At 42.6% G+C, this 144,179-nt stretch overlaps 5 protein-coding genes and 1 pseudogene across 13 annotated transcripts; 1 reads left to right on the top strand and 5 right to left on the bottom strand.

The window, feature by feature from the left end:
* Positions 1-15,844: 15,844 nt before the first annotated feature.
* Positions 15,845-17,237, bottom strand: LOC106575944 (beta-galactoside-binding lectin-like; the record flags this gene model as incomplete). The annotated part of the gene is made up of 3 exons (XM_014152700.2): positions 15,845-16,482; positions 16,702-16,873; positions 17,143-17,237. Coding segments are annotated over 3 exons (414 nt in total), but the record flags the coding sequence as incomplete, so codon positions are not given.
* A 7,331-nt stretch (positions 17,238-24,568) lies between these two features.
* On the bottom strand, positions 24,569-42,707 carry LOC123741851 (voltage-dependent T-type calcium channel subunit alpha-1I-like). Its single transcript, XM_045716071.1, has 6 exons — positions 42,691-42,707; positions 40,629-40,762; positions 39,755-39,789; positions 38,019-38,054; positions 25,369-25,447; positions 24,569-24,744 (listed from the first exon to the last, which is right to left on the bottom strand). The coding sequence occupies exons 1-6, from the start codon at positions 42,705-42,707 to the stop codon at positions 24,569-24,571; spliced, it is 477 nt and encodes a 158-aa protein (XP_045572027.1).
* On the bottom strand, positions 39,424-56,619 carry LOC106601689 (beta-galactoside-binding lectin). Of its 2 annotated transcripts, XR_006769242.1 has the most exons (5): positions 56,509-56,619; positions 53,199-53,278; positions 52,775-52,946; positions 52,304-52,560; positions 39,424-39,462 (listed from the first exon to the last, which is right to left on the bottom strand). XR_006769242.1 is itself a non-coding variant. In XM_014194039.1 (4 exons), the coding sequence occupies exons 1-4, from the start codon at positions 56,512-56,514 to the stop codon at positions 52,414-52,416; spliced, it is 405 nt and encodes a 134-aa protein (XP_014049514.1). In that variant the 5' UTR covers positions 56,515-56,619; the 3' UTR covers positions 51,993-52,413. The 2 variants fall into 2 exon arrangements, 1 of the variants encoding a protein (XP_014049514.1); XM_014194039.1 differs by lacking the exon at positions 39,424-39,462 and having other exon boundaries at positions 51,993-52,560.
* A 9,272-nt stretch (positions 56,620-65,891) lies between these two features.
* On the top strand, positions 65,892-75,205 carry gtpb1 (GTP-binding protein 1). 4 transcript variants are annotated; one of them, XM_045714310.1, is made up of 14 exons: positions 65,892-66,761; positions 69,073-69,184; positions 69,344-69,524; positions 69,836-70,019; positions 70,233-70,397; positions 70,684-70,807; positions 71,046-71,160; positions 71,274-71,418; positions 71,547-71,729; positions 72,074-72,209; positions 72,343-72,521; positions 72,772-72,936; positions 73,807-73,855; positions 75,001-75,205. In XM_045714310.1, the coding sequence occupies exons 1-14, from the start codon at positions 66,564-66,566 to the stop codon at positions 75,015-75,017; spliced, it is 1,953 nt and encodes a 650-aa protein (XP_045570266.1). In that variant the 5' UTR covers positions 65,892-66,563; the 3' UTR covers positions 75,018-75,205.
* Positions 75,206-75,556: 351 nt separating this feature from the next.
* Positions 75,557-120,492, bottom strand: LOC106592858 (small G protein signaling modulator 3). Of its 5 annotated transcripts, none has more exons than XM_045715474.1 (21): positions 120,324-120,492; positions 100,567-100,659; positions 100,104-100,189; positions 99,743-99,806; positions 84,274-84,467; positions 83,970-84,092; positions 83,480-83,623; positions 82,961-83,156; positions 82,451-82,596; positions 81,935-82,198; positions 81,680-81,862; positions 80,621-80,776; positions 80,223-80,277; positions 79,783-79,832; positions 79,263-79,415; positions 79,114-79,184; positions 78,954-79,002; positions 78,103-78,188; positions 77,892-78,014; positions 77,518-77,578; positions 75,557-76,790 (listed from the first exon to the last, which is right to left on the bottom strand). In XM_045715474.1, exons 2-21 carry the CDS (start codon positions 100,571-100,573, stop codon positions 76,707-76,709), a joined length of 2,295 nt encoding a protein of 764 aa, XP_045571430.1. In that variant the 5' UTR covers positions 100,574-100,659; positions 120,324-120,492; the 3' UTR covers positions 75,557-76,706. The 5 variants fall into 5 exon arrangements, with proteins under 5 accessions (XP_045571430.1, XP_045571432.1, XP_045571433.1 ...); XM_045715476.1 differs by having other exon boundaries at positions 83,985-84,092; XM_045715477.1 differs by having other exon boundaries at positions 81,935-82,168; positions 120,324-120,491.
* A 19,158-nt stretch (positions 120,493-139,650) lies between these two features.
* On the bottom strand, positions 139,651-141,077 carry LOC123741850 (polyadenylate-binding protein 1-like; annotated as a pseudogene).
* Between the last annotated feature and the right edge of the window lie 3,102 nt (positions 141,078-144,179).

Here is a 144,179-nt window from a genome sequence, read left to right as displayed (position 1 = left end):
TCTAATCTTAGTGTAGTGTTATGAAAAAGGAGGTAAAAAGGTAGAACTCATTGATTTGTGCCTGATGGTAATTTAAACCCACAGAGCAGTTTGGGCAGTTTGCCCAATGCTATCCTTACTTGAACCAATCCTATAGTTTTCTTTTCCATTAAGAATTAACAGGCTAAACTCATTAGTGCTTACAGGGGCAATTCCATCCAACCTATGTGGGTCACTAGGCTGGTACTATAAAACACTGAAAGCACACTGACTCAATGGAGGCTGTGAAGACTCTCCTTGCCTCTACTGTTTGATCAGCCATTTGACACTGGGCACGGTGACTTTCACACAGAGTGTATGAGGAGCATGGTAAGGACCTGGGGAGGGTAGAGGTAACTTTCTCTCTCCACACTCTTTCTATTTTCTTTCTCTCTGTATCTCTTTCTTGCTCACTACCCTTTCTCAAGCAGCCAAGAGTCCACATTTGACATTCGTTTGACGCACACGCACGCGCACGCACGCGCGCACACACACACACACACACAAAAACACACAAAAACACAAGGCATGTCAGCAGGGATCTTCTCTCCAAGCTGCCAGGGTTATTCCTCTGTAGGGGCACTTCAGAGCAGATTTCCCATGGGTATCTCTGGTCTTACTGTTACTGAGGTCACAAACACACACTAAGGCTGGGCGTTAAACTGTAAAAAACTATATACCAGTATTCATTTACAAACCGGAAAAATTATGGCAATCAAGTTAGAAAACTTCTGCTAGCTAACTTTTGTAGCACAACAAGTCAACAACTTCGGGAGGTCTGGTGAGGCTGGCTACTCATACACGGACGCTAACACTCTGGCAGCTGCCATTTTTTTGTTGGAATTGAAACACACAAATATATATATTTGTAAATTTTTGTTACTGATTTTTGTTTGACTTTTTCCACATTTTGTTACGTTACAGACTTACTCTAAAATGGATTAAAGTACATTTTTTCCTCATTAATCTACACACAATACCCCATAATGACAAATTATTTAGTTTAAAAAAAATGTATTTAAAAAAATACCTTATTTACATAAGTATTCAGACCCTTTGCTATGAGACTCGAAATTGAGCTCAGGTGCATCTTGTTTCAATCAATCATCCTTGAGATGTTTCTACAACTTGATTGGAGTCCACCTGTGGTAAATTCAATTGATTTGACATGATTTGGAAAGGCACACACCTGTCTATATAAGGTCCCACCGTTGATAGTACATGTCAGAGCGAATTCCAAGGTATGAGGTCGAAGGTATTGTCCATAGAGCTCTGAGATAGGATTGTGTTGAGGCATAGATCCAGCGAAGGGTACTAAAACATTTCTGCAGCATTGAAGGTCCCCAAGAACACAGTGGCCTCCATCATTCTAACATGGAATAAGTTTGGAACAACCAAACTGAGCAATTGGGGGAGAAGGGCCATGATCATGGAGGTGACCAAGAACCTGATGGTCACTCTGAAAGAGCTTGAGAGTTCCTCTGTGGAGATGGAAGAACCTTGCAGAAGAACAGCCATCTCTGCAGCACTCCAGCAATCAGGCATTTATGGTACAGTGGCTAGACGGAAGCCACTCCTCAGTAAAAGTCACATGACAGCCCACTTGGAGTTTGCAACAAAGCACCTAAAGGACTCTCAGGCCATGAGAAACACAATTCTCTGATTTGATCAAACCAAGATTTAACTCTTTGGCCTGAATGCCAAGCATCACGTCTGGAGGAAACCTGGCACCATCACTCTAAAAATGATGGGTTCAACATGGGTTCTTTTAAGATCCTCAAAGTTCCTCTGAAGAACCTTAAGGTTCTTGACACTGACAATGGCCCCCAAAAGGTTCTTCCAAGAACCCCATAGGAGGTAGGGTTCAACGAGGAACCTCCTTAGTTCTTGGGGGTTCCTGCAGGTACCTAACTTCCCAACTGAAACATTTGGATTTTAATTTGAAAGGACAGCAGGTGCAGGCACTTAACTGAGAAATATAAAGATCTCCTTAATTTAAGGTAATGTTTGTCCCTTATATGATCTAAATTGATATTGTTTTATGATGATACCATCTATCTTTTCATATTTGTGCAAATGTTTCTAAAAGAGAAAATGTACACAATTCAATGGATATCAATCAACAAAGAGGTAAGAATTTGTAGGCTGTAAGAATATGTTGAAGGCTAGCTGTATTGGGTGCAGATGTCTGAACTACTCACTTTTGTGTCTGTGTCTGCAGGTATACAGACGAGGAGGCATACAAAGGTATGTCTACTGGTATGTTATGCAGATCACATGTACCATCCTCTTCCCTTACCTCTTCAATGAATATCCCATAGGCCTCTACATTATAGACAAGGTATGTGTAGGAAAACCATTATCAAAACAGTTTTTTTCATTCACATTTACCACAAAAACCAAGGTATGCATACTGTCATGTGCATGTTTTGTTAAACATCTGTATAATTACTATTTTGGAAATTCAAAGACTTCACCCTCCCTACACCTCTGAATATAACAGAGAACCTGTTCGATCACCATGCACTGCAAAATTTATGTCTATGATTACAGAGAACATCAACACATTAACATCAACATGCCAGAGGATATATACATTGGACTTTGGGCTCTGCTCTCTTACCTCATATTTAGTTTTTTTGCCACTAAAATCATAATAAACACTGAACTCAAATATTGTGTTGTTGTTATGCATATTATGAGTAAAAAAAGGGGAGGGGGGGTAGTTAAAAAATTAGCCCCAAAAGGTTATTAGAGGATCCATTGAAAGGGGTTCTTTGAAGAACGTTTTGAAGGGGTTCTTCAAAGAACTTATAGGGGTTCCCCCACAGTTTCAATTTGAAGAACCCTTAAAGGATACTCCAGGAACCTTTTATTTTTAGAGTGATCCCTACGGTGAAGCAAGGTGGTGGCAGCATCATGCTGTGGGGATGTTTTCAGCGGCAGGGACTTGGAGACTAGTCAGGATCGAGGGAAAGATGAACGGCGCAAAGTAAGGAGAGATCCTTGATGAAAACCTGCTCCACAGTACTCAGGGCCTCAGACTGGGGAAAGGTTCACCTTCCAACAGGACAATGACCCTAAGCACAACGACCCTAAGCACAATGCAGGAGTGGCTTCGGGACAAGTCTCTGAATGTCCTTCAGTGGCCCAGCCAGAGCCCGGACTTGAACCCGATCTAATATCTCTGGAGAGACCTGAAAAAAAGCTGTGCAGCAACACTCCCCATCCAACCTGACAAGACTTGAGAGGATCTGCACAGAAGAATGGTAGAAACTCCCCAAATACAGGTGTGCCAAGCTTGTAGCGTCATACCCAAGAAGACTTGAGGCTGTAGTCACTGCCAAAGGTGCATCAACAAAGTACTGAATAAAAGGTCTGAATAATTATGGAAATGTGATACTTCTGTTTTTCTCTTAAAAACCTGTTTTTTTCTCAACTAAACTGTTTTCTTTCCGTAATGTAACATAACACAATGTGGAAAAAGTGAAGGGGTCTGAATACTTTCCGAATGCACTGTCCATCAAACACATGGTATCCACATGGTATCCAAAGTATGTGGCCACATGCTCATCGAACATCTCATTCCAAAATCATGGGCCTTGATATGGATTTGATGTCGGGCATTGATGTTTGGTGATTAAGCCTGGCTTGCAGTCGGCGTTCAAATTCATCCCAAAGGTGTTCAATGGGGTTGAGGTCAGAGCTCTGTGCAGGCCAGGCAAGTTCTTCCGCAACAACCTCGACAAACCATTTCTGTATGAACCTTGCTTTGTGCACAGCGGCATTTTCATGCTGAAACAAGAAAGGGCCTTTCCCAAACTGTTGCCACAAAGTTGGAAGCACAGAATCATATAGAATGTCATTGCATGCTGTAGCATTAAGATTTCCCTTCACTGTAACTAAGGGGTCTAGTACGAACCATGAAAACAGCCCCATACCATTATTTCTCCTCCACCAAACTTTACAGTTGGCACTATGCATTCGGGCAGGTAGCATTTTCCTGGTGATTCATTACTCCAGAGAACGCATTTCCCCTTCTCCAGAGTCCAATGACGGTGAGCTTTACACCACTCCAGCCGACGCTTGGCATTGCGCCTAGTGATCTTAGGTTTGTATGCGGCTACTCGGCCATGGAAACCCATTTCATGAAGCTCCTGATGAACAGTTCTTGTGCTGACGTTGCTTCCAGAGGCAGTTTGGATCTCGGTAGTGAGCTTGTGTGGCCTACTACTTTGCGGCTGACCCGTTGTTGCTTATATAAGTTTCCACTTCACAATAACAGCACTTGCAGTTGAACGGGGCAGCACGAGCAGGGGAGAAATTTGACGAACTCACTTGTTGGAAAGGTGGCATCATATGGCGGTGCCACATTGAAAGTCACTGAGCGCTTCAGCACGGGCCATTCTACAGCCAATGTTTGTCTATGGAGATTGCATGGCGGTGTGCTCGATTTTATACACCTGGCAGCAACAGGTGGTGCTGAAATAGCCATATCCACTAATTTGAAGGGGTGTCCACATACCTTTGACCATGTAGTATATCTTGAATCATGCATTCCTGCTTAGATAGATGAAACAACATTTATTGAATACCTCAGTAGTCCATTCATAACACTTCTTAATAAAGTACTATGAATTACATAAGATGATTACTCATGATTTGGTGGGGGGCGGGGGTGAGTTGGCAGCATGTGCAGTGATGTCGGCTAGTGTGGATAAAATGCCAGGGCCAAATCCTTGTCCCAGTCTGCCCCTACGCACACACACACACACACACACACACACACACACACACACACACACACACACTAAAAACACACTCACCAGTAATTGCCAATTAAAGCCAATTTAACAGCAGTTCCATCACCACTCTCCCAGAGACCTGGCAGCCCCCATCTTGTGGTTAAAGCCCCATTAAAAGGGCCCGTGCAGATTCACTAGACTTGTTACCAGCGCAGGTCTCGTAAGTCACCAGCTATTCAAATGTTTTGTTTTTACATTAGTTACACTTACTGTGGCTTCGGCTACGTTACGTTCTCTCTGCACACTTCTAGTTGCATATATCTCACAGCAGACAGTTTGGAAGGATGCTATGAGAGCAGCTTCTCATCTTAACCATGACACACTTCAACAATACAACTAGATACTGATACACCAATTCACAAGAGTGTGCAGAGATTTTAAGATGGTTTATTCCATCAAGAAACTCCATGACAAGAAAGTCCTAACCCAACCAAGTTCCGCGCGATAAAATACTTTAAGAGAAAAAACACAATTCATCTGAAATGGTTGAACAGTTGTCCATTCTCCCATTTGAAAGTGCAACCTGTGTCTGTGACTCACTGTAAGTCTCTAGGAAGAGAATGGACGTTTAACCTTTTTGGGGTGTCTTGTAAAGTGGAAAAGGCTACATCACCAAGTCATTTCTGTTGGTGAGACACTGGTATTAGTGTCTGATAATAACTATACTGTGGCATTCACAGGCTGTTCTCTCAGAAACACACTGATCTAACACAGAGACCCAGTGTCTTCCCTCCCTCCCTCCCTCCCTCCCTCCCTCCCTCCCTCCCTCCCTCTCTGCAATCAGCTCAAAAGCAACTGAATCATTGATCAAAACGTCACGTGTCAAATTAATTCCACAGAGGGCCGTGTGTCTGTGGGTTTTCGCTCCTCCCTTGTATTTGATTGATGAATTAAGGTCAGCTGATTAGTAAGGAACTCCCCTCACCTGGTTGTCTAGGTCTTAACTGAAAGGAGAAAATAAAAACCATCAGACACTAGGCCCTCCATGGAAAGAGTTTGACACCCCTGCTCTACATGATGTAAAGTGAGAGGATGACGCTAAGCTAACGTTAGCCTCTAGCTAAGGTATGGTATGGGGAAGATGCTGGTTTAAGATAAACTAATGCTAGTGTCTCCAGCTGAGGTAAGCTAAGGGGATGGTGCAGTGTGTTAAGCCAGTGAGCCAGGAGAGCAGTCAGCTGTGTGGGGCCCACGCACATATCAATGTAGCCAATAGCCTTGGTGCAGAAATCTGGAGTCATGCATGCTGCCTGCTGCTATATTTAGAGATCAGCTTTATGTAAGGCTAGGTGAATCACACATTCCTCCTCTCTCACTCACACATACAGCATATTGTATACTGTATAGTGTACACACACACACACACACACACACACACACACTGAATGATGACATATGTGAGCATGCCAAAATAACAACACTATGGGGAATCACATAACGGTATGAGCAAACACTCACATGATGAGATGAATTATTCATGTATTTCCACCAACAATGTATCACAGTTTGACTTCGAAATTTGACATTTGTCCGCATTTTTCCAAAAGTCTATCGGTGATGTCAAGGTAAACGTTGGTTTTTGATGTTTAAGTTTAGACACTCACCTAACCAAAAACACTTCTCATTAAGTTAAGGGTTAATGTTTGGGATAGGATTAAAATAGGGTTAAGTTTAGGAATTAATTCAGAGTGATTAAGTTAAGGGTTAAAGTTTAGGAAAGGCTTAAAACAGAAAAACAAAAAATGATATCCTACCTCTGGGATTGAACACACAACCCTTGGTGCCGTAGAGTGGCTTTTACACCTATCCACCATCCCCGTCTACAACCCCCTTACAATCAGCCAGCCTACTTGAAAATAATAACACTCACTGTTGCCCCTAGTGTCCGGTTTTGAAGGCAATTCTAGACGTTCATGGGACCTGGATTGACATCTAACTTGGACTTCAATCTAGAGCAAACTCCCTGTATACACACCAGGCAGGACACAGACACACACATATACACACACCTTATTCTCTGTTTTTTACTCATCTAAAATCACCAAAAGTCCCCACAAGGATAGTAAAGCAAGGAAAAAAACAAAGGCTATTTTAAACTTAGTGGTTAGGTTTAGGGTTAGGGTTAGGGTTACAATTAGGGTTAGAATTAGGGTTAGGGTAAGCATTAGGGAAAATATGATTTTTTTATGGAAATTACATATTAGGTCCCCACGAGGATAGAAGAACATAAGTGTGTGTGCGTGCGCATGTGTGTGTATTCCTCAGAGACCACTCTGATGAGGGTAATTCGAGGGTGTTAATCAAAGCCCTAACAAAATAGATTAGACAGGTGTGTGTGAGTGTGTGTGTGCTTTGCACGCTTAAACCCCCTCACCACACACTCCCACCCCCCAACACTCACTATGATTGTGTGAACTGCAATGCACTCAGACATCAGCCTCATCAGTCCATTTAAGGGGTGGTTTGTCTCTGAGAACCTATCATCCATTTCCCAGAGAGGGACCACTCACTGCGGTGGTCATCCCTCCCTCCCTCACTCAGTCTGTGTGTGGATAGCATCTATCTTCAGGTCATTTATAGCGCTCTTCCTCTAACTTGAGGGGGATGGTCAAGTGTCTTGCATTCTCTCTCTCTCTCACACTATTGCTTCTCCTCTCTAATCTTCGTTTCACCATCAAAGTGCATAGTGCATGGAAGCTAATTGAAGGAGAGAAACCAACTGAATAAGAGGGATATAGAGAGGGATCAATGAAGCTGAGGGGAGGGCATGTCTCCAGCCATGCTAAAAATATCCACATGGATGCCGAACCATCAGAAGCATTCACAAGATACAGACGCATAAAAACACATGTAAGCAAACATGCACACACAACACACACAACACACACAAACATGGGCAGAAACATATAGAAAAACACACGCACACGCCAATTCCAATTAAAGATAAGAGCAGAGAGAAATCAGAGAGAGAGAGAGAGAGAGAGATTGAGGGGGGAAGAGACAGAGGGAGAGCCGAGACTGAGTCTGACATGAAACTGGTCGTCATGGTATCCAAATCTTTGCTCTCTCCTCTCCAGGGAAACAACCTCTGATTGCGCTGGTGCCGACTGAGAGCTGAATACCACACACACTCTCACAAACAGACACACACCTGGGACTCTAGAGCAGAGGCGTAAACAACAGGTCAGGCAGAGCATGTATCCACCACAGTAATCTCTCACACACATACACTACAATCATATTTACATGCATGAGCACACTCCCAAACAATACTGCCAATCAGCTAGAGAAGTAAATACACTCACGTACACCAGCCCTAAAATCCCAAACAATATATACCATTAATCAACTTCAGAAAACTCCCTCTCTGTCTCTTTCTTGTTCACACACACACACACACACACACACACACACACACACACACACACACACACACACACACACACACACACACACACACACACACACACACACACACACACACACACACACACAGGGCATGGAGGGTCTTCATATATCACCTACTGAGAACTCGCTCTTACACACACTCTCAAACAATACGTCAATCAACTAGAGAAAACACACACAGACACACAGGATTTCTGTCAGGAAACTGGCAGGTCACCTTAAATGATCCCATAGCCTGCTACAGTCTTGCCAAAGATGACATCTGAGAGACTGGGTTGCTTTTCCACTCCTCTCCTCATCTCTCCTCAGAACACTTTCAGACCAATCACTTTATATTAGATCAGATCAAATGTGAATAACACACAACGCTATTCCATGTGACATTCCTGGGTGGTTAACCATATCCTATGTGTGTGTGTGTGTGTGTGTGTGTGTGTGTGTGTGTGTGTGTGTGTGTGTGTGTGTGTGTGTGTGTGTGTGTGTGTGTGTGTGTGTGTGTGTGTGTGTGTGTGTGTGTGTGTGTGTGTGTGTGTGTGTGTACACAGGAGGAGAGAGGGAAGAAGAAAGAGGGGACAAAGAGAGAGGGGAAGAAAAGAAGTGAGAGATGCACACGCGCACACACACACACACACACACACACACACACACCCGCTTGTCACAGTCTCTCCCTTCCTCTTACTGGAGTGGCAAAGAGAGGATTAGTGATCAGCACCACAGACAGCATACAGGAATGTGACGGTATGTGATAAGACCAAAACAGCCCTTTGCTACACGTTGACTTGTCTGTCGTACTGACAAAGCCCCGAATCACATAGTGTAGTTACAGTACATAAAACAGTCACAATATAGGTAGTATTAGTGTTGGGAAAAACATTTCTGAATTAGGCCTATAATAATATCCATTCCAAACCAGCCAGTCTGTATAATGTGTGGTCAGATGTGTTGATAACTCAAAGAATAGCAAAAATATTAAGTAAATATTTTGTCCAAAATATTGCGTCACTGAAACTAAAACGGTTCATTTCCTGAATGAGGTAGCAAACAATGACCTAGCTGTGATTTACAACCTAATAGCAATATTTATTTGACTACCTTGATATTTAGACTGATATGATTATCTGTTCGTTTCATTTCTAGAAAGTAGTTCAATCATCCATTTTAAGAAATAGCTGATTGCACCGAACTATGAGAAAAACAATTTTTGGTGTATTTGTTTTCATTATTGGTCGCTTGGCTCCTCCTAGTGGTTTTATTGACAATAGATGCATCACCAATACATCCATCATTTCAAATTCGGTGTTGAATGATTGCTCTAACCAATAGTGCAAAAAAGGTGTTAGGTGAACAATAGGTAAGTAAAGACATAAAACAACAGTAAAAAGACAGGCTATATACAGTAGCGAGGCTATAAAAGTAGCGAGGCTACATACAGACACCGGTTAGTCAGGCTGATTGAGGTAGTATGTACATGTAGATATGGTTAAAGTGACTATGCATATATGGTGAACAGAGAGTAGCAGTAGTGTAAAAGAGGGGTTGGCGGGTGGTGGGACACAATGCAGATAGCCCGGTTAGCCAATGTGCGGGAGCATTGGTTGGTCGGCCCAATTGAGGTAGTATGTACATGAATGTATAGTTAAAGTGACTATGCATATATGATGAACAGAGAGTAGCAGCTGCGTAAAAGAGGGTTGTGAGGGGGGGGCACACAATGCAAATAGTCCAGGTAACCATTCGATTACCTGTTCAGGAGTCTTATGGCTTGGGTGTAAAACTGTTGAGAAGCCTTTTTGTCCTAGACTTGGCACTCCGGTACCGCTTGCCACGCGGTAGTAGAGATAACAGTCTATGACAGGGGTGGCTGGGGTCTTTTGATAATTTTTAGGGCCTTCCTCTGACACCGCCTGGTGTAAAGGTCCTGGATGGCAGGCAGCTTAGCCCCAGTGATGTACTGGACCGTACACACTACCCTCTGTAGTGCCTTGCGGTCGGAGGCCGAGCAATTGCCGTACCAGGCAGTGATGCAACCAGTCAGGATGCTCTCGATGTTGCAGCTGTAGAACCTTTTGAGGATCTCAGGACCCATTTTAAAACCTCTAATATAATCTATAAAATCAAATGGATACAACACTATTTAAGAAATAAGGGTTGAATTTGGAATATAATCCTAATTTAAATTTCCAATAGATTGGTGGTCTCGAATTCTTACTCAAATGCAACTTTGATGTGGGTAAGATCCCTATTAAGCTTGCAAACTTTCATAAACAAGTTCTAACTTTGAACCTCATGTACAAACATAGTCTTTTCCCACATAGATATACAATCTGGAAAAATAAAGACATAAAATACAAAAACAGGTCTTTGTTTTTCCAGAACTGGTTTGAGAACAGCATTATTTGGGTTAAAAAATGATTGATGATGGACAACAATATGATTATCCAGAATTTATGACAACACACAATGTTACATTCACTCCTGAGGAGTTTCAAATAGTTGTTAGAGCTGTCCCTAAAGGTGCTATTCTTCTTTTAGGAGAAAATAACATTACTCCAAGTGCAACTGCTGAGGATTTTGTAGCCTCAATACAGCTAGAAGGAATTGACATTTTAAACTATGAATGTAATGACATGTATGAAAACTATGTGAAGATGTTAGTATTCCCTCTGCTATGCAGCCCTAAGACAAGTGAACTGGAACATAGTCTCGTTGTTGTCTGGCAAATATTGTATCATGCAAACTCATTCATAGAATCTACCTGGCAGCAGGTTGCTTAGAGGTTAGAGCATTGGGCCAATAACTGAAAGGTTGCTGGATAAAATCCATGAGCTGACATGGTAAAAAAAAAATCTGTTGTTCTGCCACTGAATAATTCAGTTATCAAATACTGTATATCTAATAAGGTGAAAGAAGTATCATACAAAGTCATTCATAGAATCTACCCCATAAATATCTTTATTATACTCAAAATAGTTGCTGATAACAAATGTGTATTTTGTGGTTGTAACCCAGAGACTCTTGACCATTCATTTTCACAATTTTTTGACATCCATATTTCTCCTCCTGCAGGCTGCTGATGAGCTGGTTGCTGACTGGCTGGTCCTGGGGCTGACTGCTGACGGGCTGGTCCTGGGGCTGACTGCTGACGGGCTGGTCCTGGGGCTGACTGCCTGGTCCTGGGGCTGACTGCTGACGGGCTGGTCCTGGGGCTGAATGCTGACGGGCTGGTCCTGGAGCTGACTGCTGATGGGCTGGTCCTGGGGCTGACTGCTGACGGGCTGGTCCTGGGGCTGGCTGAGGGTCAATCTCATCCTCTTATTCCAACTTGCTGTCAGATTCCGAATTGACAGAGTGTGGATCCTCATATTCAGAAAATTCTTAATCTTCCAAAGTGGAAGACGCTCCTTCCACACTAGCTTCTCTCTCTGCAAAAAGTATTTCTAAGGCCCTCTGAGCAGAGATTATTTTTGCCTTACTGATTGTTTGTGTTAAGGAGTAACACGCAAAGCTATTTATTTGTTGTGTCCTTCCCCCAATTTGCACCTGGCTGGAGTAGAGTGTGGGAAAATACGTATTTTTTTTACAATGTAACAAAATAATGTATTGTAATAACAACGTGCAGGTTCCCACAAGACAGTGTCTAGTTCCACACACTGCAAAGTGTAAAGAGTGTGAGAAAAGCGGGAGACAGGCAGAGAGACAGACAGGTTATTGATGCTATGTTGAAACAGCAGGCCCAGGGAGGAGGAAGACAGAGTTAAGGCACACAGAAAACCTTTGTTTCATTTTATACTTGTTTTCATCTATACACACAGACACACACACACACTTTTATTATCCTCGGGTCCAGTGGATCCGAACACCACATATGTAAAATAAATGCGGGGGGGTGCACAGTGTGCATGTTAAGCGGTGCGACACAGGGGAACCCAAGAGCAGACTCAGATGAGGAAAAAGGGATGAATGAACCAAAATATTTGTTACACAGGGAGATATGGAGTGACTCCAGCACACCTGTCTCCAACCACACAATCACAGAGAGAGAGAGAGAGAGAGAGAGAGAGAGAGAGAGAGAGAGAGAGAGAGAGAGAGAGAGAGAGAGAGAGAGAGAGGGAGGAGAAACTGCAGGTCAAGAAGACACCGGGTGAACAACAGAGGGCGTAGCAGGAGCAGATGTGACAGTGCACTCAATAAAAGTGTGTTACATGTCCTTCGCAGAAAATGAATGAGTTTCAGGTTGAAAAAAGGGTTAAACAAAAATAAGGGTGACACTGCCATGGCTATCTGATTCATTATGTTGTGGAAATGCGCTGTAAGACAAAAAAACGGTGTCCTGATGCCCCATTCAAATCAAATTTATTTATATAGCCCTTCTTACATCAGCTGATATCTCAAAGTGCTGTACAGAAACCCAGCCTAAAACCCCAAACAGCAAGCAATGCAGGTGTAGAAGCACGATGGCTAGGAAAAACTCCCTAGAAAGGCCAAAACCTAGGAAGAAACCTAGAGAGGAACCAGGCTATGAGGGGTGGCCAGTCCTCTTCTGGCTGTGCCGGGTGGAGATTATAACAGCACATGGCCAAGATGTTCAAATGTTCATAAATGACCAGCATGGTCAAATAATAATAATCATAGTAGTTGTCGAGGGTGCAACAAGTCAGAAACACAAGAGTAAGTGTCTATTGGCTTTTTCATAGCCGATCTTTGAGAGTATCTCTACCGCTCCTGCTGTCTCTAGAGAGTTGAAAACAGCAGGTCTGGGACAGGTAGCACGTCCGGTGAACAGGTCAGGGTTCCAGCAGGTCTGGGACAGCAGGTCTTGGACAGGTAGCACATCCGGTGAACAGGTCAGGGTTCCATAGCTGCAGGCAGAACAGTTGGAACTGGAGCAGCAGCACGGCCAGGTGAACTGGGGACAGCAAGGAGTGATCAAGCCAGGTAGTCCTGAGGCATGGTCCTAGGGCTCAGGTCCTCCGAGAGAGAGAAAGAAAGAAAGAGAGAAAGAGAGAATTAGAGAGCGCATATTTAAATTCACACAGGACACCGGTAAAGACAAGAGAAATACTCCAGATGTGACAGACTGACCCTAGCCCCCCGACACATAAACTACTGCAGCATAAATACTGGAGGCTGAGACAAGAGGGGTCAGGAGACACTGTGGCCCCATCCGATGAAACCCCCGGACAAGGCCAAACAGGTAAGATATTACCCCACCCACTCTGCCAAAGCACAGCCTCCACACCACTGGAGGGATATCTCCAACCACCAACATACCATCCCGGGACAAGGCCGAGTATAGCCCACAAAGATCTCCGCCACGGCACAACCCAAGGGGGGGGGGCGCCAACCCAGACAGGAAGACCACGTCAGTGACTCAACCCACTCAAGTGACGCACCCCTCCCAGGGACGGCATGGAAGAACACCAGTAAGCCAGTGACTCAGCCCCCGTAATAGGGGTAGAGGCAGAGAATCCCAGTGGAAAGAGGGGAAACTGGCCAGGCAGAGACAGCAAGGGCGGATCGTTGCTCCAGCCTTTCTGTTCACTTTCACACCCCTGGGCCAGACTGCACTTAATCATAGGACCTACTGAAGAGATGAGTCTTCAGTAAAGACTTAAAGATTGAGACTGAGTCTCTCACATGGGTATGCAGACTATTCCATAAAATGGAGCTCTATAGGAGAAAGCTCTGCCTCCAGCTGTTTGCTTAGAAATTCTAGGAACAATTAGGAGGCCCGTGTCTTGTGACCGTAGCGTACGTGTAGGTATGTACGGCAGGACCAAATCGGAAAGATAGGTAGGAGCAAGCCCATGTAATGCTTTGTAGGTTAGCAGTAAAACCTTGAAATCAGCCCTTGCCTTAACAGGAAGCCAGTGTAGGGAGGCTAGCACTGGAGTAATATGATACATTTTTTTGGTTCTAGTCAGGATTCTAGAAGCCGTATTTAGCACTAACTGAAGTTTATTTAGTGCTTTATCCGGGTAGCCGGAAAGTAGAGCATTGCAGTAGTCCAACCTAGAAGTAACAAAGGCATGGATTAATTTTTCTGCGTCATTTTTGGACAGAAAGTTTCTGATTTTTGCAATGTTACGTAGATGGAAAAAAGCTGTCCTTGAAACAGTCTTGATATGTTCTTCAAAAGAGAGATCAGGGTCCAGAGTAACGCCGAGGTCCTTCACAGTTTTCTTTGAGACGACTGTACAACCATCCAGATTAATTGTCAGATTCAACAGAAGATCTCTTTGTTTCTTGGGATCTAGAACAAGCATCTCTGTTTTGTCCGAGTTTAAAAGTAGAAAGTTTGCAGCCATCCACTTCCTTATGTCTGAGACACAGGCTTCAAGCGAGGGCAATTTTGGGGCTTCACCATGTTTCATTGAAATGTACAGCTGCGTGTCATCTGCATAGCAGTGAAATTTAACATTATGTTTTCGAATGACATCCCCAAGAGGTAAAATATATAGTGAAAACAATGGTGATCCTAAAACGGAACCTTGAGGAACACCGAAATTTACAGTTGATTTGTCAGAGGACAAACCATTCACAGAGACAAACTGATATCTTTCCGACAGATAAGACCTAAACCAGGCCAGAACTTGTCCGTGTAGACCAATTTGGGTTTCCAATCTCTCCAAAAGAATGTGGTGATCAATGGTATCAAAAGCAGCACTAAGATCTAGGAGCACGAGGACAGACGCAGAGCCTCTGTCTGACATCATTAAAAGGTCATTTACCACCTTCACAAGTGCAGTCTCAGTGCTATGATGGGGTCTAAAACCAGACTGAAGCGTTTCGTATACATTGTTTGTCTTCAGGAAGGAACATTGTAGTTCCTATGTTAGCCATATGTGTGGAAAAGTGTGTATAGTCCTGTATGCTGGCTATATCTTGTGCCTAAAACCAAAGTTAGTCTTTAGGAAAAAACTATGTGCTGGTGCGGTCAAATGGGTTAAAACCATAAGGCCAATAGGCCATGGGGTATAGTGCTCTTTGGAAAAGGGTAGTCTACAGACTGGCAGAAAAACTAAGGGGATAATGGCCACCACTTAGTAAACAAAAAAGCAACATTGATCTTTGGGCTTATTTTTCTCATCTACGCACTCTAAGAACGGAAGGATGAATGTCTTGTTACTAAAGCTTTTATTTACTAGGCATTTCAGTAGAAATCTTTCAAAACTGCAGGTCAAACAAACAGCTTGGTACAGGCAGTGTTTTCACTCTGTAAGTGTTGCGATTTTCAAACTTTATTGACACGAACCGTGCTCGACCAATCAAATACAAGGGAACTAATTCGATGAATGTATATTCTAATGAACAGTGTAATTTGCGGTGGATTTCTTTCACGTATCTCACTGTATTTACATGCATTAAATGTGTGACATGTCTCAACACCTCTTAAGCTAGGCATATGCTCATCGTCATAGGCTGAAGAGTGGTTGTGGTTTAATGTGGTTCAATTAACTGGCATAGAAAGGTAATGCTGCATTACTAACACATGGTTATTCGATAAGTATCATAATCAAATACAGCTGGGTGTTCAACCAGTAAATGTGTAGTGAGGACCAGGATGGGTTTGATAATTAGTTACAAATGACTATATAACCGCACAGGAGTTGCATCGCTGATTTAATGCATTTATAATGAGGCTACATTCATTAATCTGTAGCCTAACATCTTGTTATGCATGTAATAAAGTCACTGAAGAATACTAGCCTATCCAAAGCGCTATTATGCAGAAACGATATCTAACTACACAGACATTTACGAAAAGAAAACATGCTGATTAGAATCACACATTTACAGAAAGGAAGATACAATCTGAAATGGTTCAAAAAAAAATCATTTTAATTAACAAATATTTTGCACTTTTCTTAAACCACTTCTGGAATGATCTGGAATGATTGTTCCACATTAATGAAAGACACATTTATCTTCAATAAAACAATTGATATTAATTTAACTACCAGGGAACTTTTCACATTTCAACACTTCCAAGCTTGTAATGGGCTGCTATTGTAAAATATATATTTTACTTGTAGATTTCACTGTTAGTGGCTCCATCCATTGGTTAGGAATGGCAGCATTAAAACTAACTTAAAACTCATCTCTAAATGATCTCGATGCTCTGGATCCTGACTTCGCCCTCGAAGTCGATGCATTTATACTTTTCGTCTCTTTGGCGATTGGGGAAGTGGATCACCAAGCCGTCGGGAAGAGCTACTAGGAACTGCTCCTTGGTGAAGGTGATATTTGTCTGAGAGAGAAGTAATTACACATTTTTATCTAAAGAGGTGCTTAGGTATTTGGGATGCAGTGATTGCAAGTTATTACCACCAGAGGTCCCAGGTAGAACTCCATTACACACATGGGAAGAGAGGACATTCACATCAGCATGGGTTAAATTGAAAGCAAACACACACATCCACCTTTGCGCACACACATACACACACACACACAGAATGTAATTTCTCACCTTAAACTTCTCTCCCTGGTTGAAAGGGAATTGTGCCTCTTTGTGCTCCTCAAACCACATGCCTCCATGGTAGGAGTTACACACCACGGTCCGAGTGTCTCCGTGAGCGTCGAAGCGAAAGCTCATATGCAGGGCGAGGTAATCGTCACTGTTGCCCAAGTTGATGACAAAACTACAGTAAGGGAAGAGGAGAGCACACAGACACAGAGAAGGGATAAGGAACATCCTTTAACCTACAGGGAAAGAGAGTCTGGATTGATAATTACACAGAAACAGTTTATAGCTATAATCTACTTTTCCGTTGTAGTTTGATAATGTATGTTGTGAATATGAACGGATCATTCTCGTGATACAGTGACTAGTTTCTCTATGATGTCTTTAGGCTGCTGACTGAGAAGTGGAGTGACAATGAATTGTGTCTGGAGGGGGTTAGCTACTCACTGTGTTGCTTCAGAGTTAGGGATCACTGTGATGGTCAGAGTCTGGCCCAACTTGAAGGACATGTTCTTTACCACAACACCCTGTAGAGAGAGAGGGAGAGGGAGAGACAGAGAGAGGGAGAGAAAGAGAAGGGAGAGAGAGAGGAGAGAGAGAGAGAAGGGAGAGAGAGAGGAGAGAGAGAGAAATACATCAACTGAAAAACATCAAATGTGCAATTAGCTGAGAGTTAGCTGATAGGAATTGACCCATAACTTCTGAAACAAAGATGGTTCTATCAAACCATTGTTATAGTAAGTACCCACAATGCACAGATGTCAATTCAATGTATATTCTACATTAAAATGATGTGGAACAACGTTGATTCAACCAGTGTGTGTTCAGTGGGTATAGTGTTGACGTGAAGTCTTTACATGGCTCTGGTGACGAGAGCTATAGAGTATGGCTACACCTTGCTAAACCCTTTCCTGTACTTTTATCCTAGCCTCATCAGTCTAACAAATACAACATCTGTCTCCAATTAAAGTTTTTCCATCTATGGAATGGCCCAAAGATTGCTATAAATCCCAGTCCTGGACAGCGTTACTATTTTCCCTTCAGTGATTTGGAATTTGGAAGGGGAGACTAAATCTGTCCATAAATGGTGGAGGAAGGAAGGCTGGGTTACACTCAGTAAGGCTGAAGTGAAGTCGCATTTTCCACAGGGCCCATATTATGGTGGGCAGCCAACATGGGACCAATGGAGGTTGGGCACGGCACAGAATCAAAGTAATGAGTGATATTTATATGTGTCAGGGGAAATATTGTTTAGATGAATTGCACATATACAGTTCTCTTAATTGAAATTACGGATAGCCTCTTATCCGCTTGTTGTTCCTTTATGCCATAGTTTGTACATCTCAATTGTCATTAGAAACCACATTTGTTTAAGCAAGTCAGCCAGTTCAGCTATGTTTTTTTTAAAGGCAGTAAATGAGGCTGAATGAACTGTTATGCTGACAGACAAGGCTACGCTGATAGCCAGGTGTAGCAGCAGTAAGATGTTGGGACTGCTGTTTGGACAGCTTTATGTCGGCCCTTACAGTTTGTGGGCACAGATTGTCACCATTATGGTGCAAATAATGTATTGGCTTTGCTGGCATGCATCCCACTGTCGTGTCTTTGGGGGTACCATTAAACTGAAGATATGTTTATCAATTAGCTCACTGTAATTATTATCACGCGATTAAAATGATTAATCGTTTAATTGTAATTAACTAGGAGATCGGGGCACCAAGGAGAATATTCAGATTACAAAGCTATAATTTTCCTAATATAACTTTCCTGTACTATAATATTATATTATAGTATAGGCCGATTATCTTCTGGTTTAAATGATGTCTTTTACCTTTAGTCCAGTCTCATTCCAAACGTCGTAAATTGTTGTATCTGCACGAACCCAGTCTTTACTAAAATCATCCATACATCAATTGTCTTAAAATCATTTATTTACTACACTAAGTAATTAACAGAAAACATACAAACAGTAATTATCGTCACAAAGGATTGGTAGAGGAATGTGCCCTTGTGGGCTAAACAGGCAGGTCGGCCTGTTGAACAATGGGTCATAAACGGTCAGCTGAGAATGCACACCTACAGAGTTCATTAATATTAACAATTGACAATTGAAGGCTCACTCATTCGGGAACAATTGCAATCAATATATATTTACGCTCAGTGTGTTGTTCTGATTCTTGTTGGAGAGTAGTTCTGATGGAGAGTCTCTCTCTCGGTTAGAATGGATCTTTCAAAGCGACATTCATTAATGTCGTCATCGAATGGTTGTTTCGTTGGTCTTCGCGTTCAATGATATAATTTACTTAGCTGCAGACTAATAATTAATATCAAAGACTTGTTCTTATTCTGTCGGTATCAATAGTCTAAAAGTTAACCACGTGGTATGGTTCACTTTCAGTAGAGGAATTGGATGGTAAAACCTATTGGCCATGGAGTGTAGGCCTGGTCTGGGGAAATGTAAATCAGGGGGTGTTTTATAGTGCCCATCGAACAGGCTTGTCAAATGACGCCTGGTCCTGTATGGGTCCCTGGGGGCGTGCCCATGACTGAGCTAGACTTGGTTACAGAAATACAATTCTATCACATTACATCAGTACATAGCATCTCAATGTCTTACAAAAGCTTTATCCTTATTAATACATTCTATACAACCATTATGATGCAATTCTCAAGCTGATGCTATTATATAAACAGTTTTATGGTAATATGGCTATATTGTCTCTTCTGAGTATCACAAAATTGTACCAAGCGGATCAGTTCGTAGCTGGATTCTTCACCAATCTTCCATACCTTCTCCAGCACACACATGTCGCTCGGTTCTCCAATTCTATGAGTTGGAAGAATTTCCTTTGTCTCTCTATGGGCCATGTGGCCAGAGACTCTCCTGGAATTTTAGAGTTTTTACAACCCTTTACACACAGGGTGGATTGGGGGGAAGGTAGGTTGGGTGGTGGTGCAAAAGGGAGGGGGTCAACTGTCCTCCCTGTACCAAAAGAGGCCAACGTCATGACACCACTTTATTTTATTTTTTGCCCCAACAAGATTTACCTGCTAAAATCGCCACTGGACCCCACACAATAAATCAAACACAGTATTAAAACCACTAACAAATATTCATAACAAGTGGGTTGTAGGTATGTGTGCTGGTAAAGCGTAGGGCAAAAACAAACAAAAATGGCCAGGCCTTATTTAATTTGGAAGCTCCCTTAAGATACATACTGTAGAGGACTTCCATCAGTCCTGGAAGAAAGAATCCTACGTAAGACACATCAGATAATACAGTGTCCCATTAAGTGGAATAGACACCTTCTATTCCACTTATTTGAAGTCATAGCTCATTTAATAATAGGAGATTAGGATTGTGTTGGATACATATCTTAGATTTTTATGTTAATAACTTTGTATGTGCTTAGTGCTGTGTTAAACAAACATGCTGCTATTGCTCATTTTGCTGTTGTCTACCCTTGGTTTTTACAATGTTGGCTATACTTTTAGAGCCCATTGCTCTGTGAATGAGGAAATAGATGACAGCTTCTCCCTCGTGTTTTGGGAGAAACCACACGCTTGCTCTGTAAATGCACACGAGAACTATGCACATTTTTCCCAAACAACATGGGAGTAATCAGACTCTTGCGCTTGCATGTCAGGACTATTCTCTTGGTACCTAACCATGTCTCTGGGCATTACACATCTCCTGAAATATGTGGCATTAAGGCTCTGGTGACTGTGGATTATCATTCAAGTGCTGTCTGTAAATCCAAATGTTGAAACCCTCGATCTAGCCTTTATCTTGCTGCTTCTACTGTCTGGAAATGTGCAATCTAACCCAGGTCCTGACATTTTTACCCCTGCATAATTAAGTAGTCAGAGTGGCATGAAGTTTCTGCATATGAATGTAAGAAGTCTTCTGCCGAAGCTAGATTTTGTGAATATATGGATAAAAACTGTTGACCCTGACGTATTTATGCTTTCTTAAACCTGGCTCAAAAAATCTATTACAGACAAAAGTATTGGCATAAATGGTTACAATGTTTTTTGTGCAAACATGTTTGCACATTTTTTTTTACATTGCTTTGTTTTCACTACTCTTCCGTAAAGCCCAGCTCTGTAGAGTGTATGGCTTAAAGTGGTTCTATGGATAGATACTCCAATCTCCGCAGTGGAGCTTTACAGCTCCTTCAAAGTTATCTTTGGTCTCTTTGTTTCCTCTCTAATTAATGCCCTCCTTGCCTGGTCCGTGAGTTTTGGTGGGCGCCCTTCTCTTTGCAGGTTTGTTGTGGTGCCATATTCTTTCAATTTCTTAAAAATGGATTTAATGGTGCTCCGTGGGATATTCAATGTTTCTGATAATATTTTATAACCCAACCCTGATCTGTACTTCTCCACAACTTTATCCCGGACCTGTTTGGAGAGCTCCTTGATCTTCATGGTGCCACTTGCTTGGTGGTGCCCCTTGCTTAGTGGTGTTGCAGTCTCTTGGGGCCTTTCAGAACAGGTGTATATATACTGAGATCATGTGACAGATCATGTGACACTTAGATTGCACACCGGTGGACTTTATTTAACTAATTATGTGACTTCATAAGGTAATTGGTTGCACCAGATCTTATTTAGGAGGTTCATAGCAAAGGGGGTGAATACATATGCATACACCACATTTCCGTTTTAAATTTTTTACCATTTTTTGAAACAAGATTATTTATTTATTTTTTCACTTCACCAATTTGTGCTATTTTGTCTATGTCCATTACATGACATCTAAATAAAAATCCATTCAAATTACAGGTTGTAATGCAACAAAATAGGAAAAACGCAAAGGGGGATAAATACTTTTGCAAGGCACTGTATCAGCAACAAAATGGAGTTAGTCACCCATAAACCTCGTAGCCAAATATTGTCATGGAATATTTCTGACTCAAAGGAGAGAGACTTTTAGATTTCTTCAAAACAATCAAACTTTATTATTAATTATTGCAATAATGGAGCTGGTCAACGACCCCCATAAGTGATCAGGGTTAAAGCTCTTTATAGCAAAGTACATCCTCCTGAATGCTCATGACAAACAACAGATGTGCAGAATTATACAAAGGTACGTTGTGCTATCAAGCAACAGACCGCAAGATTTACAAGATTTCTGTCTCTAGGTTATTTACTGCTTGTTCATACAGGATTATCGTCTCCATTTCGCACTCATTAAAACACAGATACTAATGCAACATGGGACAATGTGTCCTCATCAAAATTTCTGAAGTCCAGTGTGAATCTGCATGTGGGAGAGAAACTGGAGGGAGTGTTCACATGGCCCTGGAAGACAGGCCAGCATTTCACAGAGAATAATCATTCAATGGAATGCAGGCTGTAGGTTTTATCACCAAGCCATCAAAAATGAATTACCAGCGCCAAGCCCGAGAGGCCCAACTCAGTCCCACAGACACAGATGAGACAGTACTGAGAAACCTTATTCGATGCATAAACAGTATTATAACAAAATCTTCTAATTTTCCACCATATTACAAAAACATATCTTCCATTCCATTGGAGGCTCCTCACAGGAGGAAGGGAGGACCATACTCCTCAGTGATATAAGAAAAATAAATATATACAGGGAAACGTTTAAAAAGTTATCCTTTTTAGATCAAACTATACAAAATATATTCATGTCACCAAATAATTGATTAAAATACACTGTTTTGCAATGAAGGTCTACAGTAACTTCAACAGCACTGTCTGGCGTAGCACCATGGTGTAGCCGGAGGACTGCTAGCTTCCGTTCTCCTCTGGCTATATTGACTTCAATACAAAACCAAGGAGGCTCGAAAGAATCACCCCCATCCATAGACATACGTGGTAAGTATGACCACTTCCGGAGGACGTCCTCCAACCTATCAAAGCTTTTGCAATATGAACTGACATGTTGTCCATCCAATCATAGAATTAGGTCAGAGAATGAATCTAGTGTGTTGTATTGGGATTGTGCCAAAGAGCATTATGGTGGTTCTATGTGTTGAGAAACTTGGTGACATTGTTGGAGAGAGATTAAGACTGAAGAGTGATAGTTGAGCATTTTTTGGATATAAATAAATTCAAATGAGTTATTTCAAATTATGGGAGACAGAGGAGGTACAGTTAAAGTTGGAAGTTTACTTACACTTAGGTTGGAGTCATTAAAACTTGTTTTTCAACCACTCCACAAATTTCTTGTTAACAAACTATAGTTTTGGCAAGTCGGTTATGACATCTACTTTGTGCATGACACAAGTAATTTTTCCAACAATTGTTTACAGATTATTTAACTTATAACTCACTGTATCATAATTCCAGTGGGTCAGAAGTTTGCATACACTAAGTTGACTGCGCCTTTAAAGAGCTTGGAAAATTCCAGAAAATGATGTCATGGCTTTAGAAGCTTCTGATGGGCTAATTGACATCATTTGAGTCAATTGGAGGTGTACCTGTGGATGTATTTCAAGGCTTACCTTCAAACTCAGTGCCTCTTTGCTTGACTTCATGGGAAAATCAAAAGAAATCAGCCAAGACCTCAGAAAAAAAATTGTAGACCTCCACAAGTCTGGTTCATCCTTGGGAGCAATTTCCAAACGCCTGAAGGAACCACGTTCATCTGTAAAAAAAATTGTGCACAAGTATAAACACCATGGGACCACGCAGCTGTCATACCGCTCAGGAAGGAAACGCGTTCTGTCTCCAAGAGATGAATGTACTTTGGCTTCCATTGGCTGTCAACAGCCTTCAGAAAGTTCTTTCAGCATTCTCCTGTCACTGGGCAGAGTATAGTAGCTCAGTCACTGAGTGGACTGCCTGGGGACAAAGGGATTGGATATGCGTGATCCCGCGAGCGCGCCGTTCCTTCTTTTCTTCTTGAATGAATATGCTATTGTCCGGTTGGAATATTATCGCATTTTTACGTTAAAAATACCATAAAGATTGATTTTAAACAGTGTTTGACATGCTTCTAAGAACGGTAATGGAACATTTTGACTTTTCGTCTCTGGTACCGCGCTCGCGCGTTATGCCTTTGGATAGTGCTCTGTACGCACGAACAAAACGGAGGTATTTGGACATAAATATGGATTACTTTGAACAAAAACAACATTTCTTGTGGAAGTAGCAGTCCTGGGAGTGCATTCTGACGAAGATCAGCAAAGGTAAGAGAATATTTATAATACGAATTCTGAGTTTAGGTTGCCCCGAACTTGGCGGGTGTCTGTATAGCTTGCTGTGATGGCGAGCTATGTACTCAGAATATTGAAAAATGTGCTTTCTCCGTAATGCTATTTTAAAATCTGACACAGCAATTGCATAAAGGAGTACTGTATCTATAATTCTTAAAATAATTGTTATGTATTTTGTCAACGTTTATGATAAGTATTTTTGTAAATTCACCGGATGTTTTTGGTGGGAATACATTTTCTGAACATCACGCGCCAATGTAAAATGCTGTTTTTGGATATAAATATGAACTTTATAGAACAAAACATACATGTATTGTGTAACATGATGTCCTAGGAGTGTCATCTGATGAAGATCGTCACAGGTTCCGCTAGCGGAACGCCTGTCCTCAACAGGTTTTAAGGGCTTGTAAATAAGCATTTCACGGTAAAGTCTACACTTGTTGTATTCGGCGCATGTGACAAATAAAGTTTGATTTGATTTAACATAGGCTTGGGGCCTGCCCTTAGGGCTACAGGTCTTGTAATTACTCTGAAACGACACCCTTCAAAGCAGCTAAGAAGCCAGGCACCAAATACCAACCACAGACATCAAAATGAAACCTGAATAATATAACCCAAATAGCAACACATTGAAACATGGTAATCCAAGTAATTTTAGATTAAAGTATTAGATGATCAACGATCTAATTGATCGTAATAAACACTCCATAGAACACCATGAAGAAGTCCATCCATACCTTCATGATCCCATTCCAGTTGTCCCCAGTGGAGACCTGGAACAGAGTGAGGAAGGCCATGCCAAAGTTCTCAAAGGTAGCATGGCGGCTCATCCCCTTACATGGGTAGTCCTCGTTACACACTGGGAGAGGAGAGTAGGGAGGGAGGGAGGGAGGAATGTGGGGAGGAAGGGATAGGGGGAGGGATGGGGAGGTAAGAGAGAAGGGGAGAGAGAAACAAATAGAGAAAGATAGATACAGAGAGATTGGGAAACAGGGGGAAAGACGAAGGGATAGAGGGAGAGATAAAGATACATGAAGAGAAAATAACAGTTTATAGAGAGAACATTTATCTGTTCAGTCCTCTTAGAAACCAGCAATCAACAACAGCAGACGTGGTTGTTTGCTCCTGGTCTTAAAGCTGTCTTGGCTGATTGTTTACACATCTCTCTCCTTACTACAGTTGCATTTGGCTCTAAGCCTTTGCTCAAGACTGATGGGATGAGAGATAATCTCCAGCAGACATGACTAGAGTCCATAGAGAGAGTGTGACAGTTTGAAGACAGGCCTAGCTGCTTGGTTATTGTTTCTCCTTTCTAGTCTCCATGATACTTCTTGGCTCTGGCTGCATCGAGATACTTTACTGCAAGTCCCTTTCTATTTCTGTCTTGGCTCTGTAATCTAACAGGATTGGATATGTACAACTCTGAATGTGGCACGCCATTGGGTATGCAGGGTTTTGTTCCAGCCCATCACTACCAACTCACCCAGTTCTCCAAACAGCTCAACCCCCAGTGCTGCATAGATGAAGAACAGGAGCATGAAGAGCAGACCCAGGTTCCCCACCTGAAACACACATAGGAACAGTATTAGGAACTGTTTCTGCTCTATATTCTCTTCGTATTGAACCGTTATTTTGACAGGGACTCATGCTGAGTCCAAGGTCTCTTTTACAGATGAGCCCTGTAATGACAGAAATATATACATCAAACGCACTACAAAAGCAAAACAAAGATACAAAACACAATCATAGAACACAAACACAAACGTCCTTAGTCAGCCATCTGAATTGATGGGAGAGCATTATATACAAGGACATTCTCAAAGCTGCTAATGAGAACCTTAACAACCTTGTACCTAGCCGGTGGGGATTCCACTGGGGTGTCCCCACCCAGGCAGTGGCAGTGGTGGCAACACTAGCTGCAGTAACCCATGGGGAGGAGGTCACACTCAGACAATCAGAGAGGGGGCAAATTATTGTGGCCCTGGTGCCACAAAATAATCAAAAGTCTGACTGCACAGAGATGTTTGGGAAAATGGTCACAACGGGGGACCAGCGTTTGTGTGTTTCAGGGGAACGGGGTGGATCTGATCTCCATCACCTAGGACATGACAATGCTTAATCAAATCTCACATTTTTGCCAATTTTTTCTCAATCTTGCATGCTTTCTCAAACAGCTGTAACTGTATATGCAGGTCCTTTCTTAAGTTGCGCTCTGGGATGTAACAACCTTTGAGCATCTGAGCTCATGGTTGAGTGTGGGGAAAGAGGTTGAGTGTGTAAGTGTGTGTGGGTATGTGTGTGTATGTGTGTGTGTGTGTGTGTGTGTGTGTGTGTGTGTGTGTGTGTGTGTGTGTGTGTGTGTGTGTGTGTGTGTGTGTGTGTGTGTGTGTGTGTGTGTGTGTGTGTGTATCCCACATCTGTTGCAAGGGGGTAAGGATGTTAGGGACAATATAGGGGGAATCACAATAATTGTTTTGTAAAATAATAATTACTTGACAAAAATATAATGTAATGCAATGGCAATCGTGGTTATAGGTAACAATCCTTTGCACAAACTGACAACATTATTACGCATATTAATTGTAAATTATGTAAATTAAGATACGTAGGATATTTGAATATGTATCTATATATATATTTTAACAGCAATATACACTGCTCAAAAAAATAAAGGGAACACTTAAACAACACAATGTAACTCCAAGTCAATCACACTTCTGTGAAATCAAACTGTCCACTTAGGAAGCAACACTGATTGACAATAAATTTCACATGCTGTTGTGCAAATGGAATAGACAACAGGTGGAAATTATAGGCAATTAGCAAGACACACACATGCGCACGCACACACACTTGTTATGTTCTTCTATCCTCGTGGGGACCTAATATGTAATTTCCATAAAAAAATCATATTTTCCCTAATGCTTACCCTAACCCTAATTCTAACCCTAATTGTAACCCTAACCCTAACCCTAAACCTAACCACTAAGTTTAAAATAGCCTTTGTTTTTTTCCTTGCTTTACTATCCTTGTGGGGACTTTTGGTGATTTTAGATGAGTAAAAAACAGAGAATAAGGTGTGTGTATATGTGTGTGTCTGTGTCCTGCCTGGTGTGTATACAGGGAGTTTGCTCTAGATTGAAGTCCAAGTTAGATGTCAATCCAGGTCCCATGAACGTCTAGAATTGCCTTCAAAACCGGACACTAGGGGCAACAGTGAGTGTTATTATTTTCAAGTAGGCTGGCTGATTGTAAGGGGGTTGTAGACGGGAATGGTGGATAGGTGTAAAAGCCACTCTACGGCACCAAGGGTTGTGTGTTCAATCCCAGAGCTAGGATATCATTTTTTGTTTTTCTGTTTTAAGCCTTTCCTAAACTTTAACCCTTAACTTAATCACTCTGAATTAATTCCTAAACTTAACCCTATTTTAATCCTATCCCAAACATTAACCCTTAACTTAATGAGAAGTGTTTTTGGTTAGGTGAGTGTCTAAACTTAAACATCAAAAACCAACGTTTACCTTGACATCACCGATAGACTTTTGGAAAAATGCGGACAAATGTCAAATTTCGAAGTCAAACTGTGATACATTGTTGGTGGAAATACATGAATAATTCATCTCATCATGTGAGTGTTTGCTCATACCGTTATGTGATTCCCCATAGTGTTGTTATTTTGGCATGCTCACATATGTCATCATTCAGTGTGTGTGTGTGTGTGTGTGTGTGTGTGTGTGTGTGTGTGTGTGTGTGTGTGTGTGTGTGTGTGTGTGTGTGTGTGTGTGTGTGTGTGTGTGTGTGTGTGTGTGTGTGTGTGTGTGTGTATCCCACATCTGTTGCAAGGGGGTAAGGATGTTAGGGACAATATAGGAGGAATCACAATAATTGTTTTGTAAAATAATAATTACTTGACAAAAATATAATGTAATGCAATGGCAATCGTGGTTATAGGTAACAATCCTTTGCACAAACTGACAACATTAATACGCATATTAATTGTAAATTATGTAAATTAAGATACGTAGGATATTTGAATATGTATCTATATATACATTTTAACAGCAATATACACTGCTCAAAAAAATAAAGGGAACACTTAAACAACACAATGTAACTCCAAGTCAATCACACTTCTGTGAAATCAAACTGTCCACTTAGGAAGCAACACTGATTGACAATAAATTTCACATGCTGTTGTGCAAATGGAATAGACAACAGGTGGAAATTATAGGCAATTAGCAAGACACCCCCAATAAAGGAGTGGTTCTGCAGGTGGGGACCACAGACCACTTCTCAGTTCCTATGCTTCCTGGCTGATGTTTTGGTCACTTTTGAATGCTGGCGGTGCTTTCACTCTAGTGGTAGCATGAGACGGAGTCTACAACCCACACAAGTGGCTCAGGTAGTGCAGCTCATCCAGGATGGCACATCAATGCGAGCTGTGGCAAGAAGGTTTGCTGTGTCTGTCAGCGTAGTGTCCAGAGCATGGAGGCGCTACCAGGAGACAGGCCAGTACATCAGGAGACGTGGAGAAGGGCGTAGGAGGGCAACAACCCAGCAGCAGGAACGCTACCTCTGCCTTTGTGCAAGGAGGAGCAGGAGAAGCACTGCCAGAGCCCTGCAAAATGACCTCCAGCAGGCCACAAATGTGCATGTGTCTGCTCAAACGGTCAGAAATAGACTCCATGAGGGTGGTATGAGGGCCCGACGTCCACAGGTGGGGGTTGTGCTTACAGCCCAACACCGTGCAGGACGTTTGGCATTTGCCAGAGAACACCAAGATTGGCAAATTCGCCACTGGCGCCCTGTGCTCTTCACAGATGAAAGCAGGTTCACACTGAGCACGTGACAGACGTGACAGAGTCTGGAGACGCCGTGGAGAACATTCTGCTGCCTGCAACATCCTCCAGCATGACCGGTTTGGCGGTGTGTCAGTCATGGTATGGGGTGGCATTTCTTTGGGGGGCCGCACAGCCCTCCATGTGCTCGCCAGAGGTAGCCTGACTGCCATTAGGTACCGAGATGAGATCCTCAGACCCCTTGTGAGACCATATGCTGGTGCGGTTGGCCCTGGGTTCCTCCTAATGCAAGACAATGCTAGACCTCATGTGGCTGGAGTGTGTCAGCAGTTCCTGCAAGAGGAAGGCATTGATGCTATGGACTGGCCCGCCCGTTCCCCAGACCTGAATCCAATTGAGCACATCTGGGACATCATGTCTCGCTCCATCCACCAACGTCACGTTTCACCACAGACTGTCCAGGAGTTGGCGGATGCTTTAGTTCAGGTCTGGGAGAAGATCCCTCAGGAGACCATCCGCCACCTCATCAGGAGCATGCCCAGGCGTTGTAGGGAGGTCATACAGGCACGTGGAGGCCACACACACTACTGAGCCTCATTTTGACTTGTTTTAAGGACATTACATCAAAGTTGGATCAGCCTGTAGTGTGGTTTTCCACTTTAATTTTGAGTGTGACTCCAAATCCAGACCTCCATGGGTTGATAAATTGGATTTCCATTGATTATTTTTGTGTGATTTTGTTGTCAGCACATTCAACTATGTAAAGAAAAAAGTATTTAATAAGATTATTTCTTTCATTCAGATCTAGGATGTGTTGTTTAAGTGTTCCCTTTATTTTTTTGAGCAATATATAAAGCAAATTTAGGTGAAAGCATTGGAAATACTTTTAGTGGTTGATCTGCTTCTGTTCTGTGGGTGGCACTGTGTGCTCTTTTCGAAGGATGGGTCCTGGCCTTTCGGAGGCCCTGGGGATCCGGGGGGACGTTGGTGGTCTGCCAGTCACTGGGATGACAACCCAACTTGGGAGGGGCTTTGGCGGATGGAGTAGTGGAGAACAATTTGAGGGTCACTTATGGACACTCAATCACCATGATACTTTTTAATGGTAAATTTACAAACATATATTATCATGAATAGATTTGAAACTTGTATCTCATTATGGTAAATGATTAAATAAGTATAGCCAGTTATAATTGTAATGGCTTAGCAGATAATAATACAAATATTTTCCTGGCTTAAAGAGAAGGAATATTATATATTTTGTTTACAGGAAACTCATTCAACAATTTTAGATGAAGTTGAGTGGAAAATGGACTGGGGGGCTGAAATATACTTCTCCCATGGGCAAATTTTGATCAGAATGTGCAAATTGTCCAAACAGATCCGCAAGGTAAATGGATGATTTTAAATATGTTATTGGACCATAAACAGATATGGCTTATTGACCTTAACGGACCAAATAATGATGATCCACGCTTCTTTGAAAATATATATAATAAATGATCAACCCTGCAAGCAATACAAGACTCTATTATTATGGTGGGAGATTATAGCACTGTTTTAAATACCTCAATAGACCGTAAAGGAAATCACACTACAAACTATCACCCTCATGCACTGAAGGAAATCATGAATGTCATGGATAATGGGAACTAGTGGATATATGGAGGCTTAAATACCCTGACCTAGTGAGATATACATGGAGGAGGTTTAATATCCTGACCTAGTGAGATATACATGGAGGAGGTTTAATACCCTGACCTAGTGAGATATACATGGAGGAGGTTTAATACCCTGACCTAGTGAGATATACATGGCGAAGGCTCAATCAAGCTAGTCATCTTGACTTCTTTCTTATGTCATTCTCATTGACACCAAAAGTGGAATGTGTTGATAGGGGATATAATGTGGTCAGACCATCATATAATTGGCATATACATTACTCTTACTGAATTTCCACGTGGGCCAGGATATTGGAAATGTAATCAAAGCCCATTGGAGGATAACTTGTTTTTAACTAGGACAGAGGAATTTATAACTGCATTTTTCTGACATAACATAGCAATGTTATCAAGTGTAATATATTATAATAATAAAGCAAACTGGATGGAAAATGGGGGAAAATGCACCAAATTATTTTTTAATCTTCAACATAGAAATGCTACCAAAAAGAATGTACTGAAACTTGTTACAAATGACAGAGTGACCTATGATTCACAAAATGATATTTTGAAAGAGGAAGCAAAGTACTTTAAGCATATGTTTTTGTTTCAGTCTCCTCCATCTCCTCTAACCGAAGCTAATTGTATGGATTTTTTTTCTATTAATAATGTAAAATTAACAGCCAAACAGAAAGACTCATGTGAAGGTGAAATTATAGAGGAGGAACTTCTTGATGCAATTAAAGCCTTTAAGTCCAGAAAAACTCCAGGGCTAGATGCCATACCAGTTTTTTGATATACTCAGAGGACCGTTATTAGCCTGTTTTAACCACTCCTATGAAAGTGGTAGATTATCAGACACTCAACAAGAAGGTCTAATTTCATTATTACTGAAACAGGATACAAGTGGGAAATATAAAGATCCAGTCCATTTTTAAAATGGAGGCTGCTTACACTTGTGTTGTGTTATGATGCAAAATTCTAGCGAAATGTATAGCGCATAGAAATTAAAAAGGTATTGTCGGACATTATTCAATCTAATCAGACAGATTTTTTTTACATGGACAATACATTGGAGATAATATAAGGCAAGTATTGGAAACAATAGAACACTATGAAAAATCTGGGAAACCAGGCCTGCTATTCATAACGGACTTTGAAAAGGCTATTAATAAAGTACAGCTGGAGTTTATATATAAATGCCTGGAACATTTCAATTTTGAAGAATTTCTCATAAAATGGGTTCAAATAATGTAAAGTAACCCTAGGTGTGAAATAGTAAACGTCAAGAGGAGTAAAACAAGGTTATCCACTATCGGCATATCTATTTATTATGGCCATCAAAATGTTAGCTATTAAAATCAGATCCAACAATAATATTAAGGGATTAGAAATACAGGGCTTAAAATCAAAGGTGTGATTGTACACTGATGATTCATGTTTTCTTTTAAATCCACAACTTGGATCCCTCCACAGCCTCATAGAGGATCTAGATCGTTTTTATAACCTCTCTGGATTACAACCAAATTGTACTACATTATGTATTGGATCACTATTACTAGTATTGGACCTCCTTTGGTCGTCTCTCCTTCCAGTTCTCTGCTGCCAATGACTGGAACGAACTACAAAAATCTCTGAAACTGGAAACACTTATCTCCCTCACTAGCTTTAAGCACCAGCTGTCAGAGCAGCTCACAGATCACTGCACCTGTACATAGCCAATCTATAATTTAGCCCAAACTACTACCTCTTCCCCTACTGTATTTATTTATTTTATTTATTTTTCTCCTTTGCACCATATTATTTATATTTTATCTCTGAACTTTCTTCAAACTACAAATCTACCATTCCAGTGTTTTTCTTGCAATACTTTATTTACTTTTCCACCATGGCATTTTTTTTGCCTTTACCTCCCTTATCTCACATCATTTGCTCACATTGTATATAGTCTTATATTTTTTATTTGTATTTTTTTTTTCTACTGCATCATTGATTGTATGTTGTTTTACTCCATGTGTAACTCTGTGTTTTTGTATGTTGTCGAACTGCTTTGCTTTATCTTGGCCAGGTCGCAATTGTAAATGAGAACTTGTTCTCAACTTGCCTACCTGGTTAAATAAAGGTGAAATAAAAAAATAAATAAAAAATTAAAAAAATACTACTTTTACTTTACCATGTAGTTGTAATGTGTACGCTGGGAGTCGGGAGTAGACATGACAGTAAACCCCTCACTGATGCGAGGCTCCAGCCACAGGACGCCAACCAGAGGGACGTCTCAAGGACCAGGAATGGGCCGGTTGCTCTGCTGAGGCGCTGGAACCTGTCGTGCCGGCTGAGGCACGGGAGCCTGACGAGCTGTCTAAGGCACAGGAGCCTGACCAGCCGTCTGAAGCGCTGGAGCCTGACGAGCCGTCTGAAGCACTGGAGCCTGACGAGCCGTCTGAATCGCAGGAGCCTGACGAGTCATCTGAAGCGTGGGAGCCTGACAAGCCAGCTGAGGCACGGGAGCCTGACGAGCCGGCTGAGGCATGGGGAGCCTGCCGAGTCAACCAAGTCTTGAAAACCTGACGAGCCAGCGGAGGCATGAAAGCCTGACGAGCCAGCGGAGGCATCCCCGGTTGCTTCGACAGCGGCATTTGGACCCGGCAATTGGACTCCCAGATGCTCCCATTTGGTGAGGTGTTATTCTGGAATGTGTACGCTGGGAGTCTGGAGTAGACGTGACAGTAGTTTACCAATAAAATGGTCTGATGGTGATGTGGATATAGTACTCGGTATACATATCCCGAAATAAATAAATGATCTCACTCCAATACATTTTTTATAGAAAGGTAAATACCTTTCCATTTGTGGAAAAATCACCCTGATTGACTCTTTCGTCATATCCCAGTTTACCTATTTGCTTATTGTCTTGCCTACACCTAGCGAACAGTTTTTTTTTATTATATAAGAAAAAAATATTCAATTTTATTTGGAACGGCATTCCAGACAAAATTATATAATGAATATGAATTCGGAGGGCAGAAATTATTAAATATTATTGCATTAGACCTTTCCCTAAAGGTTTCAGTCATACAAAAGTTATACTTAAATTCGAACTGGTTCTCTAGCAAATTAGTAAGAATGCCTCACACTATGTTCAAGAAAGGTCTTCTTCTGTCACAGTATCCACCGAGGATGGCGCCCCTCCTCGGTCAGGCGGCGCTCGGCGGTCGTCGTCGCCGGTCTTCTAGCTGCCACCGATCTATGTTTCTGTGTTCTTTGTTTTTTGTCTGATCTAGCCCGCACCTGTCTCTTGTCTGTCATTAGTGGGGAAGTATTTAGTTAGTTTCTTTGGGTTCGTCTTTGTGCGGGATTGTTTGTTCGTCAACGGGCAGGTCTGTGAACGTTCTGTGCTTTTGCACATTTTTTCCCCAGCGGATTCTCGCTAGAGGAATGTTGTATTTGCCGGGCTGCGCCCCGTGCGTATTTTTGTTTTCTCTGGGTTTACTGTGTTCCCGTGTGGTCTCTGGGCGCACCCTATGCCCTTTTGTTACGCCGAGTGGTTTTTCGGTGCAATAAATATACCGTTCTACGGCACTACTGGACTACGTCTCCTGCGTTTGACTCTGCCCTTTCCTCCTGCCTTAAGGAACCGTGACAGAATCCCGCACCACTAAAAATATGGAGTCAGCAGGAGCGGAAGCACCGTCAGTGGCAGAACAGGTGTCACAGCACTCCAACCTCCTCCACCGCCTGGGTTCGGCGATGGACCAAGTGCTGGCCAGATTGGAGAACTGGGAGAGAGGGGCTTCACCCACCGGACCAGCTCCGGTTCCTCAGCCGGCGCCCCAACCAACCCCCCCTGAAGCGGGTGCGAGCGGCATCCGGATTGCGCCACCGAGGGAGTTTGACGGGACAGTTGCGGGATGTAAGGGGTTTTTGCTACAGGTTGAACTCTACCTGGCGACCGTTCGCCCCTCTCCCTCCGACGAAGAAAAGGTGAGCATCCTCGTCTCTTGTCTTACGGGTAGAGCCCTGGAATGGGCCAACGCGGTTTGGAGTTCAGGACTCTCGCCGCGGGGTCGGGGTGGAATGAGCGGGCCCTGATGGATTATTATCGCTGCAGTCTCCGAGAGGATGTCCGCCGGGAGCTGGCCTGCAGGGACCATGCCATCACACTGGACCAGCTGGTGGATTTATCCATCAGAGTGGACAACCTGCTGGCTGCCCGGGGACGTTCCAGTCGAGGCCTGTTCGTTCCACCTCCCATCCCTCCTGCTCCACAGCCCATGGAGATAGGAGGAGCTGCATCGAGGAGGACCGGGGGGGGGGCCTCTCCTGCACCCAGTGCGGGCGCAGAGGACACACTGCGGACCGGTGCTGGAGGGGTCCCCCCGGGAGTTCGGATGGCAGGCAGAGCACTACATCGACCCCTCAGGTGAGTCAGCACCAGCCACACCCAGAGCCCCCTGTCGACCACCTATACACTTCAGTTTGTTTTCCCGATTTTTCCCCTCACTTCCAGTATAAGGCACTAGTCGATTCAGGTGCAGCTGGGAGTTTTATGGACCGTGGGGTCGCTAAGAGGTTAGGGATTCCCCTGGTTCAGCTGGACCACCCCTTCCCTGTGCACGCCTTAGACAGTCGACCACTAGGGTCCGGCCAAGTGGGGGAGGCTACTGTACCACTGGTTATGGCGACGTGGGGGGGTCATGTGGAACGTATCAGCCTCTTCCTCATTGACTCCCCGGCGTTTCCAGTGGTACTGGGTATCCCCTGGCTAGCCACTCACAACCCTCAGATTTCGTGGAGACAGAGGGCTCTTAAGGGGTGGTCGAGGGAGTGCTCAGGTAGGTGTATAGGAGTTTCCATTGGTGCAACCACGGTGGAGAGTCCAGACCAAGTCTCTACCGTGCACATTCCCTCTGAATATGCCGATTTGGCTATTGCCTTCAGTAAGATGAAGGCGACCCAATTACCACCCCATCGACAGGGGGATTGTGCGATAAACCTCCAGGCTGACGCGGTCCTTCCTAAAAGTCACGTGTATCCTCTGTCTCAGGAGGAGACAGTGGCTATGGAAACGTATGTCGCTGAGTCCTTGAGACAGGGATACATTCGGCCATCTAAATCCCCTGTCTCCTCGAGCTTCTTTTTTGTGAAGAAGAAGGAGGGAGGTCTGCGCCCGTGCATTGACTATAGAGGTCTAAATTCGATCACAGTGGGGTTCAGTTACCTGCTACCTCTCATTGCTACGGCGGTGGAGTCATTTCACGGGGCGCGCTTCTTCACCAAACTAGATCTCAGGAGCGCATATAACCTGGTGCGTATCCGAGGGGGAGACGAGTGGAAAACCGCATTTAGTACCACATCTGGCCATTATGAGTACCTCGTCATGCCGTATGGGTTAAAAAATGCTCCCACTGTCTTCCAATCCTTTGTGGACGAGGTTCTCAGAGACATGCTCGGACAGGGTGTGGTGGTGTACATCGATGACATTCTGATCTACTCCGCCACATGCGCCGCGCATGTGGCTCTGGTGCGCAAAGTGCTTGGGCGGCTGCTGGAGCATAACCTATACGTCAAGGCTGAGAAATGTGAGTTCTCCAAACGAGCCGTCTCTTTCCTGGGATATCGCATTTCCACCACAGGGGTGGTGATGGAATGTGACCGCGTTACGGCCGTGCGTAATTGGCCGACCCCTACCACGGTGAAGGAGGTGCAGCGGTTCTTGGGGTTCGCCAATTATTACCGGAGGTTTATCCGGGGTTTTGGTCAGGTGGCAGCTCCCATTACCTCACTGATGAAGGGGGGTCCAGTGCGACTGCGATGGTCGGCAGAGGCGGACAGAGCCTTCCATCGTCTGAAGGTTCTGTTTACTGACGCTCCAGTGCTGGCGCATCCGGATCCCTCTTTGCCATTCATAGTAGAGGTGGACGCATCCGAGGCTGGGGTCGGAGCAGTGCTGTCGCAGCACTCGGGCGCTCCTCCGAAGCTCCGTCCCTGTGCATTCTTTTCTAAGAAGCTGAGTCCGGCGGAGCGCAACTATGATGTGGGGGACAGGGAGTTGTTGGCCGTGGTCAAGGCTTTGACAGTGTGGAGACATTGGCTTGAGGGGGCACGTCACCCTTTTCTCATCTGGACCGACCACCGTAACCTGGAGTACATCCGAGCAGCGAGGAGACTCAATCCTCGTCAGGCCAGGTGGGCCATGTTCTTTACGAGGTTCCAATTCACCCTTTCCTACATTCCGGGTTCTCGGAACCGGAAGGCCGACGCACTGTCGCGTCTCTACGACACTGAGGAGCGGACCATCGATCCAACTCCCATACTCCCGGCGTCCTGTCTAGTGGCACCGGTGGTATGGGAGGTGGATGCGGACATCGAGCGGGCAGTTCAGGCGGAACCCACTCCCCCTCAATGTCCCGCGGGTCTGAAGTTCGTTCCGCTTGGTGTTCGCGATCGCCTGATCCGATGGGCTCACACTCTACCCTCCTCGGGTCATCCTGGAGTGGAACGGACAGTGCGAGGCCTGAAAGGAAAGTACTGGTGGCCCACCTTGACTGAGGATGTAAGACACTATGTCTCTTCCTGTTCGGTGTACAGGAGTTTCATCGTCTCCGGCCGGACCGGCCGGCGCCTCGCCCTCCGGGTCGTCCCCGAGGCCGGCGTCGGCGCGCTGCGGGAGCCGCGCGTCAGGGGAGGGGTACTGTCACAGTCTCCACCGAGGATGGCGCCCCTCCTCGGTCGGGCGGCGCTCGGCGGTCGTCGCCGGTCTTCTAGCTGCCACAGATCTATGTTTCTGTGTTCTTTGTTTTTTGTCTGATCTAGCCCGCACCTGTCTCTTGTCTGTCATTAGTGGGGAAGTATTTAGTTAGTTTCTTTGGGTTCGTCTTTGTGCGGGATTGTTTGTTCGTCAGCGGGCAGGTCTGTGAACGTTCTGTGCTTTTGCACATTTTTCCCCCAGCGGATTCTCGCTAGAGGAATGATGTATTTGCCGGGCTGCGCCCCGTGCGTATTTTTGTTTTCTCGGGGTTTACTGTGTTCCCGTGTGGTCTCTGGGCGCACCCTATGCCCTTTTGTTACGCCGAGTGGTTTTTCGGTGCAATAAATATACCGTTCTACGGCACTACTGGACTACGTCTCCTGCGTTTGACTCTGCCCTTTCCTCCTGCCTTAAGGAACCGTGACATCTTCCCTTTATTCAGATTACAACCTCTCACTTTCAGTCATTTGAAAAGGAAATAATCTCCCAAATATCGCTATTTATAAAACAAGCCATACAAAGTTGGTTGCAATTTCAATTTAATCCACCAGAAAAGACAGAACAAATAATACAACAAATATTGTTGTTAAACTCAAATAAATTAATTGATAAAAAAAATCGTAATTTTTTGTATAAAAAATTGAAATGGTCTAATCTTCGTAAATGATATCATAAATATGACTGGTAGAGTTATGTCATACATACAGCTACCTAAAATATATGGAAATTTATTTTCAGAAAAAACTTTTACAAAAAAAAATGTAAAATCACAGGGATTATCAAAAATGTGCTAACTGCAGTAGCTTATAGAATCGTATAAGATGTCTCTGTAAGCACTCGTAATGAGCTTTTTGAAAGCAGAAATGGTGATATTCAAGCAGTGTTGCCTCCTGCCATAGGCTATATCTGAAGTTTATAACCCAGCCCCTGGAAGAGATAAAACAACTGGCTTTAGTGGTGACTACCACCTAGTGAACAGCAGATGGAAGCCATTTTAGCTCAGCGGGGGAGAAATGGGATAATGGTGGATTGTAGTTGTGTAATGTGACTTTATTTTAGGCAGATTCTGAGATAAGAGATAGCGTCAGTCATAATGTGTTTGAGTGTTAGCTTCAGCTATCTAGCTAACATCTGTCTGGGGCTTCTGAAAGTAACACCATTACTCTCAGTCTTAACAGTGTGTAACACCACCCTGGCAGGTGATTTTTCACCTCCTTCTCAAGAGTGTTTAGTATGGCAGACTGATTGTCTCCTCTCATCCCACACACATGCACACACACACACTTAAGGATACAAACACACACACTCAAACTGACACACACCTCTTTAATCACCTTGGTGTTAATTACTGTATTAATGAGAGAGGGATCGATAGCAGCGGAGGAGAGGAGATCCGTTCTGCCTTACCTCCATCTTCCCTACACTCCTTCCTCCTCATCGCCTGTTCTCCCTGCCTGCTCTCTTTCACACTCTCTCTCTCTCTCTCTCTCTCTCTCCCCCCTCTCTCTCTCTCTCTCTCTCTCTCTCTCTCTCTCTCTCTCTCTCTCACACACACACTCTTCATTTCTCTCTCTCTGTGGGAATGATGTGGTCTGGTCCAAACCTTATTTAGGAAAAGGAGTCATGTCATTCCAGCCCAACCAGATCTAATAACCACACTTCATTTCTTAATGTAGTAGAGGTATTAATATCAGTGTACCCCAGCCAGAAACAACCCCTAGCCACTTGTAGAGATCAGAAAGGATATGAGAGGTGTATGCAATATGGTCAAACTCCATCCAAGCATATTAGAGTGAAAGGTTTAGCTACTTCCATATTGCATGATGTCAAATCCTTTCATATCTACATGAGGTGCCTAGGCAGTAGTGGTTATGGGCCTAGGGGCTGTTTCTAGACCAAGGCGGTTTTAATAAAGTGTCTCAGAATATGAGTACTGATCTTGGATCAGTTTATCCTTTTAGATCCTAATGAATAAAACAGGGGGACTCATTATGAATACAGTCTTTTCCCAGAGCACTCTCCGTGGTCCTGAAAGCCCACACTGTCCACATTATGTACAGAGATATAGCTACTGTTTGAAGATCATCATCTCATTTGATTGTTTGATTGTTTGCAGCTGCCATCATCTACATAATAACCCTTGGTAGAACAGCTTGTTGAAAAACAGATAAAAATGCTTGTTCATTTTCTGTTCAGTTTCTCCCACTGAACATGTAAAAAGTGCCTCTAATCCTAGCCATAATCATTCATTCAGCCCCTCTGTTTGTCTGCACTCATCATACATAGGAGCTATATATGTGTGTGTGTGTGTGTGTGTGTGTGTGTGTGTGTGTGTGTGTGTGTGTGTGTGTGTGTGTGTGTGTGTGTGTCTGTCTGTCTGTCTGTCTGTCTGTCTGTCTGTCTGTCTGTCTGTCTGTCTGTCTGTCTGTCTGTCTGTCTGTCTGTCTGTCTGTCTGTCTGTCTGTCTGTCTGTCTGTCTGTCTGTCTGTCTGTCTGTCTGTCTGTCTGTCTGTCTGTCTGTCTCGTCTGTCTGTCTGTCTGTCTGTCTGTCTGTCTCGTCTGTCTGTCTGTCTGTCTGTCTGTCTGTCTGTCTGTCTGTCTGTCTGTCTGTCTGTCTGTCTGTCTGTCTGTCTGTCTGTCTGTCTGTCTGTCTGTCTGAGCTCTCATTCCTTTAGCCATCTTCAGCAGCTTCAGAACTGGGATGGAGAGAATAGATGGAGAGAGAGAGAGAGAGAGAGAGGCAGAAAGACAGAAAGAGAGAAAAAGGTTATGATGAGGGCTGGGGAGAGGAGAAGTGGAGGGGGAGATTATAAATGCTGGGCATTTAGGGAATTCCCTCTGGTTCAATTCTGGACTAAACGGGAAACATCCAGCCTCCGAAAGGTCACAGCTAAATTTATACCCAGCACACACGCACTCACAGACGCGGCCATATACACACACACTCTCACAGATATGGTCATACACACACACTCTCACAGACACTGTCATACACACACACACTCGCTCTCTCATGGCCCTCTCACTGGCCCAACCATTAGTCATGAGCTGTAGCTTTGGTAGGATTAATGATGAAGCATTGATCCTCTGCTGCACACTGGGTCTGTACACTGGGTCTGTACACTGGGTCTATACACTGGGTCTGAACACTGGGTCTATACACGGGGTCTATACACTGGGTCTGCACACTGGGTCTGAACACTGGGTCTGTACACTGGGTCTGTACACTGGGTGTGTGCATGCTATCCATAGATTCCAGAGGGGTATGAGTAGGAAATGTGTTGTACTGTCTGTGTGTGTGTGTGTGTGTGTGTGTGTGTGTGTGTGTGTGTGTGTGTGTGTGTGTGTGTGTGTGTGTGTGTGTGTGTGTGTGTGTGTGTGTGTGTGTGTGTGTGTGTTCCAGAGTGCGACTAAACACTCACATGCACCTCTCTCCCTCCTTCTCCCTCCTTCTCCCTCCTCCCTCCCCCTCCTTCCCCCCTTCTTTCTCCCTCCCTCCTTCCCTCCCTCCCTCCCTCCCTCCCTCCCTCGTTACCTCGTGCGATCCTCAACACCCTCATGATGCGTATGATGGTAGGGTTGATAGGGAGAGAAGCGCTGTAGTCAATCTCCTCCAGAGTGATGCCCATCACTGACAGCAACACGATGGCCAGATCCAACTGGTTCCACCTACACACAGAGTCAGAGAGCAAAGGGTTGTCACACTGGAGGACATGTTCCATCAGGGTCATTCATGTACTGTACAGGCATGTGTGTGTGTGGTGTGTGTGTACTGTATGTGTGCCCAGTAACCCAGTCTGTTTCCACCTGCCTGCATCTCCACTATGACCCAGTTTAAGACACACTGAGAAAACTCAGATCCCTAAATCTGAGTGTGCAGAGAGACTGTCCTGCCAGATGTCACTGATGTCATAGAAAAGAGACAAGGTGCTGCCCAATCACACATCTCTCTCTATCCCCTGTACTCTCTCTTCCTTTTTCTTTCTCTCTCTATCTCTCTCTCTCTCTCTCTCTCTCTCTCTCTCCATCCTTTACCTCTTTCTCTTCTTTCTCATTTATTTTATCTCCTCTCTTCTAACCCCTCCCCCCCTTTTCTATTCTACCCCCCCTCCCCTCCCCCCCTCTCTCTTTCTCTGCTTCCATCATAGAAAATGGGTCAGTACCATTAAAGCACCAGGTAAATGTTTGTGTTTTGTTCGCATCAACATCTTCAACGTGTATGTGTTGTCAACAGCAGCATCAGTTCAGCACCAGACATTCAGTACTGAGTCAATTAAATGAATAGATATCCAACATCAGCCATAATCTATCTGCTTCATCACTAACCCATTATGTTGAATGGGAAAACAATTAGAGAAAGAGAATGAGTAGGAATGGCTCTAGTGATGCTCCATGTATCTGTGAGTGGGTTGATCAGGGTCCTGTTAACAGTAATGTGGGTGTAATTGAATTAATAACAGTAATAATAGAATGGGAGAAATCACTGCTCCACCGTATTGCTCACAGTGTGGGTGAGATATTGGACTGTAGAAACTAGAGAAAACACACACAGACACACAGGATTTCTGCCAGGAAACTGGCAGGTCGCCTTAAATGATCCCATAGCCTGCTACAGTCTTGCCAAAGATGACATCTGAGAGACTGGGTTGCTTTTCTGTGTTTGTGTTTGTGTGTGTTTGTGTGTGTGTGTGTGTGTGTGTGTGTGAACCCACAGGCAGGCAGACTGGTGGGCACAACTACTACTGGATGTGAACTCTTCTTCTCAGCAGTTTGTGTGTGCATGCATGCCTGTGTGTGTGTGTGTGTGTGTGTGTGTGTGTGTACACAGGAGGAGAGAGGGAAGAAGAAAGAGGGGACAAAGAGAGAGGGGAAGAAAATAAGTGAGAGATGCACACGCGCACACACACACACACACACACACACACCCGCTTGTCACAGTCTCTCCCTTCCTCTTACTGGAGTGGCAAAGAGAGGATTAGTGATCAGCACCACGGACAGCATTCAGGAATGTGACGGTATGTGATAAGACCAAAACAGCCCTTTGCTACACGTTGACTTGTCTGTCGTACTGACAAAGCCACGAATCACATAGTGTAGTTACAGTACATAAAACAGTCACAATATAGATAGTATTAGTGTTGGGAAAAACATTTCTGAATTAGGCCTATAATAATATCCATTCCAAACCAGCCAGTCGGTATAATGTGTGGTCAGATGTGTTGATAACTCAAAGAAAAGCAAAAAGGTTGAGTAAATATTTTGTCCAAAATATTGGGTCACTGAAACTAAAACGGTTCATTTCCTGAATGAGGTAGCAAACAATGACCTAGCTGTGATTTACAACCTAATAGCAATATTTATTTGACTACCTTGATATTTAGACTGATATGATTATCTGTTCGTTTCATTTCTAGAAAGTAGTTCAATCATCCATTTTAAGAAATAGCTGATGGCACCTAACTATGAGAAAAACTATTTTTGGTGTATTTTTTTTTATATTATTGGTTGCTTGGCTCCTCCAAGTGGTTGTATCGACAATAGTTGATGAGTGACCAATAAATCCATAATTTCAAATTCGGTGTTGAATGATTGCTCACCTGAGAAACCTCGCCATCTTCTTACTACTTCGCTATTTAATGTCGATGTGGACCTCCAGTTCCCACATTGTCCTGCATGAATTCAATTTTATGAGGCTCACGCTTTCCACAAAAGTAGCAAGTATGACCTGGGAGGTAGACCTAACAGTACATTACCACATGACATGATGGGGGCGATGAGACAACGGAGCCCCATTTATTTTCATTTGACATAAGCGAAGTGGGCGGGGAACCATTGGGCTATGCCAGCATGGGCTAGGGAATGTGAACATGGCTGGAACAAAGTTGGGGAAAGTTGAACTTTATGTAAATACTCTGCGACATCGCTGTGCTATTGACCAATCGAAGATCACTATAGTTTCCAGCCCCTACTGGATTGTTGATACCTAGCACAACTTAGCCTGCTAGCACCAACATGAGGGTGACGCTGGGCACGCGCAAGATGGCGGCCAGTGCAGATGCGCTTTTTTGATTGCTGAAGATATTGTTGGATTTCCTGACCCCAAAATGACCATTTGGTCATTTCTAAGGTCATAAAACCCCATTGTTTGTTTACCAAAGTAATTGATTACCTTCTGCAAGTTATTCACCTCTTAAACTATTAAGTTAGCGACAACACTAGCTAGCTCAAAAACTAGCTTGTCTACATGGAAACGTCCACGACCAGAACTAAAAGAAATTGAGAAATCATCAGATTAACAGCAAAAGATGGTATGGTTTTGGGTACTCCTCTTCAGAATGTATCTGTGGGGGGAAATACTGCTGTGGGTGATGAAAATTTGGTGAGCACGGGCAACAATGCTGACAATTTTCACCCATCCAGTCCCCAGCTCAGACCATTACCTTACGACCCCGACACTCCAGTCCAACCCCAGGGGAAAAATATGAGAGGACAAGAGGGTGTGTCACTTCTTGAGATGCAAAACAATATTGTGATGCTTTTGACAGCAAAGATAGATGAAAGGGAAAATGGCTTGGAGGACATGGTTAGGGTGAATACGATGAAAATTGAGGCCATAAAAAAATCTGTTGACTTTATCTCTGAAGTGAAAACCCTCAAAAGTGACTTGAAGAAAATTGAAGTTATCTGACAGGAAAATGAAAAGAATGTGGCTGAACTCGAGCAAAAGGTGAATGAGGCGGAGAGATACCAGGCCTGGGGGAACCTGAGGCTCCATGGAATTCCAGAACAGGCGGGTGAGGACATCAAATGCAGAGTTGTTGACATCTGTGAAGCTGTCATTCCCAAATCAAAAGCCAAACTTCAGGAAAATGTGGACATCGTTCATCATTTGGGAAGACTCAAGGATCAAGACAAGAGACCGAGGACAACCATCATCAGGTTCACCAACAGATCTACACGGGATCTTCTCTGGAGACGAGCAAAGAACTGTGAGTTCCTCATCAAGCAAAAAATGGAGGTTCACAGAGGATCTGACGTCAGTGGTGAAAGTGACATGGGAGGAACTGTGGCCGATGGCGGCTGCAGCTCGAAAGGCAGGGAAAACGTCATTTTTTGTCAGTGCAAGAGTGATCCAGAGTCTAACTCGGACAGAACTGGTTGGCCTAAACACTGCCTAATTGCAGGTGAAAAACAGCCTTTTATTGTATAGAAATTACACAAACACTTGAATGAGAAAAGGCTGACCTGAGAACTGGTAAACCAAACACTAACTATGGGTGAATAACTGCTTATTGTAAGGTCTACACAATGTCTCCCTCTTGTGGGAGTAAGAATAACTTGGTAACTTTATGACCAGTATTTCTTCGTTTTTTGTTGGAGAGGTTAATCATGGGACGGAAATCCTTTTGAGTTACATATCCTTTGGAAGAGCTTACATTAGCATAACAAGGATGTTGGTTGAAGTTCATGTCTTTATCTCTTTGTTCAATTAATGTCAGGGGTATTTATAATTTACACAAACGTAAGGCTATTTTCATATATTGCAAATAGTTTAATTCTAACTTGCAACCTCATGTACAAACATATTTTTTCCCATCATAGGTATACAATCTGGAATAATAAAGACATAAAATACAACAAACCAGAACTGGTTTGAGAACAGCATTATTTGGGTTAAAAAAATGATTGATGATGGACAACAATATGATTATCCAGAATTTATGACAACACACAATGTTACATTCACTCCTGAGGAGTTTCAAATAGTTGTTAGAGCTGTCCCTAAAGGTGCTATTCTTCTTTTAGGAGAAAATAACATTACTCCAAGTGCAACTGCTGAGGATTTTGTAGCCTCAATACAGCTAGAAGGAATTTACATTTTAAACTATGAATGTAATGACATGTATGAAAACTATGTGAAGATGTTAGTATTCCCTCTGCTATGCAGCCCTAAGACAAGTGAACTGGAACATAGTCTCGTTGTTGTCTGGCAAATATTGTATCATACAAACTCATTCATAGAATCTACCTGGCAGCAGGTTGCTTAGAGGTTAGAGCGTTGGGCCAGTGACCGAAAGGTTGCTAGATCAAATCCCTGAGCTGACAAGGTACAAAAAAAATGTTGTTCTGCTGCTGAAAAGGCAGTTAACCCACTGTTCCCTGGTAGGCTGTCATTGTAATTAAAACTTTGTTCAAAACTGACTTGCCTGGTTAAATAAAATAAAAACTTTATTATACACAGATTCAAATTAGCTACTGATAACAAATGTGTATTTTGTGGTTGTGACCCAGAGACTCTTGACCATTTATTTTGGCACAGTTCTTATGTCAGAAGATTTTGGAGTGAGTAAGATTTTATTTGAAAAGAAACAACTATTAATGTTAATCTGAGAGACTCTGATATTATGTTTTATTTTGATCCAGATGATATGGACCCTGATTTAACTTTCATTGTTCATTTGTTTATCTTTCATGCAAGATTCTTTATCCATAAAATGAAGTGGGTGGAGAACAAACCCCTCTTCATATTGAATTGAAATATTATTTTGAAATGATCAGTAAGTGTAACAACAAAAAAGCAATACGTACCAACAACAACAAAAAATCCATGCATGTGATGAAGTAGCATCACAGGCAGCCCAGATCTTGATTCCACATTTTGCGTTTAGACGGTATGTACTACCTGAAGAGGCAGCAGCCCCTAAATAGCATAAGCTGCTCATTAACAGTAGTGTTGGGCCCAGGGTGGTAAAACAGGGGAAGGCGGTCCACCTAATTGTTCCACACTGACCTGATTGCAGCTAGCTTGTCTCTCTGCCGCCGAGCTGGTCTGGTGTCTCGGTTTTTGAAGCGAGTAATCCTGGAAATAATGTGGAAGTTTTCCAGAGACATTGTTGCACGGAAAACTTCTCTGCCAATTTCTGCATCCCACAGGGATTCTGTGGATTCCCCATTGGATCTGAAAACACCAGCAAGGATAAAAATCCCAAAGTATGCATGTAAATGAGTTTGGTCCATCTCCTTCCATCTCTCTCCAAAAACATGCCTTCCCTCCAAATTAGTGCAGTCCAGAATGATTTCTGGATGGTGTCTGGGATGAACAGACTTTATGTCCTGAACATGAGTAACCGCCACCCGCCCTGGTTGCATCCTTATCACATTGGCAGCCATGCGGGGTGGCTCATTCCTTGGGCAAGAAGACCATTCAATTTCATAATTTTTTTACATCCATATTTCTCCTCCTGCAGGCTGCTGATGAGCTGGTTGCTGATGGGCTGATCCTGGGGCTGACTGCTGATGGGCTGGTCCTGGGGCTGGCTGAGGGTCAATCTCATCCTCTTCCAACTCACTGTCAGACTCTGAATTGACCGAGACATGATCCTCATATTCGGAAAATTCTTCATCTTCCAAAGTAGAAGACGCTCCTTCCACACTAGCTCCTCTCTCTGCAAAAAGTATTTCTAAGGCCCTCTAAGCAGAGATATTTTTTGCCATACTGATTGACTGTGGTAAGGAGACACATGCACAGCTGTTTATTTGTTGTGTCCTTCCCCCAATTTGCACCTGGCTGGGGTAGAGTGTGGGAAAATACAGATTTGTTTTTACAATGTATCGAAATAATTTATTGTAGTAACATTGTGCAAGCTCCCGCAAGACATTGTGTAGTTTCACACACTACGAAGGGTAAAGAGTGTGAGAAAAGCTGTAGACTGGTAGACAGGCAGGAAGACAGATAGGTTCTTGGTGCTATGTTGAAACAGCAGGCCCAGGGAGGAGGAAGACAGAGTTGTCACCTACTCACACGCTTTTCCAAACTTTTATTACCCTGGGGTCCAGTGGACCCAAACACCACATTTAATAATAATGTGTAGGAGGGTGCACAGTGTGTACTCAATGAAAATGTGTTATTTTACATGTTCTTCACAGAAAATTAGTCAAGGCCAATGAGTCTCAGGTTGAAAAAATAATTAATTGTGTAATTTTTTTTGGTAAACATTGAAAATGGGTTCCACAGAACCGAACACCAAACAAGGGTTAAACAAAAATAAAGGTAGCTATCCGATTCATCATTTTGTGGAAATGCACTGTAAGACAAAAAAACGGTGTTCCTGATGCCCCATTGTAGTTCCTATGTGTGGAAAAGTGTGTATAGTCCTGTATGCTGGCTATATCTTGTGCCTAAAACCAAAGTTAGTCTTTAGGAAAAACCTATGTGCTGGTGCGGTCAAATGGGTTAAAACCATAAGGCCAATAGGCCATGGGGTATAGTGCTCTTTGGAAAAGGGTAGTCTACAGACTGGCAGAAAAACTAAGGGGATAATGGCCACCACTTAGTAAACAAAAAAGCAACATTGATCTTTGGGTTTATTTTTCTCATCTACGCACTCTAAGAACGGAAGGATGAATGACTTGATACAAAAGCCTTTATTTAGTAGAACTCTTGCAAAACTGCAGGGCAAATAAACAGCTTGGTATGGGCAGTGTTTTCACTCTGTAAGTGTTTTCAAACTTTATTGACACGAACTGTGATTGGTTCATGAGCCAATTCACTCACCACTGCTAGACCAATGAAATACAAGGGAACTAATTCGATTAATGTACATTTTTCTATTGAACAGTGCAATTTGCAGTGGATTTCTTTCACATATCTCACTGTATTTACATACATGCATTAAATGTGACATGACTCAACACCTCTTACGCTAGGCATATGCTCATCGTCATAGGCTGAAGAGGTCGATAATTCATCTACCATGTGGTTTAATTAACTAGCATAGAAAGGTAATGCTGCGTTACTAAGACATGGTTATTCTATAAGTATCATAATCACATACAGCTGGGTGTTTAACCAGTAAATGTGTAGTGAGGACCAGGATGGGTTTGATAATTAGTTACAAATGACTATATACAGTTGAAGTGGGAAGTTTACATACACTTAGGTTGGAGTCATTAAAACTCGTTTTTAACCACTCCACAAATTTCATGTTAACAAACTATAGTTTTGGCAAGTCGGTTAGGACATCTACTTTGTGCATGACACAAGTAATTTTTCCAACAATTGTTTACAGACAGATTATTTCACTTATAATTCACTGTATCACAATTCCGTGGGTCAGAAATTTACATTTCCATAAGTTGACTGTGCCTTTAAACAGCTTGGAAAATTCCAGAAAAGTATGTCTTGGCTTTAGAAGCTTCTGATAGGCTAATTGACATCATTTGAGTCAATTGGAGGTGTACCTGTGGATGTATTCCAAGGCCTACCTTCAAACTCAGTGCCTCTGCTTGACATCATGGAAAAATCTAAAGAAATCAGTCAAGACCTCAGAAAAAAATGTAACCTCCACAAGTCTGGTTCATCCTTGGGAGCAATTTCCAAACGCCTCAAGGTACCACGTTCATCTGTACAAACAATAGTACGCAAGTATAAACACAGTGGGACCACGCAGCCGTCATACCACTCAGGAAGGAGACTCATTCTGTCTCCTAGAGATGAACGTGCTTTGGTGCGAAAAGTGCAAATCATTTCCAGAACAACAGCAAAGGACCTTTTAAAAAAAATTATTTCACCTTTATTTAACCAGGTAGGCTAATTGAGAACAAGTTCTCATTTACAACTGCGACCTGGCGAAGATAAAACAAAGCAGTGCGACACAAACAACACAGAGTTACACATGGAATAAACAAACATACAGTCAATAATACAATAGAGAAAGTCTATATACAGTGTGTGCAAATGAGGAAGGATAAGGGGGGTGAGGCAATAAATAGGCCATAGTGGCGAAATAATTACAGTATGGCAAATTAAATGTGCTGAAGATGAGTGTGCAAGTAGCGGTACTGGGGTGCAAAGGAGCAAAATAAATAAAATAAATAACAACATGGTGATGAGGTAGTTGGATGGGCTATTTACAGATTGGCTATGTACAGGTGCAGTGATCTGTGAGCTGCTCTGACAGCTGGTGCTTAAAGTTAATGAGGGAGATATGAGTCTCCAGCTTCAGTTATTTTTGCAGTTCGTTCCAGTCATTGGCAGCAGAGAACTGGAAGTCAAGGTTGCCGAAGAGGAATTGGCTTTGGGGGTGACCAGAGAGATATACCCGGTGGAGCACGTGCTACGGGTGGGTGCTGCTATGGTGACCAGTGAGCTGAGATAAGGTAGGGCTTTACCTAGCAACGACTTATAGATGACCTGGAGCCAGTGGGTATGGCGACGGATATGAATCGAGGGCCAGCTAACGAGAGCATACAGGCCGCAGTGGTGGGTAGTATATGGGGCTTTGGTGACAAAATGGATGGCACTGTCATAGACTGAAAACAATTTGCTGAGTAGAGTGTTGGAGGCTATTTTGTAAATGACATCGCCGAAGTCAAGGATCGGTAGGATAGTCAGTTTTACTAGGGTATGTTTGGCAGCATGAGTGAAGGATGCTTTGTTGCGAAATAGGAAGCCGATTCTAGAATTAATTTTGGATTGGTGATGCTTAATGTGAGTCTGGAAGGAGAGTTTACAGTCTAACCAGACACCTAGGTATTTGTAGTTGTCCACATATTCTAAGTCAGAACCGTCCAGAGTAGTGATGTTGAACAGGTGTGTAAGTGTGGGCAGCGATCGGTTGAAGAGCATGCATTTAGTTTTGCTTGCATTTAAGAGCAGTTGGAGGCCACGGACGGAGAGTTGTATGGCATTGAAGCTCGTCTGGAGGTTAGTTAACAGTGTCCAAAGAAGGGCTAGAAGTATACAGAATGGTGTCGTCTGCGTAGAAGTGGATCAGAGAATCACCGGCAGCAAGAGCGACATCATTGATGTATACAGAGAAAAGAGTCGGCCCGAGGATTGAACCCTGTGGCACCCCCAAAGAGACTGCCAGAGGTCCGGACAACAGGCCCTCCAATTTGACAAACTGAACTCTGATAGAAAAGTAGTTGGTGAACCAGGCGAGGCAGTCATTTGAGAAACAAGGCTGTTGAGTTTGCCGATATGAATGTGGTGATTGACAGAGTCGAAAGCCTTGGCCAGGTCAATGAATACAGCTGCACAGTATTGTCTCTTATCGATAGTGGTTATGATGTTGTTTAGGACCTTGAGCGTGGCTGAGGTGCACCCGTGACCAGCTCCGAAACCAGATTGCATAGCGGAGAAGGTACCGTGGGATTCGAAATGATCTGTGATCTGTTTGTTAACTTGGCTTTCGAAGACCTTAGAAAGGCAGGGTAGGATATATATAGGTCTGTAGCAGTTTGGGTCTAGTGTGTCTCCCCCTTTGAAGAGGGGGATGACCACGGTAGCTTTCCAATCTTTGGGGATCTCAGACGATACGAAAGAGAGGTTGAACAAGCTAGTAATAGGAGTTGCAACAATTTTGGCGGAAAATTTTAGGAAGAGAGGGTCCAGATTGTCTAGCCCTGCTGATTTGTAGGGGTCCAGATTTTGCAGCTCTTTCAGAACATCAGCTATCTGGATTTGGATGAAGGAGAAATGGGGAGTCTTGGGCAAGTAGCAGTGAGGGGTTCAGGGCTGTTGACTGGGGTAGAGGTAGCCAGGTGGAAAGCATGGCCAGCTGTAGAAAAATGCCTATTGAAATTCTCAATTATTGCAGATTTATCAGTGGTGACAGTGTTTCCTAGCCTCAGTGCAGTAGGCAGCTAGGAGGAGGTGCTCTTATTCTCCATGGACTTTACAGTGTCCTTGTGAAGATGCTGGAGTCAACAGGTACAAAAGTATCTATATCCACAGTAAAACAAGTCCTATGTCGATATAACCTGAAAGGCCGCTCAGCAAGAAAGAAGCCACTGCTCCAAAACCACCGTAAAAAAGCCAGACTACGGTTTGCAACTGCACATGGGGACAAAGATCGTACTTTTTGGAGAAATGTCCTCTGGTCTGATGAAACAAAAATAGCACCGTTTGGCCATAATGACCATCATTATGTTTGGAGGAAAAAGGGGGAGGCTTGCAAGCCGAAGAACACTATCCCAACCGTGAAGCATGGGGGTGCATCATGTTATGGGGGTGCTTGCTGCAGGAGGGAGTGGTGCACTTTACAAAATAGATGGCATCATGAGGCGGGAAAATTATGTGGATATATTGAAGCAACATCAAGACATCAGTCAGGAAGTTAAAGCTTGGTCACAAATAGGTCTTTCAAATGGACAATGACCCCAAGCAAACTTCCAAAGTTGTGGCAAAATGGCTTAAGGACAACAAAGTCAATGTATTGGAGAGGCAATCACAAAGCCCTGACCTCAATCCCATAGAAAATTTGTGGGCAGAACTGAAAAAGCATGTGCGAGCAAGGCCTACAAACTTGACTCAGTTACACCAGCTCTGTCAGGAGGAATGGGCCAAAATTCACCCAACTTATTGTGGGAAGCTTGTGGAAGGCTACCCGAAACATTTGACCCAAGTTAAACAATTTAAAGGCAATGCTACCAAATACTAACTAAGTGTATGTAAACTTCTGACCCACTGGGAATGTGATGAAAGAAAAAAAGCTGAAATAAAGCTCTTTACTATTATTCTGACATTTCACATTCTTAAAATAAAGTGGTGATCCTAACTGACCTAAGACAGGGAATTTTTACAAGGATTACATTTCTGGAATTGTGAAAAACTGAATTTAAATGTATTTGGCTAAGGTGTATGTAAACTTCCGACTTCAACTGTAACTGCACAGGAGTTGCATCGCTGATTTAATTCATTAATAATTAGGCTGCATGAATGAATCTGTAGCCTAACATCTTGTAATGCATGTAATAAAGTCACTGAAGAATGCTAGCCTATCCAAAGTGCTTTATACAGAAACAATCTCTAACATTGATAGCTACACAGACATTTACGAAAAGAAAACCTGCTGATTAAAAATCACACATTTTCACAAAGGAAGATACAATCTGAAATGGTTAAAAAAAAGAATTTTAATGAACAAATACTTTGCACTTTTCTTAAACCACTTCTGGAATGATCTGGAATGATTGTTCCACATTAATGAAAGACACATTTATCTTCAATAAAACAATTGATATTAATTTAACTACCAGGGAACTTTTCACATTTCAACACTTCCAAGCTTGTAATGGGCTGCCATTGTAAAATACATATTTTACTTGTAGGTTTCACTTGTTAGTGGCTCCATGCATTGGTTAGGAATGGCAGCATTAAAACTAACTTAAGTCAGACTATGGTGAGTGTGTAAAAAAGAATAAGGCTTGTGTGTGTGTGTGTGTGTGGACCTCTGGAAAGCCAATGAGCAGCCAGACAAGAAAGCTAAAGATCCAATTGAGTGCCTTATGGAGGATTCTTCTCCACTCTGACTGGTCTACTTGATCTCGACGCCCTTGATCCTGACGTCGCCCTCGAAGTGCATGTATTTATACTTCTCGTCTCCTTGGCGATTGGGGAAGTGGATCTCAGAGCCGTCGGGAAGCGAAACTAGGAACTGCTCCTTGGTGAAGGTGATATTTATCTGAGACAGAGAAGTAATATCACATTTTTATCCAAAGAAGTGCTTAGGTATTTGGGATGCAGTGATTGCAAGTTATTACCACCAGAGGTCCCAGGTAGAACTCCCTTACACACATGGGAAAAGAGGAGGACATTCACATCAGCATGAGTTAAATTGGAAACATACACATATCCACCTGTGCTCACACACACACACACAGAATGTAATTTCTCACCTTAAACTCCTCTCCCTGGTTGAAGGGGAATCCTCCCTCTCTGTGCTCCTCACACCACTTGCCTCCATGGTAGGAGTTACACACCACGGCCCGGGTGTCTCCGTGGGCGTCGAAGCGAGGGTTCATGTGCAAGGCGAGGTCATCCTCGCTGTTGCCCACATTGATGACAAAACTACAGTAAGGGAAGAGGAGCAAACAGACACAGAGAAGGGATAAGGAACATCCTTTAACCTACAGGGAAATTGATAATTACACAGAAACAGTTTATAGCTATAATCTACTTTTCCGTTGTAGTTTGATAATGTATGTTGTGAATATGAACGGATCATTCTCGTGATACAGTGACTAGTTTATGATGTCTTTAGGCTGCTGACTGAGAAGTGGAGTGACAATGAATTGTGTCTGAAGGGGGTTAGCTACTCACTGTGTTGCTTCAGAGTTAGGGATCCCTGTGATGGTCAGGGTCTGGCCCAGCTTGAAGGACATGTTCTTTACCACAACACCCTGTAGAGAGAGAAGGGAGAGACAGAGAGAAAGAGAAGGGATAGAGAGAGAGGGATAGAAAGAGAAGGGATAGAAAAATGGCGAGAGGGAGAGAAAGAGAAGGGGGAGAGAGAGAAGGGAGAGAGAGAGAGAAATGCATCAACTGAAAAACATCAAATGTGCAATTAGCTGATAGTTAAGACGTAATTGGCCATAAGTTATGGCCTATAACTTCTGAAACAAAGATGGTTCTATAAAACCATTGTTATAGTAAGTACCCACAATGCAAAGACGTCAATTCAATGTATATTCTACATTAAAATGATGTGGAACAACATTGATTCAACCAGTGTGTGTTCAGTGGGTATAATGTAGATGTGGAGTCTTTACGTGGCTCTGGTGTAGAGGGCTATAGAGTATGGCTACACTTTGCTAAACCCTTTCCATCAGTCTAACAAATACAACATCTGTCTCCAATTAAAGGTCTTCCATCTATGGAACGGCCCAAAGATTTTTATAAATCACAGTCCTGGACAGCGTTCACATTTTCCCTGCAGTGATTTGGAAGGGGAGGCTAAATCTGTCCATAAATGATGGTGGAAGGAAGGCTGGGTTACACTCAGTAAGGCTGAAGTGAAGTCACATTTTCCGCAGGGCCCAGATTATGGTGGGCAGCCAACATGGGACCAATGGAGGTTGGGCACGGCACAGGATCAAAGTAATGATTGATCTTTACATGTGGCAGGGGAAATGGTGTTTAGATGATGTTTGTCTGCACATATACAGTTCTCTTAATGAGCTGCATATAGACCTCTTATTGTTGCCCTTCTTTCCACATGACATCTATTGGCTGTGGTGTGTAGTAAATGTTACCCATTTCTGTCACTTGGCAACACCCTGTTCCTTCTCTGACAGAAGACATAGTTAGCCAGTTGAGCTAAAGACCAGGTCGATAATATACTGTATAACCCTGGGCAACAGCAGATAATCAAACAGAAACCTCACCAAAGGGAAACCACATCAACACTTGTACTTCGGTTTTATTTCTGACAGAAACACAGTGGGCAGTGGACAAGAAAAAAACTGTCACACATTACCCCTGAACATGTGTTTTAACTTTCTTACTTGAATGCACTTCTTGTAAGTCACTGGGGGAATAGGAGTGTGAACGTAATGCTTACAGTGTAACTTTCAACGTACAGTAAGTGCCTAATCATTGCTTACAAGACATATACAGTAGGACACAGTACTTGGCCTTTAACAGTGCAGAGCCAGACACAAACCCTTTGACACCCAATCCAGAAATAGAACAGGATAATATAACATTAGAGCTCTATTAGTGTTGCACAGACAGGAAGACTACATTCTGGCAAGAGAGAGAGAATGTAGAGGAGAGAGAAATAAAGAGAGGAGCAGAAAGGGAAAGGGAGGGGTAGAGGGTGGAAGAGAGGACCGACAGATAGAAAGAAGAGTTACAAAAATGAGAAATAGGAAAAGTGGTAATAAGTTCAAAGAGAGAGAGAGAGAGAGAGAGAGGAAAGAGAGAGGGGGGGGGGCGATAGTGAAATGTTGCATTCTTTCCGTGTTAGTCCTCCCTCCTTAATGTAAACTGTGTGTAGTTAGTGTAAACTGTGTAAAATCTATGGCGCTAGCTGGACTTGGCTAAATGCAGCCCAGTGCTACTTCAGACTGCAGTTCTCATCCCAGTGTGACATACCTCCCCACACTGTTTGAGAGACACAGGACAGCTGGGCTGCAGCTGCAGGCAATGCAGAAATAGGATGGGTAGAATGGATATACATAGTTCGTAAATCCACATGATAACTCCTGGCTGTATACGTTACTTACTATAAAGCTTACCTGACTGACATTTACAGTCTAGTCATTAAATAGCAGATGCTCTTATCCTGAGCAACTGCACACATTTTCACACTGGTCCCCTGTGGGAATCGAACCAACAACCTTGGAGTTGCAAGCACAATGCTCTACCAACTGAGCTCAGGACATGACAGCCAATCTAACCCTTGTTAACCTGACGTTTACTGTAGGTATATCCTATAGCTCCGCTTGGGGAAGATCATACTGGCTCACTGGATATAACATCACTCTGCTACTCTATCTATTCTGACCTCTGTTTACGGTAACTTTAATTCATTTAGATCTGAATAGAATTAACCCTGTTGCTCTCCATACACATCTATGATTACCATGGTAACCACAAAACAGCCACGGTGAAACAAAGCCTTTATTATCACACACACAGCCAGTTAACTCAGAGAGTGTATTACAAGACCAAGGAGAGTCATTGTTAGTCACGTCCAAGACAAAATGTTGCACCTTCAGCTCCTGTTAAAAGTGAGGTGAGTGGAGTAAGTAATATTATTGGCTAAATGTGGATTGTAATGTCCAGGAACAGTAGGGGTGGCCCAGGTTGAACCCACAGTTATGCTGTTCATGATCATACTCTGATCAGAGGCTGTCTGTCCCACACTGCCTACTGTACCCACATAACTCCCACTCAGCCAACTACTGTACCCACACAACTAAATACATGTGGGTTCAAATTACACACCCTAAAAACAGTGGTTTGGACCAAAGTCGATCTTATCAACACTCCTGGGGGTGCAGACATTGATAGCCTATACTTATGCTTATGGTTTCCTGATTTGTTAATGGTGGACCAAGCACCCCAATAGTTCAACCCATTCAAACCCTACTAGTACATACTGATTAGATCATCGTTTCACTGCTGTCGGTCTTCTACATGCCTGCCCCACCCTGCCCTATGTCCACAACCTCTGTCATCAGTAGTAGTTGCAATAAGTTCAAATCATTCATTGTGAGAATAAAATTAACTTTTGTTAATGATAGAACTACATATTATATTGCAATGAGAAACCCTTCTCATCTGTAGTCACTGCAGAAAAATAAAAAGTGCTATGTCATAAAACCTAGCCTAAACAAGACAGTCAAGCCATCTAGCATGCCAAAAGTCTGATTCGTCTTCTTAGACGCATTGACAACAAGGTTGACAATAAAAGGGCATTGTTAGAGAGGATATTGCTCTATTATATTGGGCTACAGCACATAGGCTATTCAAATCGGGGCATTATTTTCCGAACAGCTGTTTAATAGCACCAACATGAACCGTTATGAATTTGCACTGCATGTAGGCTACTTTTCAGATAACAATCAAATGAACTAACATATTAGACATTGTAAGCCAGTAAAATACAAAAAGTTGTACTTACACTCATCTTGACTGCACAAACCGCAAATGTTCACAGCTGGAAGAATGCTTAGCTGGCATCGGAGTGCAGTAGAACCAAGCAGGCAGGCTTATATGGTCAAGTGCACTAGCCAAATGTGAGTGACGCTATAATAAACCAATAGGAGTATAGGCGCTCAAAAAACGGACCAATCACAGATAAGTTTTAAAAAGCGCTATAAACTATTTAGCAGGCAAGAGGACGAAATGAACGTCCATAGTTGAAGGTGATTGAGAGTGAGAAGATAATTAATGAAAGTTTATTTATGATCTACTTATAATAACATTATATTTGGGTGAGTCAGAGGACAGGATGTAGAACACCACAAGACCAGAGACACAAGTAGAGATCACTTTCTTGTTGCCTGGGAGACAGCAAAATATTTGGTGCCAGACAAACTTTTTTAGCTTTTGACTATGGGAAATTAAATTGTAGCTTTTAATTGAAATTTGGTTTTATAATCATTGATGAAGTTTGATGTAGGACGGTGTGGAAGAAAAAAGAGTAGTCACAAGCTGACATCAAGATAGTCTTACAGTAGTGAACTTTGGCAGCAGGCCCCCATCAAACAAGAAACAGACTCTTATGACTGCCTCGGCCTCTCTCTCCCAGGACGACATTTTAAGATCAGCAATAAAGCAGAAATGCTTATTTTCGTCAAAAGGTGGCATGATATTTCACCAACACAGAGTACATTTCCTGGACTAGCTTGTTGGGGGTAAAGTGGTCTATTTGTGACTTTGGCCAGAGGTGGTGGGGCATCTGTGAGGTGTGTGTGAGAATGCTCTGGCGTGTGTGTAGGACGCAGGGGGAGAGAGGTGGGACCATTGGTTTGTTTATGTGAATATAGGTGGACTGAGCACTAGACCGATTAATTAGGCCGTATCTCAGCAATGGCTCTGTTTACACATCACTCATATAAATAATCAACAAGACTCTCTCTCTTGCATACACACTGACCTCATGCACGCAGGCACACACAAATAATCAACCCAGATAAAAATCGAATCAAATAATACTCATATTCCCTACTCAACACACAATGATCACATATCATTTTGACAATGTTACCGTGAGTTCACAGTTATCCGAAAATAAGTACGTTTTTACATTCTGGAATGTTCAATTGAACGGAAACGGTGCTGTACTGAACGACCAGTTGAAAAATGGGGAGGGGATGGGTTGGGGGTTGGGGAACGCTGTCAAGTTTCAAGCCACAATTCGCCACACCCACGAAACGGGAGCAAACATACCTCAAAGTCTGTTCAAGAACTTACAAGAATGTTTTGGGGAAACGTGATGTTCAGTACAAACCAGTGGTTGGAACCAGTTCAGGGAACAGAACTGATAACCAGATTAGATTTTTTTTGAGGAACAGAATCAGAACTGCAAACTAACGTGATCTATACAGTTCCAGAATAGAACGTTTATTTTAAAATCATGGGAACAGGTTAATAATCCAGGCATTTTTTTGTCACCCAAAAAACGCCCCTATGCTAAGTCCTCACAGTATCTTTCAGCAACTTATTCCAGTGCCAGTATATGTGCCAGGCTTTTATAGCCTATTTTTTGTTTTCTTTTTTACTTTCCTAAAACAATCATTTTCCATCTCATGGTTTAGCTGTCAAAGATTTGGCCACTAAATACATCAGGGCATTGCATGCATAGGCCTATAGGCTTACAGTGGGGGAAAAAAGTATTTGATCCCGTGCTGATTTTGTACGTTTGCCCACTTACAAAGAAATGATCAGTCTATAATTTTAATGGTAGGTTTATATGAACAGTGAGAGACAGAATAACAACAAAAAAATCCAGAAAAACACATGTCAAAAATGTTATAAAATGATTTGCATTTTAATGAGGGAAATAAGTATTTGACCCCTCTGCAAAACATGACTTAGTACTTGGTGGCAAAACCCTTGTTGGCAATCACAGAGGTCAGACGTTTCTTGTAGTTGGCCACCAGGTTTGCACACATCTCAGGAGGGATTTTGTCCCACACTTCTTTGCAGATCTTCTCCAAGTCATTAAGGTTTCGAGGCTGACGTTTGGCAACTTGAACCTTCAGCTCCCTCCACAGATTTTCTATGGGATTAAGGTCTGGAGACTGGCTAGGCCACTCCAGGACCTTAATGCGCTTCTTCTTGAGCCACTCCTTTGTTGCCTTGGCCGTGTGTTTTGGGTCATTGTCATGCTGGAATACCCATCCACGACCCATTTTCAATGCCCTGGCTGAGGGAAGGAGGATCTCACCCAAGATTTGACAGTACATGGCCCCGTCAAATGATGCGGAGAAGTTGTCCTGTCCCCTTAGCAGAAAAACACCCCCAAAGAATAATGTTTCCACCTCCATGTTTGATGGTGGAGATGGTGTTCTTGGGGTCATAGGCAGCATTCCTCCTCCTCCAAACACGGTGAGTTGAGTTGATGCCAAAGAGCTCCATTTTGGTCTCATCTGACCACAATAATTTCACCAGTTGTCTTCTGAATCATTCAGATGTTCATTGGCAAACTTCAGACAGGCATGTATATGTATTCTTGAGCAGGGGGACCTTGCGGGCACTGCAGGATTTCAGTCCTTCACAGTGTAGTGTGTTACCAATTGTTTTCTTGGTGACTATGGTCCCAGCTGCCTTGAGATCATTGACAAGATCCTCCCATGTAATTCTGGGCTGATTCCTCACCGTTCTCATGATCATTGCAACTCCACGAGGTGAGATCTTGCATGGAGCCCCAGGCCGAGGGATATTGACAGTTCTTTTGTGTTTCTTCCATTTGCGAATAATCGCACCAAATGTTGTCACCTTCTCACCAAGCTGCTTGGCGATGGTCTTGTAGCCCCTTCCAGCCTTGTGTAGGTCTACAATCTTGTCCCTGACATCCTTGGAGAGCTCTTTGGTCTTGGCCATGGTGGAGAGTTTGGAATCTGATTGATTGATTGCTTCTGTGGACAGGTGTCTTTTATACAGGTAACAAGCTGTGGTTAGGAGCACTCCCTTTAAGAGTGTGCTCCTGATCTCAGCTCATTACCTGTATAAAAGACACCTGGGAGCCAGAAATCTTTTTGATTGAGAGGGGGTCAAATACTTATTTCCCTCATTAAAATGGAAATCAATTTATAACATTTTTAACATGCGTTTTTCAGGATTTTTTTGTTGTTGTTATTCTGTCTCTCACTGTTCAAATAAACCTAACATTAAAATTATAGACTGATCATTTCTTTGTCAGTGGGCAAACGTACAAAATCAGCAGGGGATCAAATACTTGTTTCCCCCACTGTCGATGTCCACTGTATGATATTACAACAACAAAAAATAACATTAAATTATATATAAAGTAAGAGAAGCTTAGGACTAGCCCCGAGAGATAGAGAGATAGAAAGAGAGAGAGGTATGCCAGCGGCATGCTACAACACCAACCTGCATTTCTTTATGTCAGACGGCTACTGCGTCTGATATACAGATATAGACCTACAGAAGGAGGCTACTTCGTTCATTTTCTGTCCAAATATTTTGTATAAAGATAAGTATGATATTGTTAGATTATAGGAGTTACTCTGGTAGGCCTGAAACGTCTTCCTCATCTCAAGTTCAAATGTTAGAGTCAGTTGGAGCACAGGTGCTCACTGCCTTCATATCATAGGCCTGCAGTAGCTAAAGCTTAATAATAGCCACACCACACCAAACCTTCAGAAATGATTCTAAACTTATTAGGGTAATATCAAAACTAAGTCAGGCCATTGTTTATAGGGAAAATATGAGCACGCTATTATGATATGAGCACGCAAACACAGAATTACAGTTAGAACTTAATTTGGCCAAAGAAAATGTCTCAACAGAATGAAACAAAACACTTGCAAACGGGTTTAAACCACTGTCGTAACGTTTGCTGTCATTAAATGTGACATTATATCATCAAATCAATTCTCTATGTGTAATTATTCAGTGATTAAACGAATCACGGACTAGTAATTAACTAGGAAGTTGGGGCACCACGGGAAAATGTTGTTTTTAGAGTTGCAATTTTCCGAATATAACTCTACAGATATTTTATTATCTTATCAATTACAGTCTTCTATTAATGTATTATTACCTCATCAGTCTCATTCCTGAATGTCGCAAACCCTTGGATATCTGCACGAACCCTAGCATCAGAAATCATGAATCAGCGATATACAAATTGATTTAATTATTTATTTACTAACTAACTAATCAATCACAGAATTACATAAACACACACAATACATTGATTACTGACATGATAAACTGAAAAGTCCCTAGTGGGCTATGTCGATATGACGGCTTGGTAGACAAAGGAAAGGGGTGGGGCCAGTTCAAGAGCGGGAAACTAAGAGTGGACCCATGTTGACTACACTACACTCATGGAAATGCTTATACTTTGAACATGATCGCACGATCGCCGGTCCGTCTGCTGGATAGTCAATCGACAGAAAGTCTCTGGTTTGTCCACCAGAGATCAAAGTCTTTCGTAGTTGTAGTTTGTTATAATGGATACGTCAGAGTACCATTTGGTCATTCGACCGGTTGCATTTACCAGACTAAAGTATTTAAACAGCTGCAGAAGGAATAATTGGTCTTTAGTTTGTAAATGTCTTAACCATTTCACCCTGGGGATGATCTCCACGTTCTCTGGTCTTGTCCTTTGGTAAAGTTGCCAACCATTTCAACATGTAGAGACAGCTCTATGTTTTCTGGTCTAATGTAATTTTGTCGTAAGTGGGTTTTATATTTAGTAGAAAAGGGGGCGTTCCATGAGGTCATGTAATGTCTGTGCTCATGGGGGTGTGGCCACTGACTGATCCTAAGTTACTATGAAAACAATTCTCATTTAGAAGACTAAGATCACATTATTATCTTTCCAAAAGTATTCCTATATCAAATAAAATCAAATCAAATGTATTTATATAGCCCTTCCTACATCAGCTGATATCTCAAAGTGCTGTACAGTGCTGTATACTCAATCATTTATTTTATACAACATTCAGAAGCAAACCTCATAATTGAGAAGTGTCTACAAACAAAGAAATAGTAATGTGTGTTTCCTGTCCTTCAAAGGAAAGGAAACAAACTCGACATGACTGTTCCTTAAGTGTCCACGGACCACTCCAACTGCTTGGAATACAGAAAACCTGTTTTATTATTCAACCTTTTGACGTCTGTGTCTCTGTGTTCCACAGACATTCCAATCTCGATACTACAGAGGCCAGAAGTAGAGTATTTTACGACCGCCATAAAGCGGCCCCTTCCACCTCTGTAGGGGGAGAGGGTGTGGTAGAGCAGACCCACTGTAATCTGATCCTTCAGATCTTCACAGGAGAGTCATGACACCACAAATGTTTTGAACAGGCTATATTGCAGCAATTTCCCAAAAAGGATAGTGCCTACCATACCCAACAAATGACAGCAATAGCCTACTGTTATTTATTTTACAACAGGCCTACTTATTTTACAACAGGCCTACTTATTTTACAACAGGCCTACTTATAATCTATCTAAAACTAAACATGGATCACACAATTAAAAAGACAGATTCAACAAAATTTAGCCAATGAAAATGTAAGAATTTGGCATATTTAAAGAACTGATTTTGATTAATAAATAGGCTAACAATAATAGCCATGATATACAATAACAATAATGATAAAACAAATGATTACAAATACAAAAATAAATAAATGTAAGTTCCAAAATTGCAATCTACCTGAATAGCGAGTTTCACAGTAGCCCGTATTTGGCCGCTCCAAAGTTCTTCTCATCTTAGTCCAATACAATATTAAAACTTGTCTACACAGAGGACATTCCTCTTATAGGCTTTTCACTGTAGGCATTGTACAAACTGTTCCACAATGTAGCAAACGTTCAAGCGAACTGAACGTACCTCTGAACTCACTCTGCTAATCACCATTCCTCTCCCTTCCTCTGGTACATAAGCAGCTTGTTTTACCTCAGTATTTGTTGAGTGTTTGTGGTGACATAGACCATTTAACTGACAATGTCACAAAAATGATGTGCAAGCTTCAATGGGGCAGAAGTCCATGTGTTGTTGTGATTCTGGATGGCCAGATAACTAGTGACAATGACAAGAAATTGCCATATGGGGAATCGTAGGCTAGCTTTATGTTGTTTTGAGTTTTTTTGACTGATGTCATGTCTATGCTAATGTGGCAAAAAAATGGCCAGCTACCTAACAACTGTAACAATGTATTTGAGAGAGAAAAATTGTTAATTGTACAAATGTATTTGTTTTCAATAAACATTGGAGATTAAATATAGTTTACATGTTGTCAACAATCTAATCCAACCTTGTCTGTTTTGCCCCATATTTATGCACATAGCCATGGAATTAGGGGTGCTGAGGGTGCTGCAGCACCCCCTGAAAAATCTCATATTTTTTACAAAAGTAGTGCACTGGGCCTTTACTAGTATTATCGGACCGATATAGACGTCTGTAGTGGGGCAAAACATTTTTTTCAGCATCTCTGCTTTGAGCAAGAAAGGTAGTTGTATAATTAAGAACAGTATCTTGCAGGTTTCAATAGTTGGAATTGTAAGAGTTGTTGCCCTGTCCCTTCCTCTTCTCTGCAATTGTCATTCTAATGGAATCCAAAAAGAGCAATACCCTGTTCTCAAACATTGACATCAAAAGGTGCAAAGTCAAATAAAATATTTTTCTTGATCAAATAACCACTTTTTGTGCAGTATTAATTTAACATCCTTACAAACCACTTAATGTAAATGTATATTACTGTATTGTACCAAGGCTGGTCATCTAGGTTTGTACCTGTAGACTTTCCATAAACATGAAAAAAAATGCACAATACAGTAATTGAGTACATTGAGACATCAAGTGGTTTGTGATGATGTGATATGATAATGTGCCTCAGTTGGTAGAGCATGGCCCTTGCATGCTAGGGTTCTGGGTTTGATTCCCACGGGGGGCCATTATGAAAATGTATGCGCTCACTACATCAAGCAACTATTTTCAGATTACCTGTTTTGTACAGATAATTATCAGACTCAAGATACAAATGCTGGTAAACTCTCAAATACATTTAGTTTTTTCACAAAAGTAGTGCACTGGGCCCTTACTAGTTCTGTATTAGCGGACCAATATACTGGCCAAAAACTTGCAGCACCCCCACCCCAAACGACTTCCCGCAGCTATGATTGGCAACATGTCCATTTTGTTGCTAGAAATAACCAACCCGTCTATTGGGTGGCCCAATTATTTTGCATTTCCTTTTGTTGTGCGTGACCTGACTAAAAACCACAACTTGTATCACACAACCATACCTACCGGCCTTACAAGCTATTCCTTATCTCCATCCTATCCCCAATATGGTCCAGTGTCCTTGTGCTATGATTTTTTAGTTAGATAATAAATACTCTGAACTGGAAACCTTGTCTTCAACTCCTCCTCATTGCAATATCACTCCTCAACCTAGCCTAAGATACAGTCGACTCTAATCCTTATCTTTAACACCAAAGACACATTTTACTGCACCTTTGTTTTGCAAATTCTTTCACAGCCATGTGGGAGGTACAGTAAGGACGGACATTGCAGTGGTTGACTCAAAGGAACTCCAAGATAAGCAGTGACAAACGACAGTAGGCTGTGGAACAGGATATGGCTTTTCTGTGAATCTGGAGATGGAGGCCGATAGATCAGCATCTCATCATCTGTAATCGAGTTGCTGTTCTTGAAGTGTTCTTCTGCCAAGGCCTAGCTGTCCCTGTTCTCTACGAACATGGGGGAAGCCTACATGAGCCATGATGATTATGTAATAGAACACAATTAGTGGGGGATAACGAGGCGATGCACAGCTGTGGGAAGTGAGGATAGCCCACATTTAGTATACTTGAGACTGCATTGCTACTGTTTACAAAAATATATCCTTCATTCAGTAGCACACACACACCATCCAGAGAATTAGACGTTTACAATGATCATTCTATGGTTCTGTGGTTTCATGCACACATACCCACATACCAGCACAGTATCAGGCCAAATTCAGATCACATTGTGTGTTGCTAAATGTGGTGTAAGAGTTCAATGTGTAGCACAGACTCAGTTCCCTTGGGCTGGTCTTGAGACAGTCATAAGACTCAATTACTACACAGAAACCAGAGCTGGATGGACAGAGGAAACAGCTGCATAACTGATAGTTCTACAGCAAACTGTACACTGGGTTAGATATAGAGGACAATGTTCCAGTCACGTAATGTAGTCCAACAGATCTTTACGCAACATAATTTTATTATAATAATTTGGTGGCTGCTTATATTTGTCATGTACAAGTGTGTATTATACACATGTGGTTATTGGAAATGTGTTTTTTTTGCATATCCTTCTCTTCCTGAGAAACCCTCGGAGAGTGGGGTCACGGCCAGGGTCTGCCATTATCAGTGGAGCCCATGGAGCAGTTACGTTTAAGTGCCTTGCTCATGGGCACATCGCCAAATGTTTCACCTTATCGGTTGGGGGATTTGCCCACTATCATTAGTAATATCTATGTTGGTCACCAGCCCACTATTTCTCAGGCTTGGGCACACCCAGTTACTGTAAACTGTGCACATGGCATCTGAATAACGTTATCCACATAAACCATTCCTCACTCATCTATACTGCCCTCGTGTGTTGTCACTGGGTAGTACACTTGCAATAGAAACCATAATAAAGGCCTACAATATATGCCAAGTTCAAATCACATTTTATTTGCCACATGCGCCGAATACAACAGGTGCAGACTTTACCATGAAATGCTTACTTATGAGCCCTTTCCTAAAAATGTAGAATTAAAAAGTAAAAACAAATGTGCCGAATTAAAAAGGAAATCGTTGCCAACATACACATCATAGGCCATCATCCAGCCTACATATCAGTCAGTCAGACTTAGCGGTAAGGATCCTTACTAAATCATATTAAGTAGGTGGACTTGAGTAGGGAGAAAATTGTATTTATTTTCCATGGAAAAAATCCTTCTCTTAGCCCCTGTACCTTCCTGTATGAAACTAACTCAATTCAATGGGCTTTATTGGCATGGGAAACATATGTTAACATTGCCAAAGCAAGTGAAGTAGAAAATATACAAAAGTGAAATAAACAATAAAAATGAACAGTAAACATTACACTCACTCACTCACTCTATATGTGTCATAGACTAACGTTACTACGGCCGCTGCCAAGGGGTCTAGGCCTCTGCGTCACAGTTGGTAGTGTGCCTGCTCCATGATTGCACACTGGCTGACTCGCTAGCTTCGTGGTCTGTTTATACCAAAGTCCCATTGGAATCCTCGGCTGCGGTTGAAGCTAACTACATCACATCTCTTGCTGTTTCCCCTTTATCATCATACTATCACATTGGCATCTCACGAGGAAGTGTTCCCTGTTTGCAGATTTGGTTACAATTGACCTATGGCTTGTTTGGATAATAACGTCAGGCATGTTTTGCACCTCTTTGCATCATTCGGTTTATGCGACTTTATCTTTTTTCAATGAATGAGCAGGAACCAATCCTGATATAATGAGTTGACGCATTGCTGATATCAACCACGCCTATATTTTAACCACGCTGGACGTTTTTTCTAATTATATGTGAAGGACTAACTTGCTCTGATTGGTTTATTCTGGAATATTATTTGGGTATTCGGCGCGCAATTGGTTAGATTGTTGATAAGAAGGTGTGTCAGCAAAAAAAAAAAAAATGAACCAACCCCCTTATGTTTTTTAATTTACGTCACCACAATTTTCTGTTGCTACTTGGAGGATTGTAAACATATGTTTTATTGCTAGCTACACAGAAAGCAGACAGCCAAAACGTGAGAGAGAATTTTTGTATTCTGCCTGTATCATACAATTGCTTTGTTTCTCAGTTCTGTGTAATAACTGAACATATATCAGCTGTTTAGTGGTCTGAATTGTTTGCCAACGGTACTGAAGCTAGCTAGCTGTCATAATCATCAACACAAGAGACAGTAAGAAGACAATATAGCAATCGTTACTGCAAAGCTGACATAATGGCATCGTTGGCTGCACACGAGCCGAGTTTAAGCCCAAATTCGATACCAGTCCTCGCAGACGCTCTGATGCCCGCGAGCATTTTCGCTCCGGATGGAGGAGGTTGTGGAGATCATGACGCCGGGGAAGAGTGCTTCGAGGACGGCGACCTCTTCAACGGCGAGGCCGGGGATCTCGGCATTGACTTCACTAACAAGGTAGTTAGCTAGGCCGCGCTAGTCGGGGCTGTTTTTATCATCTTCAAATTGGCGTTTATTATGCCTAAACGTGCTGTCATTCTGGCTGCTGTATTGCAAGCTAAGTTAGCTAGTTAGAGGAACGATTGTACTATATACTAATCAATCTAGCTGAATGCCCAGCTTGCTTAAAATGTTATGCAGAATTGCATATCTAAAAGTTCAGAACTATATTTTGTGGCAAAAGTTTGTGGTTTTAAATGTCCTACTGATTCTGTCATCTTACACTTCGGTTGAGCTAACGTAGGCTAATGCAATTAGCATGTTGTAAGTAACAAGAAAATTGAAAAAAAGGTGCGGATCCTTAAGAGGCTTTAGCTAGCCTACCAGATCAGATGTGGTTTGAATGGGCCTTGGAGGTGTTATGGCTGATGTAACTGCTGGCTAGAGAGAGGACACTCCAGCAGCAGTGTGACTCACAAACCACAGCCATGACTTTCTCTTTCTCTGGTTGATGAGTCCCAGTACATACTGTGCCACCACTTGGCCTGATGAAACACAGGGCAATAGGGAAATGGTGTGTGTGTGTCAGAAGGAAGTGTTTCTGACAAATGGGTCAGGCTCAACTTACAGTGCTGAACAATGATCAGTGTGTTGTTGACTGACAGGAAACTCATCTCCCTGCATCTTTGGCCCCCATCCATATCAAGATCAGTATCAACAGAGAGAAATACACTAGAATAACTCTGGTGTCAGACCTGAGAAAGATGCAATACTTCTAGGACTTTTTGGTGTCAATACTACAAAACAAATAGGCTAGGTGTGTGTGTGTATTTTTTATTTAACCTTTATTTAACTAGGCAAATCAGTTAAGGGACGGGGGTTGGGATAAAAAATACATTAAATATAGGACAAAACACAGACAACACTACATAAAGAGAGACCTAAGACAACAACACCGCATGCTAGCAACACAACATAACAACAACATGGTAGTAGCACAAAATATGGTTAAAACATTATTGGGCACAGACAACAGCACAAAGGGCAAGAAGGTAGAGACAACAATACATCGCACAAGCAGGCACAACTGTCAGTAAGAGTGTCCATGATTGAGTCTTTGAATGAAGAGATTGAGATTAAACTGTCCAGTTTGAGTGTTTGTTGCAGCTCGTTCAAGTCTCTAGCTGCAGCAAACTGAAAAGAGGAGCGACCCAGGGATGTGTTTACTTTGGGTACCTTTAACAGAATGTGACTGGCAGAACGAGTGTTGTATGTGGAGGATGAAGGCTGCAGTAGGTATCTCAGATAGGGGGGAGTGAGGCCTAAGAGGGTTTTATAAATAAGCGTCAACCAGTGGGTCTTGCAACGGGTATACAGAGATGACCAGTTTACAGAGGAGTATAGAGTGCAGTGATGTCTTATAAGGAGCATTGGTGGCAAATCTGATGGACGAATGGTGAAGCACATCTAGCCGCTCAAGAGCACCCTTACCTGACGATCTATAAATTATGTCTCCGTAATTTATCATGGGAAGGATGGTCATCTGAATCAGGGTTAGTTTGGCAGCTGGGGTGAAAGAGGAGCGATTATGATAGAGGAAACCAAGTCTAGATTTAACTTTAGCCTGCAGCTTTGAGTAATAATGACATTGAGTCATTATTATGAAACCACTGTGATGATTTACAAATCTGCCATCAATGTATGTCTCGAAAAAGCCAAATAAGTTTTCTTCTGATGCAACACACGGTAACAGAAAGCTGTCAGGCAAGTTCACCTGCTTTTGATTGGGCGATTTCTTTTTCCGTGGCTGGGTGCTCTGGGTGGGTAGAGATTTCAGTTTAGGACCAATGGAATGGTCTTAAATGTGCAAACCCCGCCCACCGGGGCCCCGAGTGATGCAAAACAAACTCACTCACTGTTTGGATTAATCTATTTTCACATAAATAGTGGAGCATTCACAACTCTACATGGTCTTTATCAGGCTTCCCTAAGCTGAGAACATTGTATAGAGATTGATTTGGAATGAAAGCATGCTTGTAAGGTAAATCTACAGCCAAATCTGAGTACCCAGATAGTCAAATGTTTTTAGACGAGATGTATAATCTATTTTTCACAAAAATGGTGTAGCATTCACACCTCTACCCAGATTGAGGACAATACAAGACGAATAACCCTATAGCTTTTGATAAGGTACAATTAGGCCTATATCAAAGGAAATATGTGTAGGCTTTCCACCATGGCCATGTTATAGGATACCCAGGCCTACATCAACCAAGCAGGAATCTAGATTGTATACATTTTCTGTCTCTCTCCTCCCCTCCCTCGTCAGTTGGCCCTGGTCAGCCCAAATGGAGAGCAGTATGACTCATTACTACGACAACTCCGGGAGAGGATGGACGAGGGTTGTGGGGAGACCATCTACGTTGTTGGGATGGGCTCAGGTAAGTTGGACTCACTCACTCACTCACTCACTTGAGGCTATACAGTATGCACTAATTTGCTCCTACATTCACTAACTCACAGAATCACTCACTCACTGTAGCGAGCGACATTTTACACCTATAAACCTCAACCCCTCACCCCTCATCCCTCTCTATCAGATGGAGGTGACTATGGTCTGGATGAGGGAGACATGGAGGCGTCTGTAGCCACAGTTCAGTCCCTGTGTGAGCAGACAGAGTCAGAGCTGATCCTGCTGAGGGAGCGTATCGAAGTTGGGGGGCAGGTACGCGACTACCTCATCCGTCGACGTGTGGGTGATCAAGACTTCCTGGAGGTCAGGTGAGTTGGGGGAAGGTCAGGGGTCAAAGGCTGACTTGATCAACAATTAGACGTGTTTTGACATTAGACCAGGGCTGACGAGGACAAGCATGTCTCTCAAATGCAATTTAAATTCAAAAAAGCTTTAGGGGATGTTGACATAAAGGGGGAAAATCCAGTGTTGTCAAAGCAACACACGAGCAGTACTCTGTTTTCATCCCTCTTCTCTTCATCTTGATCTGATCTTGTCTCCCAAATGTCAAACCTCTCCTCTCCTCCCCCCCTCTCTCTTTCGCCCTCTCTCTCTTTCTCCCCTTCTCCCCCTCTCTCAGGGTAGCGGTGGTGGGTAACGTGGATGCAGGTAAGAGCACCCTGCTGGGGGTGTTGACCCACGGGGAACTGGACAACGGCAGGGGGTTCGCCCGCCAGAAACTCTTCAGACACAAACACGAAATGGAGAGTGGCAGGACCAGCAGTGTGGGGAATGACATCCTGGGCTTCGACCAGAAGGGACAGGTGAGGGAGATGACATAGGAGGGGCGTATAGGTGACTTAGTGGTGACTTAAGGGTGATGGAGATTACACTGGGATAACATTGACATGAGACTTGAGAGATGACAATGTAAGGCCTGCTTCATTGATCATTTTGTTGATGAATTGGTTTTATAGATGGAGACATGAAGTTGTTGTTGTGTGTAACCCCTCTCTATCTCTGTCCCTGTATCCTAGGTGGTGAATAAGCCAGACAGCCATGGTGGCAGTCTAGACTGGACTAAGATCTGTGAGAGGTCCTCTAAGGTCATCACCTTCATAGACCTAGCTGGACATGAGAAGTATCTCAAGACCACGGTGTTTGGAATGACTGGACACCTGCCTGACTTCTGCATGCTCATGGTGAGTGAGGGGGTAGTGTGTGGGCTTTGGTGCTTTTTCTGACTTTACTATCCATCAACAGCACCACTGATGAATCTTTCACCATTTTCTTTTGCTCTCTCTACCCTCCCCCTTCGCTCTCTCTACCCTCCCCCTTCGCTCTCTCTACCCTCCCCCTTCGCTCTCTCTACCCTCCCCCTTCGCTCTCTCTACCCTCCCCCTCGCTCTCTCTACCCCCTCACTCTCTCTACCCCCCCTCACTCTCTTTACCCCCTCTCCCTGTCCATCTCTCCCGTCCTCTCTGTAGGTGGGCAGTAATGCAGGTATCGTAGGGATGACTAAGGAGCATCTAGGTCTGGCCCTGGCCCTCAATGTGCCTGTGTTCGTAGTGGTCACCAAGATAGACATGTGTCCTGCCAACATCCTACAAGGTCAGTTCCTTTCTTTCTCTTTCTGGGTGCATCTCGAGTCTAAATCTGCTTCCTTTCCTGGACTCCTTCCCCACATCTGCACTGATATGAAATAATTATACAGGTGAAACCATATTCCCTCTACCACACCATACTGCTTTCTCTTAGATTTAGTGATGAGATAAGAGCCCCCCCCCTTTTGTTACAATATTGACAGTCATCACAAAACCTGACTTTACTGGTTATGTTATTGTAACAGAGACGTTGAAGCTGCTCCAGAGGTTACTAAAGTCCCCAGGCTGCAGAAAGATCCCTGTTCTGGTCCAAAACAAAGATGACGTCATCGTCACAGCCTCCAACTTCAGCTCTGAGAGGTAACGTTAAGGTTCACACTTTGTAGTCACAATCACACACTCTTTATAAACTGGATTTTGCTTCAATTATAGGGGAACATAATTCAGTGTGTGTGTGTGTTTTGTGTGTGTAGGATGTGTCCAATCTTCCAGATCTCCAATGTGACAGGAGAGAACATGGACCTGCTGAAGATGTTCCTCAACCTGTTGTCTTCTAAAACCTCCTTCAGAGAAGACGAACCTGCAGAGTTCCAGATAGATGACACCTACTCAGTACCGGTTAGTCACACACACAAAGCAGCTGCTACACATGCATATTGATGCCACACACACACACACACACACACACACACACACACACACACACACACACACACCTCTCTAACCATGTTTACCTTCTCTGTCAGGGTGTAGGCACAGTTGTTTCAGGGACTACTTTACGTGGATTGATACGTCTGAATGACACAATGCTGTTAGGCCCAGACCTACTGGGCAGTTTCCTCCCCATTGCAGTCAAATCTATCCACAGGAAGAGGATGCCAGTCAAGGAGGTGAGAGGTGGACAGACTGCCTCCTTCGCCCTCAAAAAGGTATGTTTTCTCTTTAGTGTCCCCTGCTGGAGTTGTTTGGTATTACAACACTTTTCTGATGCATTGATAGATAAATGTTTTGTTGAACTGAATGTTTTTTGCAGTGAATAGGAATCAACACCTCAAGTCTCTCCCCCCTCTCTCCCCTACCTCTCTCCCCCTCCCCTACCTCTCTCCCCCTACCTTCCCTCTCCCTCTCTCTCCCTCCCGCTCCCTCTCCTCCCGCTCCGCTCCCTCTCTCCCCCTCCCGCTCCCTCTCTCCCGCTCCCTCTCTCCCCCTCCCGCTCCCTCTCTCCCCCACCACGTTCTCTCTCTACCTCATCCCTCCCTGTCTCCCTCCTTAGATCAAGCGTTCGTCCATAAGGAAAGGCATGGTGATGGTGTCCCCCAGGTTAAACCCACAGGCATCATGGGAGTTTATGGCTGAGATTCTGGTTCTGCACCACCCAACTACGATATCACCCCGCTACCAGGCCATGGGTGAGAAACACACACACACACACACACACACACACACACACACACACACACACACACACACACACACACGCAGCTGTCTCATGTCTGACTATATGTCTCTCCTCTCGTCATTCCTCTTTCTCCCCCTCCGCAGTGCACTGTGGCAGCATCAGGCAGACAGCCACTATCCTGACCATGAACAGAGACTGTCTACGAACAGGGGACAAGGCATCGGTCCATTTCCGCTTCATCAAGACCCCCGAGTACCTCCACACAGACCAGAGACTGGTGTTCAGAGAGGGACGCACCAAGGCTGTGGGCACCATCACCAAGGTCAGGGGTTAGAAAGGGTTTATGAATGGTTGGAAAGGGTTTATGAAGGATCATGCTCATGAAGACCCCAGAGTTCCTCCACATAGACCAGAGAGTAGACTGGTGTTCAGAGGGACACACCAAGGCTGTGGGTAACATCACCAAGGTCAGGACTTAAAGGTTTATAAATGGTTCTGAATGGTTTATGAAAGGTCATAAAGACACCAGAGTACTTCCCTTATGCCTTACTCTTATTGGTGGGTGTTTACAGCTGCTGCAGTCAACCAATAATCTGCCGTCAAACTTCAAACCCCCGCAAATCAAAATGCAGTCTACTAAAAAGGCCCCGTACCGCAGAGAGGAAGGAGCCACGCCAGCCAATGAGGACGAAGCGAGCACAGCCCGACCAGACAGTCCGCACCAATCACAACAACCGGTGAGAGAGAGGAGGAAGTGAAGGAACGATGTGAACGGACTGAAAGGATGGATGGAGCGACTGATGAAGGGAGTGGAGGAGATGGTTAGATGGCGGGTCGAATCGTGAAAGTAATAGTTTCAGGGCAGTTGAATAGGTGTAAGTGTTTAACTTGTGTGTGTGGTGCGTAGGCTTGCCTCTTCACTTGCCTTACTGCTTCTAGAATGTTCTCTTCTGTAGCTGTGTCTGTCTGATCTGCCTAACACCTCTCCTTTCCTACTATTCTTCTCCTCTTCATGTTCACACACCCTACTGTTTCCTTCCTTTTCATTGCTATTCTCATTTACTGGTTACTCCACCTGCCACCCTGTCTTTCCTCTCACCCCGTTTCATTCTCTGCATTCTTTTCAATTCCACGTTAATTTGCTCTTCATCCTCTTTGTGCATTACAATGTTACTACATCCTTGATTTGCCCTCCATTCCTCCTCTTTCTCCTCTCTGTGTTGGTGCTTTGCTTGCTTCCTCAGACAGAGGGGGAGGATGACCCTCAGAGTAATGAGGGAAACAAAGAGAGCAAGGTAAACAGAAACAAACAGAGCAAGATAAACAATGGGAACCAGGCAGGTAAACAAAGAATTAGGTCAAATGAGTCATGTAACAATTGAGGTGTGGGAAATGAGTCTTGTCCAGTAACTTCTGTAAATATCCTGAAACAATGCATGCCTCAACTGCTGTGAACCAATCATGAATCTTCTAGAGATGTGTACACGACCTGTAGTTCAGTTTGATAACGTCAGTCTCAGCTGGGTGTGATTTTGAATGGTAACCTCATTGTTAAGCCAGTTGTTTCTATGTTCTCCATCTGTCTGATTGTGATCTGTTCTCTACAGACAAAGTCAGGAGGAGGGAGCAGGAGACGAGGAGGACAGAGACATAAAGGCAAATCAAACCAGAGCAGCTCCACCACAGCAGCCCTGTCATCAGCAGGCACAGGAGGTTCCTAAACTACACCCCTCCCAGCCCCCAAACTACAGTACTTCCTCCATCCACCTGTTTCAGCAGACTACTATCCCCCCCCTTCCCAAAACTACTCCACCACTAACCCCCGTCGAAAAAAATGGGGTCGTAAATGGCCCTGTCCCCACCTCTCTCCCTCTATACCACCCTGCTATCTATCGCCTTATCAAGTGTCTTTATCACTTACACCGGAGAAAGTCTTAAGAGGGACTAGGTGAAAAGCAGCTCCCGAAGGGGAGACACACAGCTCTGCGCTTGTAGATGGTTACCTCTGCCTCCTCATCTTAACTCCGATTAGTTTAGAAAGCATCCTTATATTTACAGTATATGAACCTGATATGCCTTCTTTCATTGGGTCTATGGTGAGAATCACTGTAATACTGTGTATAGTTAATCATGGGTCCAAAGTCACAACATGAGCAGCTATTCCCTTACAGTAGAGTAACCCAGCACTATAGCTCATTGTTTCTCTGTTTAGCAGGCATACTAGGTTCTCTCATTTCCTATTTACCACTAGAATCCCCCAATATGACATAGTGAAGCATGTTTTCTATTTAATTTTATACTAAAATGTGAAGATTAATGAAAGGAAGTAAGGTCACAACTGACATAGTGAATGGTACATTTAGTGGGCCTTCATTATGAGTGTAATATTGTAGATAAGATGTTTTATTGGCCATTTATGGCCATCAGTGAAACCAAAAGGAAACCCAGGGTTTGTCTGACTCACACACTTGTCCTTTCTCATTTGGGAAAAAGTCCATGGCCCGGAAACCGATAAGCGGTTGAGTGTTTGTAGGCGAAATGGAATAATATCCTCCGCTCATCGATAGCCACCTTTCATGGAGGCCAGTGACGTGTATCCTCTTCTCTGAAGAGTCTACAACTATACTACACCCCCTGTGAATCAGCTGTTGTTTTCTGACATGTACACATAGATCATGTCTAGCACAACTAAATGCATTTATCACTGATTTTGGGATCACACCTGTAAATGTCATTTGCCTGAGCAGAGGAGTCATTTCAAACAAGCGCATTGATCCATGTTCCCTCTCATCATTTTTCAGGAGGCGAGAGGAGTTGAAGACCACTTGTCCTGCCTAAAATAAATGATTCCATTTACACTGAAAATAAGGTTTAAGAATATAATGTACACTTGATTAGCAACTGCTTAAACTACACATTGATTGTAATAATAGTTGCAGTACTGTTTGGACCATCACTGTTTGCTTCTGACATTCACCAATAAAAACAGGCTTTATTGATCTCTGATTGGTCAACTGTGGTGTGTACATTAAATTAATTTATATTTAAACAGTGAAAACTATAGGGGTTAAGGTTGTGTATAGTTTCAGTGAGGTTAGATATTCTGAGTCTGAACTGATACCATTTGTCTCTGTGCACTATGAAAGAAGTCTATAGGTATGGTAGCATTGTTGAGGAGAAGGAATACAAGTTATTGGGTTAGTTTACCACCATATTCTGATGGTTACACCGCCTTTCATTTAATATCAGAGCACAACAGAGAGATTGGTTTATTTTCTTATGTATATATAGTGTAATATTACTGCAAGGTGATGTGTGAAAGTTGTGGCTTTTCTTCAGTAATTACACACCAAGATGCAAGTTGATGGCGGGTGGACACACCCATTGTAATATGAAGACTGAACTGAAAAATTTACATTTCATAAAACTTCATTTTTGGACACAGTTCTTCCTAGTCAGCACAAAGTGACTACTACAGATACACTGTTTAGTAGCCCACACTTTACAAGGGACAAACCTGGTTTGAGAGTCATTTGGGTGCCATGTTGGCACCAAACATTTGGAGACAATAGTGGACGGAATGCAGAGTAGAATGGGATTGTTGGGTGCCAACACAGATCGACAGGGTGGTTGCGGAGTACGAAACACTTCTCAATCAGCACATCCTACTACAGTACTGGTAGCAGGACACACTTGTGAACACAGGTGCTACTAGGACATCAGATCAGTGCACACTGTAGCAAAACGTTTCACAACGAAAAACATTTTGCAACAAAAAACTAGTTTATGGGACAAATTCAGGTACATTCCTCCCCGTTTGGTTCTTAGTGATACACCCCAGTCCTTGAGTCTGAGGAAATACTTCATATGGCACAGTAGAGGTGACTACTCTGTACCTAAGGAATGCTACAATCAGCACTTTCTGTATGTTCCTAGTCTTCTGCATCAGAAACACTGGTGTGGACAACATACACAGTAGCTTCACCCAAGAACTAAGAGCCATGGTGACAGCCAGGACTATCAACCTTGATTACATGATAATTGCTTCCTCAAAAGACCTCTGATTGGTTAGCAAGCTCAGAGGGTAAATGTAATTAGTTGATAAAGTCTTCAGGTGTCTCAAATGATACCCTGGCCACGTTAAGTTGCCAAATATTGCAGATAGAAATGCCATGAATAGAGCTGATGTTATTCCTTATTTCTATCTGAACATTCCAAAACGTTGCGTCGTGCTGAACACGCCCCCTATAGTGTACTATCCTCAGTAGAAAGGCTTCGGATGCAGTTTAGTTGAGACGAGGAGGGGAAACCACGATGCATATCAATGTGTTTATAGAATGATGATCAAATGTCTGAACAATACAATACTTCCTAGTGAGAGGTAGTGATGGAAACAGTAGTGGGTTCTGACATAGCAGTCAATATGAAAGACACAGAAAGATCACTCTGGTAGACACACAGCATGTGTTGGGCAGGGGAGTTTTTTGCAGGCTTTGGGTGTGTGTGTCTAGCCATCGATGTCCCAGCTGAAGAGATGATGCTTCACCAACATGTCTTGGACTCCTTCCTTCAGTGGCCTCTGATCTTTCTCCTGGAGGGAGGGGAGGGGTGAAAGAAAGAAAGGCTGTTTGTTTAAAGGGAGTGTATAAGGAACAGCAGTTTCTGGGTGCAGTTTAAAATGTCCACAATGGAGGTCAAAGGGTCATTGGGTGAGGTGTGCACATTGGGATGGTTTTCACCAATGTTCACTATTCTACTATCACTAGCCACCACCAGCTACGTTCTCCAACAACTGAACCAGGAACAGCTTGTTGTTTAGATAACTCTAGTTTTCTATTCTAGTCCCTAAACCCATAGTTGAGTAACTAAACCAAATACATTAACCAGAGATCAGAGTTTACCTATGGATCCCAACTAAAGAGGTAATGGTCAACCAACATATCTGCAACCCCTTCTTTGAGAATGGCTGAATTCTGCAAGACCACACACAGGTATGAGTTCACAGGGTGGGTGTGTGTTTTACATTACATTACATACATACGTAACCGATGTGAAATGGCTAGTTAGTTAGCGGTGGTGCGCGCTAATAGCGTTTCAATCAGTGACGTCACTCGCTCTGAGACCTGAAGTGGTTGTTCCCCTCGCGTTGCAAGGGCTGCGGCTTTTGTGGCGCGATGGGTAACGACGCTTCGTGGGTGTCAGTTGTTGATGTGTGCAAGGGTCCCTGGTTCGAGCCCAGGTTGGGGCGAAGAGAGGGACGGAATCTACACTGTTACACATACATGCATGCATACATACATACATACATACATACATACCTCTTTCTTGGCAGGCAGCTCGCAGTCCTGAGAGAGACTGAAGGCAAACTTTGAGAGAACCCTAAGGAAACATCACCTTTTTAAAACCACACCACCATCCTTTTCACACATACACCATTATATATCCATTTCACTTCATCCTGGCCTCTAAGTCTTTCAAAAATAATCTAGCTGTTAATACGTTTGAATCGCGTGATTTAATCTTGTAATATTCTGCTGCCACTGTCTTGTGTGCATCGCTCTCTCATTCATTCTCACTTGTGATCTCACAGTTTCACTCAAATCTCTCATTTGTTTTATTTCTTAATCATTCGCTCCAATCTCTTTTCATTCTCTCTTAATCTCTCTCGTGGACATCTGTCTCCATTTCTTACCTGAGCTCACACTTGATCTGGACCCATCCTGGGCTGCGTAGGAAGGACCAGGGCTGGTACCACTTCTCTACTGCAGGCATACTGGAACACAACACCTCCAACCACAGGTGTAACACCTGCTCACTGTGGGGTGAGAGAGATGTGGTTAGGGAGTGTTCACTGATAAGAGGGACAGCCAGGATCTCTGAGTGAGAGAATCTGTGTGACTCACTTGAGGCCCACGCAGAGGAGCGAGCGGAACTTGACGTCCATCTGAGCGTGTGCAGAGTCGTGGCTCATATTTACAGACTGCACCGCCTGAAAGAGACAGACGGAGGGCGCTGAAGCATCACTGAAACAAATGCTTATGAACAAAACACTCATCTGTAGCCTAAGGCCTAAGTTTCTAACAGTCGACCTTTACAGCCCATCGGCCCCTACCACTTCCTCATTCCCCCTTTGAAAGCACCTGAAATGCAGATACTAAGTATTATAATTTTTGAAATGGTACATTTTACCCCCTTTATCTCCCCAATTTCATGATATCCAATTGGTAGTTACAGTCTTATCCCATCGCTGCAACTCCCGTACTCGGGAGAGTTGAAGCTCGAGAGCAATGCGTACTCTGAAACACGACCCTGCCAAGCCACACGGCGTGTTGACACACTGCTCTCTTAACTCGGAAGCCAGCCGCACCAATGTGTCGGAGGAAATACCGTACACCTGGCGACTGAAGTCAGTGTGCATACGCCTGGCCCAGGACATCCCGGCCAGCCAAACCCTCCCCTAACCTAGACGACGCTGGGTCAATTGTGCGCAGCCTCATGGGTCTCCCAGAGGTTTGTCAGTGAATTATTGTATAGTCAGTCTAGCCCGGGATTGAACCCGGGTCTGGAGTGACACCTCTAGCACTCAGGAGGCCCAGATACTGTAAATTCAATAGAGAACTAGGTTCCATATTACACAGTTCTTTCAGATCTTGGAGATGGAATGAGGAAGTCTTTAGTGGCAGGAAGTCTTTAGTGGCAGGGTGTGAGGAAGTAAACAGGCTTGTTATAGGATAACATTTACAAGAGGACTCACTCTGTAGAGCAGCTCCTCTGGTGTGAGAACCTTGCCATCCTCGTCTAATCTGGGGGGAGGGGGGAGAGAGAACTGATGGACTGCACCACACAAATAAAGACAACCGTGTAGGAATCATAGCTGTTCATATGGTACAGAGGTCTGTGTGTGTCTAAGTTACCTGTACGTCTTACACAGCACCAGTCTGGAGTAGACTGAGTTAAAGTCCCTCTCCACCTCTCTACTGGCTGCCTGAGGAGAAAACAGACCAAAGAACAGTCAGGTATAGCACCGACAGACAGACACTGTACCCAACCCTCTGTTTCCTACCTCCTCTATGAAGAGCCAGGGGTGGCAGGGTCCTCCTAGTATGGAGGGTTTCTTCAAACCGTGTTGGAAGATGGCCTTCAGGGCAGGACACAACGTCCCTCTGACCAGGTCTGTCACCGCCTCAGTCACCGAGTCATCACCCGCCAGAGAGTACTGGGGACAGCAGACCAGTTAATACTGACAGTAGTGGGGACAGCAGACCAGTTAATACTGACAGTAGTGGGGACAGCAGACCAGTTGATACTGACAGTAGTGGGGACAGCAGACCAGTTGATACTGACAGTAGTGGGGACAGCAGACCAGTTGATACTGACAGTAGTGGGGACAGCAGAGCAGTTAATACTGACAGTACTGGGGACAGCAGACCAGTTGATACTGACAGTAGTGGGGACAGCAGACCAGTTAATACTGACAACACCATACTGACAAACCCATAGTCTGGATATATCCACTAAAAGAGCACTGACAAATTTAAAATCTGTTTTTACTAGACTGACTATACAATAATTCACTGACAAACCTCTTTGCTCCGCTCATCGAGGATTTCTACGAACTTGGCTGGAAACCAACCTTGAGTAAGAGAACAGATCATGAGATGGATGGTTCCCCAGAGTGTTAGGAAAACATGGACTACAACATTCTACAGGACGTGCGGAGGGGAGATTGGGACAGACATTCTACAGGACGTGCGGAGGGGAGATTGGGACAGACATTCTACAGGACGTGCGGAGGGGAGATTGGGACAGACATTCTACAGGACGTGTGGATGGGAGATTGGGATAGAGATGGACATTCTACAGGACGTGTGGAGGGGAGATTGGGATAGAGATGGACATTCAACAGGACGCGTGGAGGGGAGATTGGGACAGAGATGGACATTCTACAGGACGTGTGGAGGGGAGATTGGGATAGAGATGGACATTCAACAGGACGGGATAGAGATGGGGTGTTTACACTCACCTCTCAGCCCGTTGAGCTCTCCCACCCAACAGTGCTCATCTTTCTGGGAAAAAATCTTTTAAAAAAGACAAAAACAGAGGGATGAGATGGAGGAGTGAGAGTTAGTCACTTATGTAAAACGTTTTTTTTTTTGTTCTTACACGCACGTTCACACAAATTTTTCACGCTGTGTTTGCAAAAACAAAGTCAGTGTGCTGCTAACAGTATAGCTTTCCCACTGTCCCTGTCCCATACCGGGCTCTAACTAGTGATACTCTACTCGCAAACACACGTGACCAACTTCCTTGACAACGTACCAACGGATTGAGCTATACAAATACACGGCAACATTTAAAGAAAGCTGTGGAGTGAAACTACAGCACTTAACTCCATTACATGTATGTGTTCTGTCCACTCACTGTGATGATATCGTTCTTCCTGAAGCCCAGTTCGTCGTCGTCATGGCGCTCAAAGTCCAGCAGGGCTTTGGCCCGTCTCCGTCGGTTACGAGACACAACCAGGAAGTTCTCGTGGTCTCTCTGGTGGCTCTCCATGGAGTAGTCTGGAGTCAGGTCCTGAGAGGAGGAGGGACAGAGGGAGGGAGAAAGATGAAGAGAAGGCGAGAGGGACATAGATTAATCTAATTAGCTCAGAATGTGCTAGTGACTTGTGCATCAAACATGTCAATCAGAATGACTCTACTACATCCTAACTAACTGTGTCGCAGTGTGAAGCACCATTGATTCAGTGATTTGATTTAATGACCGAGTGACTCATTGTTGGGTAACATGACTCACAGTGCTGCTGTGTCAGGGGAAGAATTCAATTATATGACTCATGCCACGATTACACCAGGCACTGCCTAAAGCCATCAAACTACTGGAGATCAGTCAAGGGAAAGGGGGATAACCTAGTCAGTTGTACAACAATGCATTCAACTGAAATGTGTCTCTGAATCAGAGAGGGGCAGAGGGCTGCCTTAAACTGACATCCATGTCTTCGGCACCCAGCATGGGGGAGGACAAGAGATGCATACATTCAGTGACTTAACGGCCAGCGACTATGAGCTCAAAGACCAGAAAGTCCCAGATTTCTGCAAATAAGCAGCAAGGCGACCACAAGATAACCAATTGAAGGAGGGACTTCCTCGCTAGCTGTGTCACCATGCCAGATAGGCTAAGGTGACATTGTGCATGGTGTTTAGGGAGCTTCTCTCTTAAACGCGGGGTCAATGAAACTGAGTCGATTCAGTAAGCTGATTCAGTAGTGAGACTCACGGTGCTGGTGTGTTGGGAGTCCAGACAATTATACGATTCAGTAATCTTATTCACTAGTGAGACTCACAGTGCTGGTGTGTTGGGGGTCCAGACAGCTATATGATTCAGTAATCTGATTCAGTAGTGAGACTCACAGTGCTGGTGTGTTGGGGGTCCAGACAGCTATATGATTCAGTAATCTGATTCAGTAGTGAGACTCACAGTGCTGGTGTGTCGGGGGTCCAGACAGTGGAAGTGTTCAGCGGTGCGGGTGATGGCCTCTCGGAGCGCTGCTACCAGCTCTGTCTGCTTGATGTTCTTAGACTTGAGAGCCTCCGCCTCGTCCTCACCCCACAACAGAGAGCTCAGAGTGGACTTCCTACGTACCAACTGTCTCCTCACAACCTATAGACACACTCTGGTTAGACAAGCCATCACACACACACACACACACACTGTTACTATCAGACCACTCACTTTATTGAGGTTGTTGTTGAGTGTGTGGGAGTTGTTGGTGTTGAGCTGGGCTTGCTCATTGAGGATGTAGGCCAGGTGTTTGTTCCTCTGGGTCTCCAGCGTGTCCTGGGACAGCGCCCCCGCCAGCCTCATGGCCTCCCCCAGTACTGCAGCCCCGTCACCCAGCTGGCTGGGCAGATCGGACAGCGTGTTGAAGATGGACGCAGAGTTCTCAGAGGACACCAGCTCCTCCTCCTGTAGGGGAGAGAGGAGAAGGTCAACCTCCTGTAGGGGGGAGAGGAGAGGGTTAAACAGGGGAATGACCAATCCCAAATCCCCAAGACACTTGTAGGCCTCTAGATCTGAAAGGGTTGGATAGATGTAAGAAAAAAAGGTGGAGTTATTACCGTATGATTTTCAATAGCAATCCAATCCTTTCTGATCTACACAGGTCTAGGGAGTAGGGGTTGGTTTAAAATCAAACCAGCAACCAGCCAGCCAATCAACCAGCCAGCCAATGAGAAACAACTATCCCACCTTGATCTTGAGCATGCCCAGTGTGACCTGGAAGAGGACCACAGAGCCCTGGTAGAACAGCAGGTCCCAGATCCTCAGCAGGATGCGGATGTCCACCACACTGGCAAACGATGTCAGGAACCAGTGCAGCGTGATCAGAGACAACTCTGGGGGAGGGGAGGAGACGAAGTGAAATGTTAGGACACACAGGCAGGTTGGTCTCCTACACTACACCTGGCATTCTTAGCAATGTTTGTGGCCTCTAAACACCAGACTTTAAAAGCCTTGTTATTGCAGTTTCCCTGTAGGTCCCCTAGATCGCTATGTACATGTTTACATTAACATTTTAGTCATTTAGCAGACACTTTTATCCAGAGTGACTTACACTAGTGCATTCAATCTTAATTTAGCTGGGTGAGACAACCACATTTCAGAGTCACAGTTCCTTTTTCCTCAATAAAGTAGTTACCAGCAAAGTAGGAAAAGACAAGTGAGAGTGTTAAAGTGTAAAGAACCCCCCATCTCTCTCACCGATGTCGTGCTCCTGCAGAAGCCTGTCCAGGCTTGGTAGGTACTGGACTATGAGCTGTCTGAGGACCCTCTGGTCTGTCTGGACCCCCAGCAGGGTGGAGGAGAAGTAGGAGGGTGGCAGCAGGTCCTCGATCAGGGCACACATCATCCACAGCACGTCCTCCTCCTCCAGGAACAGCAGCAGACATGACACCACCTGGGGATGGGGAGAGGGTGGAGAAAAGGAACAGAATAGATCTTTATTGTCCCCGTTGGGCAATTCGGTTGCAGCAAAAATACAGTCTGGGCTGATACAAATTACAGTAGAGGCATTACAAACTCCCTAGATTAAAGAGTTAATCAAGAACACAAGATCAAAGTTATATTTAAAATACTATTTAAAACGTGCAGGTGGTGAGAGAGTGAGAAGTTCTTAACCTTTTCTGAAAGGGACCTGGATCATATGCCAGGTCTTTGCCAGCCAGAGGAAAGTGTATAGACCGTAACAACACAATAGAGTACAGTGAAGGTCCTCCTCACCATGCCTGTGCCCTGGCAGTAGCCAATGTCTGGGTAGAGCCATGCAAGGCCCCGCAGTACCCGCCTCAGCCTGGGAACACCCACACTCTGCAGGCTGCAGAAACACGCGTTGGAGGGCATGGTCCTCAACAGGTCCTTCTCTATCTGAGAGAGGGGATGGACGGAGAGGGAAGAGAGGGGGTGGAGAGAGAGAGGGGAAGGGATGGACAGAGAGGGAAGAGAGGGGGTGGAGAGAGAGGGGAAGAGGGGAGACAAAGAGAGGGGGGGAAATATTGTTTTTCAACCAATGTGTTGTAAGAGTTTACAGATTTATTAGCATCTATAAATTAATAATCAAGCATTAATAAATCCCCTTGTAAATCACTTATATTTTTTAAACAGGTTAACAATGTTTGATCCTCCATCACAGATTTTCATCAAGGGAGACAAACATCTTACATCATCAGTACCATTCCACCCCTCCACCTGGAGTCATCTGGATGTACAGTACCTCAGCATCCAGTACCTGTTTGGCAGCAGTGGTCTCGTCATTGGTGCTGTTCTTAACGATCTCTTTGTAGGAGATCTCTGTAGTCCTCTTCTTCTGCAGAGCTCCAGACAGACGCATCCACAACTAGCACGACCAGAGAGAGGGGGCAGTGAGACAACAGACATCTCTGAATCAGGTTATATACCGTAGTAGGAGTTGGCCCTTTGACCACTTTACCTCCCATTACTGGTCTGTGGTTTCATTCTGCCTTTTCCCTTTGTTAAAACCTCTACTGCTGTGTTTTCCCCCCTCTAGGCCCCCTCACCTGTGGTCTCATGCTGTGTGGTATGCCACCCAGCACCAGGGAGCGGAGGCGTTCAGAGCGGGGCAGGACGGGGGAGATGAGGTCCCAGGTCAGGTCTCCTACGGTGTGGTTGTGGGTGAACTCCAGGTGGGCCTGCCAGCGTAGCCTCTGCTGGGGGTCCTCTCTCTGGGGCTCTGGCCTCGGCTCTACGCCATCTGGAGGAGGGGGAGAGGGGAAGATGGTGTTCAACTTCAGTTATCGTTGTTCAGTGTTAAACCCCTGCATTCCTGTTACTTTGGCACTCAGTCTGCTTCCCCTGTTTAATTGGTTTCTCCTCCTCCTCCACCAAGGTCTGCTTCCCCTGTTTGAATGGTTTCTCCTCCTCCTCCACCAAGGTCTGCTTCCCCTGTTTGAATGGTTTCTCCTCCTCCTCCACCAAGGTCTGCTTCCCCTGTTTGAATGGTTTCTCCTCCTCCTCCACCAAGGTCTGCTTCCCCTGTTTGAATGGTTTCTCCTCCTCCTCCACCAAGGTCTGCTTCCCCTGTTTGAATGGTTTCTCCTCCTCCACCAAGGTCTGCTTCCACTGTTTGAATGGTTTCTCCTCCTCCACCAAGGTCTGCTTCCACTGTTTGAATGGTTTCTCCTCCTCCACCAAGGTCTGCTTCCCCTGTTTGAATGGTTTCTCCTCCTCCACCAAGGTCTGCTTCCCCTGTTTGAATGGTTTCTCCTCCTCCACCAAATGTCTGCTTCCACTGTCCTCCCCTGTTTTAATGGTTTCTCCCCCTCCAAAGATCTCCTTCCACTGTCCTCCTGAATTGATCACAGGGCATTGAATTGATCGGTCACACGTTGCATACTGTAACTGTACAGCTATGGCTGAAAAAAATCTGAAAGACGATGGCCAGAGCTTACCCATGATGTCGCGTAACGATTTTAGTCATTAAGTCAGTTTTAGTCAATGTATAGAATATTTGGGCTTGAAATGACAAATCCGAAGTGCCCCTTTGTGCAAATTTGTGTGAATGCGGTGTCTTTTCCTATGATATATGACATACACATTATTTTCAGCCTAAATTACACTTCAGGGCTGGGTTTTATTTGAGTGTTACCACCAACCAGCATGCCATTGTTTATTCATCAGAAACAGGTGCAGTATTATTCATTTTCATGATCATGAGATAAGTCATTGTGTTGCCCATCATTTCACTTCCCGTGAGAACCATGAGCACAGGCTGACTTGGCTTTGTTGTACCGCAGCCGAAGCCTGCCAGTAGCCTACCTCCCAAAGGTTGCAGTGTCCATTACAATGTAGAAAAACACATCAGCTTTCTTTCAATAGTAATCCATATTACCGGAGCGTCATATTTTTTCTAACAATTTCAATGGCGGATTCGTGGACGCAATTTAGGGAAGATGCCACAACTATGGAGATAAAAATAGACGGCGAAGTCAAAGATAGGCCAGTGGTTTCCATCTGTGGAGTAGTTTTCCCTAAATCAATGCTTATGACTTGCCGTGACCCAGATTGAATTAGTGTTGAACAACAAGGAAGAACTGAACTGTCTTTTGATCCAGGGAAAAGAAAGAGAGAGGGCTGAGCGCAACCCACCACGGTAGTCAACTCTTAATCTACTGAATGACTGCTAACATATTGCTGGGTGAGTCTAGACCGATATCATTTAAAAGAACCAAATCAGGTTAAAATGTATGCATGCAATGAGTGATACATATCTGTGATGTAGAAGGTTAGAGTCCTTTGTTTGCTTTCTTAAAAGGTTAGAGTCCTTTGTTAAAGGTTTGAGGCCTCTGTTTTTGTTAAAGCACTATCAGTTAAATAAGCAACAATTGATTAAGGGTGTGAAACCTTGTTGCATAGAAGTGAGTTGCTAGTTAAGAAGCAATTGTTACACGTGTGGTTAATGTAAGCCTTGTGAGCATTCAACAAGCTTTTGAAGTGAACACAAGTTTTATGGGTAACCAGGACCTACAGAAACAATTTGTGTTCTATAGATATGTTTGAATCCTCAAGGGGTTATACAAACACACACATTTTGGGGTTAAATAAATACATAAACGTATAGATATATATTATACAACTTTTGAAGTTAATGTAATGTCATTGTTAAGTGAGAAAACCACTGGAGAAGGGGGGAGAACAGCTCCTCCGGATGTGAGCATGAAAAATATTTTAACTTCACTGTCTAGTGATATGAAGAACCATTTCAAAGTAGAGATGTGTAGGCAAGAGAAATAAATATTCCGTCATTGTTGACAAAGATGGAATATGGAATCTGTCTGATATACAAAAATCTTGGGGAAAAATACAGAGAATGACTAACTCGTTGACAAAAACACAATGGTCTAACGGTATTAAATAAGAAATAAGAATAAGGGATGAGAAATTGTCTTGATAAGCATGATTAGACATTGCAGAGAGATTACTTTACAAGCATCTCGCTACACCCGCAATAAAATCTGCGAAACATGTGTATGTGACCAATAAAATTGATTTGATTTAAAGATAGTTTGAGGGCTCTTGGTGAACAGATAAAAACCTTAAAAGAAGGAATTCAACAATTACAGGCAAGGGTCGTAAAAGCAGACTTGGCCCCCTCCTGTGGACCCTTTGTTCCCTCAATCTACCCTCAGGCTGAGTTGCGCAAGGATGATCAGGTTTCAAGCATCTGGTCAGCATTGGCTGGCTTTGAGTCAACAGATACTGACAGCGGTGACGAACGATGTCTTAACGTCATCGGGGTAGGGGGCAGTATTTTGACGTCCGGATGAAAAGCGTGCCCGTAGTAAACTGCCTGCTACTCAGGCCAAGAAGGTAGGATATGCATATTTTTTGTAGATTTGGATATAAAACACTCTGAAGTTTCTAAAACTGTTTGAATGAGTATAACAGAACTCATATGGCAGGCAAAAACCTGAGAAAAAAATCCAACCAGGAAGTGTGGAAATCTTGAGGTTTGTAGTTTTTCAAGTGATTGGCTATCTAATACACAGTGTCTGTGGGGTTATTTTGCACTTCCTAAGGCTTCCACTAGATGTCAACAGTCTTTAGAAAGTTGTTTCATGCTTCTACTGTGAATGGGGAGAGAACAAGTACATATGGAATCAGATGACTGAGAAAGTGACATGAGCTCAATCTCGCTCGCTCCCGTGAGAGTTAGGTGTGTTCCATTTCATTTCTGAAGACAAAAGGAATCATCCGGTTGGAATATTATGGAAAATTTATGATAAAAACATCCTAAATATTGATTCTATACATCGTTTGACATGTTTCTACGAACTGTAATATACAGTGGGGGGAAAAAGTATTTGATACCCTACTGATTTTGTACATTTGCCCACTGACAAAGAAAGGATCAGTCTATAATATTAATGGTAGGTTTATTTGAGAGACAGAAATAACAACAAAAGTATCCAGAAAAACACATGTCAAAAAATGTTATAAATTGATTTGTATTTTAAGGAGGGAAATAAGTATTTGACCCCCTCTCAATCAGAAAGATTTCTGGCTCCCAGGTGTCTTTTATACAGGTAACGAGCTGAGATTAGGAGCACACTCTTAAAGGGAGTGCTCCTAACCGCAGCTTGTTACCTGTATAAAAGACACCTGTCCACAGAAGCAATCAATCAATCAGATTCCAAACTCTCCACCATGGCCAAGACCAAAGAGCTCTCCAAGGATGTCAGGGACAAGATTGTAGACCTACACAAGGCTGGAATGGGCTACAAGATGATCGCCAAGCACCTTGGTGAGAAGACGACAACATTGGGTGCGATTATTCACAAATGGAAGAAACACAAAAGAACTGTCAATATCCCTCGGCCTGGGACTCCATGCAAGATCTCACCTCGTGGAGTTGCAATGATCATGAGAACGGTGAGGAATCAGCCCAGAACTACACGGGAGGATCTTGTCAATGATTTCAAGGCAGCTGGGACCATAGTCACCAAGAAAACAATTGGTAACACACTACGACGTGAAGGACTGAAATCCTGCAGCGCCCGCAAGGTCCCCCTGCTCAAGAATACATATACATGCCCGTCTGAAGTTTGCCAATGAACATCTGAATGACTCAGAGGACAACTGGTGAAAGTGTTGTGGTCAGATGAGACGTTCATATTTATATCCAAAAACAGCATTTTACATTGGTGCGTGATGTTCAGAAAATGTATTCCCACCAAAACGTCCGGTGAATGTGCACATCAATTTACAAAAATACTCATCATAAACGTTGACAAAATATATAACAATTATAGATAGACTACCCCTGGATGCAACCGCTGTGTCAGATTTTAAAAATAGCTTTACGGAGAAAGCACATTTTTCAATATTCTGAGTACATAGCTCAGCCATCACGGCGAGCTATACAGACACCCGCCAAGTTTGGGGCAACCTAAACTCAGAATTAGTATTAGAAAAATTCTCTTACCTTTGCTGATCTTCATCAGAATGCACTCCCAGGACCGTTACTTCCACAAGAAATGTTGTTTTTGTTCCAAATAATCCACTTATGTCCAAATACCTCCGTTTTGTTCGTGCGTACAGATCACTTATCCAAAGGCATAACGCACGAGCGAGGAACCAGAGACGAAAAGTCAAAATGTTCCATTACCGTACTTAGAAGCATGTCAAACACTGTTTAAAATCAATCTTTATGGTATTTTTTACGTAAAATTCCGATAATATTCAAACCGGACAATAGCGTATTCATTCAAGGAGAAAAAGAGGGAACAGCGTGCTCGCGTGACCGCGCATATCCAATCCCGTTGTTGCCAGGCAGTCCACTCAGAAACTGAGCTCCTATTATCTGCCCAGTGACAGGAGAATGCTCAAACCACTTTCTGAAGGCTTTAGATAGCCAATGGAAGCCTTTGGAAGTGCAACGTAACCCCACGGATACTGTAGTTTCGAAAGGGACTAGAAAGAAGAACTACAATTCTCAGATCCTCCACTTCCTGGTTGACTTTTTCCTCAGCTTTTTGCCTGCCATATGAGTTCTGTTATACTCACGGACACCATTCAAACAGTTTTAGAAACTTCAGATTGTTTTCTATCCAAATCTACTAATAATATGCATATTCTAGTTTCTGGGCCAGAGTAGTAACCTGTTTAAATTGGGTACGTTTTTCATCCGGCCATGAAAATACTGCCCCCTAGCCCAGACAGGTTAACGACCTCCTCAAGGGAGACCCTGATTCAAAATACTCTGTAGACTTCACGGAAGAACAGAAAGAGGTTTTTGGCCAGCTTAAACTAGCTCTGCATCAGTGCCGGAATTGGGCATTCCAGACTCAGGCCAACCATTCACCCTCTTTGTGGCTGAAAAAGGTGGCTACATGACCTGTGCTGACAAGACCATGGTGATTGTCCCTGATGCTATGCAGAATATCAGAAAGGGAAGAGGACAGAATGGAATATTGTCTACATATGTGTGTGTGTGTATGCATGTGTGTGTTTTACTGAGGATGGGCCTCTGAGATAGCACTGACAGAGGAGATGTACGACGTCTTTTGATAATAACACCTAAAGAGCATTCCAGAGGACATGAGCTAATGGTTCTGTTCTATACCGTACCAGGGAGAGACAGTTCCAGTTTGGAGTAGGAGGACCAGACACTGGTCTATACAATGAACACTGTTGATAGACAAGTTGCTGTCTGCTATGTTTTATAGATATCTTTCATACAAAACATAACCTTGTGACCCATTCTATGTATCTGTGGTTCGTCATGTACGTTGAGAGGGGTGCATCTTGGCTATAAAAGATCTTTGTACTTTTGTGTAATCACTTTTCAATGGTTCATTAGAGATAGCGCATCATTGAAAGTCAAAGTGCTTATGCAAAAGCTCTTAATATTTAAAGATGTAGTTTAAGTATAACTCTGACTGGTGTGTAAAGTTTAACTCTCCTCATTTGGTAATGCAGAAATTAGCCACCACAGATGACCAGAAAATGATAAGCTTCTATGTTGTATACCGCAGTCGTCATATTAGGGATATCTAGGTGAAATGTCCAACTTTCTCCTGAAAAATCAGGACATGCTTACTTAGGGAAATCTATGTGAAATATCAATCTCTCCTGAAACCAGGACATGTTACTTTCACTTTTTTGTTTCCTTCATTACAGGTTATGAGAATCTACCGTCTGACGACTACCAGTGAAGTGTTAGAAGTCCTTATCAACCAGTGGAATGAAAGTAGAATTCCTCACTACCAGCAGACTGTCAGAACATCATATTTAATAGTTATATATGTGGGACTGATACCACTATGGAAGAGCTGGTCACTTTTAAAGGACTTGGTGAATGATTACCTTGACAATAGGACGATTGAATATTATTGTCTTGCAGACTATTTATTTTGTGAGTTTCCTCCTACAGAATGTGGTAGGAATCGTAAGGGACATCATTACACCTGTTAACTTCTTTAGGATAGGGGGCAGTATTTTCACGTCCGGATAAAAAACGTACCCGATTTAATCTGGTTACTACTCCTGCCCAGAAACTAGAATGTGCATATAATTAGTAGATTTGGATAGAAAACACTCTAAAGTTTCTAAAACTGTTTGAATGGTGTCTGAGTATAACAGAACTCATATGGCAGGCCAAAACCTGAGAAGATTTCATACAGGAGTGCCCTGTCTGACAATTTGTTGTCCTTCTGCTGCATCTCTATCGAAAATACAGCATCTGTGCTGTAATGTGACATTTTCTAAGGCTTCCATTGGCTCTCTAAAGCCACCAGAAAGTGGAATGGGGTGTCTGCTGTCTCTGGGCAAAGAACAGCAGCAGAATTTGTAAGTGGTCAGCCTGGGGACAGTGACACTGGAGATGCGCGTTCACGAGACTACTCCATTTTTTTCTTTCAGCCTTTGAATGAATACAACGTTGCCCGGTTGGAATATTATCGCTATTTTACGAGAAAAAATTGCATAAAAATTTATTTTAAACAGCGGTTGACATGCTTCGAAGTACAGTAATGGAATATTTTGATTTTTTTTGTCACGAAATGCGCTCACGCGTCACCCTTCGGATAGTGACCTGAACGCACGAACAAAACGGAGCCATTTGAATATAACTATGGATTATTTGGAACCAAAACAACATTTGTTGTTGAAGTAGAAGTCCTGGGAGTGCATTCTGACAAAGAACAGCAAAGGGAATCCAATTTTTCTAATAGTAATTCTGAGTTTAGGTTGTCCCAAACTTGGTGGGTGTCAAAATAGCTAGCCGTGATGGCCGAGCTATGTACGCAGAATATTGCAAAATGTGCTTTCGCCGAAAAGCTATTTTAAAATCTGACACCGCGATTGCATAAAGGAGTTCTGTATCTATAATTCTTAAAATAATTATGTATTTTGTGAACATTTATCATGAGTAATTTAGTCAATTCACCGGAAGTCTTCGGTGGGTATGCTAGTTCTGAACATCACATGCTAATGTAAAAAGCAGGTTTTTGACATAAATATGAACTTGATTGAACAAAACATGCATGTATTGTATAACATAATGTCCTAGGAGTGTCATCTGATGAAGATCAAAGGTTAGTGCTGCATTTAGCTGTGGTTTGGGTTTATGTGACATATGCTTGCTTGGAAAATGGCTGTGTGATTATTTGTGTCTATGTACTCTCCTAACATAATCTAATGTTTTGTTTTCGCTGTAAAGCCTTTTTGAAATTGGACAATGTGGTTAGATTAACGAGTTTTATCTTTAAAATGGTGTAAAATAGTTGATTGTTTGAGAAAATTGAATTGTGGTATTTTAGTTGGTTTTGTATTTCGCGCCGTGCGATGCCATTGGCTGTTGGCTAGGAGTCCCGCAGGCGGAACGGGGTTCCGCTAGCGGAACATCTGTCCTCACCAGGTTAATACTTATTTTCAATAACATTGTTAGAAATCCGTTTCTTATTGTAACAGCAAGTAAAATATGCCCTTTGTGTTTTATAGAAATGCAAGGTGTTTAATGTAAATAATTTTATGCTTACTTCTGTTTTTTTTATACTGTGTCTATTTTTTGGTTTTCTAAAAATACATTTTAAGTATATTTCTTTTAAAAATGTTCTAGGGGGGAGTGTAAGAATATTTTAAGATAATATACAATGCAGAGGACTAAATGTCAAGATGACTAAAGGTCAAGAGGGAATTAACAATCAATGGAAATAGTGTTTTTTCTGTAATAGGGAATTAATGATCTACGGGTCAGAGACACGGGAGGAATTTGTCTAGGCATTGAGCCTGAAACAGGATACTTGTTATTTGGCCATTGGCCAAAGGAATTCTAATTGGTCAACCACAGGCTAGGGTTGGGTTATAAAAGTACATCCTGTCCCTTTGTTCTGTGGAAAGAATCACTGAGGACAGGTATGCCTGGTATGGCAACTGCTCGGCCTCCGACCACAAGGCACTACAGAGGGTAGCGCGAACGGCCCAGTGCATCACTGGGGCCAAGCTTCCTGCCATCCAGGACCTCTATACCAGGCCGTGTCAGAGGAAGGCCCTAAATTGTCAAAGACTCCAGCCACCCTAGTCATAGACTGTTCTCTCTGCTACCGCACAGCAAGCGGTACCGGAGCGCCAAGTCTAGGTTCAAGAGGCTTCTAAACAGCTTCTACCCACAAGCCATAAGACTCCTCCTGAACAACTAATCAAATGGCTACCCAGACTGTTTGCATTGCTCCTGCTTCTTTTACACCGCTGCTACTCTGTTGTTATCATCTATGCATAGTGACTTTAATAACTCTACCTACATGTACATATTACCTCAACTAACCGGTGCCCCCGCACATTGACTGTACCGGTACCCCCCTGTATATAGTCTCACTATTGTTATTTTACTGCTGCTCTTTAATTACTTGCTACTTTTATTTCTTATTCTTATCCATATTTTTAAAACTGCATTGCTGGTTAGGGGCTCGTAAGTAAGCATTTCACTGTAAGGTCTACTACACCTGTTGTATTTGGCGCGTGTGACTAATAAAATTTGATTTGAATGAAAATCTACCTCTCAGTATAACATCTATGATTTGTCCTCTTTGAATAAACCTATTTTCCTCCCCTGATTTGCTTTGGGGTCTGTGTTACTGAAGAGTAACATCGACTGCTAACACAGCCATAGACCCAGCTGGCTAATCTGTTGAATACGGTGTAGGTAAAAAAGAAAACCAGCAACAGATAACATTAGCTAGCTAGATAAGGTTAGAAAGACAGCCAGCAAGCTAGATAAGGTTAGCATGCTAGCTAGCTACACTGACAGCTGTCAGTGCCCTATTTGCTGATGTTTATCAACTCCACATGTAAATTCCCACACCTAATTCATGAATAATTAAACTCAGCAAAAAAAGAACCGTCCCTTTTTCAGGATCCTGTCCTTCAAAGATAATTCGGAAAAATCCAAATCACTTCACAGATCTTCATTGTAAATGGTTTATACACTGTTTCCCATGCTTGTTCAATGAACCATAAACAATTAATGAACATGCACCTGCGGAACGGTCGTTAAGACACTAACAGCTTCCAGATGATAGGCAATTAAGGTCACAGTTATGAAAACTTAGGACACTAAAGAGGCCTTTCTACTGACTCTGAAAAACACCAAAAGAAAGATGCCCAGGGTCCCTGCTCACCTGCGTGAACATGCCTTAGGCATTCTGCAAGGAGGCATGAGTACTGCAGATGTGGCCAGGGCAATAAATTGCAATGTCCGTACTGTGAGACGCCTAAGACAGCGCTACAGGGAGACAGGACGGACAGCTGATCATACTCGCAGTGGCAGACCACATGTAACAACACCTGCACAGGATCAGTGCATCCGAACATCACACCTGCGGTACAGGATGGCAACAACAACTGCCCAAGTTACACCAGGAATGCACAATCCCTCCATCAGTGCTCAGACTGTCTGCAATAGGCTGAGAGAGGCTGGACAGAGGCCTGTTGTAAGGTCGGTCCTCATGAAACATCAACGGCAACAACGTCGCGTATAGGCTGAGAGAGGCTGGAGATAGGCCTGTTGTAAGGTAGGTCCTCACCAAGCATCACCGGCAACAACGTCGCCTATGGGCACAAACCCACCGTCGCAAACCCACCGTGGACCAGATAGGACTGGCAAAAAGTGCTCTTCACTGACGAGTCGCAGTTTTGTCTCACCAGGTGTGATGGTCGGATTCGCGTTAATCGTCGAATGAATGAGCGTTACACCGAGGCCTGTACTCTGGAGCGGGATCAATTTGGAGGTGGAGGGTCCGTCATGGCCTGTGGCGGTGTGTCACAGCATCATCGGACTGAGCTTGTTGTCATTGCAGACATCCTCCTCCCTCATGTGGTACCCTTCCTGCAGGCTCATCCTGACATGACCCTCCAGCATGACAATGCCACCAGCCATACTGCTCGTTCTGTGCGTGATTTCCTGCAAGACAGGAATATCAGTGTTCTGCCATGGCCAGCGAAGAGACTGGATCTCAATCCCATTAAGCACGTCTGGGACCTGTTGGATCAGAGGGTGGGGATAGGGCCATTGCCCCCAGAAATGTCTGGGAACTTGTAGGTGCCTTGGTGGAAAAGTGGGGTAACATCTCACAGCAAGAACTGGCAAATCTGGTGCACTCCATGAGGAGGAGATGCACTGCAGTACTTAAAACCTGTTGGGGATGGCGGGCAGTATTGAGAATTTTGAAAATAATATGTGCCCATTTTTAACTGCCTCCTACACCAACTCAGAAGCTAGGATGTGCATATTATTAACAGATTTGGATAGAAAACACCCTGAATTTTCTAAAACTGTTTAAATGGTGTCTGTAAGTATAACAGAACTCATATGGCAGTCAAAACCCTGAGACAAATTCTGACAGGAAGTGGATACCTGATGTGTTGAATTACTTTTAAGCCTATGCCATTGAAACACACAGGGACGTATTAATCATTGAGCACTTCCTACGCCATCCACTAGATGTCACCAGTCTTTACAAAGTGGTTTGAGTCTTCTACTGTGAAAACTGACCGAACAAGAGACTTAGAACGTTGGTCATAAGCGGATGGCCGATACGACTCTGGCGCGCGAGTGCATGTTTGGGTACTCTCGTTCCAATACGTTTTAAAAGAGAATGCAATCATCCGCCTTGAATATTATTGAAGTTCTGATTGAAAAAGGCCCTAATGATTTATGCTATACAACGTTTGACATGTTTGAACGAAAGTAAATATTTTTTTTCCCTCTTTGATGAAGACAAGTCCGGCGGGCGTCGTTTATGTTTTTGAGTAGCCTACAGGACGCGCTAACAACACGGAGCTTTTTGGACATAAATTATGAGCTTTTCCGAACAAAACTACATTTGTTATGGACCTGGGTTTCCTGGAAGTGCCTTCTGATGAAGATAATCAAAGGTAAGGGATTATTTACATAGTATTTTTGATTTTAGATCTCTCCAACATGGCGCTTAGTCTGTATCGCAAAGCCTATTTTTCTGGGCGCAGTACTCAGATTATTGCAAAGTGTGATTTCCCAGTAAAGTTATTTTTAAATCTGGCAATGCGGTTGCGTTCAAGAGATGTTAATCTATAATTCTTTGAATGACAATATAATATTTTACCAATGTTTTCGAATAGTAATTATTTAACCTCTATGGGCTAGGCGGGACGAATTCGTCCCACCTACGTAACAGCGACTTGAAGCCTGTGGCGCGATTTTCAAAACCTTAAAAATCCTATTACTTCAATTTCTCAAACATATGACTATTTTACAGCTATTTAAAGACAAGACTCTCGTTAATCTAACCACACTGTCCGATTTCAAAAAGGCTTTACAACGAAAGCAAAACATTAGATTATGTCAGCAGAGTACCAAGCCAGAAATAATCAGACACCCATTTTTCAAGCTAGCATATAATGTCACAAAAACCCAGAAGACAGCTAAATGCAACACTAACCTTTGATGATCTTCATCAGATGACAACCCTAGGACATTATGTTATACAATACATGCATGTTTTGTTCAATCAAGTTCATATTTATATCAAAAACCAGCTTTTTACATTAGCATGTGACGTTCAGAACTAGCATACCCCCGCAAACTTCCGGAGGAATTCGCTAACATTTTACTAAATTACTCACGATAAACGTTCACAAAAAGCATAACAATTATTTTAAGAATTATAGATACAGACCTCCTCTATGCACTCGATATGTCCGATTTTAAAATAGCTTTTGGTGAAAGCACATTTTGCAATATTCTAAGTACATAGCCCAGGCATCACAGGCTAGCTATTTAGACACCCGGCAAGTTTAGCACTCACCATAATCATATTTACTATTATAAAAGTTTGATTACCTTTTGTTGTCTTCGTCAGAATGCACTCCCAGGACTGCTACTTCAATAACAAATGTTGGTTTGGTCCAAAATAATCCATCGTTATATCCGAATAGCGGCGTTTTGTTCGTGCGTCCCAGACACTATCTGAAATGGTAAATCAGGGTCGCGCGCATGGCGCAATTCGTGACAAAAAAAATCTAAATATTCCATTACCGTACTTCGAAGCATGTCAACCGCTGTTAAAAATCCATTTTTATGCCATTTTTCTCGTAAAAAAGCGATAATATTCCCACCGGGAATGTCCATTTAGCTAAACCGAGGAAAGTAAACAAAGCTTTCGGTCGACGCGGGCACGAGCCTGAGTCTCACAGTACTGTAACCAGCCACTACCCAAACGCGCTACTTTTTTTTAGCCAGAGCCTGCAAAGCCACGATTCCGCTTTTTGCCGCCTTCTGAGACCCTATGGCAGCCGTAGGAAGTGTCACGGGACAGCTAAGATCCTCACTCTTCAATAAACAGAGACAAGAAGAACGACACGTTGTCAGACAGGCCACTTCCTGCCTGAAACCTTGTCAGGTTTTTGCCTGCCAAATGAGTTCTGTTATACTCACAGACACCATTCAAACAGTTTTAGAAACTTTAGGGTGTTTTCTATCCATATGTAATAAGTATATGCATATTCTAGTTACTGGGTAGGAATGGTAACCAGATTAAATCGGGTACGTTTTTTATCCAGCCGTGCCAATACTGCCCCCTAGCCCTAACAGGTTAATTTGTTGTGCTGATTGACTGGCGGTATTGGAGGGAAAATATTTCCTCAACATCAACGCCATAGTAAAACGCTGTTTTTGGATATAAATATGAACTTGATAGAACAAAAAATGCATGTATTGTCTAACATAATGTCCTAGGAGTGTCATCTGATGAAGATTGTCAAAGGTTAGTGCATAATTTTAGCTGGTTTTCTGCTTTTGGTGACGCCTGTCTTTGCATTGACAAAACATTACACACAGCTATTTTCAATGTACTGTCCTAACATAATCTAACTTTATGCTTTCGCCGTAAAGCCTTTTTGAAATCGGACAACGTGGTTAGATTAAGGTGATGTTTATCTTTCAAAGGGTGTAAGATAGTTGTATGTTTGAGAAATTTGAATTATGACATTTAATTGTTTTCAAATTTGGCACCCTTGATATTTCACCTGCTGTTGATAGGGTGTACCAGGGGTGGGACGCCAGACAGATTAACCTGTTAGGGCTAGGGGGCAGCATTGACACGGCTGGATAAAGAACATACCCGATTTAATCTGGTTACCACTCCTACTCAGTAACTAGAATATGCATATACTTATTACATATGGATAGAAAACACCCTACATTTTCTAAAACTGTTTGAATGGTGTCTGTGAGTATAACAGAACTCAAATGGCAGGTCAAAACCTGAGAGATTCCTTTACAGGAAGTGGCCTGTCTGACCATTTGTTGAACTTGTTTTCCATCTCTATCATTTACTAAGGATCTCTGCTCTAACGTGACACTTCCCACGTCTTCCATAGGCTCTCAGAGCCCGGGAAAAAACAGAATGTCGTCATTCCAGCCCCAGGCTGAAACACATTATCGCCTTTCTCAAGTGGCCCATCAAGAGACACTAGCTTATGCGCGTGACCCCGACCGCCCCCGCCTTTGGGATTTTTTTCCTCTGTTTGCCGAAAAGGAGATTCCCTGTCGGAATATTATCGCTTTTCTACGAGAAAAATTACGTAAAAATTGATTTTAAACAGCGGTTGACATGCTTCGACGTACGGTAATGGAATACTTTGAATTTTATTGTCAGGAATTGCGCCAAGCGCGTGACACTTCTTTACTATTTCGGATAGTGTCTGGAACGCACGAACAAAACGCCGCTATTCGGATATAACGATGGATTATTTTGGACCAAACCAACATTTGTTATTGAAGTAGCTGTCCTGGGTGTGCATTCTGACGAAGACAACAAAAGGTAATGACATTTTTATAATAGTAAATATGATTATGGTGAGTGCTAAACTTGCCGGGTGTCTAAATAGCGAGCCCGTGATGCCTGGGCTATGTACTTAGAATATTGCAAAATGTGCTTTCACCAAAAAGCTATTTTAAAATCGGACATATCGAGTGCATAGAGGTCTGTATCTATAATTCTTAAAATAATTGTTATGCTTTTTGTGAACGTTTATCGTGAGTAATTTAGTAAAATGTTAGCGAATTCCCCGGAAGTTTGCGGGGGGTATGCTAGTTCTGAACGTCACATGCTAATGTAAAAAGCTGTTTTTTGATATAAATATGAACTTGATTGAACAAAACATGCATGTATTGTATAACATAATGTCCTAGGGTTGTCATCTGATGAAGATCATCAAAGGTGAGTGCTGCATTTAGCTGTCTTCTGGGTTTTGGTGACATTATATGCTGGCTTGAAAAATGGGTGTCTGATTATTTCTGGCTTGGTACTCTGCTGACATAATCTAATGTTTTGCTTTCGTTGTAAAGCCTTTTTGAAATCGGACAGTGTGGTTAGATTAACGAGAGTCTTATCTTTAAATGGCTGTAAAATAGTCATATGTTTGAGAAATTGAAGTAATAGGATTTTTAAGGTTTTGAAAATCGCGCCACAGGCTGGCAGTGGCTGTTACGTAGGTGGGACGAATTCGTCCCGCCTAGCCTAGAGAGGTTAATGCAGCTGGTGGCCACGCCTGAGACTGACTGTTATTTTTGATTTTGACCCCCCTTTGTTCAGGGACACATTATTTAATTTCTATTTGTCACAAGTCTCTGGAACTTGTTCAGTTTATGTCTCAGTTGTTGAACCTTGTTAGGTTCATACAAATATTTACACATGTTAAGTTTGCTGAAAATAAACACAGTTGACAGTGAGAGGATGTTTCTTTTTTTGCTGAGTTTTTAAGTAGCCTTCGTTATTCTTTGGATGTGGAACCGAAATGTGCATGTCCTATCTAGGACAGGAAATTACATTGAAATAATGGCTGCAACTTCCTCAGGGGGGCTCCTTTAACAGATATTCTCTGACGTTATTTTCTCCTCAGGTCTAATATTAGCTTAGCGAGAAATGCATTTGAATGAAGTACAGGATAAATAAAAACAACTAAGTGGGTAACTAATATGAGTGTTTTTACCGTCACTGTCCAGCCTGAAGCCAAACTCATCATACTGCAGTTCTGCCTCCTCTGTTGGGTCCTTCTGTAAACGGAGACAATAAGAGCATACAACGAGTTCCATGACATATTATATTAAAGCACGAGATAAATCACAGCAAACACTAAGGGTTAAGCAGTACCTTTATAGGTCAATGTGTGCAAACAAGGCGCTACAAGAATGAATGGCAAAAAATATGAATATGGGCAGGTGTGGTAAAAACGTTCACATTCAATAAATCCAGAAATAGCCTAGACAACCACAGTACTAAGCTAGAGGCTCCCTCTCCACAGTGTTAACCTAGCAATACCAAGATATCGGTTCTGTCAGGTCAGTCCTTACCTGATAGTACTTGGCCAGGATGTCCTGGGGCCACATACTGGAGGTCAGGGCTGAGAAGGGGCCCCCAGGGGCCGGAGTGTAACCACCTGGAACACAGAGGGGGGAAGGAATGAGAGAAGAGGGAGATAGAGGTAAATGAGGTACTGTGAGGAGAAACTGATGGAGAGAGTCAAATAATGTGAGTGACAGAAAATAGAAGGATAAGAGAGGAAACATGAAGGGAAAGGGGCGAGGTGGGATGACAGGGGACTGAATGAGAATAGACTGACGGGGATAATCAAACCCTGACAGAGAAGTTTGAGAGAAAGACGGAATGGAAAATGAGTGGGGAGGGGGGTGAGAGGAGAAACTGGCAGAAGGATAATCAAAAGCACTATCAGAAAGGGGAAGCGTAAGGGAAAGAAAAGGGAGAGGACAGAGGGATTGAGGGAGGGAAGAGGGGAAGAGGGATGGGAGCCCTTACCTGACATGCTGGAGGAGAGCAGAATGAATACGGTGTGTGTTGGTGTAGACAACCACTCTGTGAAAAGAGGGAGATCAGATACTAGCACCGACTCTGGAAGGAGAAAACACAAAACAGACAAATTACCCATCTGACCCAGTAACTCACTCACACTAAATGTCCCAAAGATTAGTCCCCCTTTAGTGAACTCCTTTTTGAATCCAAGAGTGGCATTAGAGCTCTTGCATGTTCAGTTTGGTCTTCAATTCCATGTAGCAAGGTAGCCAGCATTAGTACATTCTTTCGTAATCAGTCTTTCCCTCCCCTAGTAAGGAGGGGTCAGTTCAAACACATGAACAGACACTAGACAGAGCACACAATAAGAGCTTAACCCTTCTCCATGTGAAGCAGTAGAAATACTGGAGCAACAGCCTCGCTCTCATAAACACACCTCTTCCTTATAGAAAACAAACAAAAAAGAAGAGACTCACATGACCTATTCTTGCACCATGCAGCCAGGATCAAAACTGATAGAACAAGAGAGGGAGGATGAGGAAAGAGAGATTGAAGCGAGAGATGAGGAAGAATAGATAATCAGAGCAAGAGAGGGAGAGAGGGAGAGAGAGCGCAAGTGGGAGAAAAATAAAACTGCGGGGGTGTGAAGGAGGAAGAAAGAGGGATAAAACTCCCTGAAGCACCAACTGTTCTCATGCAATAATCATGGCAGCGTGACCATGGCTGCTGTTCTACATACTGTAAATATTGCCATTCCTTGACTTCTCTCACAAACACTATAAGAGTATTACTGTCTTGAAAGTAAACCCATGACATGCCTAGCTCCTCAGGGAGTAGCATTTGAACTCAGTGTATTTGAATGAACAGCAGTTAATGTAAGTGTACCCATTAAGCCCACTTCCATCTTTGGATTCAAAGAAGAAAAAGAAAAATGTTCTGCAATTTAATGGTTCAACCAGTTATTCTAAGTCAATGAGATGTTTTATTATTAAGTTATGGACAGTTCCTACTAGTGGCCAATTTCAAAGCTGCAAAAAAAAAAACTTGGTGACTCTGATAATAACATTCCTGATTTTTTAGTACTACCTCAGATGTGATCATACTTAATGTAAAAATAGGAGATTAATGTGTTGATATATGCACATGATAGTAATTAATACACGTAGTATGCTATTTATTGCCAATTGAAAATAGGTTTTTCATGCTAGCAGTTGCACCATGTCACAGTCAATACTGTAGCAACAGAACTCGGTGAACCACAACAATATAATCAAATCACATTTTATTGGTCACATACACGTTAGCAGATGTTAATGCAAGTGTAGCGAAATGCTTGTGCTTCTAGTTCAGACAATGTAGTAATATCTAACAAGTAATCTAACAAATTCACAATAACTACCTTATACACACACAAATGTGAAGGGATGAATAAGAATATGTACATATAAATATATGGATGAGCGATGGCCGTGCGGCATAGGCAAGATGCAGTAGATGGTATAGAATACAGTATATACATATGAGATGAGTAATGTAGGATATGTAAACATTATTGAAGTGGCGTCATTTAAAGTGACTAGTGATACCATTATTAAGTAAATGTATTAAAAGTGGCCAAAGATTTGAGTCTGTCTGTTGGCAGCAGCCTCTCTATGTTAGTGATGGCTGTTTAACAGTCTGATGGCCTTGAGATTGAAAAACAGCTTCTGTCTCTCGATCCCAGCTTTGATGCACCTGTACTGACCTCGTCTTCTGGATGATAGCAGGGTGAATAGGCAGTGGCTCGGGTGGTTGTTGTCCTTGATGATCTTTTTGGCCTTCCTGTGACATCAGGTGGTGTAGGTGTCCTGGAGGGAAGGTTGTTTGCCCCTGGTGATTCTTTGTGCAGAGCGCACCACCCTCTGGAGAACCTTGCGGTTGAGGGCGGTGCAGTTGCCGTACCAAGTGGTGATACAGTCCGACAGGATGCTCTCAATTGTGCATCTGTAAAAGTTTGTGAGGGTTTTAGATGACAGGCCAAATTTCATCAGCCTCCTGAGGTTGAAGAGGCACTGTTGCGCACTTCTTTTTACTTTCCACCACCTCCATTACTGTCCTGTTGATGTGGATTGGGGGGGGGGGTGCTCCCTCTGTAGTTTCCTGAAGTCCACAATCTCCTTTGTTTTGTTGACATTAAGTGAGAGGTTATGTAATTTTCCGGACACCACCCTCTGAGGGCACTCACCTCCTCCCTGTAGGCCGTCTTGTCGTTGTTGGTAATCAAGACTACCACTGTAGTGTCGTCTGCAAACTTGATTGAGTTGGAAGCGTGCATGGCCACGCAGTCATGGGTGAACAGGGAGTACAGGAGAGGGCTGAGAACGCACCCTTGTGGGGCCCCAGTGTTGAGGATCAGCGGGGTGGAGATGTTTCCTACCCTCACCACCTGGGGGCGGCCCGTCAGAAAGTCCAGGACCCAGTTGCACAGGGCGCGATCAAGACACAGGGTCTCGAGCTTAATGACGAGTTTGGAGGGATCTATGGTGTTAAATGCTGAGCTGTCGTCAATGAACATCATTCTTACATAGGTATTCCTCTTGTCCAGATAGGATAGAGCAGTGTGATGGCGATTGCAGCGTCAGTGGACCTATTGGGGCAGTAAGCAAATTGGAGTGGGTCTAGGGTATCAGGTAGGGTGGAGGTGATATGTTCCTTGACTAGTCTCTCAAAGCACTTCATGATGACAGCAGTGAGTGCAATGGGGCGATAGTCATTTAGTTCAGTTACCTTAGCTTTCTTAGGAACAGGAACAATGGTGGCCATCTTCAAGCATGTGGGGACAGCAGACTGGGATAGGGATTGATTGAATATGTCCGTAAACACACCAGCCAGCTGGTCTGCGCATGCTCTGAGGACACGGCTAAGGATACCGCCCTACCAAGCAAAAAGGCAGTAACTTCTCATTTGGTGGAAAATTTGTTAATGCCATTTTTGCTACATGAAATACATGGTTAATCAAGTGGGAAAGTATCCTGCCTTTATTGTATTGTTTTGGAGAAAAAGGGGGTCACGTTAACAGTAACTGCAAAAAGTTACTTTGAAACCCAGATAAAATATATTCTATATTCTGACATAAAAATACTGAATTGTCAAAAGTAGAGGTCGACCAATTGATTTTTCAACGCCGATACCAATTATTGGAGGACCAAAAAAGCCGATAGATTTTTTTTTTTTTAATCGTCCAATTTATATATTATATATAAAATAATGACAATTACAACAATACTGAATTAACACTTATTTTAACTTAATATAATACAGAAATAAAATCTATTTAGTCTCAAATAAATAAACATGCTCAATTTGGTTTAAATAATGCAAAAACAGTGTTGGAGAAGCAAGTAAAAGTGCAATATGTGCCATGTAGAAAAGCTAACGTTTAAGTTCCTTGCACAGACCATATGAAAGCTGGTGGTTCAATATTCCCAATGAAGAAGTTTAAGGTTGTAGTTATTATGACGCGTCGACTATTTCTCTCTATACCATTTGTAGTTCATATACCTTTGACTATTAGATGTTCTAATAGGTACTTTAGTATTGCCAGCCTAATCTCAGGAGTAGATGGGCTTGAAGTCATAAACAGCTCTGTGAAGCAAGCATTGCTAAGTGCTGCTGGCAAACGTAGTAAAGTTTGAATGAATGCTTACGAGCCTGCTGCCGCCTACCACCGACCGGTCAGTCAGACTGCTCTATCAAATCATAGACTTAATTATAATATAATAAACACAGAAATACAAGCCGTTGGACATTAATATAGTCAAATCCAGAAACTATCATTTCAAAAACAAAACGTTTATTCTTTCAGTGAATGGGTGGCAACCCTAAGTCTAAATATTGCTGTTGCATTTCACAACCTTCAATGTTATGTCATAATTATGTAAAATTCTGGCAAATTAGTTCGCAACGAGCCAGGAGGCCCAAACTGTTGCATATACCCTGACTCTGTGTGCAATGAACGCAAGAGAAGTGACACAATTTCCCTAGTTAATATTGCCTGCTAACATGAATTTCTTTTAAACCTGCATATTTAGTTTAAAAAAATATACTTCTGTGTATCGATTTTAAGAAAGGCATTGATGTTTATGGTTAGGTACATTCGTGCAACGATTGTGCTTTTTTCGCAAATGCGCTTTTGTTAAATCATCCCCCGTTTGGCAAAGTAGGCTGTGATTCGATGATAAATTAACAGGCACCACATTGATTATATGCAAGGACAAGCTAGTTAACCTAGTAATATCAACCATGTGTTGTTAACTAGTGATTATGTGAAGATTAATAGTTTATAAGATACATTTAATGCTAGCTAGCAACTTTACCTTGGCTCCTTGCTGCACTCGCGTAAAAAGGTGGTCAGCCTGCCACGCAGTTTCCTCGTGGAATGCAATGTAATCGCCGTCCAAAAATGCAGATTACCGATTGTTATGAAAACTTGAAATCGGCCCCAATTAAATCTGTCGACCTCTAGTCAAAAGCCAAGCACGCTCATTTTCCGGTTGAGCACACACGAACAATTGCTACCTCATTAATAATATATCTAACACGCATGTCCAGAGTTTTATGGTTCTTTAATATTCCAGTATTGAGTGACTGTCCTGGTCAGGAAAGTTAAAATCCCAAATTGTATCTGTCACTTTTGTTGGTAATTAGTACAACAACCTTTGCATGCCAAATGTGTGCTCAACGTGTCTTCTTCAGTGTCATCATTACATGAGTGCAAGAAAAAAAACAGTTTTGCCAAAATGACTACCACCAATCCCTGTGGCCTAGATGATTATAGTATTTCTGGGAATCAACTGTACAACCACATCAATACTAAGTGTTACTCCTGTCAATGTCCATCCATGCAATCTAAATAAGCATTAGAGCTATTAAGAGTGCTATTCTTATGAACTTAATATTAGAATAGTAAATAAAGATGCAAATGTAAGAGCCTTTTTTTGGAGGGAGCAGGTATGAAATTAACAGATGGACTTGACAATGAACATTTATTCTTAAAGTTATTTCTTAATTGTAAGTATCATTAATTCATTGTTTTAAATTTGCAATCTCATGGCATTTTTTTAATAATTAGTATTACCCTACATCATACTTCTATCATGATCCAATACATCATTACAAGACAGGTAGTCATTTAATGTAATTCTAACAATTGCAGTGCTGCTTTTCACATTTATTCTTATAACAAGACATAGGCTACTTGAAATACACAGTATGTAACGTCACTGATGCAGAACCTACATCTCCATGTAAATGCAACTGGTATCTTAGTGGAAGACACACAAAGGATGCAGTTTCAACTCTGTTACACTGTCAGTAATAAAATGAGAAGCATAGTAAACTAACACATGAAAATGGCAGATACGGCTCTTTGCTTTTGTATTACCCTACAATTTCTAACTTATCATGCCAAGGAAGAAGGCAGTAACTGATGTTTAAGGATCAAAGGTCACAGAGGTCAGGGTCAAAATGAATAAAACATTTTACTCATAGTAAGACAACAGATCACTACAGTACATCTCCAATGATCTCCCTACAATTAACTTAGCTGGAAAGTTAAAAATAAAAAAGTCAAGAAAAAGCTATATTTCTCAGCTCCAAGCTATGAGCAGTTACTGCCTTTTTGCTTGGTAGCGCAGAATAGATCTCACAGCTATTTTTACGCATTTTGTTTCACTGTTAAATGAACCTTGCATTGTTATACATAAATGCAATTCTTGTAAATTTGACATTTATCTCAGGTGGGCTTAAAGGGTACATTATCACAACCCCCCTCCCCTCTAAACAGAATGTAAATGGTTATAAATATTGTTCAACATAATCAATTCTAACTTTGCATAATATTGTAGTATATTCATATCCCAGACAACTGGTTTCCAAATATTTTATGAGTAATGTGAACCAGCTTTCAGATAACGCAACTTTTTTTTAATGAGTTATGGTCTTTGTGCATGGAGTCTTGTCCACAGAGGGTCGGTGCGGGGGCAGGGTTTTAGTCTAACCAAGCAGTAACACACCTGATTCAACTAAATCAAGTCTTGATTGAAGTCTATGATTAGTTGAATCAGGTGTGTACTGGTTGGCAAGAACAAAAGCTTGGGACCAAATTGATCTCTGTGGTTACAATTAGACACCTAACTTCCTGTTATGAATGCTAATTTCATGATGAATAGAAATGGGGGAGATGATTATAATGCACATGACATAATGACATTTCTTAACATTCGGAAATTAATTATTTAAGAGGTGGCCTTATTTGGAACACCCATGGGCTTAAAGGGTACATTTGATACCCATTATGCCCACTCCAGACTTTTCACATTTTATCAAATATTTTTTACCTCACATACAAAAATGTAATAAAAGGCCCAAAACTGCACGAGATAAATATTTCATTTTATCTTCACTTTTTGAATTGAAAATTAGGGCTGTATACATTAGAAATGTCTAACCTTAGATTTTGTTGGGTACAAGGGATTCAAGCAAGGCAAAGAGTGGCTACTTTCAAGAATCTCGAATATATTTTGATTTGTTTAACACTTTGTTGGTTACTACATGATTCCATAGATTGTCTTCACTATTATTCTACAATGTATAAAATAGTAAAACAAAAAGAAAAACCCTTGCATGAGTATGCCGAATACAATAGGTGTAGACCTTAGTGAAATGCTTACTTACAAGCCCTTAATCAATGCAGTTAAGAAAATACCTAAAAAGAATAACAAATAATTAAAAAGAGCAGCAGTTAATAACAATAGCGGGGCTATATACAGGGGGCACCGGTACAGAGTCAATGTGCGGGGGCACCGGTGTCGAGGTAATCAGTACATGTAGGTAGTGACTACGCATAGATAATAACAGAGTAGCAGCAGAGTTTAAGGGGGGGGTGTAACGCAAATAGACTGGGTAGCCATTTGATAAGATGTTCAGGGGTCTTATGGCTTGGGGGTAGAAGCTGTTTAGAAGTCTCTTGGACCTAGACTTGGCGCTCCGGTACCGCTTGCCGTGTAGTAGCAGAGAGAACAGTCTATGACTAGGGTGGCTGGAGTCATTGACAATTTTTAGGGCCTTCTTCTGACACCGCCTGGTATAGAGGTCCTGGATGGCAGGAAGCTTGGGCCCGGTGATGTACTGGGCCTTACTCATTACCATCTTTAGTGCCTTGCGGTTGGAGACCAAACAGTTGACAAACCAAGCAGTGATGCAACCAGCCAGCACGCTCTTGATGGTGCAGCTGTAAAACCTTTTGAGGATCCATGACAAAACGTTTCAGTCTCCTAAGGGGGAATAGGTTTTGTCGTGCCCTATTCACGACTGTCTTGGTGTGCTTGGGCCATGTTTGTTGGTGATGTGGATGCCAAGGCACTTGAAGCGCTCAACCTACTCCACTACAGCCCTGTCGATGAGAACGGGGTCGTGCTCTGTCCTCCTTTTCCTGTAGACCACAATCTCTTGTGTCTTGGTCACATTGCGGGAGAGGTTGTTGTCCTTGCACCACACAGTCAGGTCTCTGACCTCCTCCCTATAGGCTGTCTCATCGTTCTCGGTTATCAGGCCTACCACTGTTGTGTCATCGGCAAACTTAATGATGGTGTTGGAGTCATGCCTGGCCCTGCAGTCATGAGTGAACAGGGAGTACAGAAAGGGCCTGAGCACGTACCCGAGGGGCCCCCGTGTTAAGGACCAGCGTAGCGGATGTGTTGTTACCTACCCTTACCACGTGGGGGCAGCCCGTCAGGAAGTCCAGGATCCAGTTGCAAAGGGAGGCGTTTAGTCCCAGGGTCCTTAGCTTAGTGATGAGCTTTGAGGGCACTATGGTGTTGAACGCTGAGCTGTAGTCAATGAACAGCATTCTCACATAGGTGTTCCTTTTGTCCAGGTGTGAAAGGGCAGTGTGGAGTGCAATAGAGATTGCATCATCTGTGGATCTGTTGGTGAGGTTTGCAAATTGGAGTGGGTCTAGGGTTTCTGGGATAACAGTGTTGATGTGAGCCATGACCAACCTTTCAAAGCACTTCATGGCTACAGACGTGAGTGCTAGGGGTCGGTAGTCATTTAGGCATGTTACCTTAGTGTTCTTGGGCACAGGGACTATGGTGGTCTGCTTGAAACATGTTGGTATTACAGACTCTACAGATGCTCTCATGCATGTTTCAGTGTTACTTGCCTCGAAGCTAGCATAGAAGTTATTTAGCTCGTCTGGTAGGCTTGTGTCACTGGGCTCTCAGCTGTGCTTCCCTTTGTGGTCTGTAATAGTTTGCAAGCCGTGCCACATCCGACGAGCATCGGAGCCAGTGAAGTACGATTCAATCTTAGTCCTGTATTGCCGCCTTGCCTGTTTGATGGTTTGTCGGAGGCCATAGCAGGATTTCTTATAAGCTTCCGGGTTAGTGTCCCACTCCTTGAAAGCATTAGCTCTACACTTTAGCTCAGTGCGAATGTTGCCTGTAATCCATGGCTTCTGGTTTGTGTATGTACGTACAGTCACTGTGGGGACGACGTTGTCGATGCACTTATTGATGAAGCCAGTGACTGATGTGGTGTACTCCTCAATGCCATCGGCAGAATCCCGGAACATATTCCAGTCTGTGCTAGCAAAACAGTCCTGTAGTTTAGCATCTGTTTCATCTGACCACTTTTATAGCAGGTGCTTCCTGCTTTAATTTTTGCTTGTAAGCAAGCAAGCATCAGGATGATAGAATTATGGTCAGATTTGCAAATGGAGGGCGAGGTAGAGCTTAGTTACAGCTAAATGTTAGTTAGCTTTAGGTACCTACAGATTCATACTTCAGCTATGATAATTTGTTTGTATTGTTAGTAGTACGAGTTAGGATTATGAAGGTTTATTGTTTAGCTAGCAAGATGTCTAAACAAAGGACTCGCCAGATGATTTGATGTCCCATCATGTTAGCCAGGTGTCTCTGGGGGTGATTACATATGTACAGTTGAAATCGGAAGTTTACATACACTAAGGTTTGAGTCATTAAAAGTCGTTTTTCAACCACTCCACAAATTTCTTGTTAACAAACTATAGCTTTGCCAAGTTGGTTAGGACATCTACTTTGTGCATGACGTCATTTTCCCAACAATTATTTACAGACAGATTATTTCACTGTATTACAATTCCAGTGGGTCAGAAGTTTACATACACTAAGTTGAATGTGCCTTTAAAACAGCTTTGAAAATTTCAGAAAATTATGTTACGGCTTTAGAAGCTTCTGATTGACTCAAATGATGTCATTTAGCCTATTGGAGGTGAACCTGTGGATGTATTTCAAGGCCTACCTTCAAACTCATTGCCTCTTTGCTTGATATCATGGGAAAATCAAAAGAAATCAGCCAAGACCTCAGAAAAAACATTGTAGACCTCCACAACTCTGGTTCATCCTTGGGAGCAATTTCCAAATGCCTGAAGGTACCACGTTCATTTGGACAAACAATAGTACGCAAGTATAAACACCATGGGACCACGCAGCCGTCATACCGCTCAGGAAGGAGACACGTTCTGTCTCCTAGAAATGTATTTTGGTGCGAAAAGTGCAAATCAATCCCAGAACAACAGCAAAGGACCTTGTGAAGAAGCTGGAGGAAACAGGTACAAAAGTATATATATATATATATATATATATCCACAGTAAAACGAGTCCTATATCGACATAACCTGAAAGGCTGCTCAGCAAGGAAGAAGCCACTGCTCTAAAACCGCCATAAAAAAGCCAGACAATGGTTTGCAACTGCACATGGGGACAAAGATCATACTTTTCGGAGAAATGTCCTCTGGTCTGATGAAACAAAAATAGAACTGTTTGGACATAACGATGGTCATTATCATTGGAGGAAAAAGGGGGCGGCTTGCAAGCCGAAGAAAACCATCCCAACCATGAAGCACGGGGGTGGCAGCATCATGTTGTGGGGTGCTTTGCTGCAGGAGGGAGTGGTGCACTTCACAAAATAGATGGCTTCATGAGGATGGAAAATTATGTGGATATATTGAAGCAACATCTCAAGATATCAGTCAGGAAGTTAAAGCATGGTCGCAAATGGGTCTTCCAAATGGACAATGACCCCAAGCATAGTTACAAAGTTGTGGCAAAATGGCTTAAGGACAACAAAGTCAAGGTATTGGAGTGGACATCACAAAGCCCTGACCTCAATCCCATAGAAAATGTGTGGGCTGAACTGAAAAAGCATGTGCGAGCAAGGAGGCCTACAAACTTGACTCAGTTACACAAGCTCTGTCAGGAGGAATGGGCCAAAATTCACCCAACTTATTGTGGGAAGTTTGTGGAAGGCTACCCAAAATGTTTGACCCAAGTTAAACAATTTAAAGGCAATGCTACCAAATACTAATTAAGTGTATGTAAACTTCTGACCCACTGGGAATGTGATAAAAACAATTTAAAAAAAGCTGAAATAAATCTCTACTATTATTCTGACATTACACATTCTTAACTTGTTATGGATAGGGGGCAGTATTTTCACGGCCGGATAAAAAACGTACCCGATTTAATCTGATTATTACTCCTGCCCAGAAACTAGAATATGCATATAATTATTAGCTTTGGATAGAAAAACACTCCAAAGTTTCTAAAACTGTTTGAATGGTGTCTGTGAGTATAACAGAACTCATATGGCAGGCCAAAACCTGAGAAGATTCCAAACAGGAAGCGCCCTCTCTGACCATTTCTTGGCCTTCTTTGTCATCTCTATCCAAAACAGGGGATCTCTGCTGTAACGTGACATTTTCTAACGCTCCCATAGGCTCTCAGAAGGCGCCAAAACGTTGAATGATGACTTTGCAGGCCATGGCTGAAAAACAGTAGCGCATTTGGTAAGTGGTCGATCTGAGAACAATGAGACTGGTGCGTGCGTGCGTGCACGAGACGACTCCATGTTTACATTTTCAGTCTTTGAACGAAAACAACGACTCCCGGTCGGAATATTATCGCTTTATGAGAAAAATTGATTTTAAACAGCGGTTGACATGCTTCGAAGTACGGTAATGGAGTATTTAGAATTTTTTTGTCACGAATTGCGCCATGCTCGTCACCCTTATTTACCCTTTCGGATAGTGTCTTGAACGCACGAACAAAACGCCGCTGTTTGGATATAACTATGGATTATTTTGAACCAAACCAACATTTGTTATTGAAGTAGAAGTCCTGGGAGTGCATTCTGACGAAGACAGCAAAGGTAATAACATTTTTCTTATAGTAAATCTGACTTTGATGAGTGCTAAACTTGCTGGGTGTCTAAATAGCTAGCCCTGTGATGCCGGGCTATCTACTGAGAATATTGCAAAATGTGCTTTCACCGAAAAGCTATTTTAAAAATCGGACATATCGAGTGCATAGAGGAGTTCTGTATCTATAATTCTTAAAATAATTGTTATGCTTTTTGTGAACGTTTATCGTGAGTAATTTAGTAAATTCACCGGCAGTGTTCGGTGGGAATGCTAGTCACATGCTAGTCACATGCTAATGTAAAAAGCTGGTTTTTGATATAAATATGAACTTGATTGAACAAAACATGCATGTATTGTATAACATAATGTCCTAGGGTTGTCATCTGATGAAGATCAAAGGTTAGTGCTACATTTAGCTGTGGTTTGGGTTTATGTGACATTATATGCTAGCTTGAAAAATGGGTGTCTGATTTTTCTGGCTGGGTACTCTGCTGACATATCTAAATGTTTTGCTTTCGTTGTAAAGCCTTTTTGAAATCGCACAGTGTGGTTAGATTAACGAGAGTCTTGTCTTTAAAATGGTGTAAAATAGTCATATGTTTGAAAAATTGAAGTTTTTGCATTTTTGAGGAATTTGAATAACGCGCCACGGGATTACACTGGCTGTTGAGTAGCCCATAGAGGTTAAACTGTACATGTCTAGACAATAGTGACCCATCCACTTACCTATATGTGGCTGGGGGTGGATAAAGCATTTCTTTCACGTGACCCATCAATTTAGACAATTGTCTGGGTTAGCGGTCGACCGATTAATCGGAATGGCCGATTAATTCGGGCCGATTTCAGGTTTTCATAACAATCTGTAATCTGCATTTTTGGATACCGATTATGGCCGATTACATTGCACTCCACGAGGAGACCGCGTAGCAGGCTGACTACCTGTTATGCGAGTGCAGCAAGGAGCCAAGGTATGGTGCTAGCTAGCATTAAATGTATCTTATAAATGGGAATGCTTTAACAAAAGCGCATTTGCGAAAAAAGCACAATCGTTGCAAGAATGTACCTAACCATAAACATTAATGCCTTTCTTAAAATCAATACACAGAAGTATATTTTTTTTAAACCTGCATATTTAGTTAAAATAAATTAATGTTAGCAGGCAATATTAAACTAGGAAAATTGTGTCACTTCTCTTGCGTTCATTGCACGGAGAGTCAGGGTATATGCAACAATTTTGGCCTCCTGGCTCGTTGCGAACTAATTTGCCAGAATTTTACGTAATTATGACATAACATTGAAGGTTGTGCAATGTAACAGCAATATTTAGACTTATGGATGCCACCCGTTAGATACAATACGGAACGGTTCCGTATTTCACTGAAAGAATAAACGTTTTGTTTCCGGATTTGACCATATTAATGACCTAAGGCTCGTATTTCTGTGTGTTATTATATTATAATTAAGTCTGATTTGATAGAGCAGTCTGACTGAGCGGTGGTAGGCAGCAGCTTGCTCGTAAGCATTCATTCAAACAGCACTTTCCTGCGTTTGCCAGCAGCTCTTCGCAATGCTTCAAGCATTACACTGTTTATGACTTCAAGCCTATCAACTCCCAAGATTAGGCTGGTGTAACTGATGTTAAAGAGCTAGCTAGTTAGCGGGGTGCACGCTAATAGCATTTCAAACGTCACTCGCTCTGAGACTTGGAGTAGTTGTTCCCCTTGCTCTGCATGGGTAACGCTGCTTCGAGGGTGGCAGTTGTCGATGTGTTCCTGGTTCGAGCCCAGGTAGGAGCAAGGAGAGGGACGGAAGCTATACTGTTACACTGGCAATACTAAAGTGGCGGCCCAAACTGCTGCATATACCCTGACTCTGTTGCAAGAGAAGTGACACATTTCCCTAGTTAAAAGAAATTCATGTTAGCAGGCAATATTAACTAAATATGCAGGTTTAAAAATATATACTTGTGTATTGATTTTAAGAAAGGCATTGATGTTTATGGTTAGGTACACGTTGGAGCAACGTGCACCTAAGCAATTATATGCAACGCAGGACAGGCTAGATAAACTAGTAATATCATCAACCATGTGTAACTAGTGATTAAGATTGTTTTTTATAAGATACGTTTAATGCTAGCTAGCAACTTACCTTGGCTTCTTACTGCATTCGTGTAACAGGCAGGCTCCTCGTGGAGTGCAATGTAAAGCAGGTGGTTAGAGCGTTGGACCAGTTAACCATAAGGTTGCAAGATTGAATCCCTGAGCTGACAAGGTAAAAATCTGTCGTTCTGCCCCTGAACAAGGCAGTTAACCCACCGTTCCTAGGCCGTCATTGAAAATAAGAATGTGTTCTTAAGTGACTTGCCTAGTTAAATAAAAAGGTGTTAAAAAAATTGTAAATAAAATCTGCCAAATCAGTGTCCAAAAATACCGATTTCCGATTGTTATGAAAACTCGAAATCGGCCCTAATTAATCGGCCATTCCGATTAATCGGTCGACCTCTACCTGTAACGTCACTTTGTTACTTTTAAGTCCGCTTTTGAAAAATACAGGCATACAATTACAGTACTTATACTTACTCTGAAATAAAGGGTATTTTAGTAAATTGCATTACGATCAGTGATTTTAGTATTATACAAGTAATTTGGGATTAACAAATGACACTTTGATGATTTGTTGAGTTACAGAATATCTGATAGAAATCAATACAGTTAAACTATTCACTACTCATTACCGAAACATGTAGTCTCATCTCCGTAACCTGCGCATCATTACCGTAATGCACCGATATTGAGGAGATTAGGAAAAATAAAATGTATACTTTAAGCAATTTTGTCTTAATCTCCATCCAGATATATGTGCATAAATACAACTCATACTGTATACATAAGTGATTATGACAAAAACCTTTAAAAAAAAATGTGTTACTGTAATGAGAAATTACAAAAAAGTTAAATTTGTAATATTTTTATTTTCATTGTGATGTTTAACTCGGGCCTTGTCATTAGGGGAGCAATGTTACAAAATATTAAAAATTGATTTGCTTACAACTTTTGGGGACTTTGAAAACTGTTGCAATAATGAACATTTTTGCATTGGTAGTTGTGGAAATTGTGGTAAAATGCATATCTGATAAAAAAAATGTATCCTAATAATATCTCAGTGATCCAAGAGGAAATGTCATGAAAAATAATCATTTTTTGAGTCAAATTTCAGTTGTGTGAGAATGACCCATGCTTGTGTATATTTCTACGTGCGTTTGCAAGGACAAATCAACAGGCGTTAGCTTATCTGGTGAATGAATAATGAAACCTAAAATCATATGAGTGAGTGACCCTTCTGCAGCCGTGACAGTCAGTAGAAAATCCCCACTCGATAACACACAACTCAGTTCATACCCAGACTCATATCACAGCGAGTCAAGATAGAGCTTACAGACAAACGCAGTTACCTCATCACAGGCCAAAAGAACACCTAGCTGGTTACCCATGGAGACCGTTTCCCCCGGAGACGGTGTCGACTTTTAATCTTGGGTTGGGAGGAAAACTCACTCAAGTCTTATGAGCTGTGTAGCATAGATTATGTTTGTTTGCCATTCCTCTGAGCCAACAAGTCATGTTCTCTAATCACTATGACAAAAACACATTACAGCGCCCCTGGGCCCTAGTAACACAGTGTTCATGGTAACTAACAGTACTTAGCCTATTGAAGTTGTAATCAGCGACAGTTAGAGACTTGTTGGCCGGAAGTGATGTGGGGACAAAGTCACACCTTTAAGTTTACCAGACACATTTTATGACACCAGGAGACCTTTTACAAACCTGTTTAGCTTCCTGAACTGTGACAATCACTCCCGGCAACTATACCATGGTAACCGACGGCAGCTTCATGGAAACAGACACTGTCGGAAAACAAACGTTGCGACAACAACACGACCGCCTTGAAAACATTAAACAGCAGGAGGCTCGCTCTTCTGAGACAACTTCCTAGAGACCATTCATTCACAGTAAACAGCCCCACTACCACCTCCTCATAAACATAGACTACATTAGCATAATAGCTATAACCAGCCAGCCAAGCATATCAGGCCAACCACCATGGCAACAAAGCAGTCATTCATCCAGACAGGGAGTATCAGTATATGAAGAGGATATTTGGGACTTGAGAAATCAATTGGTGGTTTGGAGGATAGCCAGAGCAGTCCTAGACTAGTCCTTGTGTGTTTCCTGCTTCGGGGGGTACAGGGCAACAAGTAGGCTACACAGTCATTTGTTGGATTGGTATTACACATTTATAGCGCAAATGTATCCCTTTTCTACATTCTTAAAGACAATTCTGGAAGAAAGCAAGATAAAGAGAGATGGCTGGACAGATTTTAAGGCGAGGCTATCCTGTGTTTACCTACACTTTACACAATGAAGATCCTGCTGTGTGGGCTGGGAGTGCCGTGTGTGTGTGAGCCCTCAGTCACCAGAGCAGGAGATCTGGCTTGCAGATTCAGTGCCTCTTTAAATCCCTGCTGAAGACACATTTTTATAACAATTTGTTTAATGCGTGATTTTAATTATCCACCTTGTTTCTTTCTCCTTCCTCCGCTCTTTGTTAGTACTTATATTTTATGTTGTTTTATAATGTGAAGCACTGTTGCTTGTATTGAAAGGTGCTATACAAAACATTATTTTTGAATTTATTATTATTAAAATGGCAGCTAAATTTGACATTCACGTCATTTATCAGATGCTCTTATCCAGAGCAACTTACAGGAGCAATTAAGGTTAAGTGCCAAGCTCAAGGATACAGAGAGATTTTTTTTCACCTAGTCGGCTCTGGGATTCGAACCAGCTGCCTTTCAGTTACTGGCCCAATGCTCTTAAAGGAAGTGCTATGATGGGCCCTCTCCCTCTCTCCTGATGCAGACTCTGGTGTGTGTGACCTGTTCTCTGCTCAAAATCCTTAATCCATCCCCTTACTCCCTGGTTCTCCCTTCAGCAGGTCCCCTCAGAGCCAGCCAGCCAGCCACGTCAGCAAATGGTGAGTCACAGCAGGCTAAATCATTGGACACACACACACACACACACACACACACACGAGCACCACTATGATCAACAGCAGGCCCCATTCTCTTAGGCATGCTGGCGCCGTACCGCACACACACACGCCCCATCACAGGTTCCTACACCTATTCCAACACACAGACATGTGTGACACAGTAAGGAGAAATGGCACTTTCTCTGAAATCCCAACCAACAGGTGTTAAAGACCGAGTGTGTGGTGGAGCCAGTAAGACGGTACCATTAATTTCAGTATTGAGACGTGCAGATGTTTCCAACACACTGGAGCAACATACAGAAGTCTAAGACTTCTTATTTTTTTGTTGCTGCATTGTATAGGCTTAATACAACCATCCTAGGCACTCAGACCAGACGCCAATAACAAAACAGAGCCATTCATGACAACCTAAATCAATACTTAACAGTGTCAGTAAAGTAATGCACACCACTTTAAACATCTAATAAGGATGAAAATTACCACACACACACACACACACACACACACACACACACACACACACACACACACAGCACCTGACCGAGGGATGGGCAACTTTGTTCATGGCTCAGGGGTCTGCATACCCTAGCCTTTTGGGGCCCTATGTGAAATTGTCTTGGGCCCTCCCCATCCACAGTGAAAGCAAAATGTTTTAGCGCCCCCCCCACCACCACCACCCTGACAGCAAAATAAATACAAAATATTTTTGGTTGTATTACAAATTTCATGCAATTCTATTCATTTTGCCACGGGGCGGATTTAAAAATAAAATAAACGCACTACGCATTATGCGGGTTGAATGCTGTAACACAGAATAAAACAATTTATAAAATTCCCACGATGGTAGTGACTGATCATGACTGCTTATCACTTATTAACCATCAGTTATTCACATTGCTTTAATATTATTTCAGTTGTGTACATTACATTTGTTTTATTTGATTACTATCATTTCATTCCAAGTCATCATCTCTATAGAACTGCTGCCTACGCTGTCTGACAAAAAGCACTATTTAGTAGTTATTCAGAGTAAATAAGGCAGACTTATGACTGCTGAATACCAATACCTCAAAGCAACTGCTCTCCGTGTATCCCCTCTTGATCCTGCATTCATCTGTAGCTTACGTAGCAGGCATAAAAGAAACAGAACGGACAAGTAGCCTCGCAATGGATTTAAGGTCAGTGTAGTTAGTTTAGTGCAGAAAACATGATAATTATGTAGAACATTGGCCAGTTGGCAACTAAAACATCGTACATTTCAGACATGATCCGATTTCTCTACAGAAACTGCAGTGCATTGACAGAAAAAAAAAGGAATTTCAAATAATTAGCTAGTTGTTTAAAAACGGAAAAACAACCGACATTTCGGTTAAATACCTAAGGACTAGTAGTGGTGCGCGACTCCTGTGGTGGGAGTCGGCTCTTGCGCGACTCCTGTGGTGGAAGTCGGCTCTTGCGCGACTCCTGTGGTGGGAGTCGGCTCTTGCGCGACTCCTGTGGTGGGAGTCGGCTCTTGCGCGACTCCAAAATACGCTGAAACGGATGCACACACGTACACACCACCTCATTATTGCTGAGTCCTACTAGGAAGACTGCATTTGCATTCTAGAGGACTGACATGAGCATGATGCTGCCCCTTTGCTCATCAACTTAGCCTATAAAAAGGACTAGGTGATGTGTAAGAACAAGAATATTTCAGTGAAAAAAATTAAAAACAATAGAACCTTAACATCAATTACCTCAGAAACCCTATGTCATTTGACTTACCATTATGCCTCTAGAGACGTGTCATTACACGAGATGCCACGCCCACAATGATGCCCATTGAACCAATTTTTTTATCAGTCACATACTTTCTCAATGACACACAGGCAATGATTGTTATTGTACACATTTATAGGATAGCCATTACAAAGCTTAAGTCTTCCAGGTGTCCCACTTAACAATACTCACCCTATACTTGTTTTTATTTATTTTACCAGGTAAGTTGACTGAGAACACATTCTCATTTTCAGCAACGACCTGGGGAATAGTTTCAGTTTCACTTGAATATACGTTTGATGAATTTACGAGGCATTAATAGACAAGACATTGCTAGATACAGATTACCAAAATATAACCTATGCACATGGTTCTGACTGTCTGCCCCGATCCTCTCTTTCCCTTGCTGGCTTGCCTGTTACTCTTTCTCTTCGCTATGAAAAATGCTAGTGTGTGTTTGGTCTTCGGTATGTTGAGTGTAGAATAGTTAAGCCTACTCACTGATAGCCCCTACTTTAATGGATTTGCGCGAGACATTGCAAGACAAGAAATGGCAAAATACAGCATTGCAATAGCCTACATCTTCTGATTACTGTTGCACGGTTCTGACTGTCAGCCTAGGGACCGACACACCTACCTATGCCTGGCTGTGCTCCCGCCCATCACTCTCTCCCTTGCTAGCTGGCTCTTTCTTTGCTGTGAAAGATGCAAAAGTTTGTGTTTTCGAAGTAGACTATGGCAAGTAGTTTCCACCTTTGCAAAAATACTGAATCTTAGGAGTTGATTCCAAGCGGAGCAGATGTCAGAGAATGGGGCAGATAGTCAAGGAATCGATTATTTTGGAGTCGACTAAGTTTTGAATTTCCTGCAATTCTACACGTTGCCATAGGATGTAGAGACATGTTTGCAGTTAATATGATATCTGAATAAGGGTCCCCGGTCATTCATTTGACCATGATTGCCACAAGTTTAGATAGCTGGGTAGACTAATTTACCAATCTAAAAATGTTTTGCTGACATGGGCTAATTGAGTGACCATCTGTGACAGCCATAAGAGAAAACTACTGATGCACAACCACATTTCGAAATTGCACCTTGTGTTTCTACTATTCTAACTCAGTAAGTTGAGACCAACTGAGTTCCTAAAAATAATAAAAAATTAAAATATCCGCGGGTCTACAAAAGGTGTACAAGTGTACACTACGCATGTGTGGAAAAACGTAGTAAGCACCATCATCCATGGTACCGATCACAAATCCTCATCAATGAACTCCCCATACTAACGTTAGTTAACTTACATTTTTTGGTTATAAATAACATTATATTCCATTGTAGCAGCAACACATTAACGTTATATTGATGCCAACAGTCCAACCATATGTCACGACTTGGATGGATGGAAACCTTTATCGTTCGTCATCACTTGACATGAACATATTCTTTGATTCGTGATTGTATTGGCTACCTAACAAGGTAAATTTCAGTTTACTAATATGCTATTCAGAACATGCTATCTAGCTAGCTACATTGCCAATCATGATAGATAGATTCAATGAGCATGCATGAAGCCTGGCTAGTAAGTTACAGTTCTAGCTTGCTTGATAACAACGTTAACGTTACTTAACTGGCGAACTAATAGCTAGCTAGGTAGGTAGCTAACCATATGTTAAATATGGCTCTGACTACAACAAGTGCAGTGTCAGTGACTACATTACAATAGCTAGTGTCTTACCTTATTGTCATTCTGTACAATTACAAAGACTGTCCAATGTTTTCCGACGACGTTTCTTAGTTGTAAAAATAGCCAAATCTGCTACTACTAGGGTTCTCCGTTTTGCGTCATACACCTGTTTGCGGTGCGTTTCTCTTTGGTATCATTGCGCTTCTCCAGTGTTTTCCAATGTGAAAAGTAGTCCCAGATCCCAGAACTACAGTACGTAACGTAATCTGTCTTCATAGCCTTCCGCCTTGGACTCCATTAATGACGTAGAGTGTGGATTGATATGAATGAATATGGATCAATTGCTTTATTTAAATGATATAATGTCTACTTTGAAAGTGATTCAGTCCAAGAACATATATGAATACATTTACAGATGTGGAATATCGGTATTTGAGAGAAATAAAGTGAGTATCGAAAGAATAGGCATTGAATGTCCTGTTCAGACATTCTCTGACATCTACTCAATGTAAACAGACGCATTAGCGGATTGCTCTTTGCCTGTCTGATATCAATCCACCGACCTTGCAATGGGAAATAAAGACCATTACCAGTGAGTGATTAGCTAACTATTGGATGGATGATAGATAATGGCTGATTGATAAGGTTGTTCAGATATATATACTCCTCCCTCTTTCCTTTTCTCTAGCTCCACCACTCCCCCGTATTTCTCCCTCAAGCACTCTCCTATTCATTTATTGTTTGTGGAATTCGCAGCTGTGGTCAGACAGAATGCCTGGCCCTTGACATAGAATATACAATGGGAGCACAAGAGTGGGAAGAGAGAGGGAGTGTGTGTGTACTTACCTTGTGCAAAGACATAGAACACTGATCACTTTAATGGAACACTAGTCACTTTAATAATGTATACATACTGTTTTACCCACTTCATATGTATATACTGTATTCTACTCAAGGCCTATCCTAATTTAACTATTGCTGTACATATACTATTCTGTCCTACGTATTCTTCAGATACACTACGTATTCTATCCATATATATATACTGCTCAAAAAAATAAAGGGAACACTTAAACAACACATCCTAGATCTGAATGAAAGAAATAATCTTATGAATTACTTTTTTTCTTTACATAGTTGAATGTGCTGACAACAAAATCACACAAAAATAATCAATGGAAATCCAATTTATCAACCCATGGAGGTCTGGATTTGGAGTCACACTCAAAATTAAAGTGGAAAACCACACTACAGGCTGATCCAACTTTGATGTAATGTCCTTAAAACAAGTCAAAATGAGGCTCAGTAGTGTGTGTGGCCTCCACGTGCCTGTATGACCTCCCTACAACACCTGGGCATGCTCCTGATGAGGTGGCGGATTGTCTCCTGAGGGATCTCCTCCCAGACCTGGACTAAAGCATCCGCCAACTCCTGGACAGTCTGTGGTGCAACGTGGCGTTGGTGGATGGAGCGAGACATGATGTCCCAGATGTGCTCAATTGGATTCAGGTCTGGGGAACGGGCGGGCCAGTCCATAGCATCAATGCCTTCCTCTTGCAGGAACTGCTGACACACTCCAGCCACATGAGGTCTAGCATTGTCTTGCATTAGGAGGAACCCAGGGCCAACCGCACCAGCATATGGTCTCACAAGGGGTCTGAGGATCTCATCTCGGTACCTAATGGCAGTCAGGCTACCTCTGGCGAGCACATAGAGGGCTGTGCGGCCCCCCAAAGAAATGCCACCCCACACCATGACTGACCCACCGCCAAACCGGTCATGCTGGAGGATGTTGCAGGCAGCAGAACGTTCTCCACGGCGTCTCCAGACTCTGTCGCGTCTGTCACGTGCTCAGTGTGAACCTGCTTTCATCTGTGAAGAGCACAGGGCGCCAGTGGCGAATTTGCCAATCTTGGTGTTCTCTGGCAAATGCCAAACGTCCTGCACGGTGTTGGGCTGTAAGCACAACCCCCACTTGTGGACGTCGGGCCCTCATACCACCATCATGGAGTCTGTTTCTGACCGTTTGAGCAGACACATGCACATTTGTGGCCTGCTGGAGGTCATTTTGCAGGGCTCTGGCAGTGCTCCTCCTGCTCCTCCTTGCACAAAGGCGGAGGTAATGGTCCTGCTGCTGGGTTGTTGCCCTCCTACAGCCTCCTCCACGTCTCCTGATGTACTGGCCTGTCTCCTGGTAGTGCCTCCATGCTCTGGACACTACGCTGACAGACACAGCAAACCTTCTTGCCACAGCTCGCATTGATGTGCCATCCTGGATGAGCTGCACTACCTGAGCCACTTGTGTGGGTTGTAGACTCCGTCTCATGCTACCACTAGAGTGAAAGCACCGCCAGCATTCAAAAGTGACCAAAACTTCAGCCAGGAAGCTTAGGAACTGAGAAGTGGTCTGTGGTCCCCACCTGCAGAACCACTCCTTTATTGGGGGTGTCTTGCTAATTGCCTATAATTTCCACCTGTTGTCTATTCCATTTGCACAACAGCATGTGAAATTTATTGTCAATCAGTGTTGCTTCCTAAGTGGACAGTTTGATTTCACAGAAGTGTGATTGACTTGGAGTTACATTGTGTTGTTTAAGTGTTCCCTTTATTTTTTTGAGCAGTGTATATATATATATATATATATATATATATATATATATACATACATACTCCGGACTCTGACATTGCTCGTCGTAATATTTCTATATTTCTTAATTCCATTTTATTGTTTTTTTGGATTTGTGTGTATTGTTAGATATTACTGCACTGTTGGAGCTAGGAACACAAGCATTTCGTTACACACGCAATAAAATCAGCTAAATATGTGTATTCGACCAATCAAATTAGATTTGATTTGCTTGAGATTTAGGAGAAGCGTAAACTGCTTCTATGGAAACTTTTCATCTCTGTATACTCGTCGCAAGACCCACTGGTTGATGCTTATTTATAAAACCCTCTTAGGCCTCACTCCCTCCATCTGAGATATCTACTGAAGCTCTAATCCTCCACATACAACACTCATTCTGCCAGTCACATTCTGTTAATGGTCCCCAAAGCACACTCATCCCTGGGTCGCTCCTCTTTTCAGTTTGCTGCAGCTAGAGACTGGAACGAGCTGGAAAAAAACACTCAAACTGGACAGTTTAATCTCAATCTCTTCATTCAAAGACTCAATCATGGACACGCTTACTGACAGTTGTGGCTGCTTCGCGTGATGTATTGTTGTCTCTACCTTGCCCTTTGTGCTGTTGTCTGTGCCCAACAATGTTTGTTCCATGTTTTGTGCTACCATGTTGTGCTGCTGCCATGTTGTGTTGCTGCCATGCTATGTTGTTGTCTTAGGTTTCTCTTTATGTAGAGTTGTGGTGTCTTTCTTGTCTTGATGTGTGTTTTGTCCTATATTTTATGTTTTATTTTTAATCACAACCCCGTTCCTGCTGGAGGACTTTTGTCTTCTGGGAGAACGTCATTGTAACTACGAAGTTGTTCTTAACTGACTTGCCTCGTTAAATAAAGGTTACATAAAAATAAATAAAATAAAAATAAACCTGTGGCTAGAGCTGGATTTATTACATATTTCAATAATGCACTTATCTTCATCACCACACGGTGTCGCCCTTTGCCTATATTTCCCCCCCCCCCCCTACATGTCAATGCCAGATCTGGCAGCCTGCCCTCAAACACGTAACTCTCTATGGTTCATCACGGTAACGGACAGCCTCAGAATGGAACTTCAAAATGTGGAGGCAGGTATTAGAGCTGAGCAAGGTGAGCCTGGAGGCGAACAAGCCCGCCTTCAGATGTAAATATCGTGTAGAATAGACCTTGGGACCGGGGACGTCAGCCTGGTCTCATAGACTAGACGCAACACGCAATATATAAAAATGAGTATAATATGCAGTGGTGGAAAAAGTACCCAATTGTCATACTTAGAGTAAAGATACCTTAAAAGAAAATGACTCAATAAAAAAGTAAAAGTCACGTAGTAAAAATACCCCTGGAGTAAAAGTCTAAAATTATTTGGTTTTAAATGTACTTAAGTATCAAAAGTATAAGTAATTTACAATTCCTTATGATAAGCAAACCGGACGACATGATTTTCTAGTTGTTTTAATTTACGGATAGCCAGGGGCACAGTTAAACACACAGACATAATTTACAAACGAAGCATTTGTGTTTAGTGAGTCCGCCAGATCAGATGCAATAGAGATGACCAGGGATGTTCTCTTGATAAATGTGTGAATTAGACAATTTTCCTTTCCTGCTAAGTATTCAAAATGTAACAAGTACTTTTGGGTGTCAGGGAAAATGTAAGGCGTAAAAAGTACATTATTTTCTTTAGGAATGTAGTGGAGTAAAAGTAAAAGTTGTCAAAAATATAAATAGTAAAGTACAGATACACACAAAAACTGCTTAAGTAGTACTTAAGTGCTTTACACCACTGATAATATGTTATGTTGGTATGGTTACATAAGACAGATGGTTACTTAAGGCAAAAGCAAAAGTCTCAAATGTCTAGCAACCCAATGGTTGTGAGTTCAAATCTCACCATGGACAACTTTAGCATTTTATCTAATTAGTACATTTACACCTACTTCCTACTTTTTTGCATTGTTGCAACTACTTAGCATGTTAGCTAACCCGTCCCCTAATCCTAACCTTAACCCTTATAGATAACCTTAACCCTTTCACCTAACTCCTAACTTAACACTTACCTTATCCCCTAATCCTAACCCATAGCCTAGCTAACGTTAGCCACGTAGCTAGAATTCATAACATACTGTATTATCAGTGTCAATTTTAGCATGTACAGTTGAAGTCGGAAGATTACATACACTTGGTTTGGTGTCATTAAAACTAGTTTTTTAACCACTCCACAAATTTCTTGTTAACAAACTATAGTTTTGGCAAGTCGGTTAGGACATCTACTTTTTGCATGACACAAGTAATTCTTCCAACAATTGTTTACAGACAGATTATTTCACTTCACTGTATCACAATTCCAGTGGGTCAGAAGGTTACATACACTAAGTTGACTGTGCCTTTAAACAGCTTGGAAAATTCCAGAAAATGATGTCATGGCTTTAGAAGCTTTTGATAGGCTAATTGACATCATTTGAGTCAATTGGAGGTGTACCTGTGGATGTATTTCAAGGCCTACCTTCAAACTCATTGCCTCTTGGCTTGACATCATGGGAAAATCAAAAGAAATCAGCAAAGATCTCAGAAAAATAATTGTAGACCTCCACAAGTCTGGTTCATCCACCTGAAGGTACCACGTTCATCTGTACAAACAATAGTATGCAAGTATAAACACCATGGGACCACGCAGCGGTCATACCGCTCAGGAAGGAGACACGGTCTGTTGCCTAGAGGTGAATGTACCTTGGTGTGAAAAGTGAAAATCCATCCCAGAAGAACAGCAAAGGACCTTGTGAAGATGCTGGACGAAACAGGTACAAAGTATCTATATTCACAGTAAAACGAGTCCTATATCGACATAACCTGAAAGGCCGCTCAGTAAGGAAGATACCACTGCTCCAAAACCGCCATAAAAAAAGCCAGATTACGGTTTGCAACTGCACATGGGGACAAAGATCACACTTTTTGGAGAAATGTCCTCTGGTTTGATGAAACAAAAATAGAACTGTTTGGCCAAAATTACCATTGTTATGTTTGGAGGATAAAGGGGGCGGCTTGCAAGCCGAAGAACACCATTCCAACCGTGAAGCACGGGGGTGGCAGCATCATGTTGTGGGGGTGCTTTGCTGCTGGAGGGACTGGTGCACTTCACAAAATAGATGGCATCATGTAGATGGAAAATTGTGTGGATATATTGAAGCAACATTTCAAGACATCAGTCAGGAAGTTAAAGCTTGGTCGCAAATGGGTCTTCCAAATGGACAATGACCCCAAGTATACTTACAAAGTTGTGGCAAAATGGCTTAAGGACAACAAAGTCAAGGTATTGGAGTGGTCATCACAAAGCCCTGACCTCAATCTCATAGAACATTTGAGGGCAGAACTGAAAAAGCGTGTGCGAGCATGGAGGCCTACAAACCTGACTCAGTTACATCAGCTCTGTCAGGAGTAATGGGCCAAAATTCACCCAATTTATTGTGGGAAGCTTGTGGAAGGCTACCCAAAACATTTGACTCAAGTTAAACAATTTAAAGGCAATGCTACTAAATACTAATTGAGTGTATGTAAAATTCTGACCCACTGGGGATGGGATAAAAGAAATAGAAGCTGAAATCATTCTCGATACTATTATTCTGACATTTCACATTCTTAAAATAAAGTGGTGATCCTAACTGACAGGGAATTTTTACTTGGATTAAATGTCAGGAATTGTGAAAAACTGAGTTTAAATGTATTTGGCTAAGGTGTATGTAAACTTCCGACTTCAACTGTAAATCTTGGTGGGGCAAACGAATTTTTTTTTTTTTAGATGCGTGCCAGCAAAGCCACTACACAACACTAAACAATACATTAATTGCACTATAACAGTGACAAACAGTGCCCACAAACTGTTAGGTCCTACATAAAGCTGCCCCAATAGCAGAGTCCAAACAGCAGTCCCAACATCTTACCACTGCTACACCTGGCTATCAGCGGAGCCTTGTCTGGCAGGGAATCATTTCATTCAGCCTCATTTACGGCCTTTAAAAAAAAACATAGCTGATATGGCTGACTTGCTTAAACAAATGTTGTTTCTACTGGAATTTGAGATGTACAAACTATGGCATAAGAAGATGATGAGCAGATAAGAGGCAATCCGTAATTTTGATTAAGACATTAATGGCGAGCTAGGATGGACGTAGTACGTATAACTATTTGTTCTGCACTTTAAAATGTACAGCGACAGAATTCAGAACATGGGCCGTTCTTATAGTATACTCCCTGTATATGAAGTCAGAACCATAGGATAAATAAAGAGGGCATATAAGCAGACAATGAAAGCTCTTACAATATTCAATGATTATACTTCTCTAAAACAGGCTATAGGCTACATGTGCACCACCAAGTCAGAGCTGCAGGGGAAAGTAAGAGGGGGAAAAGGGACCAAATTATTACATTATTACATGGGCTACTACACAACATAAACTTAGTATTACTTTCTTAGCTACAGTATACATATCTCCCTTGTATATTACATCATTTATGCAGCAACATACAATACATTTTTGGACTCACCTTGTTGTGCCGTGTTTACTTGAACAGGAAGGTGGCGAGGCAATCCTTTGTGGGCAAATTTTGTCATCAAACTTTGTCATCAAAGTTTGTCGTTCTCTGAATTTATGGTACTTTCAAGACAACTGGGAACTCGGAAAAAAACAGGTTGAATCATGATAACGTCAATGATCTTCAGATCGGAGCTCTGGAAAGAGTCCCGAGTTCCCAACTTGCAAGTTCCCAGTTGTCTTGAGCTCCGATTTCCCAGTTCTAAGTTTCCAGTTGTTTTGAGCGTGGAAGAAGTCATGCCGGATTGACAGCATGGCCAATGTTGAATGTTTATCCTTTTAAACTTGGAAAAGAGACCCTTAAACATAGACTTGGAACCACACACCCACTCCACTGAATAGCAGGGTAGTAATTGCTTTGCAATGCTTGCAGTTTACCACTAATTCCTTCCTAACCACTCATTGTTGAATTTGCGATTTCCAACTTGTTGTGTAATGTTTATGTCCAATGGCCGATGAGCACTGATAACGTTTTATCTATACTTTCTCTTCATTATTTCTCTTCATATGACAAGGATTAGAAAGCATTTGCCAGTAGATTGTCGACTTGATTCATGATGATGACTGCTAGCTTGCTAGCTAAGATTTTGAAAGTATGATGTTGACATGATCAGTTCAATCAAAGCTAATGTAGATATAACGTGATTTGACATAATTTTATCTGTGGCCAATGACATTGAGCCTCATTGGATGGACACTTCTAATGTAATTCTATGGCAGCACCCAAGGGGCTTACATTTTCAAGCTCTACCCTTAGATTTGGCGATGAAGTAGTGTCCCCGTGGGTGACAGAATACTGAGCCAATCACGGCGCAACTAGAGAACATTACCAACCCCTATGCTCTGTATTTTCCGCTGGCTGCCCCACCTCCACAGAAAGCACTGAGCTAGGCTGAAACACCAGCATTGTGGAGCTCCCTTATTCAAGAAAGTAAAAAAGAGACCAAGTTTGTATGGGGCTTTATTAACTCAATTATTATTACATTTTTTGATATGTGACACGTATTAATGTCAAAATAACAGACTTAAAAGGTGGGGCTGAATGACGGGTCGCTACTGTGTATCATACATAGCACGCAAATTCGTAACATATTGTATGTTTTGCGAAGCCATAATATTTTGTACATTTTGCAAATTCATAACATATAATACGAATTGTAATTCGTCAACATATCATGCAAAATGGGAGAAGGACATCCACAAATTAATACATATCATACTAAACGTAACATATCTTACTCAATGGAGCATCTCTGATTTACATGCAAAATAATACGAAATGCTCTAAGACCAGGTTGGGGATGTCCTCAGGACATTCTCAATGTTCCCTAGTGGTCCCTTGCTGGTCTTTATGGAAAGTTGACTTGCCTCTCGAAAATAATAATAATAATTTATTTAACTTGTGTAGAACTTTTCATTAGAGAAAATATTCTCAAAGCGCATATGTAGAGTAAGGAATCATGTAATCTCTATTCATTACATTTCTATCTGTATTTTCAGGATGTTTTTTGGTGTTTTACATATCTGTCAGGAAATGGAAGGCCTCAAGAGGGGTTTTGAAGCCAAATGATCCTATCAGCAGTTTATTCTGTCATGGAAGTTCCAGGCACAACCTTTCTATATGTTTTAATGATACGGCTGGAAAATCTGCACAGTGGGAGGTCGTATTTCATCTCTGTACCTCCAGCTGAATATAGCATTGGTTATTTGTGTGTGTGTGTGTGTGTGTGTGTGTGTGTGTGAGAGAGAGTGCATTTCTGCATGTGTGAGTGATTGAGTGTGTGCGAGTTAGTGTGTGTGTGTGTGTGTGTGTGTGTGTGATTTTCATGTAGGTGTGTATGAATCTAGCAGTGGTTATCTGTGTGTGAGGGTGGGAGGGAGTCCTGTAAATAAATGAAACAAAGTGATGAAGAGTGTGTCATTTGTAAAGGATTTGCAGGATTGTAAATGTGCAGGTCCATGTTTGTTTACACATTGTAATTGTTAATGTATATGTGCATGCGTATGGATAAGGATATGAATGTGTGTGCCTGCATGTGCCTGTGTGTGTGTGGCTGTGAAAGAGCAGCGTTGCACAGTCTCCTGAGTCAGCAGCCAATCCCTTTGGAATGCTAATCACTTAGCGTCTCTCTCCACCTGCACCTCCCTCCTTCTCTCTTTCTCTCTCTCTCTCTCCCTCCCTCTGGCATCTCTCTCTCTTCCCTTCTTTCTCCATTCCTCCCCTCCCTTCTCCCTTTTCATTCCTTCTCTTCCTCTCTATGTCCAACCTTTCTTTCTCTCACTCTTCTTCCTCTTCCCCATATATCCTCTGTCCCTCTCTGTCCCTCTCTCTCTCTTTCTCTGACATGTTTCTATGAAGTTGGTCTGTCTATTAGCTGGCCCTGTTGCAGGTTCATGTTTGGTCCTCTGCTGCAGTGGTGGGGTGAGTCAGACATAGAAATGTGACTGATAGAATAACTTTACTTCTTCTCAGGGGAACTTATACAGAGCCTGGTAGCAGCCAGTCTGTTTAAAGACAGATTATAGGGAATATTATTCTAGCGTCTCTATGACGTGGTCTGTAGAGCCGGAGTTTAGTACACACCTCTCCTCCTCCTCATTCCGTTCTCCGATCCCCCTTTGTCCAGAACTAGCCCCCAGACAGATGGAGAGATGTATGATGTTCTGCTTGGCTCGATGTTCTATTTGACTGCAGTTGCTATGACGTCAGAGAGGGGAAGACGGCGGTGCTAGAGAGAGGGGGAGAGGAGAGAGGAGAGGAAGGGAAGAGTCAGGCTGACAGGGTTCACAGGGTTTGTTTTGGGATATTTTCCATTCTAATCGAACAAATCAAAATGTATTTGTCACATGCTTCGTAAACAAGAGGTGTAGACTAACAGTGAAAAAGCTTACCTGTTCCAACAATGCAGTTAAAGATATACTGTATATCTTTATTTTTTTAAATTGAGAAATAGACACGAGGAATAACGAATAACAATAACGAGTAAAAAAGAACATGGTCTACCGGTACAGAGTCGATGTGCAGGGTACCATGTCAACTTGTGGACGTGAGAGGGCTGTGGGAACACGCACAGTGACACTGACCACGGTCATATTGATTACGGTGATATTGACCGGTCATAATAGATCACATTCATTAGAATGAATCGGCAGGTTGTTTTCACATGAAATAACAGAGGGGAGAAGAAAATCTTAGTGTTCAGTTCTCTCACAGATTCAATTCTCTGCAGTCATGCAGTTATTTTATTGGACAGAAGAGAGCGCCTTTGGATAAATGAGGAAATGTGTGAAGAATCTGTTAGTCTGTGTGCTGTCGTTGAGAAAGAGAGATTATTAGGTGCTTGTGCGAGCAAGGAGGCCTACAAACCTGACTCAATTACACCAGCTCTGTCAGGAGGAATGGGCCAAAAATCACCAAACTTATTGTGGGAAGCTTGTGGAAGGCTACCCGGAACGTTTGACCGAAGTTAAACAATTTAAAGGCAATGCTACCAAATACTAATTGAGTGTATGTAAACTTCTGACCCACTGGGAATGTGATGAAAGAAATAAAAGCTGAAATAAATCATTCTTTCTACTATTATTCTGACATTTCATTTCACATTCTTAAAATAAAGAGTTGATCCTAACTGACCTAAGACAGGGTATTTTTACAAGGATTAAATGTCAGGAATTGTGAAACTGAGTTTAAATGTATTTGGCTCAGTCTATGTAAACTTCCGACTTCAACTGTATGTATTTTGAAAGTTCATTAACACTGTTCACTGTGTATCTTTATCTTTGATCTTCACTCCACAGAAACCAGCACAGAACCATTGAAGATGTCCATAGACAGGACATCATAAGCTAATGATTTCACATATCCACTGGACCCCCTCACCAAGCCCAGAGACCAGATCCCAGGAGGGACAAATAGTTCAGAGTTATGTAACATGCATGATGAAGTCTTGCCTGGAGGCCACGTTACATCATTCACATGCAGGCATTGCTAGCTCCAGTCTCCAGGGTCCTTTAACGCTTCTGTTTCCCCACTCTGAAGACCCTCTCCTTTGGTATGAAGGCTGAATGCAAGGGCCTGCTGTAAGATGCTATGGTTCTATGATCCTGCTCAGTGGTTGATTTGGTGTTTGGACAAGGAAGGTCTGAGGCTGTTGGGTGTTTCTGTCTTGGACTCCATTTTTAGCAGGTTGCCCCCGGGGCTACACCATGCTGGGCAAGTTGCTAGTATAACAGCATGTTTATTTCACCAAGTCTGTATTGTAAAAGAGGTAAAATGCTCAAATAAAGCAGTGTTACAGTGTTTTAAATGGTGATGTCTTTTGATGCGGTTTGATCTCTGGGGGTGGGGAGGTATCTATTACACTTTAACAGGCTCATGAAAGTCAAATCCCTCTCTTTCCCTCTCTTTTTTCTTTCTTTCTCTCTCTCAGTTCTCAGAGCTTGTTCTGTACTGGTGTATAGAGACACTGAGCATATCTGTCATAGAGAGAGACGGAGGGAGAGAGAGGAGGAAACGAGAGAAAAAGGGAGAGAGAGCGAGGGGAGAAAGCGGGATGGAGGGGAGCAGGACAGAAGGGAAGGAGCATAAGAGAGGGTAGGGGGTGCACATGCAAGAGAGGGAGTTCAAGGAGTGACAGACAGGCACAAAATAAAAAGGGAGAGAGAAAATGATTGAGAGAAGGAGAGAAGGAAAGGGAGATGGTGTGGAGTGATATACAACTGGGGAGATTTACAGAGACTAAGAGAGTAATGTTCAGGACAGAGACAGATATGCAGGTTGAGAATGATGTAGAGGGTGAGAGGAACCAAAAGAGAGAGAGTGAGACAGAGCAAGAGAGGTAAAGAGAAAGAGAGAGAGAGAGAGAGAGAGAGAGAGACCAACAGATAGACAGAGACACTCTCCAGTCCCGTTGCCACATCAGGTCACTATGGTAACAGCTGTAGCAACCGATCCGTCACCATTAATGATCCATCATATGTCTCTATAATTCATGTTTTTCATACCCTGTGCTGGGACTGTACTGTATTGCTGATATAATAGTAATATGGATATTGAGGTGAGAAGCAGTTCAGTGCTTCGGCCATATTGCTTCAACCCCCAGACCCTTAGATCTGTCAACACCACAGAGTGTTTCTTCAATCAATCTTGGTAACTCCGTTTCTATAGCCTGTATTTGTTTCTGCATGTGTGTATCTTGCCAAACAGTCTGGAATTATTCAATGCGGCAGTATGACTTTGTGCAGAAACAGTAGGGTTTCTAAGATAAAAATGGGATACTCAATTAAATAAAAACATAATTCTTCTTTACCAGCATGAATGTATTTTTGAAATCATATTTTCATAAAAAGGGCTTACTGGTTAAAGCAAAAGGCAACTTAACGCCACAATAAATCAAAATATGTTTTGTTTTGTTGTAATATTTTTTCTCCAGACTTTGCTTAAATTGGGCCCTGGGTTAGCGGCTGGGTCAAGCTGTGTTACCTACATCTGAACCATGCCATTACCAAGTGATTATCATGGCCTTCAGGGAGCTTTACAGCTCAGTGCCTCCATTCCTTACATTATGTGTCTGTGGAGAACATAAATCATAGATGTGTGTGATGTAATTCTCTCTTCCCCTCACCCCTTTTCTCTGTGTGTGTGTGTGTGTGTGTGTGTGTGTGTGTGTGTGTGTGTGTGTGTGTGTGTGTGTGTACTCGCATTTATTTATTCGTGTGTGGTGTATGTGTTCATTTATCTTTTGACGTGTGTGTATGTCATACAAGTGTGTTATCCAGTCTGCAGAACAACCACAAAATATGACCAGAATAACTTAATCCATCCTCTTCCTGTAGATTACAGCATTCACTGTTCAATCTGGGGGGGGGGGTAAATCATGCAGCTGAACAAATGACTCAATAGTTGACTTCTGGGTTAACAGAGATTAGGCCTGGCTGGGACACACAATAAAACTGTAGACTAAACCACTCCTTTAGCCCTCCCAGATACAGCATTGTGCATGGTGTCCCAAATGGCACCCTATTCCCTGTTTAGTGCACTACCAGGGCCCATTTGGGACACAACCCATGTCACTATGAAGCTGGATGTTCACCCGCTATAGAGCTGTAGCTAGCTATGTAGCACGGCGACAGGGCAAAAGTTCAGGCCCTGGTTCTGTAAGCTGGTCTGACAGAACAGCCGGCAACGTCACTCTGACATCTCCTTTGATACGGACGGCTAATTAGATCTGCTGTAATAGAGAATAGTGCTGGAGGTGGTTACATCTGTCCCAGGAACTGGAGGAGTGGATACAGGACCACAGGATACAGGACCACAGGATACAGGACCACAGGATACAGGACCACAGGGCTGGCAGAGAAGGGCTATGGCACCATGCACACATGGAAAGCAAACACACACACACACACACATTCGTATTCTGGCACCTACTACTCTTCAACCTTTTAAGCTAAACTTCAGCTTAACCTTATCTAGACAAGACAAAATCAATCATGTATTCACTTAAAATACATTATTTATTGTCCAATGCTTGTCATGTTTGCGGTCATTATTGCAAAATTAAATGCCATATTGAATGTTCAAGCCACTGGGGCAGGTGTTTTAGCTTGGGCCACGTGGGCTTCGTAGACAGCGGATGCATCCTCCACCTTCAATCAATCAAATGTATTTCTAAAAGCATTTTTACATCAGCAGATGCCACAAAGTGCTAAACAGAAACCCAGCCTAAAACTCCAAACAGCAAGCAATGCAGATGTGGAAGCACGGTGGCTAGGAAAAACTCCCTAGAAAGGCAGGAACCTAGGAAGAATCCTAAAGATGAACCAGGGTCTGAGGGGTGGCCAGCCCTCTTCTGGCTGTGCCGGGTGAAGATTATAAGAGTACATTGCCATTTAAGTCCAGATTGTTCTTCAAGATGTTCAAAAGTTCATAGTTGACCAGCAGGGTCAAATAATAATCACATGGGTTGTAGAGGGTGCAACAGGCCATTACCTAATGAGTAAATGTCAGTTGACTTTTTATAGCCGAGCATTCAGAGGTCAAGACAGCAGGTGAGAGAGAGAGAGACAAAAACAGCAGGTCTAGGACAAAGTAACACATCAGGTGACCAGGTCAAGGTTCCCTAGCCACAGGCAGAACAGTTGAAACTGGAGCAGCAGCATGACCAAGTGGACTGGGGACAGCCAGGAGTCATCAGGCCAGGTAGTCCTGAGGCATGATCCTAGGGCTCAGTTCCTCATGGAGGGGAGGGAGCACCCGGCCTCACCCTGCTGGAATCTGAAGTCAAATGTCTACTGTTTACTGATGATCTGGTGCTTCTGTCACCAAACAAGGAGGGCCTACAGCAGCACCTAGATCTTCTGCACAGATTCTGCCAGACCTGGGCCCCTGGAGTAAATCTCAGTAAGACAAAAATAATGGTGTTCCAAAAAAGGTCTAGTCACCAGGACCATAAATACAAATTCCATCTAGACACTGTTGCCCTAGAGCACACAAAACTATACATACCTTGGCCTAAACGTCAGCGCCACAGCTAACTTCCACAAAGCTGTGAATGAGCTGAGAGACAAGGCAAGAAGGGCATTCTATGCCATTAACAGGAACATAAAATTCGACAAACCAATTAGGATCTGTCTAAAAATACTTGAATCAGTTGTAGAACCCATTGCCCTTAATGGTTGTGAGGTCCGCGGTCCGCTCATCAACCAAAAATTCACAAAATTGAGACTGCATGCAGAATTCTGCAAAACGATCACCCGTGTATAACGTAAAACACCAAATAATGCATGCAGATCATAATTAGGCCGATACCCGCTAATTATCAAAATACAGAAAAGAGACGTTAAATTCTACAACAATCCAAAAGGAAGCGATTCCCAAACCTTCCATAACGAAGCCATCACCTACAGAGAGATGAACCTGGAGAAGAGTCCCCTAAGCAAGCTGGCCCTGGGGCTCTGTTCACAAACACAAACAGACCCCACAGAGCCATAGGGCAGCAACACAATTAGACCCAACCAAATCATGAGAAAACAAAAAGATAATTACTTGACATTGGAAAGAATTAACAAAAAAACAGAGCAAGCTAGAATGCTATTTGGCCCTAAACAGAGAGTACGCAATGGCAGAATACCTGACCACTGTGACTGACCCAAACTTAAGGAAAGCTTTGACTACGTAGAGGCTCAGTGAGCATAGCCTTGCTGTTGAGAAAGGCTGCCGTAGGCAGACCTGGCTCTCGAGAGAAGACAGGCTATGTGCACACTGCCCACAAAATGAGGTGGAAACTGAGCTGAACTTCCTAACCTCCTGCCAAATGTATGACCATAATAGAGACACATATTTCCGTCAGATTACACAGATCCACAAAAAAATTGAAATCAAACCCAATTTTGATAAACTCCCATATCTACTGGGTGAAATACTACAGTGTGTCAACACAGCAGCAAGATTTATGACCTGTTGCCACAAGAAAAGGGCAACCAGTGAAGAACAAACACCATTGTAAATACATCCCATATTTATGTTTATTTATTTTCCCATGCCAACAAAGCCCTTGAATTGAATTGGATTGAATTGAATTAGAGGGAGCATACTTAAATTCACACAGGACACCAGAAAAGACAGGAGAATTACACCAGATATAACAGACTGACCCAAGCCCCCCGGCACATAGACTGTTGCAGGACAAATACTGGAGACTGAAACAGGGGTGGGTCAGGGGACACTGTGGCCCTGTCCGATGATACCCCCAGACAGAACCAAGCAGGATATAACCCCACCCACTTTGCCAAAGCACAGCCCCCACACCACTAGAGGGATATCAACAGACAGGAAGATCACGTCAATGACTCAACCCACTCAAGTGACGCACCACTCCTAGGGATGGCATGGAAGAGCTCTAATAAGCCAGTGACTCAGCCCCCGTAATAGGGTCAAAGGCAGAGAATCCCAGTGGAGAGAGGGGAGCCGGCCAGGCAGAGACAGTAAGGGCAGTTTGACGCTCCAGTGCCTTGCCGTTCACCTTCGCACCCCTGGGCCAGACTACAGTCAATCATAGGACCTCCTGAAGAGATGAGTCTTCAGTAAAGACTTAAAGGTTGAGACTGAGTCTGAGTCTCTCACATGGATGAGCAGACCATTCCATAAAAATGGAGCTCTATAGGAGAAAGCCCTGCCTCCAGCTGTTTGCTTAGCAATTCTAGGGACAATAAGGAGGCCTGCGTCTTGTGACCCTAGCGTACCTGTAGGTATATACGGCAGGACCAAATCGGAGAGATAGGTAGGAGCAAGCCCATGTAATTCTTTGTAGGTTAGCAGTAAAACCTTGAAATCAGCTCTTAACAGGAAGCCAACGTAGAGAGGCTGGAGTAAAATTATAAATAGTTCTAGTCAGGATTCTAGCACTAACTGAAGTATATCTAGTGCTTTATCCGGTTAGCCGGAAAGTAGAGCATTGCAATAGTCTAATCTAGAAGTGGATTGGATTAGTTTTTCTGTATAATCTTGGTACAAAAAGTTTAGGATTTTTGCAATGTTTACGAAGATATTCTTGATATGTTCATCAAAAGAGAGATCAGGGTCCAGATTAAAGCCAAGACCCTTCACAGTTTCATTTGAGACGACTGTACAACCATCAAGATGAATTGCCAGATCCAACAGCAGATCTCTTTGTTTCTTGGGACCTAGAACTAGCATCTCTTTTTTGTCCAAGTTTAAAAGTAAAACATTTGCCGCCATCCACTTCCTTATGTCTGAAATACAGACTTCCAGGGTCGGCAATTTTGGGGCTTCAACCATGTTTCATCGAAATCTACAGCTGTGTGTCATCCACATAGCAGTGAAAGTTGACATTGTGTTTCTGAATGACATCGCCAAGAGGTAAAATATATAGTGAAAACAATAGTGGTGCTAAAACGAAACCTTGAGGAACGCTGAAACTTACAATTGATTTGTCAGAGTACAAACCATCCACAGAGACAAACTGATATCTTTCTGACAGATAAGATCTAAACCAAGCAAGAACATGTCCATGTAGACCAATTAGAGTTTCTAATCTCTACAAAAGAATGTGGTGATCGATGGTGTCAAAAGCAGCACTAAGGTCTAGGAGCACGAGGACAGATGCAGAGCCTTTGGTCTGACGCCATTATAAGGTAATTTACCACCTTCACAAGTTCAGTCTCAGTACTATGATGGGATCTAAAACCAGACTGAAGCATTTCATATACATTATTTGTCTTCAGGAAGGCAGTGAGTTTAGCAATAGCTTTTTCATTTTTTTGAGGAATGGGAGATTCTATATAGGCTTTTTTGATTTTCCGAGTCAAGGTTTGGCCTTTTCAGGAAAGGCTTTATTGCTGCCACTTTTAGTGAGTTTGGTACACATCGTGGATAGGGAACCATTTATTATGTTCAACATAGAAGGGCCAAGCACAGGAAGTAGCTCTTTCATTCGCTTAGTAGGAATAGGGTCCAGTATGCAGCTTGACAGTTTAGAGGCCATGACTATGTTCATGAATGTGTCAAAAGATACAGGATAAAAAAAACTCCATTGATCCTAGGTCCTGGCAGTTCTGTGCAGACTCAGGACAACTGAGATTTGGAGAAATACGCAGATTCAAAGTGGAGTCCGTAATTTGCTTTCTAATGATCATGATCTTTTCATCAAAGAAGTTCATGAATTTATCACTGCTGAAGTGAAAGCTATCCTCTTTTGTTGAATGCTGCTTTTTATTTAGATTTGCGACAGTATCAAAAATACATTTTAGATTGTTCTTATTCTCCTCAATTAGGTCAGAAAAATAGGTTGATCGAGCAGCAGTGAAGGCTCTTTGATATTGCATGGTACTGTCTTTCCAAGATAGTCGGAAGAATTCCAGTTTGGTGGAGCGCCATTTCTGTTCCAATTTTCTGGAAGCTTGCTTCAGGGCTCAGGCATTTTCTGTATACCAGGGAGCAAATTTCTTGTAACAAATGTTTTTTGGTTTTTAGGGGTGCGACTGCATATAGGGTATTACGCAAGGTTCAATTAAAATCCTCAGTTAGGTGGTGAACCGATTTTTGTACTCCGATGTCCTTGGGTAGGTGAAGGGAGTCTGGAAGGGCACCTAGGAATCTTTGGGTTGTCCGAGAATTTATAGCACGGCTTTTGATGATCCTTGTTTGGGGTCTGAGCTGATTATTTGTTGCTAATGCAAATGTAATAAAAGGGTGGTCCGATAGTCCAGGATTATGAGGAAAAACATTTAGATCCACAACATTTATTCCACGGTACAAAACTAGATCCAGGGTATGACTGTGGCAATGAGTAGGTCCGTAGAAATGTTGGCCAAAACCCACCGAGTCGATAATAGCTCTGAAAGCCTTTTGTAGTGGCTGTGGACTTTTCCATTTGAATATTTAATGTCACCAAAAATGTGAATATTATCTGCCATGACTACAAGGTCGGATAGGAATACAGGGAACTCCGTGAGGAACGGTAGCTCTACAAAGTGATTGAGTAGACTGCATAGATTAATAACATTTTTGGTAAATTGAAATTTGCTGTCATAAATGTTAGCCTCACCTCCGCCTTTGCAGGATGCCCGGGGGATATGGTCACTAGTGTAACCAGGAGAGGCCTCATTTAACACAGTGAATTCATCAGGCTTGAGCCATGTTTCTGTCAGGCCAATCACATCAAGATTATGATCAGGGATTAGATCATTGACTATGACTGCCTTGGAAGTGAGGGATCTAACATGAAGTAACCCTATTTTGAGATGTGAGATATCACAATCTCTTTCAATAATGACAGGAATTGAGGAGGTCTTTATTCCAGTAAGATTGCTAAAGCGAACCATGCAATGTTTTGTTTTGCTCAACCTAGATCGAGGCACAGGCATGGTCTCAATGGGGATAGCTGAGCTGACTATCCCCATTGACACCGTGTCTGTACCTCAGTCTAGGTTGGCGTGCAGGGCCAGTGGGGACTCCAGCATGTGTGTGTGTGTGTGTGTGTGTGGGGGGGGGGGGGGTAAAGTGTCTGACTTGGAGGGATGGAGAATAAAATAAACCATCAGAAAGGACCATGGAATGGATGGTCATAAGTTCTTGAATGAGGAAGTGAATTGAAAAGAGAGATGGATGCCAGACTCACACAGACTTTATTTTGGGTTCTCAAGGGATAAGGTTGACAGCATGGAAGCAGTCAGAGGCTCCTGGACATGGACAGCAGGCGATTGCATGTGGACCTGAAGCAGGGCATTCATTTCCTGCTGAGAGGTTTTCTGAGGCATGCTCACTATGGCTGCCTGGGAAGGTGGGGCGAATATATTTATGATCAGAGATGTGATGATGACAATAGCCAGTATTCGTCCAACTAAAGACATTCAAGATAAATGGTATGGGAGTAGTATCAACAATGACTCCATCATTTACATATATGTTGCATCATCAGATATACTCCCTCATCTGATGGGAGGATGAGGCACTCATGGTGCATTGATGCATAATGGCGGGTGCAGGCTGGTTGGGGTTGATGATGGTTGGGTTGGGGATGGCCATGACGCTAGCCATCCTCTGCAGGTAGCAGTTCTTCAGATACTCCTGCTGTAGGGTCTTGTACTGGGCCGGAGCCACAGATAGCGGCTTGTTGGTCACGATGCGGCTGTTCATCTCCGTCAAAGCCTTGGTGGCGTCAAAGCCTTTGCTTCAACCGTGCTCCATCATCACCTTGGTGCTAGTGATTGTTCCGAAGCGGCAAAGCTCTTCCTGGAGATGATGGCCGTCCCAGCTATCATCCATATTATTCATATACAGATCGACTCAGTTAATGCGGCCTTCTTCCTCAGCTCAATCCTGCATTTTAGCACTGTCTGGCACTTGCATTTCCAGCCAGGTCACCGGTGGTACAAATCAGGATTAGATGTCGATCCATGTCTGAGGATGTCGGGAGATGACGTAAAAACTGGCCACTTTTTTGATTTTTGTTTTAAGCCTATCTCAAACCTTAACACTTACCTTAACCATTCACAGTTAATGTCTAACCTTAAAAATTCAGAGTTAATGCCTAAACTTAACCTTAAACACTTCTAAATGTTAAGTTTGGGACAACTTCGAAATCTGACGATTGAGAAACATGGATAAACGTCTAATTCTGACATGAGATTGTTAGAGCTTGTTGCGCATTTCTTCTGGGCGTGGCCCACATAGATCCACCTCCTGTTCACCTCCTCATTTATCTGATCCACAGCCTAAAGAAATCAGATACACTCCAATGACACACTGGTCTCCCAGACACTGAGCTACGTAACACATCTAGACAGTGACAATAATGGATGACATCTCTCACCTTCTGTGCATCCTCCTTCCTTTTCAAACTGAGGAAGCCAAATCCTCTGGATTTCATGCTGTGATCAACCATGACACTCCCTGGAGCTGAAAAGGACAGAATCGTCCTCAACTCAATAAAAAGGTCAACTAAACAGACACGAAACACAAGAGAATATACAACAGTAGGCTACACAAGACACATCTGCCAAACACTCACCATGTCAACCATGTCTCACAGTTTGTCATCGTCCATGTTGATGCCAAAGTTCTTGATGTACACATAGGTGAACTCCTTGGCCCTGGATCCAAATTCTGCCTCTCGCCGTTTACATGATTTAACCTGTTAGGGCTAGGGGGCAGTATTGACACGGCCGGATAAAAAACGTACCTGATTTAATCTGGTTACTACTCCTGCCCAGTAACTAGAATATGCATATAATTATTGGCTTTGGATAGAAAACACCCTAAAGTTTCTGTTTGAATGGTGTCTGTGAGTATAACAGAACTCAAATGGCAGGCCAAAACCTGAGAAGATTCCATGCAGGAAGTGGCCTGTCTGAGAAGTTGTGTTTCATCTTGGCTCTTTTTATTGAAGACTGAGGATCTTTGCTCTAACGTGACACTTCCTACGGCTCCCATAGGCTCTCAGAGCCCAGGAAAAAGCTGAACGATATCGAGGCAGCCTCTGGCTGAAACACATTATCGCTTTTGGCAAGTGGCCGATCAGAGTACTATGGGCTGTTTACATAAACGCAGATTCCCGGTCGGAATATTATCGCTTTTTTATGAGAAAAATGGCATAAAAATTGATTTTAAACAGCGGTTGACATGCTTCGAAGTACGGTAATGGAATATTTAGAATTTTTTTGTCACGAATTGCGCCATGCTCGTCACCCTTATTTACCCTTTCGGATAGTGTATTGAACGCACGAACAAAACGCCGCTGTTTGGATATAACTATGGATTATTTTGAACCAAACCAACATTTGTTATTGAAGTAGAAGTCCTGGGAGTGCATTCTGATGAAGACAGCAAAGGTAATAACATTTTTCTTATAGTAAATCTGACTTTGGTGAGTGCTACATTTGCTGGGTGTCTAAATAGCTAGCCCTGTGATGCCGGGCTATCTACTGAGAATATTGCAAAATGTGCTTTCACCGAAAAGCTATTTTAAAATCGGACATATCGAGTGCATAGAGGAGTTCTGTATCTATAATTCTTAAAATAATTGTTATGCTTTTTGTGAACGTTTATCGTGAGTAATTTAGTAAATTCACCGGCAGTGTTCGGTGGGAATGCTAGTCACATGCTAGTCACATGCTAATGTAAAAAGCTGGTTTTTGATATAAATATGAACTTGATTGAACAAACATGCATGTATTGTATAACATAATGTCCTAGGGTTGTCATCTGATGAAGATCATCAAAGGTTAGTGCTGCATTTAGCTGTGGTTTGGGTTTATGTGACATTATATGCTAGCTTGAAAAATGGGTGTCTGATTATTTCTGGCTGAGTACTCTGCTGACATAATCTAATGTTTTGCTTTCGTTGTAAAGCCTTTTTGAAATCGGACAGTGTGGTTAGATTAACGAGAGTCTTGTCTTTAAAATGGTGTAAAATTGTCATATGTTTGAAAAATTGAAGTTTTTGCATTTTTGAGGTTTTTGAATAACGCGCCAAGGGATTACACTGGCTGTTACGTAGGTGGGACGATTTGGTGCCACCTACCCTAGAGAGGTTAAATGGTTCAATGCTCACTATTTCATCAGCCGACATCTTACCATTCAATCTCTTGGCTCATTCAACAGCATCCTGGGTTGTGCAATCTACATAACCATACCCTCGGGATATGCCCTTAGTATCACAAACAACCTTAGAGGACAGAATATAAAATGTGTCCCCTAATGCTTATCCAGATTCTTGACGATAATATTCACAATGATGCTCTTCCTCAGAGAAGGATCACAGAAGGATCTGGTTGAAAACTGCCAGCTTAGTGGAGTCTGCCACTAGCACAGTCAGCGTAGTCAGCTCAGCTTTCCCCATTGAGACCGTGTCTGTGCCTCGATCTTGGTTGGGCAAAATTAAAAATGGCGGTGTTCGCTTTAGCAATCTCACTAGTATAAAGACCTCCTCCATTCCTGCCATTATTGAAAGAGATTGTGATACCTCACATCTCAAAATTGGGTTACTTAATGTTAGATCCCTCACTTCCAAGGCAGTTATAGTCAATGAACTAATCACTGATCATAATCTTGATGTGATTGGCCTGACTGAAACATGGCTTAAGCCTGATGAATTTACTGTGTTAAATGAGGCCTCACCCCCTGGTTACACTAGTGACCATACCCCCCGTGCATCCGGCAAAGGCGGAGGTGTTGCTAACATTTACGATAGCAAATTTCAATTTACAAAAAAAAAAACAATGACGTTTTCGTCTTTTGAGCTTCTAGTCATGAAATCTATGCAGCCTACTCACTCACTTTTTATAGCTACTGTTTACAGGCCTCCTGGGCCATATGCAGTGTTCCTCACTGAGTTCCCTGAATTCCTATCGGATCTTGTAGTCATAGCAGATAATATTCTAATTTTTGGTGACTTTAACATTCACATGGAAAAGTCCACAGACCCACTCCAAAAGGCTTTCGGAGCCATCATCGACTCAGTGGGTTTTGTCCAACATGTCTCTGGACCTACTCACTGCCACAGTCATACTCTGGACCTAGTTTTGTCCCATGGAATAAATGTTGTGGATCTTAATGTTTTTCCTCATAATCCTGGATTATCGGACCACCATTTTATTGTGTTTGCAATCGCAACAAATAATCTGCTCAGACCCCAACCAAGGAGCATTAAAAGTCGTGCTATAAATTCTCAGACAACCCAAAGATTCCTTGATGCCCTTCCAGACCCCTCTGCCTACCCAAGGACGTCAGAGGACAAAAATCAGTTAACCACCTAACCGAGGAACTCAATTTAACCTTGCGCAATACCCTAGATGCAGTTGCACCCCTAAAAATTAAAAACATCTGTCATAAAAAACTAGCTCCCTGGTATACAGAAAATACACGAGCTCTGAAGCAAGCTTCCAGAAAATTGGAACGGAAATGGCGCCACACCAAACTGGAAGTCTTCCGACTAGCTTGGAAAGACAGTACCGTGCAGTATCGAAGAGCCCTCACTGCTGCTCGATCATCCTATTTTTCCAACTTAATTGAGGAAAATAAGAACAATCCGAAATTTCTTTTTGATACTGTCGCAAAGCTAACTAAAAAGCAGCCTTCGCAAATGGAGGATGGCTTTCACTTCAGCAGTAATACATTTATGAACTTCTTTGAGGAAAAGAT

The sequence above is a fragment of the Salmo salar genome, chromosome ssa03 (genome assembly GCF_905237065.1).
Source record: "Salmo salar chromosome ssa03, Ssal_v3.1, whole genome shotgun sequence".
Classification (NCBI taxonomy): domain Eukaryota; kingdom Metazoa; phylum Chordata; class Actinopteri; order Salmoniformes; family Salmonidae; genus Salmo; species Salmo salar.
This window is presented reverse-complemented; position numbering and strand designations above follow the sequence as displayed.

Coding starts and splice junctions, on each gene's coding strand:
- LOC123741851 (XM_045716071.1), bottom strand. Junction 39,790..40,628: donor GGTGTTGAGGATCGCACGAG/GTAACGAGGGAG, acceptor TCTCCATCCCAG/TTCTGAAGCTGCTGAAGATG. Junction 25,448..38,018: donor TTGTTTTATCTCTTCCAGGG/GCTGGGTTATAA, acceptor TGTGTGTTTCAG/GTGGGGAACCTGGGTCTGCT.
- LOC106601689 (XM_014194039.1), bottom strand. Junction 52,947..53,198: donor CCTAACTCTGAAGCAACACA/GTGAGTAGCTAA, acceptor CCCTTACTGTAG/TTTTGTCATCAATGTGGGCA. Junction 52,561..52,774: donor ACCAGGGAGAGGAGTTTAAG/GTGAGAAATTAC, acceptor TCTCTGTCTCAG/ATAAATATCACCTTCACCAA.
- gtpb1 (XM_045714309.1), top strand. CDS start 66,564: ATGGCATCGTTGGCTGCACACGAGCCGAGTTTAAGCCCAAATTCGATA. Junction 69,525..69,835: donor CAAGACTTCCTGGAGGTCAG/GTGAGTTGGGGG, acceptor CCCCTCTCTCAG/GGTAGCGGTGGTGGGTAACG. Junction 70,808..71,045: donor TCCTGCCAACATCCTACAAG/GTCAGTTCCTTT, acceptor TTATTGTAACAG/AGACGTTGAAGCTGCTCCAG.
- LOC106592858 (XM_045715474.1), bottom strand. Junction 79,833..80,222: donor AGAGCTCAACGGGCTGAGAG/GTGAGTGTAAAC, acceptor CTCTTACTCAAG/GTTGGTTTCCAGCCAAGTTC. Junction 78,015..78,102: donor CTCCTCTGCGTGGGCCTCAA/GTGAGTCACACA, acceptor CTCACCCCACAG/TGAGCAGGTGTTACACCTGT.